Source organism: Dermacentor andersoni, chromosome 11 (genome assembly GCF_023375885.2).
Source record: "Dermacentor andersoni chromosome 11, qqDerAnde1_hic_scaffold, whole genome shotgun sequence".
NCBI lineage: Eukaryota > Metazoa > Arthropoda > Arachnida > Ixodida > Ixodidae > Dermacentor > Dermacentor andersoni.
Window position 1 is genome coordinate 15,097,568 of NC_092824.1, and position 144,179 is coordinate 15,241,746.

Sequence of the window (144,179 nt, forward strand, 5' to 3'; positions counted from 1 at the left end):
CCCGATTCAAATATTGGCTGCATTTCACTAAGGAAAATGGTTTGGCAAACTTAATCGAATTTTCCCATGAAAACACCTCACCTGTGCTACCTTTTCACACTGTTCTTCACATAGCTTTTAGTCATAAGCCCACACAGTGGTGGCACCACGTCTATAAGTGGACAGAAGGCTTGGCAGAGAAATGTTTCCGAGTTCCCAGAGGCCAACAAATGAACTCAACATAGCAAAGGGGCATTAAAGAAGATTATTAAATTCTATTTTTTACTGATACTCTTGTAATAGCAAAGCAACCACTCTTGTGGGCTTGGCAAGAATGAAGGATGGGCGACTGTACTGTGCTGAAGTTCCACACCAGTCAGCTCTGATTTTGACAGTTGGCTAGGAGCTAGTTATAGTTTATCAATGAAGGACTGCATCACACTAAACAAACCAAACTAAACCTGGCAACTGCACGAATGTTAACTGATCAGCCAGAGTGTCCTCACACATTTTCTTCGCGAATTTCAGGCATTAAGCAGGTCATCAGGCTTCTACAAACAGTAATATTGAAATTCAAGCACCTGGGAAGCCAACTAGATGTAATAAAAGCAAAGCTATGTGACCGACAACCACAGCCTGAAGCAGATTTGTTAGAAAAACCATTTTGTGCCATCACCGAGTTTGAACTGTTTGATCAAAACCTTTCAGAAGGTGCTGCAATGGAGTCACAGTTGGTAAGCGTTTTTTGTGGAGCATTGTTATATACGAATTTGATAAGCGTGAGGTTGATTGCCATATCTCACGGTAAACATTTCCAGCTTTCTGTGTATGAAATAAGCAAGTATCCTTGCTTGTTGTATATGTAGCAGGTTTTATGTGCACTGCAGTTCTTAATTCCAGGTAGAAAAATAAATGTTTTATTCATGTACCGTAAAGGCCCTTTTACAAGCATTATATAGGGGGTTACATATCATTACATAACATCACGGGGAATAAATAATGAAAATATACAAGTGTGAAATGCACCTAGCCTTTTGCACTTAAAGAACAAAAAAGTAATGTATAATTGCTATGTCTTAAAGGACTAATTCTGTGAACAGTGTACATGTATATTCCTCAGATCCAACATAACACAGTACCTTTCAAAGTCAGCAATTATGTCAACTGGTCTCTAGCGAACCTGAATATGGCTACTTCCTTGAACAGATGGTGTGGGCACTTACTCATATCAGCACCTATATGTGTGTGGACAATGAGCCCATTTCTATAGTTTTCTAGTGGCATTACCACTAGAAAATTTCTACATGCCACTACATATCTGCATGACTACATATCTAGTGGCATTTAAAATGTTCTGCACATTAATAATTTTTGCCGTTGATCGTGCAGTAGTACATGATGTACAAAGTTTCAATCTTCTAAAAAACTGGTTGCAACAAAAGGATTACACGCTTGACATATGCTGCCACCTGCAATCAGTTTTCCATTACACCAAATATATTAGCCTATCACTTCCGGTTTATTTATGAGAAGGATGAAAGTTGTCCATGGGTGTGGACAGTGGGACTGAAGACGGTATAGCAATGATATTAGAGGTTTGTTGCAGTGCCATTGTAGGGCTTCTTTAAGTGCATAAATGAAATAAAACAAGACTACTACTTTGCCTGTCATTTGGAATTGCATTGAACTTTTTTTTTTGTGAGATACTAAGCATAAGACATCTGAGGTATAAAACGCCTGTGAAAACATAGTATCATGCTAGAAACTTGTAGCATGCTGTTTGGTATAAGATGTGGATCTTGTTTAGGATTCTTTATGCTGCTTTAAAATCTTCAATCATGTTTTAGTGAACGTGGCGCTGCATCCTGAAACTCGCTTTCAGTCAGTGGGTTTTATGAAAATTCACCTGCTATAAAATATTGCTTAGTGTTATCTGAACTGTTGGTATTCCTATAATGGTATAAAACCTTGTGAATTGCAGATACGGGAACTCGCTGCCTTAGGAGGAAGAAATGTTAGTTTTTGTACGCGCCGCATTCTTGAAGCCACCCGCCGTTGTTGCTCAGTGGCTATGGTGTTAGGCTGCTGAGCACGAGGTCGCGGGACCGAATTCCGGCCTCGGCGGCCGCATTTCGATGGGGGCGAAATGCGATAACACCCGTGTACTTAGATTTAGGTGCACGTTAAAGAACCCCAGGTGGTCGAGATTTCCGGAGTCCACTACGGCGTGCCTCATAATCAGAAAGTGGTTTTGGCACGTAAAACCCCATAATTTAATTAATTTTAATTCTTGAAGCCCTCATTACCCAGGAAGCGGCTGTTCACTGTAGTTTGCTCGGACAAAAAGGAAATAAGTTCTTGTCGTTGACAACGTGTGACCTGATATATAGTAAGTACAATTGCTTGATTATGTAATTCAATTTTCAGTTGTCTTTCAAGTGTTACCTGGTGGACACTGTACCCTATTTATCCACGACTGCACTTATGTCAGTTACCACAAACATCTTTTTCTTCAATATCCTGCTTCTGTTTTTGGCAAATTTCTTCCCCTTCACCCTCCGGGGAAATGGACTTCTAGCGTTAAATTACACACATAATATGTAGCTTTCAGCAGTTGGCTGTGGTGTGCCAGCATAGTTTTCTAAGCCCTTCAACACCTTGCACATTTAAGGAGTACTTGTGCTATTGACTTTTAATCATTTTTTAAATTTTTTCTCGACAAGAACTCTTGCGTGCACATTGGCTGAATACCAAATAAGTTCACATTGAAGAGAGCACATGTACAATTTATCTACTTTTTGTGAATAACCACATAGGTGCATCATGCGTAATATAAATTGAACAATGGCTACCTGTTGGCTGATAAAATAATCACGAGGGCTACATTGGGTGCACACTACACCTTCAAAGGCCATCTGTGGTTTCTAGCCGCATAACTGAAACATGCGAGTTGTGAAGTTTGAATCTTTCTCCACTCTTGAGCCGACAATATTTGCTCTTGCCATATAAAATTGTTTATCACTGGCTTGCTCATAAACCTTTGCCCCCCATCGTGGCCAGATAAGGAAGATAACTGAATTAAATGTATATCCTGGAATGTTTTTATTGACAGCTAATCGACAGCATTAATTTGTGTAAACTAAACTGCAACCCACTCTTTTTTGTTAGACTTTCTGTTATGACCCTGGTCTCTTTTATGTCGTGACTGACTGTCAAGATAACTACAGAGCATCTCCTTATTGTTGCAGAAAATTTTAAGTGCACATTTGAAACTGTAAAAAGAAGCGAAGTTGAGGACGTTGTAAAAACGTGGCTCCGACATGCTGGGGAGAAGCTTAGAAAGAATAACAAACAGTCTGAGAAAGCCACTGGCGAGTATTTCTTCTGATAGGTTCTCGTAAATTTTAAATTTAGGTTTCCACCTAATAACATTTAACTATTGAATATACTTCAAAGGTTTTCCTGCAGCTGATCTGAAAGGTGCTTAAAAATGCAATCAGAAACATGATTATATTAGGCAGTTTAACATTATTTAGTGGAATATGCATACAGGCCACAGGTTTTTTTATGCTGGTACTCTGCTGTTTGCATGAAGTGTCTACTTCCCGTATTTATACGAGAAGGCGAGGTGTTTTTCTGAAATCCTCAACCTAGAAGTTACCCCGTACCTTATACTCGACGCTGATAGATTCAGTGACTTTTTCAATATGACGGTAGCAGTGCCACATCTCTGGCGATCCTCATTTTAGACAGCCGTGAGAGTTGTAGCAACTAATAAGCTTTGGCAGGTGAGCCAGCATGGTATTCTGTGCGTACATTCCATACCGAATATTTTAAAGTAAAATTTAATAAAGATGAAGTGTGGGTTACACGTGAATTTCTCCTTGAAACGCGGCTTCTGTGGCAGCACTGCTAGGATACCACACCATAAGGCAACATCCGCATATAATCCCAACTGGCCATTCGGTTTATTCTGCTAACATCCACCCACCGCCGACACCTCGGGAGTAAGATGAGGTGCTGTGCTTTTCGGTATTTCTAGCGAATGCCGACAGGTCTCAATAATTCGTCAGCTACTGTATATCACCCGATATTATTGTTCATACTGGTTTTCTTTTCTTTGGTCCCCCAACTGCACACTCACCTTATAATCGAATAAGTATGGTATGTGCTTAGAACTACAGAAAGTTGAGCTAGTTTGGTAGGGGTTCGTTCTGACAAAAGGTAAGGCATACAAACACAAACACACGAGAACCAGAAAGCTCAAACGGCGTTTGTGTTGTCTGGTTCTCTCGTGTTGGTGTCTGCACACCTCACCTTCTCTCACGAAGATATACGCCTTTACTTTCTCCTCATTGAGAGTTCATTTCCGAAATTTCCCTTTTAATTGAAGAGTACATCTTGAATTGGCAAGTTACTGGCATGTCTTCTCACTTGCTTCCCTTGTTTTTCTTGTAAAAGTAAGTCAGAGACCCTGAATCTGTGATTCATTGTACGTCTTTTCATGAGCTGTTGGAGTGACAACGCAGGCCTCACTGAAGTGCAGCATGTTCCAACCACAGCACCAAAGGACTTTCTTCCACAACGTTTTGTTTTAATGATAATTTTCTCATTCTAATACCCATTCTTACTTTGCCGTTCTTTAATGTTTAAGGATTGTATTTTAATTCCTTATTTTCTAGTCATTTTCAGTAAGCCACACTTTATTACCCATTTTTGCATTGCTGTAGCAGGCAGACAATTATTTTGCCCATTAAGAGCGATGCCTTATGTATGCATGTCTTTAAAATAAACTTTATATTTAAGCTTTTTCGAGCCTTCTTTTTGCAAAAAAGTATGTTACGCACTGCATTGTGATGTGTACATCAGATATTTAAAGAGTAGGCCAGCAGTGACTGTTGCACAAATGATTCCATGGTACAACACCACCATATATTCATATTCATGGATTCTTTAGATGTGGACGTGAGCACGTCCTGGAAACGTGCCTTAGTGGTCCAGAGATGGTCCTGGCAAAATGTCAAAAGAATGTTCACAGTATGTGATTTGGAGAAAGAAATGGATTTGGGTCAGCAGTGACATTTACACATGTAATTCAACTGTACAGCACGAGTATGTAATCACATTCACGACTTATTTAAATGTGCATAGGAAAGGTACTGAAGTGGTCCAGAGATGATCCTGGCACTATGTTCAAAGAATGCTCACAGTGTGTTCGGACGAATGAATCCAAGTAGGATCAGTTGACGACACTTTAGGATGGCCTGAGGATGTTGAAATATCCGCGATTCCACATCCTGCGGATAACCTCAGGATGTCTTTGCGTTGCCTGGGGACACGAAGACAAGACAAAATATGCCAGAGTAAATCTGGCTTATTTCCCCCACGTTTCCGCGTCTGGGCAAACGCGAAACCTTCGCACGTAGAAGCTACGCCGTTTCAGCGTCTGTTACACGACACCCAAAGCGCTGTCAAATGCCGCTGGACTACTTGGCGCAGTGGCGCTTGTGCAGAAGCTGCGCGCCCGTACATATTTCCTTGCCCAGAAAGCAGTCCGCGAGTGTTTATCGCATCCGTAATGCTCGTCCGTCTTTCATGCACGCGCGTTTCAGCTGCGCTCCGTCAAGTTCTCTTACGCGCCAGCTCAGTTTGGGCCGCTCGTACATGATATTAGTAAGATAGCTCACCACACAATGTCAAGTGCACACACACATATTTCGCAACCTGTAGAAATATCTCGTTCACACAGACTCCTTAATTCTGACTCTACAATCGTGTCTCGCACAGGCACCTTGATTTCTTAATTTTACAGATCCCTTAATCCCGAAAAATTGTTCACAGATTCCTGACCGCCCGTAAGTGTTTGGTCCATTCATCAGTACCACATTCTACGGACATTTTTTTTTAACGGCTAAGGCGGTATTAGGTCGACCTCTCGTTTACTGACTATCTGCCTACGCCGGGTTACTTAAATCCGTGCCAACTAAGTCAACAGGAGGTTGTCGCGCGGTATTCCTCGACGAGTGCTTCACGCGCGAGTGACGAAAGTCATTGGAGGCATTCTATTGCCAGCAGCGGGCGTGACAGTGGTTTGGGCGTTTGGGCGCCGTGTCACGCCCACGTGACTCTTCGCTTGGCACTTAAAAATGGGAAGACTTCGCAGGCTGGAAGACCAGCGGCGGGCGGGCGATGCTAAAAGAGGTCACGCTGCACATTGCTAGGAGGGCACGGCGGCAGGAGTGGCCCTGGAGTCCCGCTCACAGTCCACGTCGTTTCGAGGTAGCGTCGAGTACACAGCCACTTCTCTGTACAGGCAGTACCTGCGAGGAAATGGGGATTTCTGCAATTCCAGCCAGTGCACGAGCGGACGTCTGCAGGCGGCGACCTTAACACGGCGCGCGGAGTTGCTACTTCGTTACAGAGCAATACGGGCGTTGGTATAATATCAGCTGGTATACTGCGCTTACCGTCTTTTGGCAACCATTCTGTAACTCTCTAATAGACACTGCTTATCTGCCCCACGCATTACATGGCCTGCCTAGCTCCATATTTATTTCTTTTAAATGTCAACTAGAATGTCGGCTACACCCAGGGCCCAAAGTCTCCCTTAAACGGAAGGCGGAAGGCGGGGGGGGGGGGGGGGGGGGCGCTCATGGGGCGGCGACCAGTATAGCGCGCGCACACTCACACGTGCAAACACACAGATGCACAAAATAAAGAAAGGCGAGAGGTATCAGTTTTAAAAGCAATCTCGAAGATTTTTGACTCATGATTCTGCCTTCAAGAAAGTTGTATCCATCCATCCATGATTCTGCCTTTGCGAGGCATAAGTGAGTGACAAAAAATGCAGCTCTACACCTACGCCAGTTTTAGAGTAATATACATTTAATATGACTTGCTGGTGAATGTAGTCGATGTGGTCGTGCGACCGTGAAGAAGACTCACGTGACCGCGCAGAGCGGGACGACCATCAGTCCGGCGGAGATGAAGAAGGGCAGCCCGGCGTCGATCTCGAGCACGGCGTTGAACACGAGGCTGGAGAAGAGGTTGCCCGCAATCGGCACCAGGGACTCGCACGAACTCCAGAAGGAGAACACCTTGCCTGCGCGACCACGCGAAACAAACTACGTCACGCGCGATCACGGAGAGAGGAGGAAGTGCAACGCGCCAAAATGGTGGCCGAGTGAACTCGGCCCAAGACGTCATCACGTCGGGAGATAGCTTTGCCGTCCTCCAGCGCCGCTCTGTAGACCAGCACCTGAAACTGTTTAGAGGCGCTAAGCGCACGCATGTTCCAAAACCACAATGGGCGCGTTGCAACTGAGCACTCGACAAACGCGGGCGTCCTGTGTTCTTCATTCGTCCTTGTCCGTTCGCGCTTTTCGCAACAACGAAGGCTCACCAACTCACCCAGTTTACCATTTGCACGATAAACGAATACCTCCCAATCGTCGACCGAAGATGCGCAATCATATTGGAAGGAAATGTGCAGAGAGCGGCTGGCTAAGCACACTAACTAGAGTCCACTAGAATACGGTTGAGTGGGACGAGCGGCTGGGCGCGCGACGACGAAAAATACTGTCGTGGCACTGCGATCAGAGTGGATTGGATATATATTCTTTTAACCTAGATAGGGCATTAGGTAGCATAATAGCAAGAGCTTGGTGGCGCAACCCACTAAGACATCACGTTCCAAAGGGGACGCTCATCCATCGTCCGTCCGTTCGTACTACTTCGCGCGCTGGTATATGCGTTCAGACCGCTCAAACGGTGTTTATATTTGGATATGACATGCAATTATGGCTTGGAAATCGATGCCTTTCTTTCGCTTTCACTTTACTTTTTTTTAATGCCGCTCGGTGATCGCGCGTGCATTGCCGTCGCAGTGTCGGCTTTCATTCTGTATACTGCATTATTGTACGCTTCCTTTTGGAGAACGAATACTTATCTTGTTCTTCACGTAGCATGCATCTCTCGTGTGTATTTTTGCGCATATAGTTTTCCATCAGTAGGTCTTGCGTAACGCAGACGGAAAAACAGATGTAAACAGACTGCTTGCCGCTTCAAACTAGTAAAACATATCTGCCACATCCGGCGCCCTGCACTCAGATTTACGGGAGGTATTCTTATAGTAATAGCAAAGGAAAAAGCTGCAGTGCAACATTCCATGTTTCCGTCTTCCTCGCGTAATAGAATGCTGAGTAATTGGTACGGGTTCTTTTATTGCGGTCGGACCTGGGGCGCCGAAAACAGTCGTTGGTAGCCATCATATGTATGCTAATCTTGGGCCCGTAAGCCGTGTAAAATTTTTTGTCCAGTCCGTGCTTAACAACAACAAAAAAAAAGGCGGCGCGGTAGCCTAATTAGTGGCTACATAATCTATATGGCGTTTAGCTGCTAAACTCGAGCTCACGTACGGGTTCAAACCAGGTCGCGGAATTCGATGCAACCGAAATGGAAAAACACTCGCGTACTTCTGTTCAGTTGCACGTTAAAAAAACCCAAGGTGATGAGAACCGAACCGGGTGCTTCATAATCATATCGCGAAACGTAAAACGCCAGAATTGTTCAATTAAAATATACGAAAAAGGAGGGAGCTGCGTCCTTCGGCTTTTTTCAGGGGTGTAAACGAAAGAAACTATTCTCGAGTCTGACTTATGAGAAAAACATGCTGCGCTTATCTGATATTTCATGCCTAAATTTATTGCCGTTCCCAACTGGACGTTCGTTTAACTAAGCTGCTTCTGTAATACAAACGGCTGCTTTCCGTTATCATGTGCCCTATCATAAGAACAATAACGAAGAAATTAAACGAACGGCATGCCTCACATACACGTGGAGATAGATATTGGCAGATCTGCTGTGTTCGTTAAGAAGGTAAGTGTGGTACCACATCGGGCACCCAGTTTTAATGGGTTGCAGACATGGCGATACTGTTGGAAAATGTTTTCCTTATCTTAATCAAGTTAGCAGATGTACATGCTGCCCCAAGATATTGAATATTGAATAACACCTAGGAACTTGTTTAGCAGAACCGATTAGCACCCGTGCGTTAATTCTCTCCGGAACTGGTGCGCCTCTGGGCAACAGCCACGACTCTCCAGCAGCATAATCATTCGGAATAAGAGTCCTCACTTGCATCGGCCCATCACATTCGACACTTTAGTTTGGCACTTTAATTCGACAAAACAGTTTGGCGCTCTTCGGCCATACCTGGCCCCTGCGCCATTAACCACCAAGCATTCATTCATTCATTCATTCATTCATTCATTCATTCATTCATTCATTCATTCATTCATTCATTCATTCATTCATTCATTCATTCATTCATTCATTCGACACTTCAAAGTGCTGTTATGCTTACATTTGGACGGGAACGGCTATTCGATAATATTTAATAGTTCATTCTGAAGTTGAACACGATCGGAATAGCAAACACCATTCGATTAGACTATATATGTTTCTACTTCATTTCCCTTGCTGGCACGTCGAATGAGATCGCCAGACAAGCCACGGAGATTACATTGGTAGAGACTTCCCGGTCTCCCCGATACAGTCTGAGTACATATGCAACATATTTTCCCTAAAACCGTTCTTCATATTAACGTCCAATAATTGCCTTGATTATTTTCTCGGAAAGTTTATTGGTTCACCTGGGACTGGTGCAGCTTTTAAAAGAAACACGCTTAAGACGGTCGGGAGTTCTCACTCTTTAAATCAGTGCATTTATAATAAAATTTTTCCCTTAGATGTATGTCTTTGATATATATGTCTATATAAGCTTAGATTTACCTAGAAGTGCATTGGTCACATGCATCCCTTCGCGCAACGCAGTCAATTACCCTGGTTGATTTCACTATAGTTGGTTTTCTTTGATCATTGTACGTGGTCAATATTCCACCAACAAAAATAGCGCGTAAAATGACACGATATCAATAACGTTTTCTTTCATAGTTTCATGTTGCAGATAGGCGGCTTCTGTGGCAAAAAGTAGTTTTAGAAAACAGTGTTAAAAATAGCAGTTCACCTGGTTAAATTTACAAGTGGTACCAGCAGAGAAGAGTCGCGGGCGCACCAAAGCAAGTAGAACCATTAAAAAACATTTACCGCACAGACAGCTGACATAAGGAACTATAATACGGATAGAATTGAACATGCTCTCAGGAACGGAGGAAGCCTAAAGACAGTGAAGAAACTAGGACTAGGGAAGAATCAGATGTATGCGTTAAGAGAGAAAGCCGGCAATATCATTACTAATATGGATGAGATAGTTCAAGTGGCTGAGGAGTTCCATAGAGATTTGTAAAGTACCAGTGGCACTCCAGACGCTAATGGAACAGAGAATAGTCTAGAGGAATTTGAAATCCCACAAGTAACGCCGGAAGAAGTAAAGAAAGCCTTGGGAGCTATGCAAAGGGGGAAGGCAGCTGGGAAGGATCAGGTAACAGCAGATTTGTTAAAGGATGGTGGGCGGATTGTTCTAGAAAAACTGGCCTCCCTCTATACGCAATGCCTCATGACTTCGAGCGCACCGGAATCTTGGAAGAACGCTAACACAATCCTAATCCATAAGAAAGGGGACGCCAAAGACTTGAAAAATTATAGACCGCTCAGCTTACTGCCCGTTGCCTACAAAGTATTTACTAAGGTAATCGCAAATAGAATCAGGAGCACCTTAGCCTTCTGTCAACCAAAGGACCAAGCAGGATTCCGTAAAGGCTACTCAAATATAGACCATATTCACACTATCAATCAGGTGATAGAGAAATGTGCGGAATACAATCAATCCTTATACATAGCTTTCATTGATTAAGAGAAAGCGTTTGATTCAGTCGAAACCTCAGCAGTCATGGAGGCATTACGGAATCAGGGTGTAGACGAGCCGTATGTAAAAATACTGAAAAATATCTATAGCGTCTCCACAGCCACCGTAGCCCTCCATAACGAAAGCAACAAAATCCCAATAAAGAAAGGCGTCAGGCAGGGAGATACGATCTCTCCAATGCTATTGACAGCGTGTTTACAAGAGGTATTCAGAGACCTGGATTGGGAAGAATTGGGGATAAACGTTAATGGGGAATACCTTAGTAACTTGCGATTCGCTGATGATATTGCCTTGCTTAGTAACTCAGGGGACCAATTGCAATGCATGCTCACTGACTTGGAGAGGCAAAGCAGAAGGGTGGGTCTAAAAATTAACCTGCAGAAAACTAAAGTAATGTTTAACAGTCTCGGAAGAGAACAGCAGTTTACGATAGGTAGCGAGACACTGGAAGTCGTAAGGGAATACATCTACTTAGGGCAGGTAGTGACTGCGGATCCGGATCATGAGACCGAAATAATCAGAAAATAAGAATGGGCTGGGGTGCGTTTTGCAGGCATTCTCAGATCATGAACAGCAGGTTGCCATTATCCATCAAGAGAAAAGTGTATAACAGCTGTGTCTTACCAGTACTCACGTACGGGGCAGGCTTACGAAAATGCTTCTACTTAAATTGACGACGACGCAACGAGCTATGTAAAGAAGAACGATAGGCGTAACGTTAAGGGATAGGAAAAGAGCAGATTGGGTGAGGGAACAAACGCGAGTTAATGACATCTTAGCTGAAATAAAAAAAAAAAAGAAATTGGCATGGGCAAGACATGTAGTGAGGAGGGAAGATAACCAATGGTCATTAAGGGTTACGGACTGGATTCCAAGGAAAGGGAAGCGTAGCAGGGGGCGGCAGAAAGTTAGGTGGGCGGATGAGATTAAGAAGTTTGCAGGGACAACATGGCCACAGTCAGTACATGACCGGGGTAGTTGGAGAAGTATTGGATAGGCCTTTGCCCTGCAGTGGCCGTAACCAGGCTGCTGCTGCTGCTGCTGATAATGATAAACTCGCATTTGAAATAAAGCACCATTATAAGAGCTTTCGCGTGCAATCGGTCTCAGCGCCCGCAGCGAAATCACGTTGAAATCGCCACGAAGTGCATCTCCGCTTTAATACAGTTCGCTCGCAGCGCCCTCGCATAATTTTTCGACACGCGGCGACTGAGCGAGAAAAGGCAATTTTATCCACTCGACCACTCTCTACTACACTCCAACACGTACGAGTGCGCGTCGATTAAAACCTACCGCGAACCCAGCAAACTGGGCCGCGGGTCCGACGAATGCAGGATTTCGGAGCGCAGGGTTGGGCCGAATTTTAGAGACAGAAAATGTCAATGGGATGATTTCACGGGAAAGTTCGCTTGCGAAGGCTTCAACTGCGTGACTTAACGCTTTCTCCCACTTCATCACCGCGACGGTAAATACACGGACGGTCGAGGCGCAGTCGTGCTGTCCTGCCATCGAAGCGCGCGCGTGGGTAGCTGGAAGGCGTCCCCGGGACGCGTAGCGTATTTGGCTGCAAAAGTGATGAAGCCAAGTAACGTCACACTGTGCCCAATCGGCTCTGCAGTTCCGCCGACACAACGTGCTGAGCAGATGTGCCGGCTGCATTCCTGCTCGTTACAGAACTACATCTCGTTGCTCGGGCTTATCAGCACGCCGGAAACCCTGCGATTCGAGATGCAGGCTCACGCGTCGACTGCGGGGCAGACGAGGCCGTGCCAAGGACTGTGTCTGTAAAAATAGCGCCGATAGTCCGTTGCAACATCTATGCAATTTCTTGCGCGCTATTATTGCGCTTATTTTCCTTTCCTTATATCGCACTATTTTTGTGCTTGTGTGCGGATGTTCACATATTAACGGCACTCCACTTAACAAAGTTGAAGAACACAAATATCTAGGCGTTACATTAATCTAGGAGCTCAAGTGGCACAAACATATCAGGAATATAATCTCAAAGGTGCTGCGCAAAATATTTTTCTTAAAAGGAAGCCTGGCGCTGGCAACCAAGACAACGAAGCTGCTAGCTTACACATCATTTGTAAGGCCTGTCCTCGAATACGCTAACACAGTCTGGTTTCAGCATACACTGACTAACATAAGTAAACTAGAATCAATACAAAGGAAAGCTGTAAGGTTCATCCATATCACAAATAAACGTACAGACTCGCCAACAAATCTTTTAACCCAGTCCGGTTTGGGAACGCTATCCACAAGAGGGAAACACGCTCGTTTAAAATTCTTGTTTCAACTACTAAAAAATAACTATAAGATAGATACCTTCAAATACATCTCATTCTCCGAGGCTCGACCTACACGTAACAAGCATGCGCACACATTGACAGAATACGCATGTAAAAATGACACGTTCAAGTATTCCTTCTTCCCACTCGCAATTGCAGAATGGAACCAACTTGATGCTACAATCACCAACATTGAATCGTTATCCGGATTTATGTCACAAATAGAAAAAAAAAAACTGTGTGAATAACAGTACCTATGCATGCAGGGTCACCGGCACAGATTGCTTTATTCTATAGAAAATTTTATTGAACCCTCTCATTTACGACCGCTTATTCGTATGCCATAATGATTCTCAAAAACTTGTAGTTTTATTTCAGCTACTTCTGGTTTATTACTTGCCTCTAGTGATACCTGTGATATTGTTATAAAGCCTCTTCCTTTTTTCCTTCTTTTCATTATTTACTATTCCGTTTGATCTCAACATGGTTTACTTGTATAGTATGTATAACTTGCACTGCTTATGTCGTTTTTTTTGTATAACCTATACTTTGATTTCCTTGCACTGCACAGATGAATTACTGTACTGCCCAACTGATATGCTCTCGAAGGAGAGCAGCAGTATTGAAAATAAAGATAAATAAATAAAAATAGCTTGCATATGCTATGTATCATATCTACAGTGCGTTTTTTCTATATCTCTCTCCAACTAAGCACTACTGTATGAGCCGTTCCTGCTAATGTGAAGTAATGTCAATAAATTGAAATGCCTTTGATGTTCGTATTTCAACGCATGACGAGTACAGTGTTTGTAAGTTTCTACTTTGGGTTTATGTTAATGTATGTCCCCATAAGCAACGCATTTGTGTGAAACATGAGTATTTACCAGCATTCTTGTTCCACATAGTAAGACATGTGTCTTTTCTCCCTCTATGTTCTTTTTTTAATCTCACCCTGAGTATTGTGTCATCTCGACGGAGTGCTCCTGACACTCTGTCAGGCACTCCTTTACCGTCAATTATCTCGAGAACTAGGTATCTGCTGCCAGAATGAAGTAAGAAAGAAAAAAACGTATAACTTTATTCGTTAAGTATAGAGTCATTTTCACTGGTGAACAACGCTCAACGTAAATAAATAATTTAAAGATAAGTAAAGGTGAAAAATGGATAAGCAGCAGAACACAAAGGACTCCCGCGCGCACGAAGTTCGCCGATGACGTAACGCGGCGCAGGTGGTGGGTGGGAAGCACGGGCCACGTGACCCACTCGCAGCTGCAGCTACCTACAATGAGCGCGTGCGTCCACGAGGCACGCAGCGGCCAGCAGCTGCGACCACGGCACGTGCACGAGTGTCACACTGCGCGACGTACGAGTCAGCCGCGCGTGCCCCGCTGCCCCGCTCATGGCGCAAAACTTATTTTTCAAAGAGGGACACGTCCCAGGGGAATCCGCACTAGCAAAGTGTTTGTTAGCCGGGCTTGTTGGAACAACGACATAATATGGCAAGCAGCGCCGAAACGCGACGAACGATTAAGGATGCTGCCAATGGTGGTTTACTGGCATCTCCTTCCGGGCCGGTGCGGTGTCAAATAGTCTGCATGCTTGAGCTAACCATGTAATCTGGAGATATTTGTCACCAGCATTTTGCCTACGTGTCCTAAATATTTTTTTTCTTTTTCGAAAACTTCTATAACTACCTTTTACAGTTACCTATGCGTGTAACAGATCCGACCGTATCGATTTCTTCCCCGGTTTCTTCCCGCCAATACTCTAACCACCGCGTTCAGAAATGCATCTTAACTTCGAAGCTCATGCTTGACTTTATCTAAATAACGCCTGCCGTGAACGCGCCAAAGGAAACGAAACGAGCAACGGGCAAGTTCACGCCAGTTCACTTACATCAAGTGAAGCATGGACTTTCAGTTACGATGCATTTCGGAATACGGGGGCAAATGTCTCTTACCTCGACGGCTGACCGGTTAATGCTTCCATACGCTCTAAATTCCAGCGCTTCTGAAAGGTGGACGTTTGCTACGGGTCTCACTGGGTGAGCACCTTCGCATTGTATTAGGATGCGCTGAGTTGTCTTCGGAATTTCGCTGTAACAAAGCACTGCAGCAACACTACAATAGCAACACACTGCCCTCTGTGTTATGCAGATTTGTCTTTCTATTTCTTGCCATTCTTGTAATTCTCCATGGTTTCTTATGTTTCCATTCTTTGCGTCCAATTCACTGTCTATTTTTCCCACTTTCTTGTTTATGACTCAGGGTGGTCTATTCACACCTTCAATTCCGTATTACTTGATTGCCAACTTTCTTGACCTCTTCCTTAATTTTGCGCTAACGATATTGAGGTACAGATACTTGTGCCCTTTAGCCGCCCATTGATTTTCATCCACGTTCCCGAGTCTTTGTTCAAAGCTAATTTTACGCTGTGCGTCTCACTTCAAAACAGGCGCAACCCATGTCACCCGGCAGTGCCTCATTTGTGGTTTCACCGTGGGCCCCTAGGGCCAACCGGCCTACCGACCTTTGGTTAACTTCCAACCTCGACACGGTGTCCGATTATAAGCACAGAGTGGCATTTGCGGACGTTAGAGCAGGCACCATTGCTCCTTTCCAGATTCCACGCACCAACTGAGCTCGTGCATACAGACGACGCCAGCGCCCGTGCCGTCTGTTCCTTAAATGACCTACTTCGTTTCTGCCACATTACGTCTTTGTTAGCAATCTGCAAACCGACCGCTCTTATCGCGACAGCAGCCTCAGTACGCACGGCCTTCAGCCCGCCTTCGACACGCGTGCGTGGAAAACTACACGTGTCGCACAAAAGTGCACAAATTTAGATGTTTTCTTGGGGAGAATTAATACGGATTCTCGATCCGTTTAATCTAGGTATCTGGCCATTTTCGTCGTTAGTGTACTACGTGGTACACTAACGCGTTTAAGACGACCTTGTGTCAACCTCGGTTGAATAGAATTTTTTTTCTTCTTTTTTCCCATTAGAGCGGCATAGTGCAGCTGCGGTAGAGAGTCAACTGAAAGCCTTCGTAATACTTAGGCCGAAGATAAAATGGCCGCGGGTACGTACCAGCTTCGTCCTTGCTGATGAGTTTTGACACGTTGGACAGGATGGCCACGGGTGTCACGCTGCTCAGGGAACCAATGGCGCAGCCTGCGAAATCAAGGCACAGCCTTGAGAATTAAACACGTAAACGACGTCCGCGCGGCGCACTGTGGCAGAAATGTTGACAAATAGTTAAATATTTACGTGGACTTCGTGACGCGGACAAGCGCCGTCGCCGAATGCTTGTAAGAAAAAAGAATCGTGCAGAAACCATCGACAACGATTCTCAATGTCAGTGAATACCTGAACGCTTCTGGAAAGCTATTCGCTTCAATAAAGGAATGGTGCGCTTCAAGGCGTATATTTGTTGCATCGATAATATTCAGGTAGCATGCGTTTGGTTGCGTCATTCCGTAGAGAACGTAGCCCTAACCTGCACATCTCTATCCGCAGTATACGCGGCTTTACATATAAACCGATTCGCAGCCCTAACCTGCACATCTCTATCCACAGTATACGCGGCTTTACATATAAACAGATTCGCAGCCCTAACCTGCACATCTCCATCCACAGTATACGCGGCTTTACATATAAACAGATTCGCAGCCCTAACCTGCACATCTCTATCCCCAGTATACGCGGCTTTACATATAAACCGATTCGCAGCCCTAACCTGCACATCTCTATCCACAGTATACGCGGCTTTACATATAAACAGATTCGCAGCCCTAACCTGCACATCTCTATCCCCAGTATACGCGGCTTTACATATAAACCGATTCACAGCCCTAACCTGCACATCTCTATCCACAGTATACGCGGCTTTACATATAAACAGATTCGCAGCCCTAACCTGCACATCTCTATCCCCAGTATACGCGGCTTTACATATAAACCAATTCGCAGCCCTAACCTGCACATCTCTATCCACAGTATACGCGGCTTTACATATAAACCGATTCGCAGCCCTAACCTGCACATCTCTATCCACAGTATACGCGGCTTTACATATAAACAGATTCGCAGCCCTAACCTGCACATCTCTATCCACAGTATACGCGGCTTTACATATAAACAGATTCGCAGCCCTAACCTGCACATCTCTATCCACAGTATACGCGGCTTTACATATAAACAGATTCGCAGCCCTAACCTGCACATCTCTATCCCCAGTATACGCGGCTTTACATATAAACCGATTCGCAGCCCTAACCTGCACATCTCTATCCACAGTATACGCGGCTTTACATATAAACAGATTCGCAGCCCTAACCTGCACATCTCTATCCACAGTATACGCGGCTTTACATATAAACCCATTCGCAGCCCTAACCTGTACATCTCTATCCCCAGTATACGCGGCTTTACATATGAACCGATTCGTAGCCCTAACCTGCACATCTCTATCCCCAGTATAGGCGGCTTTACATATTAAACCAATTCGTAGCCCTAACCTGCACATCTCTACCCGCAGTATACGCGGCTTTACATATAAACCGATTCGCAGCCCTAACCTGCACATCTCTATCCACAGTATACGCGGCTTTACATATAAACAGATTCGCAGCCCTAACCTGCACATCTCTATCCACAGCATACGCGGCTTTACATATAAACAGATTCGCAGCCCTAACCTGCACATCTCTATCCCCAGTATACGCGGCTTTACATATAAACAGATTCGCAGCCCTAACCTGCACATCTCTATCCACAGTATACGCGGCTTTACATATAAACCGATTCGCAGCCCTAACCTGCACATCTCTATCCACAGTATACGCGGCTTTACATATAAACAGATTCGCAGCCCTAACCTGCACATCTCTATCCCCAGTATACGCGGCTTTACATATAAACAGATTCGCAGCCCTAACCTGCACATCTCTATCCACAGTATACGCGGCTTTACATATAAACAGATTCGCAGCCCTAACCTGCACATCTCTATCCACAGTATACGCGGCTTTACATATAAACCGATTCGCAGCCCTAACCTGCACATCTCTATCCGCAGTATACGCGGCTTTACATATAAACAGATTCGCAGCCCTAACCTGCACATCTCTATCCACAGTATACGCGGCTTTACATATAAACCGATTCGCAGCCCTAACCTGCACATCTCTATCCACAGTATACGCGGCTTTACATATAAACAGATTCGCAGCCCTAACCTGCACATCTCTATCCCCAGTATACGCGGCTTTACATATAAACAGATTCGCAGCCCTAACCTGCACATCTCTATCCACAGTATACGCGGCTTTACATATAAACCGATTCGCAGCCCTAACCTGCACATCTCTATCCCCAGTATAGGCGGCTTTACATATAAACAGATTCGCAGCCCTAACCTGCACATCTCTATCCGCAGTATACGCGGCTTTACATATAAACCGATTCGCAGCCCTAACCTGCACATCTCTATCCACAGTATACGCGGCTTTACATCTAAACAGATTCGCAGCCCTAACCTGCACATCTCTATCCACAGTATACGCGGCTTTACATATAAACAGATTCGCAGCCCTAACCTGCACATCTCTATCCGCAGTATACGCGGCTTTACATATAAACCGATTCGCAGCCCTAACCTGCACATCTCTATCCACAGTATACGCGGCTTTACATATAAACAGATTCGCAGCCCTAACCTGCACATCTCTATCCACAGTATACGCGGCTTTACATATAAGCCGATTCGCAGCCCTAACCTGCACATCTCTATTCACAGTATACGCGGCTTTACATATAAACAGATTCGCAGCCCTAACCTGCACATCTCTACCCGCAGTATACGCGGCTTTACATATAAACCGATTCGCAGCCCTAACCTGCACATCTCTATCCCCAGTATAGGCGGCTTTACATATTAAACCAATTCGTAGCCCTAACATGCACATCTCTACCCGCAGTATACACGGCTTTACATATAAACCGATTCGCAGCCCTAACCTGCACATCTCTATCCACAGTATACGCGGCTTTACATATAAACAGATTCGCAGCCCTAACCTGCACATCTCTATCCACAGTATACGCGGCTTTACATATAAACAGATTCGCAGCCCTAACCTGCACATCTCTATCCACAGTATACGCGGCTTTACATATAAACAGATTCGCAGCCCTAACCTGCACATCTCTATCCACAGTATACGCGGCTTTACATATAAACAGATTCGCAGCCCTAACCTGCACATCTCTATCCCCAGTATACGCGGCTTTACATATAAACAGATTCGCAGCCCTAACCTGCACATCTCTATCCGCAGTATACGCGGCTTTACATATAAACCGATTCGCAGCCCTAACCTGCACATCTCTATCCACAGTATACACGGCTTTACATATAAACAGATTCGCAGCCCTAACCTGCACATCTCTATCCACAGTATACGCGGCTTTACATATAAACCGATTCGCAGCCCTAACCTGCACATCTCTATTCACAGTATACGCGGCTTTACATATAAACAGATTCGCAGCCCTAACCTGCACATCTCTATTCACAGTATACGCGGCTTTATATATAAACAGATTCGCAGCCCTAACCTGCACATCTCTATCCCCAGTATACGCGGCTTTACATATAAACAGATTCGCAGCCCTAAGCTGCACATCTCTATCCACAGTATACGCGGCTTTACATATAAACAGATTCGCAGCCCTAACCTGCACATCTCTATCCGCAGTATACGCGGCTTTACATATAAACCGATTCGCAGCCCTAACCTGCACATCTCTATCCACAGTATACGCGGCTTTACATATAAACAGATTCGCAGCCCTAACCTGCACATCTCTATCCCCAGTATACGCGGCTTTACATATAAACAGATTCGCAGCCCTAACCTGCACATCTCTATCCGCAGTATACGCGGCTTTACATATAAACCGATTCGCAGCCCTAACCTGCACATCTCTATCCACAGTATACGCGGCTTTACATATAAACAGATTCGCAGCCCTAACCTGCACATCTCTATCCACTGTATACGCGGCTTTACATATAAACCGATTCGCAGCCCTAACCTGCACATCTCTATTCACAGTATACGCGGCTTTACATATAAACAGATTCGCAGCCCTAACCTGCACATCTCTATCCCCAGTATACGCGGCTTTACATATAAACAGATTCGCAGCCCTAACCTGCACATCTCTATCCACAGTATACGCGGCTTTACATATAAACCGATTCGCAGCCCTAACCTGCACATCTCTATCCGCAGTATACGCGGCTTTACATATAAACAGATTCGCAGCCCTAACCTGCACATCTCTATCCCCAGTATACGCGGCTTTACATATGAACCGATTCGTAACCCTAACCTGCACATCTCTATCCCCAGTATAGGCGGCTTTACATATTAAACCAATTCGTAGCCCTAACCTGCACATCTCTACCCGCAGTATACGCGGCTTTACATATAAACCGATTCGCAGCCCTAACCTGCACATCTCTATCCACAGTATACGCGGCTTTACATATAAACAGATTCGCAGCCCTAACCTGCACATCTCTATCCACAGCATACGCGGCTTTACATATAAACAGATTCGCAGCTCTAACCTGCACATCTCTATCCACAGTATACGCGGCTTTACATATAAACAGATTCGCAGCCCTAACCTGCACATCTCTATCCGCAGTATACGCGGCTTTACATATAAACAGATTCGCAGCCCTAACCTGCACATCTCTATCCACAGTATACGCGGCTTTACATATAAACAGATTCGCAGCCCTAACCTGCACATCTCTATCCGCAGTATACGCGGCTTTACATATAAACCGATTCGCAGCCCTAACCTGCACATCTCTATCCCCAGTATACGCGGCTTTAGATATAAACAGATTCGCAGCCCTAACCTGCACATCTCTATCCACAGTATACGCGGCTTTACATATAAACAGATTCGCAGCCCTAACCTGCACATCTCTATCCGCAGTATACGCGGCTTTACATATAAACCGATTCGCAGCCCTAACCTGCACATCTCTATCCACAGTATACGCGGCTTTACATATAAACAGATTCGCAGCCCTAACCTGCACATCTCTATCCCCAGTATACGCGGCTTTACATATAAACAGATTCGCAGCCCTAACCTGCACATCTCTATCCGCAGTATACGCGGCTTTACATATAAACCGATTCGCAGCCCTAACCTGCACATCTCTATCCACAGTATACGCGGCTTTACATATAAACAGATTCGCAGCCCTAACCTGCACATCTCTATCCACAGTATACGCGGCTTTACATATAAACCGATTCGCAGCCCTAACCTGCACATCTCTATTCACAGTATACGCGGCTTTACATATAAACAGATTCGCAGCCCTAACCTGCACATCTCTATCCCCAGTATACGCGGCTTTACATATAAACTGATTCGCAGCCCTAACCTGCACATCTCTATCCACAGTATACGCGGCTTTACATATAAACAGATTCGCAGCCCTAACCTGCACATCTCTATCCCCAGTATACGCGGCTTTACATATAAACCGATTCGCCACATGTGTGTTGTCTGCAGCGGCGAGAACGCCGGCACCGAAGGCGACGGCCATCCTCCTCTCTCTTAGCCGCCGTTGAAGGAGAGGGCGAGGAGAGGAGGGGCAGGTATTCCAGAGCGCTCCGTTAGAACACTTATGCGGACACTAGCGAGAAATGCAAAATCAGTTTACACCGATAAAGTATTCGTTTAAAGCTCTAGGCAGAGATAAAACTTTATTATGCCCTTGATGGGGTTCAAGGGTGGCGGGGGTCGAGAGGCTAACCCCCAATCCCCCCCTTCCTCAGATGGCGGCCAGTCCTTGCTTTCTGGCGGCGTCTTCGGCCATCCGGACAGCCCAGAGCGGCTCCTCTGGGTCCAAGCTGAGCAGCAAAGTCTCCCACTGCTCGGCCGTAGTTATGATGCGTGTGTGCGGTAGGTGGTGGTGGGTGAGGCTTTGGGGCATTGCCAGATAATGTGATCAAGGTCAGCGCGGGCCTGACACGCTTTGCAGAGGGTGGAGTATGCATCAGGGTAAATGCGGTTGTAAAGCACGGGGTTCGGGAACGTGCGCGTCTGAAGGAGTGGCGAAGTGGTGGATTCATATTTATTCAGTGTTTTGTGTGCTGGGGGGTAGCGTAACCGCTCTCTGCGGTAGTGGAGGAGAATTTCTCTGAACGTGACCATTCGGTCCCGCGCATGACCGCGATGCAGAACAGTGGGCTCTAGCTTCGTTCGTGTTACGGCGATATATGTAAGTTGGTAATTAAAGAGAGAAAAAGAAGACCCAGTTTAATTTTTCGAATTTCACGCCCGAACCCCAGCGCCGACACGTCATCATAACGTCACAGATTTTAAGGCATTTTTTTCGTTGTGGTGTCGTTGTGGCTAAGTAAAGGTTCTTGAAAGTGGCCATAAGTGTAGTTGTTGGCCCTCTTAAGATACAGTGCAGTCCATCTTTATTCATTAAAACAAAGAAAATTAACAAGGCCCTAGGAGACGTCGTCAGAACGGCTGACGTCGCGGCGAACTAACTTGGGAGGGGAGCGCCACCGCGCAGTGCGCTTTCGTTGGCGCACTATGCGTCTTCTTGCGGTAGGAGCGGCTTTTTCGGTATGGTAGAAGAGCAAGTTAATAATACAACTAAAATCATTTTTTATTTTCTTTAGTGTCTTTTTTAGAGCTTCAGACACCCGAGAGCTTTGAAGCGACGTTAGCACTTGAGCGAGCCAGATAGTAGGGGCCACCAAGTAGGTAGCGTGTGAGTACGCGCACTTTGCATCGGCAGCGAAGAAAAGTGATCCACCGACCATAAAAAAGGCGAAAAAATAAATCTAATCGCTTTGCAAACTTCATTCGCCGAGAGGCGCACTGAATTTAGATCAAGTATGGCGCATCAGCAAGAAGACACCTCGAGTCCTGAACGGCCGACGCACATAGCGCCAACTTCCTACAACCACGAATCCTTGCTCACTAATGTGTGCAGCTCCGGCAAACGAAAAGGGCGGCTTCGCTGTTTCGGCCCCAGAAATCCTTCAATAAATAAGCATGCATAGCGATCTCATCCGTGTTTTGTCAACGCAAAGATGTAGGACTAACGAAAGTAAGGACGAAAGCTATTCAATGTAAAATGGACAGGCATCGGGCGAGCGTCGAAAGGGAAAGAGGCGAGAAGAATTATCGGGATGTACGTTTAGCGCTAAAACGGAGAAATTAAATATGTCATTTTTCGTTTTGTTTTGTTCACGCCATACTGCACGCCTTGTGGGTCAAGCAGGAGGGTCAAGGTACACTGATAACTATGCAATAGTAAAGGCTAGCACGCTAATCTAACACTGAAAGAATGAAACATCAAGGAAACAAATAGAAGAGCACAAAACGGCAACCTTACCTAGAAAGAATGATTGAGAACGTAAGTTTCAAGTGGTGCTGCAGGGTTGTGATAATGAATACGTGTGTCATTTCATTCTTCTATAGTTTTGGAAAGAAATGAGAACACAAGGCGCTTTGTCCTGTAAATTTAAGGTAAGGAGAGAGAGTAAGAGGGTGCGAATGACAGGTTTTTCTGTATGCAAAAACAGAAAGGTATGGACTGGGTCCAGATTAAGTTTACGATTTATTGATTAGTAATGAAGTTTCGGTCGAAGAATTTTTCATCTCGTTTAAGCGGCGTGAAATGCGTTAGTTTGAACTTGAAGTAAATTTGTAGCGCAAGAGAAAACAAACATACAACTTCAGCAGTACATTAGGAAGTCCCAAAGAAGAACTGTCCGGTTGACTCCTTGTTTCACAATGAATGCAAGGTAACCGTATAAACAGTAGCAGGATGCACCCAAGAAACGACTATACACAGCACATTCTCATATAAATACAAAATAACAAGATAAAACAATACAATAAATAACTGTCCTCATTAGAAAGGCTATTTCATTATAAGCTAACATAGGCATAAAAATATTATCAAGATTGTCTATCAACAATTTATTACAACACGAAATTTAGGATCAATCGAGAAATCAATGAGCAATAACTCGGTTACAGGCCCTTCACAACCGTATTTGGAGAACTTAAGACTAATGATTTTTCTTCGTATTCCCTCAAGGGCATTAGTGTTAGTTTTAATAAATGCAACAATATTCCCGTTTGGGTCGAATAAAGGTGATATAAGCAAATGATTTCACTTCAGCAAAGTCATCTTTAAGGTTATAGGGCATAGTAGACATAGTTTTCTAAAAGTAGAAGAGACAGTGCCAGTATTACGGCTATTACAGTTTAGGTTATTAGCAATTGTAATTCGCAGAAACCTATAGTCGTTGACTTCACGCAAGGGTCTTGAACGATGGACTAACAAAGCCTCAGAGGTATTTTTTTTTCTTAGTGATACGTAGCAGCACAGATTTATCAGAAATTAGTTTCAACCTTCATTGCTGCAACCGGAAATATTGAAGGCTAAATTAAGTGCTAGTTAACCATTAGCTGGTTGTATTATAGCCGTTAAAATAATACAATCGCTGGCAAACAGGCGAATTTTATTGGAGTCATCTATTACGTACGCAATGACGCTACAGTAAGTAAGGAAATGCAGTGGGCCGAGCTCGCTGCCTTGAGGAACACCAAAGGTCACTGGAAGAGGATCGGAATGTTGCCCGTCAATTACCTGGTTGATACCCATTAAGTAAGCCGAAACCTGAAGTATAAGGAGTCTAGAAAGACCAAGGAGTTGAACTTGTAAATGGACTAGTCGTTAGGAAGTACAACGAAAGCTTTTCGAGAATCCAAAAATACTGCGTCTACATGGGCAGCCTTTTGAAAAAGAAAGCAAAAGAGCGAATGACTGTGCTTAATCGGGTGACCGCTGAGATTCCCTTTCTGAAGTCATGTTGGAGAGGTGATGTAAATGTTATGCTCGTTGAAGAAAATAGAAATACAGTCAGCTTGAATGTGCTCCATTAATTTACAAGAAGAGAATAAGATAGAATTCGAACGATAATTCACAACTGAACACGGGTCACCCGTTTTTAGCGCAGGAACAACACGTGCTGCTTTGCATTCACGCGGGAGCACTGCAGAATTAAGTGAGGCCTAAAAAACTACCACAGGAAATTTACTTGATGGTTCAGCGTAACGGCCGAGGAACGGTGTTGGGATTACAGTCTGGACCACCACACGATTTTACTTTTAGCCTGAGAAGAATTTCAAGTACGCCTTGCTCAGAGAAGGGCACATGGGAAAGACATGTCGCGAACTACACAATGAATAACTTCTAGAAATCTAAAACTCCTTTTTTCGTAAAGGCTCTTACAAGCGCTCGACTTTGCAAAGGTTCATGCCGACAAGGGCATCAAGACCTTATTGGTTGCTGGAAAACACCTTTAATATACCCGTCCACATGGGGACCTACTGAAATGAGTTACAATCAATATTGACAAGTTCATGGCTATTAAGTTTTCATGTGCGGCGTGAATTTCAATAGAACGTTCTCTTTTAGAACTACTGAGTTTGATTTACCTTCAACCTTTAAGCAATAACACAATAGCTCATACTTCCAAAAGAAAGGCGGGCGCAGTGGTCTAGTTTCGCTCCTGCACTTAGCGACCTGAATGTCGAAGCACTTCTCAGGTTAGAATGCACGCAAGGTTTTTAGATTTGTTGACGATTTTTGAAATTGTTTTTATAACTGCTTATATCTCGGAGTCTTCGACATAAGTGTCCTCAAGTTTTATCGATTTTGCGCGAGCGTATGTTTCCCCTTGACGTGATGAGGAGTGATGCTAACGTGAGACCACGGAAGTATCCGATGTCTTTACGTTAAGTTCAGTTCACAGATCACCTGACTAGCTGGTCGTACAGTCGCTGAGAAAACAAGTCGCTTCTACCATTTCATTCGGCCCATTCCTGGTGAGTAAAGAAAGGCGTATATCGAACCTAAAGCACAGCAAGCGTGAGATTTTGGCACCACAATGCACACCAGTGGGCCTTGCAACTCCTGATAATTACAATATTTGAGTTTTATTAATGAAACCTACAATGGCAGAGTGAGCGCTCTCAAACGCGACCGTTCCTGCTCGGACCGACAAACGTAGTGCCCAAGTATGCCTGTCGAGATAGAGGCGATAATGCCATAACGTGTTTTCGTTACATGCAATTTGGCAAGCGGCCATTTGGCCCTCTTAAAAACGGTTCACGTCAAAAAAAAAAAAAAAAAAAAAAAAAAGAAGAAGAAGAAAGCAGCAGTGAATAGTTTTGAAAGCTTACAAAAACCATATTCAACCATAAGCTTGCAATCAACCGTGAATAGCAAAATGGGCTATTGAACACAACCAATCATTCTGTAAAAAAAAAATGCCTGGACTAGTTTCTTGATGAGCGTCGAACACCATGTTTCGGGCGACAAGGAGTAATCTGCGCTTCTTCACACTCACATTCGTTGTCGAATAACTTACACGAGCCAAGGCTATCACAGGAGCGTGCTTATATGCCGTCCGAATGAATTTCGTTATTAATACGAAAACATTATACGTGCCCCATGAGGCAGAAAGATAGGCGTTGTAGGACAAGAGTGGTACCAAAGATCATCAACAGTGGTGTCATAGCGTTTTGTATTACGTCAGTAGTAATACAGAATGAAAGTTAGTACAAGTTAGAGTAAGGTGGTTTAAGGCGAAGTAAAGTGAATTAAGGTGAAGTGACTGAAGTTAAAGTGAATGAAGTTGAAGTGAATGAAGGTAAAATAAATTGGATTAAAGGTGGTATAAATTAGAGCAAGGTAGATTAAGGTGGCTTAAATGAGATTAAGGTAGGCACAAATTAGAGCAAGGTGCATTGAGGTAGTTTATGGTAGAGTTGGGAAGGACACGTGGCAATGTATGACGCGACGTATCCTGGACGCCACGAATTAATTAGAGAAGTCATAATGCTTTCGCATTCAAATCACGTAAGGATATTCAAGAGACGGTCATTTTTTTTTTCAGACGGGGCTTTGGACTCGCTCTTGCAGACAACACACGATACACGTGCAGTAGTTGTGAGGTGTTCAGTGGCGTAATAGCAGCACAAGCCCGCTAAACCCAAGGACGCACACGCGTACGATGCGCTGGTTTCCCCACCTATCCCGACTATATTGTCACGTGGTGATGACGTTGAAGAACATAGTAGCAATACTGTGAAAGACAAAACTGGCTTTTATTGGGCGAACCTGCGCCCACAAAAACAGGCTACACTTATAGCACAACGATAGGGGCGAACATGGTCGGCGATCGTCGAAAATGTGATAAGCGGGTCAAGCGCGTCGGCTTTTATAGATCAGTCGTCGAATGTTCCAGAGTAACCGCTGGGACCCGCGTGTCTTCCACAAAGTTCTACACTATTCGCGTCGAGCATACATGCAATCAGATTACACAAGTTGCGGGGAGTGTGTTTGTCAGGCAAAAACACTAAATACAAGAGATTAGATTTTTTTTTCGTTTATAATTTTTATCGATGAAGCAGTTTTATAAAGTACCGGCAATATGCTAACCTGCTGAGCTCCTAATAAGCAATGTCACCGCGCTCACCCATGTAGAACATCCAGGGCTCGCGCGAGAAGCCCTTGATGATGAGAAAAGCTGTCATGGAGAGGATGCCAGCCATGGCCATCGCCAGGTCGGGCAGCTTGAGCACGCGGCTGCAAATGCCGATGAAGAGGCCCGAGCACACGATATCCAGTGCCCCGAAGCCCGCCGCCATGTTGGAGTACATGGCGACGCTCCAGTGGAAGCGCCGTAGAGAGAAGTAAAAGGAGATGCTCTTGCCGGCTGCGCAATGAGACGGGGGAGAAAGGTTACTCGCTGACAGCCTGGAGTTTTTTGCCTGAAGAAAAAACATTTGAATTAGAGTTACACATAACGAGTGTTACACAACCAGGAGTGACTGGTATTGGGGGCGAGGGCTTACGGAGTCGCCATCTGTCGGAAGTGCCTCCCTTGTGTAGTATAAAAGACATGTTTTTTGCCGCAATTGAACACTCACAAAAGGAAGACACATAAAGACAACACGGGCGGCATGTGTCTTCCTTATGTGTCTTCCTTTTGAGAGTGTTCAATTGCAGGAAAAAAAACATGTCTTTTAGCAAGCACCAACTAGGCCAACAAGCAGTTCTGTTGCAACTTGTGTAGTATGACGGATCACGCGGCACGCTCCTCACAGGTTTGGCTTACGGCGCTGAATAAAAACACCACGCGGCAGCCCTCCTGTACACTTCTGTCAGTACTCTCAAAACGAAGGAACTTTATTACTGTCCAAATAATAATCTTGGGCAAACTGAAAGCACAGAATCGTTTACAGACGCCATCTCTTTACCGGATACGTACAGTGAAAGCAACTGTGCCCGGTCGCCTCGATGGAGTCTCCCGAACCGGCTTGCGTGAAAGGTCGGCAATCGCTGAGCACAAACTATGTGAAATATGTTGTTATAGTGGGCGGTCTGCATAACCAAATGGCGCATAATAGAACGAAGACTCAATGCATGCAGCAATCGCATGGCTTCGCGGCGACCGAACTGCGCGCCTGCATGCATGTCCGCGCACAATGTTTCGTTTTCACTGAGAGTGTTTTCGCACTGTGCTGTGAGCTTTAGGTCGCAGAATATGAGCATTTGACAGTCCACAAGCAACCATTGTTGCGTGGACGTTATCACAGCTGTTCAAAAATTTCATTTTAGCAAGGGACATCGACGTCCACGGCGACTGTGATGTGCGGTGGCAACGATTAAATATTTTTTTTGTTCTAAATTCTTCGCCATTTCAATATTTCTAAAGTTGCATCGCACTGTATGCACTCAGCGGCCAATTCCGCGTTGCTTATTTTTCATAATCCAGTGCGCTAATTCATAACTCAAACATGATCATATGCCATGCTTTTCTTTAATGTGCTGCTTATCACTCCCTTTCCATTCCAGTAAACTTGCCAGTGTCTAGCATCAACAAATTCACAGACTAAACTGTCGTGACATTAGCCGGGCGGCGAGCGTGGGCGAACGTTTCAGTGCGCGTTTTCTGCTACTCACCGAACATCGCTATGCCGGCACCATAGCAGAAATATTCCTCGCGTCTGCGCTTGCTGCATGCCCAAGTTGTAGCCGATTGCTGTGTACCGGTTCTAAGTTTCGCAAGCCAAGGCTTCACACAGCTTCTTGTCCTGCGACTACGTGTGAATAAGGCTGACACCGGGCTCCGTTGCGTACGTCCGGCACTGCTGCACCGAGCAGTAGCCTACCATGATGCACGCCTCCAAAGGCAGCCACTACCTATTATAGTGATTTCAAATGTTGTCAAGCGGACACCCCAGGTGGGAAAGCCTCACCACTTAATCAGAACCGCAGCGCAGACGGGTCTTCAGACTTTCGTTTTCAGCTCGCTTCGGCGCTTCCGAAGCAGCCGGCGCGGCCGCTGTGCCCACGTGATCCCTCATGCCACGTCACGCCGACGGTGGCGCTAGATTTTCCAGTGGTGGAGCTCGCCCCCAATACCCGACTCTACGAGATCGCTGATTTCAGCTCCAATTTCACACACAGGTAGCCCTTTGCAGTGGGTTCAGTGCAATACCACGTTCGTGAGCATTTCCTTGCTTGTTTTATGTGCATCTTAAGCCGGAGTACGAGTTACTTGCGTCAACGCAAAAAAAGTAGATTTTGCTGCAACGGACTGGTGGGGCCGTCTGTCACCAGTAAATCATTTTACTACCTTTGAGATGTTTTTTTCAATTACGCACATGTTGCAAGCTTTCTCATATTGTTTCTGTGTTTTAGGACTGACATTTTTTTGTTTGTAAAAAATTATGCATCTTTATACCACTCATACGATAAGTTCTGTATGCAACTGCAACTGTGTGTATGCAAGTTGCATCATACGATAAGTTGGTAGGCGGCGATTTAGTTATTCTTTTCTTGTACAAATTTCATGCATGTTAGCTTACTGCGTCTTGCTTTTTACGAGGCTTGAGAAATTCATTGTGAATTTGTTGTGAAGTGCTCGTGCACAATGCCAGCTGTTCTACGGGTGACCAGGACTTTGTCAAGCTCTTGCCTTTTGTCTTGGTGCCCTCTTTTCGTCGAAAAGAAATAACCTTTCACTTTCACGGTAGTGGTGACAAATGGCGCCAACCACTTTACCTACAGCGATGGCCACTTAATCCACCACATACTTCGGAGGCATGGTGTAATCACACGTTTGTCATAATCATCAACTGCTATCAGTCCGCGTAATTCGCTACCGCGCCGGAGAAGGTTCCTCTGTATGCTTTCGTTACGCTGGCAGAGCACTTCAGGCTCATCTATCAGCTACATCAACTTGCGGCAAAATATTTTTACTCGTCCCAATTCGCCGACGAAGGGTCGTTAGCCAAGTTTCGCCGCAGAGGCAATTCGGCATGACTTTATCTTGCGGCTAACTTGACAGTAAGTAATGCTTTGCAATATGGAAAAGAAATAACGTGAACTGAAACTTGGACGTGGCGATTAACAAAACTCAATGGTACCGTAAAAAAAGAAAAGTGTGTAACGCGGTCAAGACTTTGATGGCAAAACTGACAATCTCTACACAAGAATTTAACCATTTCGTTTTCCCATTGAAACTGCTTCATCTCTTTATCTATAAACCGCTCATCTCTTGGTTTAGAGCAACATTCATTTGGGCTAGATGGCGCATACTTGAACTAGGAAAGAACAGCGCCAACTAAGACAATCACGAATAGTTGGCGCTGTTCTTTCCAAGTTCAAACCATTTATCTGTAACAACAAACAGTTTTTACCTGTACATATATATCTCTGCCGGCGTCCCGTCGATATCATACCTGTCAGGAACCTGAAAGCCCCGACCATCTATCCTGCCGTATATTTGCAAACCACAGCCAAGTGTTTCGAAATCCCATTCCAATATGTTAGGTAATCCTGTAAACACGCAAGATACTCTCACCCCCCGGATTTCAGCACTGGGATTCATCCACAGAAACGTCTGCATGGTCGTTTGTCATTGCCCCTGTGACACGAGGAGCAAGCCATTTTTGAGTTCATAATCAACAACCGGATCCTACACAAAACTAGCGATCGTATCCGAAATCATCCTAATACTGCCAAATTAGCTCTCTATACTATAGAGTAGTGGAGGTCGCTACTTCTCACGCGCAGGAGAGATGCGAGCGTACAGGATATCCGTAGACATTTCCCCGATTCCGTTCATTAGCCTTTATTTATCGGGATTACACGTTTTAGTTACTCGCACATTACTGAATTGCCGATTTAAGAGCAGCACTTGCTGCGTCTTGGTCTCCTGGTGCCTTCGGCACGACCTCCGTCGAGGCTCCCCGAGAAGGGTCCCAACATTCCGCCAGAGAGCAAATAAGCAGACCAATCAGGCCACAGAGATTCTAAAAACGCGCGCCAAACAGCAGGCGGGATTCGCCGTGTTTGAACTCGATGGCAGCCGCCTTCCCGAAGAACTGTATGTTAAGGAAAGTAAGAAAGCTGAAAAAAAAAATCCACCAAGACAGCCGTTAGGCTTTTGACGAACTAGATCGAAGAAATATGGTTGTCTAAAATAAACATACACAAGACTTAAGCTTTAACCGAACAGCTTGGGAAAATGAGTAGACGGGCTTCCGTCGACAGTACAAAAGGAGGAAGACAATGCAATCGTCCGGCCGGACACTGAGAGGCACAGCGGGTGGTTCCGGGGCTGAGATTCCCCGAACCAGCTTTCCCGCTCGTGCGAGGAAGGATATTTCGAGAGAAAAACGATAAATAAAATAACACCACCTCGAAATAATAGCGACTAAGAAGCGTAATGGGAGACAGTCACGTGACAATATGTAGATCTCACGTTTTCTTTAAAAGATATCTCAATCTGGCTCTAGTTTATTAGTATACTGCCATATGCGCAGTATTTCCAGCGTACCTTGCCTTACCTTCTCTTTTACAGTTTCCCTCCTCTTTTTAAGAGGAACCTGTAGCTCTGGGAGGTCCTATCTAAATACATAGGAACGTAGAAAATGGTATTCTCAGCAACCACGGCCCCAATAGTGATAAGGTTTGTATCACTTAAAAGAAAAATTTAAATGTTGTAACACTGAGAAACAGATTTTTTTATTTAGTACTCCATATAAAAAAACCTGAAAAAAGTTTCAATCAACTACGTTATCAAGTTAGCAAACATAACTCAGCAATGAACAATGGTATCACAGTTCTGTAAACTACACATATAATATACCTAAAGCGGAGAAAACTAATCCAACAGCTCTGTGAAATGTATCACTTATTGTGAGTAATATTTGCCAGATCTTTTGACGGATGCAGCTTACAGAGCTGCGATATCTGCTTTTGGTTCCGAGTTAATGATTTGCAAACTTCGCGCTTAAATTTTTTTTTACCTCTCAAGTTTCCGGGAATTTTCGCTAAATGTTCTACGCCCTAAATCAATATTTTGCTTCCTAGAATCACAGTACATAACTTTCTCTCTAAAATAGAACATATTTCTTTCAAATCGGTCCAGCCATTGTCTGCAAAGCAGTTCCGTTTTTTACATATACGTTTCAATAAATATTCCGTTTCACAACATCCGTTTCAAAAGATATTTTTAAAGAACAGCTGCCAGTTCGGCCTGCATACGCTACTGTGGTCTAGCCATCTACCGAGTGCTGAGGTATGGGTAACAAAAGTAGGAGAAAGCGAGGATGACGATGACAATGAGAATGGGAATGAACAAAAAAATACATGAACTAAATTAACCGGGAACACTCACTACTGTCGCATAACTAACAAGCAAAAGAATTACCTTTCACAAAATCCACAATCATCTTCATGGCCTGGCCTGCGGAGTTTTTGTGCTATAGGCCTAAAAGAACATTTTTAGAGAGAAAGGTCGGTTGTCGATGCGTGCAAGGTATCCTCCCATCAACTGCCTTTCTTGCAAGTGCAGCGGGCACACAAAAGCACATTGTCTACAACCTCCGACACAGCGCAGTTGGCACAGTCCGGGCTGTCGGCACGATCACTGAGAAGGCGATATATAGACACATGCAAAGGGCACAGAGAGTCATAGTCTATGTAACGTTTGCGTGGTTTCTTTGGATGTTACGCTTCATGTATCAAATCAAAATCAAACCAGTTTATTATTATTACATCGTATATTAATTACAGCATATGAGATATACAGACGAGGGTCCCAAAGTACGAGACTGCCTCGCTGATGATTATATTTAAGTAATACAAGGATTAGCAGCAGTGCGAACAATCAAGACATTAAGTAAGAGAGAGAGAGAGAAAACAACGATAGGAAAGGCATGGAAGTCAACCAGAACAGCATCCGCTTTGCTACCCTACACTGGGGGTGGGGGAAAGGGGAATAGAAAGAAGAAAGGGAAAGAGTAAGCACTGAGTACGCGTGGGAGGGACACCATAAAGAAGGACACTATAAACGGTGTCTTAAGCCGGTGCACTTCAAGTACTGCACTAGTGCACGAATCGCTTTTCGAGCCAGTGACTGGTGTGGCCACGGTCCGAGTATCTTTGACTCGGTGAACGGTCTCGAGTCCAGTCGGCGTAAAGTTGCCCGCAGAGAGAGTCGTTGGACATCGTAGCGAGGGCAGGTACACAATAGGTGCTCGATGGTTTCCTCGCACCCACAGGAGTCGCACATGGAGCTCTCGGCCATTCCCATACGGTAGGATATGCGTTCGTGAACGCCACTCCCAGCCACAAGCGGCACAACAAGGTTGTTTCGCCGCGGGAAAGGCTAGATGGCAGTTGTACCCGTAGCATGGGGTCCAATTTACGTAATCTGCAATTGAAGGCACTTGAAATCTAGAGATCTTGTGACTTCTTGCGTTCAAGTAGGCGAAATTCTTTGGCAGCGTCCGACCTCGCCAAAGGTGTTGGACGCGTCTTGGTATCTTCGTGGGCACACCGGGCAGCCTTGTCAGCTAGGTTGTTGCCGACGATGCCACAGTGAGCAGGAATCCATTGAAATATAATGTGGTGTCCTCTTTCCAGAGCATCGTGGTGCAATTCCCTGATGTAAGATATCATCGGCTCGTAAGTTCTGTGATGTAACGCAGATTTGACACTGTGAAGAGCTGCCTTAGAATCACAAAATACGACCCACTTCTCTGTTGGCTGCTCGGTGATATACGTCATAGCGGCATGGAGAGCTGCAAGTTCTGCCGACGTAGATGTAGTCATGTGTGACAATTTGAATCTAACTGTAACCTGCCTAGCTGGAACGACAAACGCGGCAGTTGAGCTGGTAGGTGAGGTCGAACCATCGGTATATATATGAATGTGGTCACGATACGTCTGGTGCAGCAATAGGAGCGTAGGTTGCTTCAGAGCCGGTGCTGGATGATTGGACTTTTTTGTAATTCCATGAATAGTAAAATTCACTTGAGGCTGTCGCAGGCACCACAGGGGAGAGGAAGGCTTCGCCGCCGGTGTAAAAAATGCCGGTATGCACTCTTGATAAGCGCTAATCACTCGTGAAAAGGTCGCTTGAGGTCTCTCGGCTGGTAGGGAGGCGAAATGATGGTCGGGGATCCTTGACAGATGGCGAATGTCCGCTGTGAGAGAGTCGACAGCTACATGTGTCTGGATTAGATGGTCTCCCGCGATGGCGATTGTTCCTGCTGTTGAGGTGCACCGAGGCAGCCCTAAACACGTGCGTAGGGCTTGATCTTGTATGCTCTCCAAGGCGCGAAAGTTCGTCTTGCATGCATTTGACAACACTGGTAGACTGTAACGTAGGAGTCCGAGAAACAATACCCTGTACAGCTGCAACATAGAATGGACTGGTGTACCCGTTTTTCCCGCAGAGAAATTTGAAAAACCTGGGCAACGGCGACTAACTTCTTCAGATAGACGCAGTGAGGGCGCCACGAGAGGTTGCGGTCAATGATGACGCCCAGAAAGCGATGCGTCTTAACATAGGATACAGCTTGACCATTGATGGAAACAGGATACAGTGACATTTGTTTGCGCGTAAAACCAAGTAATGCGCACTTTTCAGTAGACACACTGAGGCCTTGTTCTCGGAGATAGGACGCCGTAATGGTTGCCGCCCGCTGAATTCTGGCTCGTACCTGAGGGCGAGTCACCGCAGAGGCCCAGATGCAAATGTCGTCGGCGTATATTGACACGTGAACTGACCGCGGTAGGTACTCCGCTAGTTCTACCAAGACGAGGTTGAACAGAATGCGGCTCAACACTCCATCCTGCGGCACACCACGACAGATATAATGTTCCGAAGTCTGTAAGAAAAAGTACCTCTCAGTCAAATCGTCGCGAATCCATTGATACATCTGGCCACCAACTCCAATAGCCTCAAGTGAGTTCAGTATGGCCTCATTCATGGGCGACGTTGTCGTATGCTCGTTTTATGTCTAGAAAAAGCGCGTCAGATAGGTGCTTGAGCATTTTTTTTATTTTGGACCCATGTTACGATGTCAATGACGTTGTCGATGGACAAGCGACCTCGACGAAATCCTGTCATGGCATCCGGATAGATGTTGAATCGTTCTAGGTACCATTCCAAGCGAGAAATAAACATTCTTTCCATCACTTTGCCGAAGCAGCTCGAAAGCGCAATTGGACGATATGATGAGATCTCAAGCGGAGACTTTCCAGGTTTCAGAATGGGGATCAAGCGGCTTGATTTCCATTGTTTAGGAACGGCGCCGTTCTGCCAAGACTCATTGTAATAGTTCAGCAGGTCATCACGTGCGTCATGTCCGAGGTGGCATAGGACGGCATACGTGATGCCATCAGGTCCTGGTGACGAACGCCTGCAGGTCGCCAACGCAGCATCGAGCACTTCGAGTGAAAATAGCACATTCATTTCTGGTACACGTGCCTCAGGGATGTCATTCAATGCTACGTCAGTAATGATGGCCACGGACTCAGCAACCCGTGCACAGAACTCTTCAGCCACTTGAAGTTCCGAGCGGAGTAGGTAGAGGGCCAGAGCAGCGAAGGGCTTCCTTTGATGCGGAGATGAGCGAGGGCCCCTAACCGTTCTCCATATATGTGCGAGAGCGATTTTCGGGGATCAAGCGACTAACAGAAAGTTTTCCATCGCTTATCTTCCAATTTATCCATGCGATGCTGGACTTTCTTTTGTATGCGTCGTGAAGCCCTCAGATCCAAGACGGACTTCGTGCGCCGATACCTCCTCTCCGCCTGTCGGCGTGCCGCACGCAACCTCTCCAGTTCCATGTCCAAGTCTGTTCGCCTTGCTGACCTTGTAACTGAGCAGATGGATGTTTTCAATGCCTCTGCGATTGCATCTTCGATAGTGTGTGAAAGGCCTTCCCGACATGTGTCTTCCATATCCTTCTTAAGCTTTGACCAATCCACTGTACGCAAGATAGTACAGGAGCGTTGCTCAACTCCTCTAATCTTATGTATGTTAGAATATGGTCGCTTCCATGTGTTTCTAAGTCCGTAAACCATTGGACGCTCGAGGCAAAGCGCCGTGACACCAAAGTTAAGTCCAAGCAGCTACTATAGGTCGTGCCTCGCAGAAATGTAGGGCTGCCGTCATTCACACAGCACAAATCATGGTCGGCAGCAAAGGAGGCAACGCTCCTGCCTTTGGAGTCAATTTTAGTGCTTCCCCATAGCTGGTGATGCGCGTTGAAGTCACCTGTGATTATCCAGGCGCCATTGTTCATTAGTAATATTTTCTTTAGTCGTTCGCCGTCAAAGTGACCCGCTGGGGATATGTAGGCTCCAATTAGTGTAAATGACACATTCTTCCTTTGGACATATAGCCAGACATATTGGTTGTCGTCATGAGGCTCTATCGCGTTAGCGACATACGTTAAGTCCGTGCGGATGTAGATGATCACTTTCGTGCTCGCACCGCATGTGGACATGACGAAAGATTCGTTACCGGACAGTTTGAGTGGAGTTCATGTATTTGGTTCGCAAATGACCAGTATGGGGAAGCGATTTGTAAAAATGAATTGGCGAAAGTCTGCTATACGGGTCCTTAGACGCCTGGCATTCCACTGAAAGATCGACGCACTTTTAACTTCAGTGCGGAAGGGGACTATTGGTCGAGCCATGATGCTTAAACGATGCTAGATGCATCGGATTTAGTGCATCCAGTATTTTCAGAGTACTTCGAGCTGCTGGTGTTTGAAGTTTGTTCAGTATAATGCGCATTGCATTAATTAGCGATTGCAGCATATCAGCCACCTGCCTGTCTTGGTCGCACAAATCGCCGACAGTAGACGTCGGGGGTTGTCCAGCGAAAGTTTGCTGTGATTCTGTTGGTGAATGCTGTCGTTTCGGTAGAGCCGGCCAATATTCGGCGGATGTGGTCTTCTCAGTGGACTTTCTCTTCGCGGTCCCTTCCACATTGCCTGGCCTGGGCGGTGGAGAAGGAGGTGGTGTTGTAGGAAGTGTCATGCGCGTCGCAGAGGCAACAGCCTTCCTTGAGGAGCGCCGGCGACGTGAACGTCGCTTCCTGATTTTATCGGCGGCTTCGCGATGAGATGAATGATCTCTCGCGATCTCTTTCAAGATGGTCATTTCCTTCTTAATATGTGGGCATTTCTTCGAGTAAGCTTCATGTGATCCTCCGCAGTTTGAACACTTCATTACAGTCGCGCCACATTTTTTTTAATACGTACGTCTTTATTTCTGCGTTTAATAGGCCAAGCCTTGCGGCAGAAAAGGGGTGCTCTATGGGGGAGGGGGAGGGGGACCGGTGCTCTCTTCTTCCTCGAGGTGGAGTGGTCCCGAGGTCGGCTCTGCCAAGAGGCGGCCAGGCCCTTCCTTGTCCCTGAAAAAGTCCAAAAAAGCACTCCAAAGCTGGACTGTGTCCTTGAGCCCAATGTGCGATGGCGGGTCGAGCCCCTCCTGCAGGGTGCCAGGTCGGTTCCCGCCCAGGGAGCGTAGTGTCCTTTCTCGGACCGTGTCAAAGTCAGAGCAGCTCCACAGAAGATGTTCGGCCGTACCTCTGGCCGGGCATGCCGGGAACTTAGGGCTCGGGTATGAGTGCGGGTTGATGAGGTGTAGCCTTGCTGGTGACAGAAGCTGGCCGGTCTGGGCTCGGCGAAGAAGAACCGCCTCTATCCTGCGAAATGTGCTGGGTGGGCGGCGATATAGTTTCTCAGGGTTGGCCAAATGCTGGAGAATGTTGCGGCGGTAGCTCTGTGCGCGGTGCCATGTCTCGGCCCTATCCATAGGGGACGACGTCGGGTGTGTAAAGGCGGCAGGGGCCCAGGAAGCGGAAACGACAGTGGGTCCAGGCAAAGGTGCGGAAAGAGCTGCAGCGCGCGCGGCCTGGTGTGCCTTTTCGTTTCCAGTGATTCCTTCATGTGCAGGAATCCATTTGACGATTGTGGTGTAGCCTTCCCCTCGCAGGCGACGGACTTCAGCACGAATGGCCTTAAGAACGGCATAGTCAGCACCCACTGAGCGACAGGCGGTGTAGGCTGCTTGCGAGTCAGTATAAACATAATAGGTACAAGGAGCCGGATCCTGTCTTTCTACTATGCGAGTGATGGCAAGGCGTATGGCTATGAGTTCAAGATTAGTGACAGTATGTTCCTCGGGAAGCCGTTGGACTGCAGTGGTATCCGACTCGGAATCATGACAAGCCACGCCGGCACCATTTGGAGACTGAGTGGCGTCTGTGTAAAGTTGAATGGTCCCATCTTGGGCTAGCTCGCATGACATCTTCGCGTGGCGTTTTGCGGCAGCTTTACGCCTTTGTGGATTAGCGGAACTCATGTTTTTCGGTAGTGGCATACCATCTACAAGATCGATAAGTTCCCATGGTGGGGCAGGAGATGAGAGCGGCTCTAGATTATCGACATTGTAGCCTAATGTCCGTAGGATCTGACGGCCAGCCGCCGTTGTGGATAGACGGACACGCTGGGCGTGCAATTGCTGTTCGGCCAGATCCTGCAGGGCATTGATTCTACTACATGCGTGTAGGTCGGCAATAGGGCAGTACTGTGGTAAGCCGGTAACCAGGCGCATCGCCTTGCGGTTGATGCGCTCAAGCTGAAGGCATTGGGTCGCGTTAAGTCGCATGTAAGGATATGCATATAGTACTTTTGATGCGACGAGAGCTAGGGCTATTTGACGGAGCCCAACTTCTGTAATTCCCCACCCACGCGCAGAGACGCGGCGCATAAGGTGTAAGGCCTGATGGCAAATAAAAACTGTGCCAAGAAGCCAGCTTTTGGCTCCTCCATCCTCGTCAATTAGCATGCCGAGTATTCTGATTGTTTCTTTCCGGAAAATGACAGAGTCCCCTAAACGAAGGGAGATAAGGTTGCGTTCGGCCTCGGCTCGCAGCGGCGGTCCATTAATGACAGCCACGTACTCGGTTTTCTGCGGTGAGGTTTGCATGCCACACTCCTTGATGTAGTCGTGGACGGCGTTGAGGCCTGCCTGCAGGGCTAGTTCTTGCTCCCCAGGGGACCTCGAATTGGTCCACAGGGTTATATCGTCCGCATACACGGCATAATTAAGACCGGGTATCGATGTCAGCAATGGTGGGAGGCCTGACATGGCAATGTTAAAAAGAGCGGGAGATATGACAGCACCTTGAGGGACTATCTGCAGCATGGGGCTCTCCGCAGCGGGGGCATGCTGCCTGATTTTCACAGACGCTGCTGACGTGTCCCAGTTTCATGCATTTGCGGCACTGAAGAGGTTTTGCAATGAAAGGCCGCACTGCACGTCTTAAGTGCCCCACCTTAACATGCGAGGGTATATATTTACCCTTGAATGCTATTTTCACGCAGCGTGAACTGCCTAGCCGCTTAACATCAACGATGACCTCATCATTGGCTGGCTTGATAAGAATCGGCAAATCGTTAAGGCTGGCGACGTCTACGTCGTAGATAACGCCGATGACTACGTCAGATCCCAGAGGCATGTAAGAGCGCACCTGAATGCCATCGAGGTCCGTTACGCTGCGTAGAGTGGTCAAAGCAGCCGCATGCTGGACATCAACCGCCAGAAGATTTTTTTCGGGTGTTCACCTGAATGTCCGATATTTCATTTGGCACCAGGGCTTCCAGTGACATCGACACAGATTGGCTGTTAAGTAGTGTTACGTTCTACCAGCCAAAGGCCGGCAGCTACGCGATGAAATCCAGGCCGATTGGCAGAGCAAAATGACGACGCTTTATTTCGAGCTCGGAAATATATATAGAAGAGAAAAGAGAGGAAGAAGGAAAGAGTGACCATCGACGCTTGCCGCGGAGAGGCACACGTGGCTCCGAATAGGTTATCTGCAGCATCCCTTGCCCCTAGTAGCCGTAGCGCTCCACTGGCGTTCTGGTTCTTGTGGACCGACGTAGGTCAGGAACAGGCTCTTCGGAAAGGTCTTGAGCCTCGTATTTCGGTGCCCCTAAGGTCGTCGGAGGCGATTCCTCGGGACTTGATATTTCTATGCTTCCGTCTCTGATGATCGTTTCCGGATCTGGTCGACATGGCGTCGAACGACACCGTCCTCGGTAGCCACAGTGACTAAACGGGCACTACTCGGCGATCTTACTTTGACTGGTGTCCACATTTCTCCTATGCCGTAGTTGCGCACATAGACGGCATCTCGAGGGGCGAAGTACCAACTGGCGGAATCAGCCACTGGACTCTTGGGCTTTTCGTGGCTCCTGGGAGGAAGACACATATCTAGTCTTGTACGCAAACGGTACCCAAGAAGAAGTTCAGACGGTGAAAACCCTGAAGCCTGTTGCAAATTTCTGTAGTTACAAAGAATTGTAGCCAAAGCTGTTTCCAACTCCACATCAGGCATTCTCGTCAAGCCCTCCTTGATAGTTCTCACGGCCCGTTCGGCGAGACCATTGCTTTGAGGGTGATAAGGCGGGGTGCGAATATGCTCGATTCCATTTTTCTGCACAAATACAGCAAACTCTGAACCGGTAAGGGGCGCACCGTTATCCGTAACTATGGTGCGGGACACCCAAACCTGCTAAACAAGGTTCGCATGCAATCGGCAGTTGCATTAGCGGTTGCTCGAGATACTGGAACGGCTTCTATCGAATGGCTGTGTGCGTCGACGATTACCAACATCTTGTTTGCAATGGACCTTGCGTAGTCGGCATGCAGACGTGACCACCTCTCTCGCGAAATCGGCCAGCTAACGGGGTTCCGTGCAGGTGGCATGGGCAGAGCCCGCACGCAGCTTCGACAGTCTGAGACCATTCTACAAATGTCTCGATCTAGACCTGGGCACCAAAATCTAGCCCTCGCCCTTGTCTTCATAGTAGACGCCCCCTGATGAGACTCGTGCAGCATCTTCAACAGTTTCTCACGCGCCTCACTTGGTATCACCACACGATGGCCCCAGTACAACAGCCCCCTTCTCTACAGACAACTCGTGTCGCCTTTTCCAGAACTCCGCCATTTCTCTGCAATCATCTTCTACGACGGAGGGACACCCTTCAGTACCTGCATATCGTTTGCAAAAAACCGTCAGCTGCAGCGAGTGCTTAAATCTCTTGGTGGGAAACCGCTGGCTGGTCCCATTCGTCTATGACAAGCCCCATTTCCGACAGATCATCGGTTTCCGCTAGCGGCTCCTGCAGCGATTGAGGCAAACGGCTTAGAGCGTCAGAAATTAGCATCTGTTTGCCAGGTTTGCAGATTAGCTTGTACTGGTATGCCCCGAGCAAAAGCGCCCAGCGCTGAATTCGGGCGGCAGCCATGACAGAAGTTTGACGATCCTGTCTGAGAAGGCCCAACAAGGGGCGGTGGTTCGTTAAAAGCGTGAACTCCCGTCCCAACAGGTAATCGCGGAACCCTGTCACGCCAAATACCAGGGCTAAAGCCTCCCGCTCAATTTGAGAGTATTTTCTCTCTGCTGAGGTGAACGTTCGTGATCGGAAACCAATTGTCCTGTCTTCACCATTTATACTATGGAAAAGGGCAGCACCGACACCGTAAGGCGACGCGTCGCATTCCAACATCAACGCCAGCTGCGGATTAAAGTACGTTAGCACTGGGGCTGAACACAAAGCATCCTTGGCCTTCTGAAATGCCGCGTCTTCTTTTTCGTGCCAAACCCATTTTGCACCTTTTTCAAGAAGGCTGCACAAGGGTGCAAGTATAGTGGAAAGATCTGGCAAAAACTTATTGTAAAATGTAACCATTCCCACAAAGGATCGCAACTCAGCAACATTTCGCGGTGAAGGGGCTAGCCTGATCGCATCCACGTGCTTCTCGAGTGGGTGTAGCCCTTCAGCATCGATACGATGGCCAAGATATGTCACTGATTGTTCACCAAACTTGCACTTGTCGGAACGAAGCTTGATACCGTTCTCGCGGAAACGCTGTAGCACAGCTTGCAGGTTTACGTTTTCAGCATCGCTGCTCTCGGCTATCAGGACGTCGTCTAGATAAGCCTGGGTCCCTTTTAGTCCTTGCAGCACAAATTCAATATTCCGTTGGAATATCGCTGGAGCTGATGCGATGCCAAACGGTAACCTGTTGTAGCAAAAGAGCCCCTTTTGTGTGTTTATCACTGCTAATTTACGCGAGTCTTCATCTAGCTCGACCTGAATGTAAGCATCGCGAAGGTCTAAAATACTGCATTTTTTTTCCTCCACACAGGTTTGCAAAAATATCGTCTATGACAGGCAAGGGGTACTGCTCAACATCGCACCCAGGGTTTAGTGTAACCTTGAAGTCCCCGCAAATGCGTACTGTTCCGTCCTTCTTCAAAACTGGCACGATGGGCGTTGCCCATTCGGAATGAGGGACTGGAGATATTATACCACCTGAGACTAATCTGTCAAGCTCCTTAGACACTTTATCACGAAGGGCAAAAGGAATTTTCCTTGCCTTGAAGAACTTGGGGTTTGCTCCGGCCTTGATGTGCAGTCGGGCTGGCGGGCCTTTCATAAGACCAGCGCCTTCAGTGAAAAGGTCGAAGTGTTGCTGGAGCAGCGTCGGCACGTGTTCCAAGGCTTGCTTTGGCACAGGAGGCGTCGAATACACGCTCAGCACCTGAATGAGTTCGTCTGTTAATTTTTTCAGCAGGTCCCGACCGCATAGACTGGGGCCATTGCAGTCTAAAACTGTCAGACTGCACTGCACTGTTGTACCTTCATAAGAAACTGGCATTGTCAGTGCACCCAGAAGCGGCAACTTCCCGAGATAGCATGAAAGCTGTACTTCCGCCTTTTGTAGCTGCGGCCATCGGTGAGAGTGCAATTTGTAAATGCTCTTGGGAATGACACAAGCAGGGGAGCCAGTATCGATGTCCATCATTATTTCGATGCCATTCCACGCAAACGATTTCCTGATGGGCGGTATGAGAGAGCGCGTGGTGGTCAAGGACCAGATTTGTGACGTGCTGCTATCACTTTCTTCGGTTTCCGTCGCCTGAGCAGTTACTGCTAGCATTTTGCTTGTTTCATTTGCCGCACACATTCTCGCTAAATGCCCTGGCCGTGCACACTTGTAACATTTGCGCTTGATTAGACGACAGGCATTGGTCTTGTGACCACGCTTACCGCAACATTTGCATTGTTGCACGCCTTGCGACTTCGCGCGCGATTCGTATTGACCAGACAGCTTTAGCAATCTTGCATGTTCTTGGTCCGTAACAATACCTTGCGAATCGCGTTCAGCGCTCTCTGCGGCAAGGGCAAGAGCCTCGGCTTCAAGATTCAGATCTTTCTTTGCTAGCAGCTGCTTCTGCACATTTTTGGATCTGACGCCGCACACAATACGGTCCCTTATCATTCTGTCCAGCATAGTTCCAAAATTGCAGTTGTGTGCCATCTGCCGTATTGCCACTATGAATGCATGTACAGATTCCCCTTCTTGCTGGCAGCGATGGAAGAACTTGAAACTTTCAGAAATTTCATTCGGTACCGGGTTGTAGTAGCTGTTTAACGTCTGCACAACTTCTTTGTAGGTCAGGGCGTTAGGCTTTTGCGGGGCTACCTTTCCGTTCAAAATTTCTATTGTCCTTGTTCCAAGCGCAGCTACCAGCAGGGCTCTTTGCTTAGCATCGTCCTTCACATCATTCGCTTTGAAACAGGCTTCAACCTTGACTTGGTACGCCTGCCACTTATCTTTTTCGTCTTCAAATTCCGGTAGCCTGTGTGCCATGGTCGGTAGTGGGCTCCTTCTGCTTGGCTTCCTTGCTGCAGCAGAATCCTCGTCGCCACTGTTACGTTATACCGGCTAAAGGCCGGCAGCTACGCGATGAAATCCAGGCCGATTCGCAGAGCAAAATGACGACGCTTTATTTCCAGCCCGGAAATATATATAGAATAGAAAAGAGAGAAAGAAGGAAAGAGGGACCATCGACGCTAGCCGCGGAGAGGCGCATGTGGCTCCGAATAGGTTATCTGCAGCAAGTAGCTTCATGTTGACGGTGGGAAGCAGCGGCACAGATATGATGGCATTGGCGTCTGGCCTCTGCGTCTGTCTCACTGTTTGCGTGCTTGACGATGAGGACGTCCTGATGTTCCTTCTCTTCGCTCTGCGGCTCTGCACAAGCTGGAAGTCGTCACCAGAAGTGTCCTCACTGCTGAGAGAGTAGACATGGGTGTCCTCGCTGTCGCTGTCGCTCTGCTGACCGATCCGCTTCCTGGAGGCGGCCGCCGCTGACGCCGCCGTCGCCGGCAGACGTGCGGGGTCGTCCACTTCCATCACGACCGAGCAGGGAGCGAGGACCATCAGATGAACTTAGGTTTTCACAGAAATAAAGCGGAGCTAGATAGAACAGGGCTGTATCCAAGTAAGAAATAACAGTAACCACAATGGTATAGAAAAGAACGCATGAAAGCAAAAAATGAAGAAATTGAGAAGCTCGGGATCAATGGTATGAAGGCGGTGGTGACGGTGTTATGGCTGAAGCCGGCAACTTGTCTTACGCGCATGTCGCACTGGCATCGGTCCTTGTAATTGAGGCTAAAATGCAATCTGAATTCTGGAGCGCTCATTTTCATCAACATCGCAGTATCCAGGAGGCCATTTTGGTATTATGCGGCGCCCATTTCCCAAGGCGGGCTCGCAAATTTCGACCACTTCTTAAGCGAGTAAGGTCGTCGCCTAAGCACAGATTTAATCTGTAAGTCCTGGTTTAGCGTATCGAAGATGAGTGCGCGTGGTTAAGGTGGTTCCTGAGAAATGTAAAGAACGGCTTCGCGAATTCCAGCAATCTCCGCAGACGTAAGCGTTGTCATGTGGTCAAGTTTGAAGTTTCCACGAATCGACAAGGCTGGTACAATCACAGCAGCTGTGATGGCAGCTGAGGGCGTCGCACCATCAACGCTAACATGTACTGTGGAGGCATATGCTTCAGCGACATGTGACAGCGCTAGTTGCTTCAGACCACATGATGGCATTTTTATTTTTACGTTCAGACCAGGAACTGAAAGACGAACCACTGCCCATGAAAAAGATCATGCCGTAGTGCTTGAAACATAAGTCGGGGCAAAACAAGTACGAATGGATTGCTCTTATGAATTACGCAGTCTAGGTGCGTGTTATGAACCATTGTTAAACACGGATAAGTTTATGAGAGCGGTATACATTGATAAGATTAACGCCTGCGTCCGCAATTGTGCATTTAGTTCAAATTTGAATTTATTTTTTACACCCACAAAGGCAGTGGTGTGGGTGACCAGGTAAAAAAAACTGTTTAGGAGAGCTTGAGGACACCTGGTCAAGTTGAGGTGAAGCGGGGTACGCCTAGGCATACATGCAACACTTGGACTTGCAGCCTTTCTAAGGTACGTAGGCAGAAACGTGGCAGTGTGCTCAACTACTAGGGAGCAATATCACAGGTGAGCTACGAATTGCGCCTGATACCAGTGGAGCTGGAACTGTCGAGCCGAGTACCATTTCATTGCCGACTCAAAACGACCACGAATGTGACAAGGTTTCCTTTAAGCATGGTCACGCCATTAGACCAAGAAAGGGCACAGTCGAGGATTACACCAAGGAGTCTGTGGTGATTGACGTATGACATCACGACACTGTCGATGGAAATGAGGGAAAGCACGTGCGGCGCATTTCACCCTTGCCACTTTTAAACCAAGAAAGCGTAAGTACATCGATATAGTAGAAGCAGCGCGTTGTTGTCTTTCCCGGCCAAACAAAGGCTTCCTTTTCAGCGCCAGCTTGATTTGCTTTATTGTTTTCAGTTTGGCAGTGTATCGGCGTGGTAAACCGAAACATTGGCCAATCTCCCGTTGTGGGTAAGCGCCAAGGAAAGAGGAGCATGCAAGAAAGCCATCCTCTGACTCCTCAAAGTGAGTTCCAAAAATTGTGCGTTGTCATCATCGCGGTCGTCTCACCCCCTCTTCCCCTCCCATATCTTATGCCTATCTTTCTGGCGGAACTCACAGCAGTGATTTTCGTCCTGCATATGTTAAGCGCTTCAATTACCACCGCTGCTAATGTCACAGGTGCTCAAGAGAGCCAGTTAGCATGGGGTTAGGCAACTCTTGCTTGTGGGTCGTCTTGTCCTTATTGTGGTCGTTCCTTCGACTCTAGGGTACAGTAACAGAGCTGTTTGCGCCGCCGTTCAGGATTTTATTTCAGGTTCGAAACGATTGACCAGTTAAACTTGATTGCTTTATCATTATCTTTAGCACATTTCAGTGCAGGACTCGCTAACCTCTTCCTTGCATCTATGACAATGAATTTGTTTTCGCAAGCTTGCAAGTGAAATGTAATTTCGATACTGATTACACGTTAAAAGATGTCACAGAGAAATGAATGAAGGAAATATTTATTTTTCGGTGAAATCTGCAAGCTGCAAAAAGAATAAAGGTATCCAGCGAAAAGAAAGGTTATTTTGTGGAAACGTTTACAGCAACAGAGTGGGCAACAGCAGGCGGAACAGTGGAGGTGACTTTTACCCATCGGCCTATGGTGTTCTGTGCAACTTGTGTACGAACAGTTCTCGTCACATGCGAAACAGAGGTGTCCATTGCACTTTGTCTGCATTACCCGCGTGATACAGCTGCAGTTGGGGATCTTGCATCGGTCTTTCTTCTCTGACAGTGGTGATAACGACGATTTCATTTACACTGGCACAAATACGCTGTGGGCCACAAACCCTGTGGTAAATGTTCGGAAGCATGTTACGCTCTTGTAAGATGTGAAAACGAAAGCTTGCTACACACTTTGGTAATGGCCCGTCCCGAGTCGTCGCGTTGCTGCTTTCGCAATCGGCGTCTTCGGCTCGTATTCGGCGCTTAGCTGTGGCTTCGCGCGCGTGTATAGCGGACTCGCGCCAACGACGTTTCTCGTCGACTTCACGTTGCATCGTTCACGTTGCAGGGGATTGAAGCGTATGCTGTTCTGTGTGTTGTATAAGTAATTTTAATTAATGCATGCGCTGTTCGCTTCACTATGCTGAGCACTTGTAGCCTCAGCTTTACGGGGTTATTAGCCATTGCAATTTTGCTTGCTTAAGCGGGTATGAGCCATTGAGAATGTCGTGTTTTTGTTTTTTACCACTTGACTAGACGCCGCGTTTCTGTACGTTGTACGCGTGATACCAATGAATGTATGCACTGGTCACTTCACTTTGCTGTGTGCTTGTAGCCTCTGCATTACGAGAGGGATGAGCCGCTGCCTTTTCTGCTTCCTTGGAGGGGGGGTGGTGGAGGTTATGAGCCATTGCTGATGATGATAGTTTTTGTACTACTGGACCGGACGACCCGTTTTTTTTTTCAAGGCCATCGGGGGTGTAGAGCCACTTAAGGCTTTCGACTTATTATAATAAACGAACGATAGAAAAATATGTGCTGCCTGTCGGTCAGTATTGGCCGCAGATATTTAGCGAGGAATTTCGTACTCTAACCGATACTTAGCAAAAAAAAAAAAAAGAAAACGAATTTTCTGGTGTCTTGCAACACTCCTGCGTCCAGAATCTCGCAAATTTTCTTTTAGCAACGGTCACGTTCTTAGCTTAGGCCTCATCCGACTGAGCCTCTCCTTTTCCCTCACAGTGGGTATGAGTCACAGGTGCAGAGGATAAGGAGGCCGGGGCTCGGAATGGCGGCGTGGGCGCCGCTTCGGCTGCTGATCGCCTTCGCGGCGGCGTCCGCCGTTCTCCGGCAGGCGGCGGCGACCGAAGCCGGCGGATTCTACCGCCCGGAGGCGGGGGCCGACTACTACGGAGCGGCGCCGGACCGAGCCGACGTGGACGACGCTCCGCCGCCGCCTCCACCGGGCAGCGCCCTCGCGATGCGCGGTCGCCTCGCCAGGGAAGGCGCAGGCCGTCCGAGGGCGCCACCCATGGCAGCCGCACAGCCGCGTTGCCGCGAAGACGCCTACCTCGAGCTGCGCTCCATGTGCGAGCGCAACCTGGACGAGATCATGCGCCTCTACACGAAGGTTGGTGGGCCAGACTCGCTGCGCATGTAATGCGGAACGTACGAACATTCGGGGACAGTCGACGGGAATGCGGTATGTGGGGCCTATAACGTATACCTAAACTGTGTTTTGGGCTATAACCTTGTAAGCAAAGGTCAGCCTATACGTGGGGGTTTAAGAAATTGTGTCTCCTAAAAATTCCCCAGCCTTGAATATTTACGCCGATATGTGGGGCGATATTGCACGAAATTATTGAGGACCTTAACAAGGAAAGTGTAAGAGTGAAAGTGTGTTTGTTTTCTGTTTCTTAGTCTTCAACCATACATAAAGACATGATCAATAGCCTGACAAGGCAACAAGAGTTCAGGATCGCCAGTCGGCCTCTAGAGTCTGTGAAGGAGGGCGTTTACATAAGTAAACTAGTCACAGGGGACCCTGATCATGAGAAGGAAAATAAAAGATGAATAAAAATGGGTTGCAGTACATACGGTAGACATTGCAGAGACTGACTGGAAGCTTACCACTGTCATTGAAAAGAAAGGTGTACGATCAAGGCATTCTACCTGTGCTATCATATGGGACAGAAAACTGTAGGTTGACAAAGAAGCTCGAGAACAAGGACCGCGCAAAGAGCGACGGAAAGAACAATGTTATGCTTAACGTTCAGAGGCAGAAAGAGCGGCGTGGATCAGAGAGCAAAGGGAATACCTGATATTCTAATTGAAATTAAGGAAAAGAAATGGAGCTCGGCAGGCTATGTAATGTGTAGGATGGATAACAGGTGGACCTTAGAATTACAGAATAGGTGCAAGAGAAGTGGAATTGAGGATGGCAGAAAACTAGGTGGGGTGATGACATTAGGAAATTCGCAGGCGCAAGTTGGAATCGTTTGGCACAGGACATGGGTAATTACAGATAGTAGAGAGAGGTCTTCGTCCTGCAGTGGACATAAAATAGGTTGATGCTGATGACAGCGCGTCTCCTCCTCTAGCCTGGCTACTGCTGCGGACGGCCGTACGCGTGGCTGAGCGCGTACGCGGCCCACGTGCCGTATCTTGGAGGTAACGGGCGCATGGTTTAGGGGCGACTCAAGATGGCTGGTGACTTCATGCGCATTCTGCTCCAGGCGCCTCATGTTGACGTCACGTAATCTCACGTTTCCGAGATGCGGTGAAGCGAGAAGCCGCCAGAAGTGTTCGCTACCCGCTGCCAGCGCTCCCCATGGACCCAGCGTTGTGACAGTGAAAGTTCATGATCATCGAGTGAGATCTGTTCAAACTTGCATTTGCGCTCGTGGCACCATTCCAATCAATATCACAAGTAAGCGAATGTTTACCCCAATGTACACGGAAGAAAAAATAAACTACGAACCTTCCGTCGTGTAGCTGTCTAGCATTTCGTTATCGCTGTCAATGCTCCGCCTTTCGGGTGAGACTGCGACTGCTTTTTCTTTTAATTGCAACCATCCTCGTCCAATCTGGTGCAGTGGATGCCGAGAAAAACGATTTCTCAGTACCCACTTAAATAGGAGGCTAGAGTTTGCTTTGGGCACACAAGAATTGGACACACGTATAGCACTCACTCGTATGTTCTAACTGGAACTAACCCTCCGACATGCACTAGGTGTGGAAGTAGACTTACAGTCCTTCATGTTCTCGTTCAGTGCCCATTATTAGAAGAGGAGAGAAAAAAGTTCTTCCCTTCCTTACACCTTCATAATATACCTTTGCACCCAGTCTTCTATTTAGACAATGACCCTCCATATAATTTTAAATCAGCACTCAAGTTTACAGAAGAAACGAATACCATAGAAATCATTTGGCCAGGCTATTTGTAGCACAGCCTCTGCTTAGAGGCTGTTGCTGCAATGAAGTCACTTACAGAGCACATGCCTCACAGCCCTTGCGCTGAAGGGCTCTGCAGAGGCACTGGTGCTGCTATATATTAACACGTTTTAGTATCTAAACCTTCACAACGTACTTTTACAACCATAGGACCCACTTTTCATTGACATTATTTTAATAGATACATATCTTACACCATTTGCAGCGAATAATTTGGGTAATATACAACCACTCAATTTTCACCATATTCAACTATACTCATTGCCATTGATCACCAAGTGTCATGGCGCTCTTTGGCCATTTCTGGCCCTTGCGCCAAGAAACAATATCCACCAGAGCTTGCTCACGAGGTTTAAACAAATAAGTATGCGATCATGATCTACGCCCTGGACAACGCGATCGGTTCGCAGGGCGACCACGCGCAATCCTGCCAGCGTCTGCACCAGTACGCGTCGTGCGTGGGCAAGGCACTGAACCGCACCCGTTGCCACCGGCTGGCTGACCTGGCGATGCGCGAGCGACAGAGGATGCGCTCCAACGTGAACGACTACAACTGGAGCTGCTCCACCAGCAGCAGCCGCCAAGAGTACGCTGGTGGCGCCGGAGGAAACTGTGACGGAAAGGAGCTCATCAACCACCACATGAGGTGCGGATCCACGTTCCAGAACTTCGTTGGATCCATCAACGTGTACAAGGAGCAGGTAAGACATTCTCGAAGGTCCGGGAGGGTCGTCTGGTAGTGTTCCGTCGACCAGAACTCCGGGAGCTTGAGAGTAAAGACCTCGGGATCGCGGGGTAGTGGCACTGCTGGCAGTACTTGATCCGGAGAATCCGAGGCCATGGCTGACTGGATGGAAGGCGGAGAAGGCCCAGTGAAGCGGCTGAGGCACCCAGAGCTGAGAGCGATGACGCAAAATCCGGAGTCCCCAATTTGTGGGTGAAGAAAAACCAGACCCGCGCTGGTTCCTGGTGTCCACAAATTAGATTTTAGCCGAGCCCGCTCAATCGGGCGGACCGCCTGAATCCACCGATTCCACGGCTCGCGCACCGTCATCGTGCTGAGCGTGTTGTCATCGTCTTTTGTGACCGGACCATTCCGGCACGTAGTAGCGTGCTACAGTAGTATTGCTTTACCGCCACTCAGAACAAGTGAATACACATTTTCGGGCAGAATTCACCTATTGTGACTAGGTATTCGAATAGCCGAAACGCGTCATGTATAAGCCGGGGGCCAGACTGGTGCCAAACGCCAAACTAAAGCACTATAGTACTGGCTTCGTGATCGTTCAAGTTAAACACGCTTTAACACGTCTTCGCCTGAGTACACATGTAACAATCATTTTAGATACACCACATGACATAGCTGTATATACGTACGATAGCATAACACATAGTCGTTTATGACCTCACAATCTGTATTTATCTCGTTTACGCTCGTCCCCGACCCATGCAGAAACCAACAATTGCCATGTAAACTCGCATCGAACGGCCGGTGCAGAAATTGTGCCGTTGCTGCCGTACAATCGTCTCCAGCGTGGTCGTCATCGCGATGCTGGGCGCACACCCTCGTGACCCCCACACACACAACTGTATAAATCCACACAAACACGTTGTTTCACCTGCCATCGCTTTGCGGTACCCAAACAATGCTAGATAGCCAGGCACCTGCAAGATGCTTCGCATATAGTCATTCACACAGTGCGTGGGAATAAGTTTTTCATGACGTGGAACTTCTGAACTCAGTCAGGGTGCTAATTTAGGCAAGTAAGTTATGCGTATGAACTTGTTTCAGCACTGAGAGACGTGAGTAAGTGTCACAAGACGCATTTCCACCACATCGTGTGCGTGTTTGCCAGCACTTAAACAAGTTCATCTGTGAACTCCTTTATAGTCAGTGAACAAAGCAAAACACAGTCCATTCGACACGTGCCCACAGACTAAGAAACCCGTTCACTTGCGTGATAAAGACGGAGACGACGAGACCACACACCTATTCAGATATTGCTATGGTTTCTGCTTCTGTAACCTGACGTGTCGGCTGACAGAGATAATAGAAAAATATCACGTTTTTCGAAGTATAAGGGGCACAACCACAACTCTTGCAGTGTAAAGCAAGTAAACGACAAGCTGACGGTTTATATTTATTATTGTTATACTTGCGCTATCCGTAATTCAGACAGTTTCCTGTTTGCCTGTTCCCAGACTCCCGTTTCTCATTGATTTTTTAATCTATTTTGTATTCACTTATTCTGGGTGGCGCAAAAGTAATAAAAACGTCAGTTCCTACGCTCGACTTCGAGGGACAGCGAAGGGAAGTTTCAGTTCGGTTTAGACTGGTGCCGTTTATTCCTCCAAGGACTACTTGCACATACACATAGAGTATCCACACGAATGATCAAATGCGCATATTGCTGACTCCCCAGACGGCCATGGATAAAAAGGTTGCGTCCAAAGAAAAATAATAATAACAAAGGTTGCTATTGGTACATCCAATGCGCAACACCCCAGCGATGGATCCCTCAGTGTAACGGAAGCCAGTCTCGAAGGCCATAGTTTTGCATGCTGCAAGAGCATGAAACAAGTCATGGCCTTCATGTCCCACATCCGGATATGTGTGGTCGAACACCGCAGATTTAGCCTAGTATCATAAGTGGGTTCCTACAAAAGCACTGTATTTTTTTAAAAAGCATATAGCTTTCTTTCGCGATCGGTGCTCGGTGGGTGGTTGTCGGTGGCGGGACTATGACTGCCGACAAAAAGGCGCTGATGCAAAAAGCGCATGGGATCGTACAACCGAGTTACTCAAGGTAAACAGTAAATACATCGGTATAAAAAAATAGCTTCGATGGGAACGCAGCTTTTACAAACTTAATTGTGAGTTATAGATGTGGTTTTTTAACGGTGTGGGATAAAATATTTCGTGAAATTTCATTAAACATCGAGGGCTGAAGCGGAAGCTGTGAACATAGGTAATAGGAGACAATACAAAGGTTGTACTCGGATCACTTGTAGGTATGCTTTCGTATATCACCTGTTAAGCGTAACAGAGTTTTGCGTGTTAGCGAATAGCTTTTGCTGGAACGCGCTGTCGTGCGAGAGCTTCGGGTGACCCGGATGCGTAGGTGATGTGAGGGAGCGCTAGCTCCTACTCTCCCGCCGCTCTATTTAGCTTCTTGGCGGCTGCAGGCAGAGGCTTCGCCAGTATACTACAGATGCATCAAGACGGCAAGTTGGGCCAGTTGGCTAGAAGTTAGTACAGATGTGCGGGTGAAAGGCTGAATTCCCTATTGAATTACGCAATGAGACAAGTGCCACACTTGCAGAACATAAGTTGCACGTAACTTACAAAAGACGTAACAAGCCTAACCAAACGTGGTATATAGCCGAGAGCAAAAACATTCGTTCTCAAAGGCTATAGGCCTGCGTGAAAAGGAAAGAAAAAAGGATGTTCTCGCGCTATGGTCTACGCAAAATCACGCATCGACAGCGCTCAAAAACACGTCGGTAAAGACGCAGCTGAATTATTTGTAATTGGTAAGTGCTGTTTACCGCCAACTATCATGCAAGCCACCGAAAGGCCTTTAACATCCTGTTTGTGATCACTAATCAGAACAGTGATAGGACCGCAGCGAGTATTTGTCACCGGTTGTTAATAAAATCGGTTTCGGCAGTAAGTCAGACAAGCATCACGCGACTGAGGCCTGCGCTTGATGGACACGCAACGAGCAGGCGAACGCAGGCTCCGCTTGTCCTTTGTGAGAAAGCATGTGTTTTCTCCGCATCCGGTCCTGGACGCACCGTGTAGTCTTGCGTGCGTGGGAAACTCCACACGACAGAGGTACCGGATAACACCCCCGGGAAGACCTGTGGCGTGTGTGCACCCACACGTGTAGGACTGTGGCGCCGAAGCCGCGCGGCAGTTCGCGCGGGTTTGATCTGTCCGCCAAAAGTTACTGGGTGCACTGTAGCGGGACTGATGCCTTATAGCTACACAGAGTTGATAGCGACATCAAAAAAGGAAGATTAAAGGTGTGAGACGTGATCGTTTTGCGCCAGGCACTCATGTACGAAGAAGAGCGGCTGCCCACAGGCTTTCATAAATGCCGCGTTTACGCCGGTGATAGCTAACGCACCGCGAGTGCGCTTGGACTTCGGCAAAACGAACAATGGTTGTACATGTGGTCTTGTAGATATAAGGGCTGCTGTAGAATGCACACGGTTTTTCAGGCGAAGGCGTGCCGCGCCGTACGCGACTACAAGGACTGCGTGAAGCCCATCTTCCAGAACGAGGACTGCCATGGAAACCAAGAGCTGATGGACCGGCTGCTGCGGTTCTCGCACACCGTGCTCAAGGAGTACAGCTCGGCCTGCGCGGAGCAGCAGCAGCGTAGAGGGGGAGGAGGAGGAGAGTACCAGGTGCGTACCATACATACGTCACGCTCACTAAGGGGCGCCGCGCACAGTGTCTTTTCCTGGTTTCTTTTCTTCCTTTATTTTACTTTCCTGTTATCACTGCTAGGATGTAACCTTTATGTCTGCGTGCTACAGCGGAAAAAGCATCATGCCATCAATGACGACGACCACCAGAGACTGCCCTGCGGTTAATTAGCCAGCTTGTGAAGCGTAACATGCTGCGATATCGGTCAACTACCCTCGTCGCCACAAACATTGAATATTTCCTCTCAGAAGGAACTAAATAAGACTAATAAAGCTTATGTTAACAGTTACCATAGGAAGGGAATATATTGATGGTGTCAAGCATTGACTTTTCAGATATTCTAGAAGGCAAGTTGTTGTTTATTAAATATGGGTAAGAAACATAAATATTGACAAAGAGGCTCGAGAACCAGGACTGCAAGAACGGCGACGGAACGTAGAATGTTAGGCGTAACGTTAAGAGACAGAAAGCGGTATGGACCAGAGAGCAAATGGGGGTAGGAGATATTCTAATTGACATTAAGACAAAACAAATGGACCTGGGCAGGTCATGTAATGCGTAGGTTAGATAAATAGCCGGTGGACCATTAGGGTTAAAGAATGGCTGCCAAGAGAAGGGAAGCGCAGTCGAGGATGGCCGAAGTCTAGGTGGGGCGATGAAATCAGGAAATTCGCAAGCGCTAGTTGAAATCGGTTGCCGCAGGACAGGGGTAATTGGAGATCGTAGGGGGAGGCGTTCGTCCTGCATTGGGCATAAGATAGTATGATGATGATGGTGATGATGATGATGAAAAATATAAATAAAGGAATAGTAAGGCAGGGAAATTACTACTCATCGAACTGTAACTGTCAATAGCTTTGGCTGCTTGGATCTGAACGGCGGTGCAGCCGTGGGGGGATTGGGGGTACTGAGAAAGTAAAAAGCAAACTGCTTACATTTGAGATCTCATACTTGCACACCTCCACGAATTTCTTATGCAGTCTCCACATCCATAACGCTATTTCGTAACTCGCTTTCATCAGTACTAAGGTGTACTAGAAGGGGTAGTGCGTTCAGGGCCGGCACTCGCATGCCAGGAGGAGGAGGAGGAAAAAAAGGAACGAAAGGTCGGGAGGTCAACCAGACGTACATCCAGTTGGCTACCCACCACGGGGGAAAGGGTTTAAGGGAAGAAAAGAGAGGAGAGGGAAGGGGGAAGAAGGTACTATCAGTATGAATATATGTCCGTTTGTCTATCACTCCACGCCTATAATCGGCCCCTGAGGCCGGTCGATTTCATGAATCCAATGCCCGCGTCGCTTTGTAAGCCTGCAACGATGGGGCCATGGCCCGAGAATCTTAGGCTCTCAAAATGGACTGCTGTCTAACCGGTTTAATACCCTCCGAAGAACGTCGCGTTCGATGTCACGGGGATTGCAAAAAACAAAACACGTGTTCGATCGTCTACTCATAGTTCCAGATCGGTGCATGGGACATTCCGATAAAGAATGAGTAGGCTTTCGTAAAAGCCGCCCCAAACTAGAGGCGGCCCAGTAAAGTTGCATCACGGCAGGAGAAGTTCGATGGAATGTGCAGCTTCAATGTGGGATCCAGCCCGTGGAGACGGCAGTTGGACAAAATCGGGGTGTTCCACAAAGTTTGAGCCTTGGTATGAGCGGGTAAACGAAGACCCCTCGCAGCATCTGTCCTTGATGCCAGACCACACGACGGCAGCACCAGCGCTTACATCCTTCGATCTGTCGCTCATTCCTGCTGTTTTCAGTTATGCTGGTTGTACGCCGTAGCGCGTACATCGAAGTTTGCGTTGTTTGTGCCCTTTTTTGCAGTTTATGTAGTTCGAACGGAGCATTGTTTAAAATAAAGGTTTGCTTTTCCGTGAGGTATTCCAGTTTTAGTTACACAGTAGTAGTCACCGCAATATAAAAAGATGTATGCGTCTAATACTTCCTTATTCGATTAATTCTAATTATTCAACTTCTAATATTCAACTTGGCAATACATTAATTAGTCAATAGGTTGATTACCTAATTAATTAGAAATAATTGCACTATTTGTTGGCATTACTCATAATACTAAATAATTGAGTAATTACGTAAACAATCGTTTCATAATTAATTTATTTGTCTATTCAATAAATTGTTGATCCTAGCTTTTAGAAATGAATTAGCCAGTATCCTTCCATAGTATTCATGTATTAGTTGCGTGATATCTGCAAACGAAAAAGTAGGCATTCATTGATGCATTTTTTTCATGTGTGACACGTAGTTGTAAGAATTGCATGCGCATTTCCACAGTTTCCACAAAGTTCTCTAATGTATTCTGGCTCAGCCAGGATCCATTACAGAACTTCGGGATTGTCAGACAACCATGTAGATCAAATGATCATCCCACACCAACGCAGCTCCGGATTGTTCTAAACTGCTTGTCATTTTATAACCATGCAAACGAAATCAGCTCAAGCAATGTAGATCTTGATGAAGAAATGAGCTCTCTTTTTGAACTTTGCGATGGCTCCGCCCGAGAAGCCACCGTTAATGATATGGACAATACCGTCGAACCTTGGACGTATTATCATTCACGTGTTAGCAATTAAAAAGCAGATTCTTAGGGGAGCTGTATGCAAAGCGCCGTAGCACATCGGAAACGATGCATGATGCGACCACCCACACTCCGGTGGCGCCATCTCATGGCTTTCGACATCAAGTGCGGCAGCCACGAGTCCTCCCTGAACACACTACCTTATATTCTAGTACACTATATCAGTACATACTTATGCATGCATGCATGCATGCATGCATGCATGCATACATACATACATACATACATACACATACACATACACACACACACACACACACACACACACACACACACACACACACACACACACACACACACACACACACTATATCAGTACATACAAGACATTGCCAGCCCCTGACTGGAAGCTTACCATCATCATTGAAAAGGAAGGTGTACAATCAGTGCATTTTACCAGTGCTGACATATGGGGCAGAGACTTGGAGACTGACAAAGAAGCTTGACAACAAGTTAAGGACCGCGCAAAGAGCGATGCAACAAAGATTGCTAGGCATAACGTTAAGAGACAGAGAGCGGTTTGCACCAGAGAGCAAACGGGAATAGACTATATTCTAATTGACATCAAGAGGGAAAAAATGGTGCTGGGCAGGTCATGTAACGCGTCAGTTATATAACCGCTGGACGTTTAGGGTTACAGAATGAGTACGAAGAGCAGAAAAACGCAATCGAGGACGACAAAAGACTAGGTGGAGCGATGAAATGAGGAAATTCGCGGGCGCTATAGTTGGAATCGTTTGGCGCAGGACAGGGGTAATTGGAGATCGCAGGGAGAGGCCTTCGTCCTGCAGTGGACATAAAACAGGCTTATGATGATGATGATGACTCGCTCAAATTACTCGTCTGCTTCGGACGGTCGCTACTTGACGTGTAATGTTGAACGGCATTTCATTTATGGTCTTATGTTTCCTTGAAGACTTAATCTTATTGGTCATCTATAGTGTACTGAGCGTGTGTCACGTTAGTTCATTGGCCGTCCGCCCTCCACCGGAAGTAGAGGGTAGTGCGAACATGGCGATTCAGATAGCCGCTGTTATTCCTTGCCTCCTCAATCAACACTGTTGTGATAAAAATGTGTTACTTTTTACAAATTTCGCTTTAATCAGGAGGTAGTTATACTTTAAACGCTCGGAAAAACACTTATGTAGCACGTATTGACCAATAGAAGGCTGTTTTGCGATTTTTACATGTTGCTCTACAATTTTCGGATACTTTTCATAGAACTACAATATTCGAGCTCAATACTTAATAATACTAATTCTGTAATTACGCGGTATGCAAGACAAGCTGAGTATCTCCAAGCGACGGCGAACAACATCGCCTTGGTTCTGTCCAGCTGCGTGGCATTTGCATATTTTTAAAAGCATGGTGCATGACGGTTGGAACAACTTGTGTATACTTTACTAACATTTAGGCTTCGTTACTCTGACAAACGTAGGACCACCTGCCAGTAGCGCAACGACATGGCCGGCAGAAAGAAAGAACGAAAGGTTCAATGCTTCATTAGAATTTAAACGAGAGCGCTTTATTTTTCAAAGCCGGGTCAGAATGTTTGAGAACAGGGTGTTATAGGAGAATTTGGCGTGTATAGATGCGTATCGTGTGTAACTAGCGCAGTCGTCAGCATGTGGTAGCATGTGGTAGTGGCCACGCAAAGCTCACTGAGGACGTAAGAACCTTGCCCGAGGCATTTCGAGATATTTGGGGAAGCGCTCATTAATCTGCGGTGGACAGTAGAAAATACGGCTGGGGCACACTCTAAGCCGATGTTCCCCCGTAGGGGTATTTTACTGTGTCAATGACTAGGAACCTTATACCCCAGGAAAACGAAATTACGCACTAACCCAAAACACACCCGCGTCATCACGTTTCAGTAGTTTCGTTATCGCGCAGTGCTGCGCTGGTTTTGCTGGCTCGCGAAACTCATGCACACAAACTGCCAGCGGCAGAGAATTCCACGTCCCTGTGATGTCGCGGGTTGCCCTAAATGAGGAGATGCAGCGGCGAATCCAACGCTCTGCCTTGGCTCGGTTTCTTCATGGCCGCGCGCTTGTGCGTTGCGCAAGAAACCGTAGCGCCGTCTGCTGGGCGCTGTTTTACTCACCGATACGCTCTACTCACCGACGGCAGTCACGGGGTTTGCGCGCGCGCGGGCAGGCTTCGTTCCGGCCGTCCCATTTCCACCGAGACAGCGCGAGCCCAGTGGTGGGCGTGGCCGGATGCTCCTCCGCAGCACGACGCTTGCGCCCGAGGGCTTTTCATGCGTCGAGGAGCCTTTCGGCTGCTTCTGTACTGTTGCTGCGGCTTGGATGACGCGAGAAAAAAAGGATTTTGCAACACCATATCGCTCATTGATTAGGAAATGACGGCTGAATATGTATGAGGGTCAAATCGCGCGCTGGAGTCACGCGATAGCGTGAAGAGTCCGTGACCTCGAGCGATGCCATAGCCATGAAGCTACCGCGACGGGCGCAGAATTGCTGATTTGACATGCGACCGCTTCCGTAGTGTCATCTAGACCCTACGGTGATTTAATGCGGCTTTGCGTCTGCGCGCATAGCGTCAGTAGGCTGCTTGAAAATTTTGCATGGTGTTTATTTTTCAGAAATAGCAGCAGCGTACCACACCGTACCTTCACTTAGCCCGCGACCGCTGTTTCCTTGCCTTCTGACGTCATCTTTTTCCTGTCCCACCCTCTCACCCTGTATGGGAACTGCGAGAGTGGCAAAGCTGCTATTCTCTCCATTTAGGGTCCACTTGGCAACTTCTAAGAGCCCTCCTCGACCCTCAATCCACTCGAACAGCTTGCATCTATCCTCTACGAAAACTGATTAAGAACTACCCGACATTAGCCTCGCGCTATACCGATCTCCGTACGACTTATCTCGCACCAACTGCTACCCCGAGTACGCAGGTCATGATGGACCAGACAGTCCTGGTACACATCTGTTGGCCCCAGTCACCCTTTCAGAGCTTCGTCGACCTGTCGCCGAACTCCGTGCGAACGCTATCCCCGGCTCGGATGGCATTACCAGCAAGAAGCTCGGCAACCTAAGTGAGGCCGACTACCTCTTTCTTCTCAAGCAGATCAATCATGCGTCAGCCACCATGCATAAAAGTTCTCGGCCTCTACGTTCAGAGCGACGGAGGTACCGCTGCAGCAGTGCAGCACGTTATTCATCAAAGGGAGCAAGTGCTGCTCGGGAGCATGATGCGTCGGGTATGCTTCCGGGGCCTTAAAGAACATGACATGCTTCATCTCCGTGATGCCCTTTTAGTTTCTCGCCTTCGCTATCAGCTCCCTTACACTAACCTGCGCTACACTAATCCAAGACCGCGAAGCTGTCAGCACCAGCACCCCCTTTCTGCTCCAGAGTGGCGTTCACAACACGACCGACGAGACTGTCTCTATTCATAAACGCAATCAAGAGCTTCGCCTAGGCCTCACCCAACAAGGACGCACTCTCTGCGCGCTCACGCTATTCCAGCCCTATGGTTTCTGGTACGCCTCTTTCAGTATTCCCTGCTGCTACACAATTCGCCCCTCTTCCACGAAGCATGCACCCCCAGAAAGACGTTGTGCGCCGTGCAGCCCGCGTTTTATATTGCCAGCGCCTACCTCCGCACTCATCTTTCGCATCCCCGTTTCTTCGTCGACGCCACCACATCTCCCCGCGGTTCCACTGCCGTCGTATTTTCACAGACCCTAGCTATAGTTCACCGCGAACTGCTTCCCGCTACTGATTCTACCATAGCAGAGCTGCATGTCCTGGCTGCAGCTTTCCGCCATCCACTTACGAATTCTCTACTTCTCCGGTGATATTTACTCATTCTATGGACGCTTGTCGTAAACTTCTGCAAGGCACGCTTCCCGCCCCACTTTCGTCTCCTATGACACATTCTTTCCGCACACCTGTGGAGGTTGTGTGGATTCCTGCTTATGCGGTGTTGTAATCGCACCGCTGGCACGAGTTGTTGGGGTCTCGGTGCTGACGCCCGTTATTGCCAATGGGTCGCAAGCCCCAAGGGTAGCGTTGGCCTGGCGGCCTGGGGCACTGGAAGCATCCGAAGGTCCCGGCAAAGCAAGAGAAGACTGGTAACAGAACAACTTGTTTATTCTAACATAGCAAAAGAGCGGCCGGTCAGTTCGACCGAAGTGGAGAGACGGGAGAGCACGTAACTCAACAGTACATATCGGAGCCTCTCCCCTGGCGTCCGGGGGCAGCTGCTCTTATACTCTCGGCGTCGCGGTCCAAAAGGGAAGGTCACGGGATGAAGGTCACGGGACGGCGGAGCATGAGCCCACGACGGCGCGCACGGTCGAGCCGAGAGACCTGCTGAACCGAGTGTAGTGACGCATCGCCAACCCTCACTTGGGGAGCTCCGCTCCCCGGCTGCCGCGCTTTGACAAGCGTGGGCACACACACACACACGCACACACGAAGACACGTGGCACTGAAACACGCCTGGACACGCTTGGCGGGTAGGCGTTGCGGCGGCGTTGAACGGGCCAAAATGTCCGCCGCTTTGAACAAAGCCCCGGCGTCCGTTGCATCCGCGCCGGCATTACCGCGCGTTGTAGGCGAAACGTAACAGACCGCCCCGCCGGGGGAAGGAGATCCCGATGGTCAGGGGACTGCATCCGCTGTCCGGAGGGATGTCGCTCGATGATGCTCATAACCGTAGTCGGGCGTCCTTTGGCGTTTCTTGAGCGCAGCGCACAGAGAAGGCCTCGTTCTCACGTTCAGGTGCACACAGGACACTGCAAAGTGACTTCGGGAGAGTTGACATTTTTGTTCTCGTTTCCGGCAAGCGTTAGAACTACGCCGAAAGTCAACCGCTCAGTTAGCAAGCACGGCACAACCCTCACTAAGCCCTGCCAGGCTCTTTCCCCTTTTATACTGCTGCCTAGTTCCTTACAGTAGTTTAGCAGCACTCAGAACGCGTCCACAAATCGGAAAATTGCACTAGAAAGCACATCATCACTTTGAAACACTATACAAAAGCAATAGGTTAAAAAAATCCTGCCTCAGGAAGAAAAACATCAGTAACAAGCAATTTTGAGGCTGATTCCCACGTTAGGGCTTCGACTTAAGCCATCGGCGTTACCGTTGAGACTCCCCTTTTTGTAACGCACCTCAAAGGAATATTGTTGCAAAGCGAGGCTCCAGCGCAGGAGGCGGCCATTTTTGGGAGAGATGGTCTGCAGCCATTGGAGAGGGCAGTGATCCGTTTCAATGATAAACCTCGAGCCGGCTAGGTAACATGACAATTTCTGAACGGCCCACACGATACACGCACACTCTTTCTCGGTGGCGCTATACGCCTGCTCACGACTCGTCAGCTTACGACTAGCATACAGGACGGGGTGTTCTACTTCTCCATTTTCCCGTTGGCACAGTACAACGCCCATGCCTCGCTCACTAGCATCACACTGAACAACGAACCCTTTTGTGTAGTCGGGCGATCGTAGCACAGGCTGGCTTGTTAGGGCGCTCTTTAGGGCGCTAAAAGCTCTTTCCTTCGTCTCATCCCAGACGACTGTTTGCGGCTCTGTCTTTCTTAGAGCATCCGTCAAGGGAGCCGCGATATCAGAGTACCTGGGGATGTACCTCTGATAGTAGCCGGCGACACCTAAGAACGACCGAATATCGGTCTTCGTGCGCGGTTGCGGGAAGTCTCGCACAGCGGCCACCTTTATTTCAGAGGGGCGGCGACGACCCCGACCAATCACGTGTCCGAGGTAGACAACCTCGGCCTGTGCTAACTGGCACTTGGGAGCCTTGACTGTCAAGCCCGCATCGCGCAGGCGGGTTAGCACTGCCCGCAAGTGCGCCATATGCTCAGGCCAGGATGCGGAGAATATCGCTACGTCGTCTAGATACGGTAAAGCGAATTCTTGCTGTCCCCGCAACACTTTATCCATGAGGCTTGAAAAGCAGTATGGCGCGTTCTTCAAACCAAAACTCAAAACTTTAAGACGGAATGTCCCCATTGGTGAAATGAACGCCGCATACCTACTAGCCTCTTCTGTAAGTGGAACCTGCCAATAACCCCTGACAAGATCTAGGGTGGAAATAAACTGAGCGCTACTCACTCTCTCAAGGCGCTCCTCGATGTTAGGGATCGGATAAATTTGATCCTTAGTGATGGAATTAAGCCTGCGGTAGTCGACGCAAGGACGAGGTTCCTTGCCCGGTACCTCAACTAAAATCAAAGGGGAGGTATAATCACTCTCACCCGCTTCAATAACACCGAGCTGTAGCATTTTCGTTACCTCAGCCTCCATAATATCGCTCTGGCGGGGTGACACCCGGTACGCCTTGGATCGTACTGGCTCTGGGGAGGTAAGTTCTATGTCATGAGTAAGGACAGAAGTCCTACCAGGCCTCTCAGAGAACAGACCTTGAAACTCTTGTAAGAGCTGGTGTAGTTCGGTTTTCTGCTCAGGCGACAGCGATGCTTTACTTATTAAGTCACTAATGACTTGATCGGTGTCTTTCCTGTTCGTCACTGAGCCTAGTCCCGGAAGCTCGACCGGAAGCTCTTCGGGCACGTTTACCATCATGCACACCACTGCTTCCCGTTGCTTATAGGGTTTGAGCAGATTACAGTGGTAAACTTGCTGTGCTTTCCGCTTTCCTGGCAGACTCACCACGTAGTTAACGTCCGACAGTTTTTGAACAATCCGTGCTGGGCCCTCCCACTGCACGTCGAGTTTGTTCTTTAGCGATGTGCGCAATATCATGACCTCATCGCCCACCTCAAAACGACGGGCCCTGGCTGTCCGATCATAATAAACCTTGGCCCTCTGCTGGGCCTCTGCCATTGCTTCACCTGACAACTCCTGTGCCCTTCTTAAGCGTTCGAGGAGCTTAAGCACGTACTCTACCACGACTGGGTCGTCGCCCCTGCCTTCCCATGATTCTCGAAGCATGCGAAGCGGAGATCGCAGCGAGCGACCGTACACCAGCTCAGCTGGCGAAAACCCCGTAGCCGCATGCGGCGCGGTTCTTAAAGCAAACATCACTCCAGGCAGACACAGCTCCCAGTCAGTTTGATGTTCAAAACACAATGCTCTCAACACGCGCTTCATGACGGAGTGGAGCTTCTCAACGGAATTCGACTGGGGGTGGTGCACTGAGCTGTGTAACAGCCTTACCCCGCACCTTTCGAGAAAGGCTGTCGTCAAAGCGCTAGTAAACACTGTACCCTGATCTGACTGGATTTCTGCAGGAAAACCAACTCGCGCAAATATGGACAGTAGTGCATTGACTATCTCAACTGAGCTGAGTTCTTTAAGCGGCACTGCTTCAGGGAACTTTGTCGCTGGGCAGATCACAGTCAAAATGTGTCGGTACCCCGTGGCTGTTACCGGCAGAGGTCCCACTGTATCAATAACGAGCCGTCTAAAAGGCTCCGTAATGATAGGTACCAACTTCAACGGCGCCCTCGATTTGTCCCCTGGCTTGCCCACCCGCTGACAGGTGTCGCATGTCTTCACAAAGTGGTCTGCGTCCCGAAAACACCCTGGCCAATAGTACTCTTGCAAGAGACGGTCCTTAGTTTTCTTAACTCCTAGGTGTCCGGACCACGAACCCCCATGCGACAAGCGCAACAGATCCTGACGATAGCATTGAGGCACGATCAGCTGATCGAACTCCACTCCCCTGCGGTCTAGATACTTCCGGTACAGGACCCCACCTCTTTCCACAAAGCGAGCATTTTTTTTGGCGATACCTTCCTTGATAATGCAGCGTATGTTTTCTAGGCTGCCATCCTTCTTTTGCTCGGCTATCAAAGCCGACCGGCTGACTTTTAGCAACTTGTTAAGTCCGTCTGACGTAGGCGCGATGAGCAAATCTGGAGACAGCTCTTCTAACTTTCCCGTGTCGGGATTTTCCTCTCCAGTATCTGGTGCCTTTAACGCTACAGGCTCAATTTTATCCCGTTCGGGCGTGCTCTGAATACCAGCTTGCTGCGCCTCTGACCCTTTCTCATCGTTCAACAACGTCGGCCCCGCAACTACCGCCTTTGCAGCGAGCTCCCGAACCTTCGATCTGGTTAAGGCCTGAACGCTAGCCTCACCAAACAAAAGCCCCTTCTCGCGCAGGAGGTGATCGGACCTGTTCGAAAATAGGTACGGGTACTGGGGGGGCAGCATAGATGACACTGCGGCCTCCGTCTCAAGTGCTCCGAAAGGTCCTTCAATAAGCACTTTTGCTACCGGCAGACACACGCTATGAGCTTCCACTGCTTGCTTGATCCATGCGCACTCGCCCGTGAACATATCGGGTTCTACGTAAGAGGGGTGAACTACATCCATTATAGCTGCGGAATCGCGAAGCACTCGGCACTCTTTCCCGTTCACGAGGAGGTCTCGCATGTAAGGCTCGAGAAGCTTCATGTTCTCGTCAGTGCTGCATATAGACAAAAACACGACTTGTGTTTTTGTTTCTGGACACTGCGCCGAAAAGTGACCTGGCTTCTGGCACGTATAACAAACGCGCGCTTGCCTCGTCTCGAACCGCTTTCTGCGTTCGGCTTCGGTTGCCGCCGTCTCCTTACGTTCGGTCGGACTGCTTTCACTCGCATCCGAACTACGTGTGTCCCCCTTTGCTCTCATGGGCGTGAACTTTGGCCTCTCAAACTTGGAGCCAAATTCACCCTTTTGACCGTCCTTAGCTCCACGAGCCCGACGCGTCACAAACTCCTCGGCTAACTCAGCGGCTCTAGCCACCGTACTAACGTCTGGCCTATCCAAGACCCAGTACCGCACGTTCTCAGGTAACCGACTATAAAACTGTTCTAGCCCGAAACACTGCAGAACTTTCTCGCGGTCACCAAACGCTTTCTCTTCTTTGAGCCACTCCTGCATGTTTGACATAAGCCTGTACGCAAACTCTGTATATGACTCACTTTTGCCTTTCTCATTTTCCCGAAACTTCCGACGGAACGCCTCCGCTGACAGCCGGTACTTTTTTAGCAGACTCGATTTCACTTTGTCGAAATCCTCTGCCTCCTCTCTCTCCAAGCGAGCGACTACGTCGGCCGCCTCGCCGGGTAGCAAAGTGAGCAAGCGCTGTGGCCACGTTTCCCGAGAGAACCCCTGCTTCTCGCACGTTCGCTCAAAGTTAACCAGGAACAAACCAATGTCCTCTCCAAGCTTAAACGGCCGCATCAGGTCAGTCATTTTGAACAATACTCGTTCTCCTGCACCGTGTGCCTGACTTCCATTACGAGCGCGTTCCATCTCTAACTCGAGACGCTTCATTTCCAAAGCGTGTTGACGGTCGCGCTCTTCTTTTTCTTTCTCTTTTTGTTTTTTTAGTTCGCGCTCCTGTTTCTCTTTTTGCTCTTTAAGTTCGCGCTCCTGTCTTTTTGCCGTCTCCCTCTCCTCAATGGTCTCAAGGCATTCCGACAGCTCGTCATCCTCAGCTTCTAACTCAAGAATAGCCCTTAGCAGTTCTGGTTTTCTGAGTTTGTCTGAGACATCCAGACCCAACTCTCTCGCAAGCTCCAGCAATTTCGGTTTGCGCAACGACTTCAAATCCATGGCTGCTCTGAATGCTGCTTTCTCTACTGCCTACTATTGTCTTGCCGCAAACTAACCCGGTAGCAACGACAACCACAATTACCAGCTCTGTTTCTAACACTAACAAAAGCCTGGCAAAACTCAGAAGAAGAAAGTCCCGCACTCACCAAACCTCGCAGCCAAGAATTCAGCGCAGTCGTTCCGCTGCAGGCAACCAGTCATCACACAGGGCTCGTTGCGCTGCTCCCGGATGGTCGTTGTGCTGCTCAGCATACAGTCAACCGCATCTCTTCGCTGCTGGCCTCCGTTGTCGCGATCTCACCGCTGGCAACCAGATGTTGTAATCGCACCGCTGGCACGAGTTGTTGGGGTCTCGGTGCTGACGCCCGTTATTGCCAATGGGTCGCAAGCCCCAAGGGTAGCGTTGGCCTGGCGGCCTGGGGCACTGGAAGCATCCGAAGGTCCCGGCAAAGCAAGAGAAGACTGGTAACAGAACAACTTGTTTATTCTAACATAGCAAAAGAGCGGCCGGTCAGTTCGACCGAAGTGGAGAGACGGGAGAGCACGTAACTCAACAGTACATATCGGAGCCTCTCCCCTGGCGTCCGGGGGCAGCTGCTCTTATACTCTCGGCGTCGCGGTCCAAAAGGGAAGGTCACGGGATGAAGGTCACGGGATGAAGGTCACGGGACGGCGGAGCATGAGCCCACGACGGCGCGCACGGTCGAGCCGAGAGACCTGCTGAACCGAGTGTAGTGACGCATCGCCAACCCTCACTTGGGGAGCTCCGCTCCCCGGCTGCCGCGCTTTGACAAGCGTGGGCACACACACACACACGCACACACGAAGACACGTGGCACTGAAACACGCCTGGACACGCTTGGCGGGTAGGCGTTGCGGCGGCGTTGAACGGGCCAAAATGTCCGCCGCTTTGAACAAAGCCCCGGCGTCCGTTGCATCCGCGCCGGCATTACCGCGCGTTGTAGGCGAAACGTAACAGCGGGGCTATCAGCGAATGAACAGGGTAAGCAGCTCGGCTGTGAATCTTTACACCAGGCTGCCGACATCCCAGCACCAACTCAGCACACCGCGCGTTCTACACCGTACAGCCTAGAACCCTATCATTTCCTTAGGCGCGTATTTCCCCCTCCCGAGGTATCTTTCCCCATCCCGACCCAGCACTCCCGCGTGCTCATGGCGTTCTAGTGCGGCAGGTGCAGTCCAACTCTTTGCTCTCTCCAACCCGCCTACACCTTCTCGGTGCTTTAGCAGATGAACCTCCGCCCACCTGTTTGCCCTTCTTGTGGAGGTTACCCAAACTCCTAACGCATTGTGTGGCACTGTCCCCCACCTGTATTTTTCCCCTTTCCTTCCTTGTCCCTCCACCCCTCTACCCCATTGGCTACGTGGCTGACACAAGCCACTTCCTTACCGGCACAAGAGTACCTGGTGAAATTCACTGCTACATTGGAAGTTTGCACCAACGAGGCCTTGAACTGAGGGTCGCCACCAGCTCCAGTATTGATTTTAAATGAGATGTTCATCTCTCTCTCTCCCTCTCTCTCTCTCTCTCTCTCTCTCTCTCTCTCTCGTTTCGCGACTTTGGTTTTGGTTCTACCCGTCCTCTTCCTCCTCTCCCCCTTGCTCTCTACAGTTCTATCTACGTCCCCTCTGGACTTGCACGTTACTAGAAAGGCAAGCGCTGCAGCTGCTGCGATGCGTTTGAGTGGGGTCACGGATAATTAGAGCTTTCAGGAGGCCAATGCGGCGACGGCCAGGGAGCTCCAGAGGGCATTGTGCACATGCCACACGTTGGAAAGGTTCAAACGAGTTTCTCGCGTCGACTTTCCTCTCTGCCACGCTCCTGTCATGGATATACACGCTCTGAATCACCCCCTAACGCAGCGTGCAAGACAACAGCAGCGGCACTGCAAAAGTCGAAGGAAGTGCCAAAGAAAGCTTCGCTTTAAAAGAAACAAAGTAAGACAAGGCAACAACAAATAAGCTCTTCCATCTACGATAAGGTACAAGTTTAGCGACAATATGTGAACGCGCACACTATTCGCTTAGAAAAATAAATTTCTTTAACCATAGTACTACAACATCGTTGGATAAAGATATAGAAATATCAATGAATAAATAGAATTTATTGATAGGAATGAAAGAGAGGTCGACCTGAGCTAGTGCGCTCTAGTCTGCTACTCTGCACTGGGGAAGAGGGAAGGGGAGTGAAAGTATTGGGATGGATGATGGTGATAAGAGAAGTGGTAAGTGCTTATGTACATGAGACAGTTGCCTCGCTAGAGCCGCTCGTCGGGCTTGGTGTCCTGCAGGAACTTCAGCAATACTTTTGTTGCACGCATTGAAATTGCAGTGTCAGGCCATGGGCTAGAAATATCAAAGTACCGGAGAAAAATAAGGGCACTAGAGAACTAGATCGTTCATAGGGCAAAATTTTCGAGGCGGAGTTGAAAGAAAAGTGCCTGGGATATATCATGTGAAAATATTCAGCGACAGGTGAAATGAGAGGCAATGCGCACGTTGACACCTTGCTGCACTTCTACGGCCACCTTCTCGTGCGCTGGAATCCTCGACTAACCCAGGAAACCTAATGGAGGGGCGTCCGGGCGTTCACGCCGCATTACATTTTTTTTTTTTTTTTTTTTTGCTGAGGAGCGTGCACAATGGGACGGTCGGAGAAGAAAACGCCTGGGCGCAATCTAGGACGTAACAGGGCATTAAAGGACAGTGATGGCATATGTAACGTCACCACTTCCCGTTCGGGAGTGGGTCATTTGAATTGCGCGATAGGTCTGCTGACCCTTCAGACGTGATTTTCTGCTAAATCTTGGCACGAAACAAGCGCTGCGAGTTTTCTGGAACGGTATTTCAACAGTACACGCTGACCTAATGTTTGCCTGTAGTGCCCCTTTAAGGGCCGATAAGAAATGTCGTAAACAAGTAAAAACAAACAGCTTGGTGATGTGAGCCACGAAATCGTTTGACAAGAAATGCTGCTCATATCCACCCGTCTGTCCATTCAACCGCTCAGGCTTAAAAATAAGTTTTGCGTTTTTCCGCGCAAAAACAATATTATAATGAGGCACGCCGTAGTGTGGGGGGCTTCGGATTGATTTCGACCACCTGGGTTTGTTTAACGTGATCTTGGACTGTAACGCGAAGTGACACGGACAGAGACTATAGTAGCAGACAGGTCCGTGTCACTTCGCGCTACAATCCAAGATTATGTTACCGTACCAACTGGCCCAACTTTCTATCCTTTTGTTTAACGTACACCCAATGCACAGTACACGACCGTTGTTGAATTCCGCCCGCATGCATCGGAAGGCAGCCGTGGGGAAATCTAACCGGTGACCTCGAGTGTGTCGCGCGTGTCTGTGTTGTCACTTGCGCTTGGCTTTGCTGTTGCTTGCATTGCAGATTCAAGATCATGCCGCCGAAGCACACTTATTACAAGGTTGTACTTTTGTCTCTGTTACCTGGACCAGTGTGTTCATGTGTGCCGGTTGGAGTGCTGGGAACAAAGAGCGCAGAAATGAGAGGAGGTGTGTAAAGCGCTGACTAATAGCCAATCCTGAGTGCCCACTGGCTGAAATGTGTACGAGAAACATAGAGAACCATCAACACGATATCGGCTAATTCCTTGCGGCTATCAGATAACCTGTCACCTACATGACAAATAACTAATTCGCAGCGTCACTTTCACATATTTATGCCGATATGGAATAAATATTGGTTGTGAGTGCGGTGAATTAACGTCGCGCTTCACTATACAACCCGTCCTTAGCGCTCTTCGTTCCCACTTCCCTGTACCGCTGGTATTGAACTTCTGTAAAATGCAAAAGAAGGAAGGAAAGAAAGAAATAAATAAAGAAAGAAAGAAAGAAAGAAAGAAAGAAAGAAAGAAAGAAAGAAAGGAAATTTGCTTTATGGCACAAAAATGACCACGGCTATGATGCGTCAACTGCAAGACAATACAAATGATTGAATGAATAGCTCTTTCGTTTTATGGCGCACAAGTGACCAATGCCGCGGTGCACCAGCCACAAAACAAAATGAATGAATGAACGAACGCAGTTCCCCTTTGTCATCGTGTAGGACGCTCCTGGAGGAGGAGGAAGTGGAGGCGGCATCGGCTACGACGATGATGACGGTGGCGTGGGCACCGGGTTCTGCCGCTTCGAGCAGCTGCGCCAGAAGACGCTTCAGTGCCAGCGCGAAGGCTACAGCGTCATACGAACCAGGGACGCGCACGCCAAAGCCGACATCTGCGAGGAGCTCAAGGTATGTGCCGGGCGTTTCTACGAAGACTGAGGGCCCATTCACACTTGGGAGTCGCAGTGATCGTGCGACCGTTCTGGTCGCAAAGCGACAGTGGCAACTGGCCGCATTGGTGGAAAAGCGACGATCGCAGGCCAATCGCACGCGGCTCGATTTTCCAGCCTTGCGACTGCGAGTCGCAAACCGCTAAACCAATCAGCGATGCCCCGGAAGTAGCGCGCGAGACTTTGTTCATCCGATTGTCATTGCCGGCGGCAAAAACGAAACGCCCGCAAGCGCGCGAACGGCGTCCTTCGCGACAGTTCTCGTTTCGAACGAGAAGGCGACCAGGTCGCTGAAGTGGCCCTTGCAAGTGAAAACGTCGGTTTTGTCGAGCCGCTGCCTGGTCACAGGCGACTGACGGGCGCACGCACGACGTCTGCGACTCGCAAGTGTGAATGCGCCCTAAGGAGTATAGAAATCGCTGTTTTGAAATAAAAGAATGGTTCCTTCGGAGAAATGCAATTAGCCGTGCCGACCACGGAGTGACGAGTTACGTGCTAATTAGTCGCTCATAAAAATAATTAACGGCGATATTGAAGAGAGCGCGAGGAGGAAAGCGGAGGAGGAAAGCGTAGAGCCGCTCAAGACGGGTTCTGCGGCGACGATGGCTACCAGATGGCGCCAGAATAGTGCGCATCAGACATATGGAAACAAAGCGCTGCATGAGCGGAGCTTATGCAGTGCTTTGTTTAACAGCGGCTGCTGTGAATTGCGTCCACGCGTCATGATTAGCAAGGCAGTCACGCCACACTTATACCCCTGTCACACGGCAAATCTAATGTCATTTCCAACAAATGGCATTTGTTGCGATTAATGTCATTATCACAGCGCGCTGTCACACGGCGAAAACTAATGTCATTTGAAAATGATGACAATGACGATAGCAAAAAAAAAAAAGAGACACGCCACAAACCCACTTTTGTCCAATAATTATTTTCCAATATGCTAAATTCCACTAGAATATGTGATCGCTGCTTTCAAACCGTAGCGTTCGATCGCTAACTTGTCGACATTGCCTACGAAGTCGAGTCGAGCCAAGCCAAGCCAAAGCTAAGGCAAGCAACAGGGCGAAGAGAACGATAGGCGCGTCCGCTACATCTGCTAAAGTGGTACGAGAAGGGCAGTTGCATGTCATCGCCGTTCTGATGTGCATGCGGGCTTCTAATATCCTCATTCTTGGCGAGTGCCACAGGAAAACACGCGCATGCTTTTACGCCAAGTCAATTGAAGCGGCCGCGGCCGATGCTCCGGTGCGAACCAACACGACTGCTGCAGTGAAAGCTAAAGGCGGCTGTCTGGTCACTGGACTGACAGTAGTTTTCTGTATTTACGCACGTGGTGGACTTCAATGTCGTTAAAGCAATAATTAGGTAATAAAATTGATAGAATAATAGTCATTTTTGTTAAAACAAAAGAAGAAGCATGTACCGTTTGCGAAACACTGGTACACTCGTGGTGTCGAGGATACACATTCGGTTCCAAACGAATGCGAATGAGTTTGGCGAACTCATTCGTTGGTAAATGTCATTTTCGACGAATGTCATTACGTTTTACCGTGTGACAGCAAACAAATGGCATTATCAGCGAATGTCATTCGTTGTAAATGACATTAGATTTGCTGTGTGACAGGGGTATTAGCTCCGTTTGCAAAGTGCCGCACGAGACAGATTGTCCGCGGCAGCCAGTATATCGCGAAATGAAAACGCGAATGAAATGAGTGCAACATGATGTCCTTTCGAAAAAGCTACCTTTTTATGGAATTCGTAGTGTCGCATTATCCTTCATAAAAAGCTCTCTCACCTCTAGAACACAGTACCCAACAATAAATGGAGTTCCGAAATTCAGCACATTAAGTACGGGGTGCCGCAAGGATCCGTCTTAGGGCCTGTTTTATTTTTACTGTATATTAATGACATTGTAAATATTCAAGGCTGTTCCAATATTATATTATACGTGGATGACACTAACGTGCTCTTCTCAGGAAGAGAAATAGGAAATCTTTTTGAGCAAGCCAACATCTGGTCACAGGAACTAAGCTTGTGGCTAAATGCAAATAAAGACCAATTAAACATAACTAAACTAAGTATCTAGTGTTTAAATCAAAAGGAACGATAATCCGCCCTCATCTACAACTCCAATTTCACAAGGTCATCATCGAACAGGCACCAAAAGCCAGATTTTTAGGAATTATATTCCATGAAAATACGTCCTGCTCACCGCACGTGGATGTTCTCAGAAAAAAAAATATTGCTCGTGCTGCTGGTGCGCTAAAGAGGTTGCGATATTCGCTACCAATAAATGTGAAGCGCCATATTTACAACGCACTTATACATTCTCGATTAACTTATTGTTTCCTGGTTTGGTCAACCACTACACAAACTAACTTAAGATCAGTTCAAATACTCCAAAACCGCGCAGTGCGCGCAATAGGTAACTTAGGATGTACTGATACCACTTAACGATACTATAAGAAATATAAAATATCAGCAGCATCAAAACTTCACACTTCTAAATTACTTTTCGAAAGTGCACGGCAATTCTGGGAAGATAAATGTTCCTTCTAAAGCAAATACCAATGCAGAATGACAAGCTATAACCTCAGAAATATCTGATAGGTAAACCACGTTGCCGAACAAAATATGAAGATGAAAAACTAGCAGTTCAGCTTCCTAACCTTCTGAACGACTACCCCTTGGTATTGGAGCTGGTAAATTCTGCAATTTCAAAGCAAAGCTTTAAGAAGACGGTAAAATAATTCTATCCGAAGACTAATAGAAATGTTCAACTACAAGTATAAAAAATCTCGTACATGTTTTTGTTTTTTGTGCTTCAAGTGCTTAGGAAACTGTAAAATTTAACCTTTTTTCTTTCTTTTTACCTGAATTGTGTGCTGAAGTGTTGGAAAATGTGTACTACTATAATTTCATGTGTGCTCTCCTGAAAGCCTACCACTGCCATTTTGCTGCCAATGTACGGGTGGCATGACCTAGTCAGGCAAATGTTTGCTTTTAGCCGTGTCCCCTAAGTAAATATGTGCATTGTCTTAAATAAATAAATAAATAAAGAAAGAAAGTATGAGGCTGCGCTCAAATTTCGCATTAGGGAATGTCGTAATCGTCAAATAGTTCGTTACGTACTGCCCATTATAGAACTACTTTCCTGCCCGCATTGCTTTGATGAAGGATCACCTCTAATTCAAGTATATGCCATTGAAGAACACCATCATGTAACCCACGACCGCTGAACTCATGCCCAACTCATGTAATTCATCTCACATTGAGGCCTTCGAGGTATAATAAACAGTACCAGTTAATAATAAATAATAATTAAGGATGATAAACATCCCCTAAGGGCGGGTTCTGCCTGAATTGTATCTTTTTAGACGTAACCCCTCGTAGACACAAGCGCCACACTTCCTCTCCCTAGTAATCTTTGCAGCTAATTATGTCCACAGAGAAAAGAAATAAACTTTGAGAGAGCATTACGTCACGTAGCCAGCCTTGGCAAGCAGGCTCTCAGTGAAGACTTCGCGCGCAGTAGTCCTCGGAATATCGGTGCAGCACGTGACCCCCCGAGACTGAGCGTATTGACCCAGAATGTTTTAACGCGACAGCGTTATGGTACGTCCACACTAGCGACAAAAACGCGCGCGACACGCCGCACGCGGCAAGCGCCCGCGCGGCAGACGCGTACGGGCAAGTCCACAGTCGCGTTTTGCGGCACGCGGCAACGGCCCGTGGAGTCCCGCGTTGTCTCGTTCCATTCGATACTTCTCGTGACAACGCGCTCTCCGTTCTGCCCATTTCGTCTTCCATCGGAAGTGTCTGGGTTTTTTGCGCCACTGCCGGCTACGGACGAGGAACTACTGGTGACTGTGAACACTATAATACTTGTTTGTTCTGTACTTGTGTGACGCCGACGTGCCAGAAAGCGGACGAGAAAGTTTTGGGTGCGGTACAGGGACACTGAGGGCCAGGCGCAGACTCTGCTTCCCCGCCTTCACCAATTACTCACCTGTCATGCCAAACTGCTGTCCATATTGTGCGACCGGATGGCGCGCAGCTCCTTGTCCGACGCTCGATTTATCATAGAGGCACGCATATCCGCGAACGGTTTCCAAAAGCGCCTCCATTGCGAGGCGAATTCTTCGTCGACGCCTCAGTGGTGATGTGGTAAGGCTTAACAAAAACAGCCCCCTTGACTGGAAATGGCCTCTGAGATTTTACGGCGCGCGTGTCACTGTTCAGTCTCAGAGCCCATAGATTATGATTCTTTGCTTATGCGACAGGTGGCGCCACAACCGCGCGGCTCGTAAAGCGGCTCGCTTCTGATTGGTGGTCGTTTTGCGTCTGCCGCGAAAAATGGGTCTCGCACCCATTCGCGCGTTTGCCGCGCGTTGCTGCCGCTTTTCGTGAATCTTGCCGCGCGCGTCAGCACCGCTCGCCGCGCGCGGCGTGTCGCGCGCGTTTTTGTCGCTAGTGTGGACGTACCATTAAGGAGCTGGTGTCGCAGAAAAGTCGGTGTCGGCGGCGTTGGCCGTGAGCGAAAAATTCAGGAAGGGAATTTAGAAATAAAAACAACTTGCAAGAATGGCTGGGTGGGAATCTAACCAGGGTCTTCGGAGTGTGAGACGGAGACGCTACCACTCAGCCATGAGTTCGATGGTTCAAATCGCGACAAAAGCACCTCTAGTGAATGCGGTGTTGCCTTAGAAACGGGCCGTAGAAAGTTATACTGCGGTGTATATTGGTAATCATGAGCATGTAAATTACAGAAGTCGTAGTTAAACAAGTAGCGAAGTACGTTTCCGCTACATTTCTTCTGCGCTTGGCGCACACGAAGAGCCATCTTGCAGCAAACGCAAAAGACCCCCTCCTCGCAATGTACGGCGCTGCCCCGACAGGTGGCGCGCCACTCGCCCGCTTCTCCCGTTCGTCTCGTCAAGAGCATGCCGAGCGAATGAATGAGCGGTGCGAACGGGGTGCGATAACGCTATCTCGCTCCACTCTTGAAGGCGAAGCTTAAGCGTCCTCCAACTTTTTTATTCGAGGCGCATCCGATAGGGAAGCCCTGTCGTAGCCCTGCCTGCCTAAATGGGAACGCTAAAACCCACTGCTTGCTCTCGCTCGACGATCATTTGTCGGGCCGATGACCTCAATGGTGTCGCGGGATACCTCTCCAATTGGGGTGAATTCACCGTGGCCTGTGTGTGCCGCAGGTCTTCAAGGACTGCGCCGTGGCCGCGCTGAAGGCTACTCACTGCAGTAGGGAGAAGAACGCGCGCCAGCACGTGATCGGCGCCGTGCGCGAGTCCTTCCAGCGGTTCGGCATCGAATGCACGGGGCTGTGGAACGCGGCCGCCTCGACACACTCGGCCGCCACGCCCGGCGCGGCGGCGCGAGCCCTGCTCGCCGTGGCGCTCACGCTGGCGCTGCTCGGGGGGGCGCCGCCGTAGCGAGCGAAATTACACGCCGCTTCGCCAGATTGCTGCAACCCCGCTGCCTTGTTCACTTGCGCGCAAACGCCCCTTATGACGTAACGGATATGTTGAGGGGGGAAGAACTGCTATAAGTAGCTTTATGAAGCGGCCAACAAATATCGCGTCGATACAACTTGCGTTTTGGCACTGGCTAGTGACGTATTAATGACATATACTGCCCTTCACGTAAATAAAAAGGAAGAATAGAGGATAAAATACGCAGAAAACAGGAAGGTGTGTAGACCGTTACGTCAGCCAAAAACCTTGAGGAGCTTCTTGAGCTTGCGTTCTAAATTACAGCTACACGACACGAAAAGTAACCCTAACCGGGACCATTCTAGAGGGATCTTTCTTTTAGTTGCCATTATAGTTCACTATTCTGAGTGTAGCAGATGAAACGGGAAGAGAGCGAAAACGTCAGCTTGCATATACTTCTCGCGGCTTGGGCGAAGATGATAACGGACGTTATGCACTGAGTGGAAATTAACGTACGTTATTTGCGTCTTCGCGGTATGCGTTTATCTGTCTTATTTCTTTTCACAATGCAGAGGTGCAAATGTTGAGAAGAAAACGTAATACTTCGAAACATTACTATCTTGCGCACCGGCTGCTATGCCTCTATTAGATATGGGTCAGTTATGAGTATTGTAGGTGCTAAACGATTACTGAAATTGGACACTTATTAATTTGTTGATGTCGGAACGAGTTTCCTCGCGAAGTGGTATGCGTTTATGTCGCCAATACCACAATATTTCTTTTTGTTGCCGTATGTTTTACAATAGGAAGTTGCTTTTTTTTTACTTCGCAAACAACTTTAGACACGTCAGCATGCCAAGACAGAGTACCATCTAAGTAGGAGCCTATGATCTTTTGGCTTTAATGGAAAACGATGTCGTCGAAGCGATTGAAAAATCTTATCGCCAACTTTGCCTCGTGCTGCCGATGATTAAGACAAAGAAAACTCTTACACATTTTATTTCGACAACTTGGGTTATTGCTAACCTCACGAACCATTCTTTCTTTTGGGGCGATTTCACTGGGATACAATCACAGGGATGCTTTTCTCGCAGTTTACAATTTCTTTAAAAAAAGTGCTTTACTGCATTTCCAAAATTATCATTGATTCCTATTGCTTCACTCCCTTATATTAAGTTACTTTATCTTAAAAATTTTAACAATATTTTACTAACTTCTATATTCCTTTAACCCACGCTCTGCTATGCAAATTTAGTTTTCGTTTCAATTCTAATAAACATTACTTGAAACCACCTGCTTCTTGGCCGATCCGCCGTAGTGAGTATGAGTCAATATTTGGGAGACAAAACAAGAGAGGCTATGCGAAACTTGATACGTGACGCCCTTTCATGAATTTCTTTCACGCCAGCTGGCTCACTGGGTATGTGACTTGTGTTCACATGAAGCTCTTTGACGCCAATTTAGCTTACTGGGAATGTGGTGCTCTTCAATAAAACAACAAAAAAACATGCTTTAAAATTTATCTGCTGATTGGCATAATTGAACCCACGCCACATATATTTTGACTAACATTGCGCGCACTTTGTGGCGGCACCGCTAGATGGCGCAGCGTGTCCAGCGAGAAGCGTGAGAAGGGAGCCCGGCGGCACACACGCCTCATAACCTGAGGAGTTTCGGCGGCGTTCGCAAAACGGTGTGTCGCTGTATTAATTGCTTCAATGCTGATCGCACTAACGCTGACATTTATCGTGACTTGTGTTGTGCGGGAAGCTTTAGGCACTTATTGCGAAAAGAAGTAAGTTGTCTTTTGTCGATTGTAGCGCTAACTTACGGTCAAAACGTAAGTTAGCGGTTGCAGACTGTCAAAACGCACTCTAGCACACATCCTTGCAGAGTGCACTAAGCTCAAGAAGCCCCCACCATCCCTACCCCCCACTCTCCCCAGCCCCAACCCCCCCGAGCGATGGGAGACCTTGTTGTCCAGCCCCGACCTACAGACCCAGCTCGCGCTGGCGGCTAGGGGCCAGGAACTGCTGGACACATATGGGACCTGAGAAGAAGGTTCCACCCCATCTGGTGCCAGCACGCACCAACCGTCACTAAGGGCTCACTACAAAAGTTGTTTCTCTCTCTAACTTACGATTGTCACATGGTAGTGACGGTCAAGAAGACAGTATAAAAAACTGTAAATGACGAAACTAACTCGTTAATGGGCGAAATCGTGCCCCTAAAAGGAGGTGACATTGAAAGCTCAAAATAATACCGCCGCGTCTTGCGCTGAGCCATAACATTAGTTTTCTAGCGGGTGAGATGCAGTCCCTGGAAAAAAGTATAAATAAGTACACGTGTCAATAAGCACACTGCATGGGGTTGTACCAACTTCAAAAATAGAGGGCGGGGCAGTGTTGCTCTGGAATAACACTCGTGGGGTCCTGTAAGATCCCCTACTAGTATTCTGCGCGCATCAAGGCACATTATAGTACCACCCGGTTCCAGAGCCCTGCCCATTGCACTCCGACTACAGCATAAAAGACAGACAAAATGCCTGAGTACGTGCACTCTAGCCCTGGATGAGGAAAGGGAGTAAGTGTGGAAGGATGATGACGAAAAGGGAAGGAAGGCATGCATACATTCCCTCTGAATACATTGAAGCACAAAACAAACAAAAAATCGGAAAGCACAGTTGCGCGCAAGTACATGGCAGTGCGGCTTGGCCGTCATTCTGTAGTGGGCGCAAAAAACTCAGGCAAACCAGGAAATGCAACAACGCCTACTGGTCATTTTGGACTTGTCCGCATCTCATTTTTTTTTTGCCGCACCCGTTGCCATTCAATGCATTATTGTTATATATGCCTGCTATAATGGAGAACCTGCACAAGTGGCATGTGTAACTAGTTGTCGATAATTTATGCGGAAACTGCCCTATAAGGATCGTATCCATGTCAATCAGGCAAATGAGAGATCTGCCGAATACGACCAACCTCTCTGTATAGCTTTCATGGATAAATGGCCTTGATTCCATAAAGATACCAGCAGTCGTGGAGGCGGTGCATAATCAAGGAGCATAGGAAGCATACGAGACAATCTTGACAAATACCACAGTTACCTTGCTTTCCGCAAGTCGAAAAATACCTATCAGGAAAGCGGTCAAACACAGAGAAACAATCTTTTCAAGGCTATTCACTTCACGCTATTACGAAGTAGTCAAGCTATTTGACCGGAAAGGAATAAGAATGAGGACCAACGGCGAATATCTCAACAACCTTCGGTTTGCAGATGACATTGTCTTGTTGAGCAACACTAGGTATGGATTGCAACAATTGAGCGCGCACCTTAACCGAGAAAGTGTAAGGGCTGAATATTATTTTGCGAAAGACAAAGATAATGTTCAATAGCCAAAGAAGCGACAGTCAGCAGTCATCCTCTTGAGCGTGTCCATGAATACGTTTGTCTAGGTCATTTACTCACGGGGTATTCTGATCATGAGAAGAAATTTTACGGAATATTAAAGATTGGTTGGAGGGCGTACGGCAGGCATTATCAAATCAAGACCGAAGGCTTACCACTATCGCTGAAAAAAAGTTTACAGTCATTGCATTCTGCCGGTGCTGACCTACGGGGCAGGAACTTGGAGGTTAACAAAGAACCTCGAGAGCAAGTTAAAGACCGCGCAAGGAGCGATGGAACAAAAAGCGTTAGGCGATACGTTAAGATACAAGAAGAGATTCTTGTGGATCAGAAAGCAAACGGGGATAGCCGACATTCTTGTTGACATAAAGTGAAAGAAATGGAGCTGGGCAGGCCATGTAACGCGTAGGGCAGATAACCGGTGAACCATTGGAATTACACAATGGGCGCCTTGGGGGGAAGGTAAGCGCCGTTGGGGACGGCAGAAAATTATGTGTGGTAGTAAAATAAAAAAAAAATGCAGGTACACTTTGGAATTTTGCGGACAACTTTTCTACGCTATGAAGCAAAAGCTATAGCACCGAAGCGCGCCTCTTGCACCGCTGCTGGAAGTAGTACCACACTTTTGTTCACGTTTTCTTACGTGGCAAATAGAAAACAATAGTTTTATCTTTTATAGAACATATTTTAAATGATACACAAGATTGACCAGTCAGCTACTGATGTTTGTTTGTTTTGTATGTTTAGTTTGCTATTCCGAGTTTTCACATGCGCGAGAACGTCGCAAGTTTTACACAGTCCAGAAAGGCTAGATGGCGGCTTTGGCTTTTGACGAGCGTTCGTCGGTCGCTTGCTGTCCCGCTTGCCAGCTTCGTTGAAAGACTGATGAGCAACTTCAGCAATAAAAGATTTCCGAAGCTCACAGAACAAGCATTTACAGTGTCTACGTGGAAACCAAGCAAACGCATATGAAAATGACAAACGTTCGCATGTGCAAAGGCATGAGCGAGCCGGCATGCTGTGCCGGCTCTAACGGTGCCGGCGCCGCGGTTACGCATCCGAGTCCTAACCACGGTGTAAGGTCCTAACCGAGGTCATCGGAACGCTTCTTGGCTCGGACGCAGGCTGCGTTTCTCGCTGTTCGGAAATCGATACATAGCGTACGAGTATGAACATCGGTCAGCTTCCAAAATTCACGCAGAGTTAGTCGTCTGTGTGTTCACTAAAGCAAAGGAGGTATGAAAGATCCGAAAAATGGAAACCGGAAATGGAGATAATAGCCCGGACTACATTGCGTACGACTGCATGTGCAAAAGCTGCACTCCCGTAGCGTTGGGTTCATACATGGCCATGAGAACTTGTGGGGCTAAACATCAGCGCTACTAATGCAGTGCGCTCAGGCCCGTGGGCATAGAGCTCACTGATGTATTCTAGGGCAATCGACATTTGGTCAAGTTGGTACTGGTTGAACATCTTGAAGGGGCAGCGCAAGACGAAAAACCAGGAAAAACACAGGAGGGCGCTGAACTCTGGACATCACTGGCTTTAGATGGTAGAACTTAAGTTGGCGTACGCTTCCTAATGAAGTTTAAAAAACTAAATTATGGGGTTTTATGTGCCAAAACCACTTTCTGATTATGAGGCACGCTGCAGTGGAGGACTACAGAAATTTCCACCACCTGAAGTTCTTTAACGTGCACCTGAAAGTAAGTGCCCACGGGTGTTTTCGCATTTTGCCCCCATCGAAATGCGGCCGCCGTGGCCGGGATTCGATCCCGCGACCTCATGCTTAGCATCGCAACACCACAGCACTGAGCAACGACGGCGGGTCCTAATAAAGTTAGTTGCAAGTTCAGCGCTGTCCTGTGTCTTTCCTGCTTTTTTTGTCTTAGTCGTCTTGCGCTGCCGCTTCAAGATGCTCACTGTGTATTCGCAACGTCGAACAAAAATTTTAATTTGATATGATGTCAAGAAGAAGCGAACTGAGAATGAGGCGTGTGTGTGCATGTGAGGGCGAGAGAGAGAGAAAGGTCATGAAAAGGGCACGGACAGAATTATTTCGAGCCCCTATTTTTGTGTTAAAAGGAAGGTCCTGGACCTGTAAACCCCAGAAAAAAACAAGCGATAAGCCTCAGAGCGCCGTAAATAAGTTATTTATTAGGTTTTTCTACAGCCAGTTTTGGTTTTGTTTCCCTGGAGAATACTGCGTCGTGACGTCATGACGCGGTATGTGGTCACGTGGTCACTCCGAAGTTTTCATATTCGTTGCGGCTCGCTCGGTCGTCCGCTATGCTGCTACATCGCCCCTCACAACGAGCAGCAGCAGCATACAGGCGACAAGGCGACGATCCGAAGCGAGTGTGAAAACGTCAAAATGCCGTGCTTCCACGTGACCACATACCGCGTCATGACGTGACGACGCAGTACCCTCCAGGGCAACGAAACCGAAGCTTGCTGTAGAAACACCTATTAACATAAATTATTTACAGCGCTCTAAGGTCTGTCGCTCTTTTTTCTGGGGTTTACAGGTCCAGCACCTTCCTTTTAACGAAGTTTCTCTAAATAATTAATTGACCAAAGTATTACGCTAGTACCCCTTAAAGAAGCTAAGGACCAGGCAGGTGTGAAAGAAGCTTGGTAAATACAGCTGCCCCTCGTCACGCCAAGACTTGATTTTAGAATGCTACACAAGTGGCCGAACATTTCATTTATATTTTAGCCAGCAACAAAAACTAGCCGGGCAATAACGCTATATATATCTTTACAGTTAAACGCGGAACCGACAATGCTCTCAGGAGCAAACATTTCTAAGATAGGCCGAGTGAAGATAAGGTCGCGTAGCAGGAGAGATCTCAGAGAACAAAGGAAAACCCGCAATGCCAAAAGCAAATAATAGCCTTTACTTTCAGTGCCGAGACAACCACAGATAAGGCGAAGATAGCGAAGATCACATGTGCTCTCTTTCGTTGAAAGCAAAGTTCGCGCGGCTGACGCACGATGCCAATGCTTTTGTTTATATCACAGCAGAAAATGTGTTCTACACATCAGGCAGTTGAACGCGACGGCTTGCGGACGCCACCATCTAAGTAGGTGGCGGTCACATCAACGGCCCAGGGGTGGTTGCGATCCTTTCAGAAATTCGCACAGGCCTCGAAAGCGGTTTGCCGTTTGTATGCGCCGGAAGCTATGGCGGCTTGCGAGCACAGTGGAAATTCATAGTGAAACGCGAGAAGTGAATAACAACCAATGGGACCAAGTTGAGTTTCTTCGAACAGGTTTGCACAACATAGCGAAGGCAAAGTCAATTGCATTAGTGTAAATGCATGACTTGAAAACGAACTGGACCAGTTTCAATAGAATTTACGTGTGCGCACAGTGTCGGAAAGCAAACTAGCGGCGCTGTGCGCCGGCCGAACGCTCCAAAGCCGGAACGAGCGCTGTTTGCTGTTGCTTCTAAATTTCTTGCGAGCAAGTAAACTGACAACTCAACGCGTTGAATGAGAAAACGGCGTCTTCTGCTTGCAGCGCTAAAATAAAGCATGCTACGAAAACGATATATCACCTCGCGGCATAACATGTGTCGTGATCAGCTTCAGACCTTCCGAGGCAGTTATCGTTCCTGCTGCCGTGCCTTCAGACAAAAGTAGGTTAGCGAGAATATTTTTGCTGCTTAAAGCATCAGCAACACTGATGCTGGGGCAGAAAGCTATATACGAGCAAAAACGAACATCGTTATAATTTATTAAGGAGCCTGCCTAAACAAATCACACTGATTTTGAACGACTGCAAGATATTGAAAGCAATGTTTTGCTCGCGGGTAAGAAAGAAGTTCCTTGTAAAGTGTTTAGAACAAACCGGTATAGTATCAGTCGTCACCATTTCCCGATGCGAAGTTTCTTATCCAAGTCGCGCTCCGATGCATGACGTTTGCTTCTTTCGTGAAAAGGTGAAATAATAAATTGCTCTTTCTACCGCGACGACACTGATAATGGTACACAAGTCTTTCGGTATCCGCATCCTTATCATTTCCGTGCTTGTGTGCGGCGACGACGGGTTGAGAACTACGAGGCATTTGTACTCTATTACAAAGCTATGATTGTAAGGTGTACCACAAGCGATATTTGAATATGATTGCATGATTAGAAAAAAATGAACACCTGGAACAGGCAAGGCTTCCAGTACCCTTGATTCGATAAAAGGGCGATCGTATGGTCTGGGCAAGGCACGCTGGAGAGTCTGGAGTTGTTTGCCGAAGCGGGAACGGTAACAGAGGCCACGATTAAAAATTAAAGTAGCATTCCAGGATTTTGCGCACTGAAACCCCTATATGATTATGATGCACGCTTTAGTGAGGGGGGGGGGGGGGGCTCCGGATTAATTTTGATCACCTTGGATTACTTAACGTGCACCCAACGCACGGTACACGGGTGTTATTGAATTTCGACCCCACCGAAATGCGGCCGCCGTGGCCAGTATTTGATCCCTCGGGCATAGCAAGAGGAGGCCATGAGTAGACTCTTGGTATATCAATTCTGGATAAGGTAAGCTCTGAAATGTTTGGTCTCCTAACAACGCGAGTAAATTTCGGGAGTCTGTACGTTTGCCCAGGTCAACTACTCACAGGGAACGCTGTTCACGAGAGCGAAATTTACAGAAGAATAAAAACGGGCAGGCGTGCATACGGCAGGCATTACCACATCCTGAGCTCTCCCCCGTCGTTGAAACGCAAACTGTGTCATCATTGAATTATACCGATGTCTACGTGGAGGACAAGAACACGGACAAAGAAGCTCGAAGACATGTTAAGAACCGCACAAGGAGCGGTGGAACGAAAAGCGTTAGGCGTAACGTCAAGGCGCAGAAAGAGAGCGGTGTGGATCAAACAGCAAACGGGGATGGCAGTTATTCTAGTTGACGTTAAGAGAAAAACATGCAGCTTGTTAAACAACGTATTGTGCAGAGCGAACAACCCATCAGAGTTACAAAAGTGGTGCCAAAGGAAAGGAGGCACAGTCGGGGACGGCAGAATATTACGTGGGGTGATGAAATGAGGAAATTCGCAGGCGCAAGTTGGAATCAGTGCAAGACAAGAGTGATTGGAGATCGCAGGGGAGAGCCCGTCGTCCTTCAGTGAACATCCAGTGGATACGCTTGTCCCCGCGTCTCTCTTTCTTTGTGAGTTTGTTTTAGTTGGAGCTGCTATAATCTCATGATGCAAAACCAACTGGCCCAATCTTTCACCTTATTAACATAAAAATAGGTCGATGATGGTTGCGATGGTGTCTGGTCTCCGGAAAAAGGAAAGTTTGGATGTATAACATGAAGCATAAGTTAATGAATTAAGTTGTGGCCTGGCTTATTAATATGTGCAGCAACTCTTTAGTTGTGAGAGGTGAGAAAATTCCGCTTCAAACCACAGCGAACGGGATTGGCCACCGCGCCGAATAATATTGAAACTTGATAATGAAACAAAGGAAAAAAAAAAGTTTTGCGAGAGCTCTCTAAACTTCGAGCCTACAGAAACAAAGACTAACTTTTAGCGTTGTACCGAGGTTTAGCTTTCAACCTAAATAACACCAGAACGAAGACCGTGACCAGGTGCTATCTTTTGTAGCGATAATTCTTCAGCTCGTGTTATTATCGCCTTACATTGTTGGGTCGCACGCCTCCGAGCCGCCGTTATTATCGTGATCAGCCACCTGGCTTGGTGGATGATATCGGATGATAATTTCGTTTAGGTAACCGGTTACCTTTCTTAGACACAGGGACGACCCGGGCTATTTTCCAGACACCTGCAATTACGCGGGATCAGAGGGATGTGTAAAGAAATGGGTCCTTGCAAAATACGGCTATATTTTTTTTTCTCCTCTGGATTTTTTTTTTTTTTTGCATATCCCATTGAATAGAAGAATGAGTCGCCCAAGGCTCCTACAACCCCATTTATATTCACGTGACAAAAGGCTGTCTAGCAAAAGAACTGTCTGCGTAGACTACAGAAACAGTAAACAATTGTCACGTGCAAGAGCACGGGAAATACCGTCCGCTCGCAGCTGCGCAAGTGAGAGGCAGCAGGTGGGAGCCGAACTCTGCTGTTAAGCGTCACGCGTGCTGCGTTTTGCCAATTCAGCGGCTGTCCTCCCGTTCACTCGAGTGGTCGTTTGTGTTTTTTTTAGAACATTAGGCCGGGAAGTATAAACCCGCGCCACTCACGGATAAGTACTGAACGCTGGTTGGTATACGCTCGTGTCGTGTTTCTTTCTCGCCCACTTGTTTATCGCGCTCTTCTTCGTCAGTCACAGAGAAGGTGGCAGATGTGTAAAGTCCTAGAAAGAAAGAGAAAAGACAGAAAGAAAGAGGAAGAAAGACAGAAAGAAAGAGGAAGAAAGACAGAAAGAAAGAGGAAGAAAGACAGAAAGAAAGAGGAAGAAAGACAGAAAGAAAGAGACAGACAGACAGACAGACAGACAGACAGAGACAGACAGACACCTGCCCCTTGACGTTTGCAACTACCGTTACACCTCATACGCAAGGCTTGTGATCATACTTTATATGCTACCCCACCCCTTATGTATTACCCCGGAAGAGATCTTTAAGGAAATGAAACGAAACCAATGGATTCTCATTATGTTACCAGGCTATTCAGGTTTACCTTTGTATTTTGCAAATTAATCTTCAACTCCACTCTTACAATTTATTGTTCAAAGTCCTCCATCAGTCGTGGTAATTGATCCCGGGTGGTGCTGAACAGGACAATGCCACCTATAAACCAAAGGTTGCTGACATATTCGCCGTTTATCCTGACTCCTAATCATTCCCAGTCTTGGACGTATGTAACCGTGAAGAATAATCTTATCTTAGTGCTAGAACTTTGGCTAGTTACAAGCTTGGGACGAAAACAGCCAATGAAGCAAGAGAAAAAAAGAGGGGAAATGAATTTGTAATATAAATGTAAATGATAACTTGAATACTTCTAAGCATGCAGTGAATAGCATTAGCCCGACATCATACACATACACAAATACCGAATAAGGTGTTGAACTGGGGGGTTAGAATAGCAAATGCAACCATGGATTTAGAGATATACCCAGAAAGTGGGCCGGAGCATGGTCACCGCGGATATAGGGTAATCGGCAAGGCATCGCACGCGTGATGCGGAGGGTACGGGCTCGACTCCGGCCTGCCGATAGTTCTCTTCGTTCGCGTTCATTTCCCTTATCATTTATACAGTTATATTACACAACAATTAATTTCCCCTCTTTTTTCTCTGGCTTCATTGGCCATTTTCGTCCCAAGCCTGTAACCAGCCAAAATTCCAGCATTCAGATCAGATTATTCTTCACACTTACATACGTGCACATACGTATATTACGCCCTACCGATCCTCGAATACTCGTCATGCGTGTGGCACCCGTCTCACAATCGTATGTCACCAGCGTTAAGCAAAGTCGTATGAAACTGAAAGGCACGTTTGCCAGGCTCTCGATATTCCACGCATATTGTAGCTGCAATTAAACAAGCCCACCAATTCACAAAGCTCTATTCGCGTCGCCTAATTGCTCGCCATTCGTTATTTTCATTACGTGTCACAAATGAGGCCAGGAATATCCTAATCACCGCCACTGAAATCGACGTAGCGAGTGACTCAGACATCCCATAGCAGGCACTGAAAGCACGAACGGCAGCAATGTGTAGTTTTTGTTTTTCTACACGCAGTAAAACTATGGAACGCACTTCCACATACCGGAACCACTTGTTGAGGGAGAAATACATACCCACAAAAAATATACGGCCCATCTGACAGCACAACAGTAGCGCTATTATTTCTCCCTTCCCCTTTTCTTCTCTCTCTCTGTGCTTGTTCAGAGGCTGTAGCTGCAATTTAAATACTTTACAGTTCACTCTCTCTTCTCCGTTCTTTTATTGCATTTCGTTGTATTCCTGCCAGTTGCATCTTCGCTTGGCTTATTTCATTTTGGTTTTTTTTCTTACTTCAACACGGCGCCTATGAAAATCTACGACGTCACGACGAGCTGATACGGGAACTTCACAAGGCGGCTTCGCCCCCATCTTTCACGGTTGCGTTTTTTTTTTTCTTGCTTATCAGAACTCGTCCCACTGCAAGAATAGATTTCTGGGTATTGCAGAAAGGTAAGTTATTGACACAGCTCGGGTTATCTTTATCACTAGTGCCCCTTCAAGCCTCCGAACAGCAGGGGCAGCAGCTGGCGAGAAGGTTTCGAGGTGGCCGACATCTTGAGAGCAGACATCTCGCGCCATAAATCTGCTTCCGAAGTTGCACGTCACTTGGTTGAAGAAAAAAAAAGGCTTTGTTCTAGGCGGCACTGCTTTGTAACGCACACCATTGAACACGTTATCAATAATGCATGCTTCGAAACAAAAATAAATAAATAATAATAGTAATAATAATAATAATATTGATAATAATAATAATAATAATAATAACGGAAGAGCTCGCTTGTTACTGCGTTGCGGTAAAGTAAGTTAATCTCGGGAGAACAACAAGGAACAAAAATAATCCAGATCCAACGCACGAGTTGGAATCCATGTGATAGGATAGGATACAGAGACTCTATTAAAAGAATAATCAGAATAATCACTAATGGTCGGGGCCCCTAGTCTGGGTCTCCGCTGGCTCTTGCCATATCCTCAGCTCTCTGGATCAGCTTAGGCTGATCGTCGAGGGCCGAGATGGACAGCAGTTCCTGCCACTGCTCCCTCGTGGTGTTCGTGTCGTGGTGCTCTATGTTGTGTAGCGTGTACTCCCACGTAATGTGGTATAGGATTGGCGTGGTCGTGCCTGTAGGCTTCGTCCATTCGTCCCTGTAGGCTGCGATGCGATGTAATATGTGCAGGTTCGTGTAAGTGCCTCTCTGGAGCCTACGTCAGGCAGCGGCATCCTCTGTCTTTGTGAATGGGCACTTTCGTGAAGCGGGTAATTAAGCGCTACAAAAGGTGCCACCTGATGATGCGCTTTACGACTTAGCGGTTATTGCGTGCTTGCCAGGCAACCCGCACGGCCCGTTCGACCACGGATTCCCGCGATTTATGAGACCACACCGCCCTCAGAATCGACCCGCAGGAATCCACAAGATACCGACTGCGCTCCAAAGCCCGAAAATTAAGACTCAGGCTGAGAAAGCTTCGCTTCAGAAAACGCATCGTGCGCTTGAAGACGCACGTTTGTTGCACTGCGGATAGTTAGGCACCGCTAACTTCAGGGCGTGATATCACAGATAACAGAGCCAGTCACCGACGCACAAGTAGCGGTACAGTCGTGCGCAAAAGTCTGAAGACCACAGCATATGCAAAAAAAAAAGGCTAATTTATTAGATCACAGTCGCGCAAGGTGAAATTACATAAGGGAATGACGCTGGTCAACCAGGCACATTTGGGCAGCACACTTGGTTTCAGAAAATTAGCAGCAACTCCGGTCCTTAAATTTTTGCACTAGAGTGTACGTAGTGCAGATGGCTGTAGATAGGCCGATTCCTTGTACGAGTACGGCTTTCTGTGCGAGCTACTCGGCAAAAGAGCGGCAAATTCCGATTGGGTTTGCAAACAAAGCTTCGAAAAATAAAGTAATAATGAAATCAACAGCATTTACCTGCATTGCCTGCGTTAACCAAACGGTATGTCAACTTGTGAAGTGAAATTCCTAACATCAATAGATTCATGCGGGCGTACGTTCGCACCAGTTACACATTTTCCGGCGGATGTAAAACTTCGGTTAGTGAGAACCAGTTGCGCTGGACCTATGAACCACGTGCGAACAGCCATCATTCCGTTGAATTCTGGCAGCTGCGTATTACTCACAATGGGAATTATAAATATGTGCCATAGGAAAATCTTGCCCTCGCTTGACAAACGCAACCTTCAGCCAACAGTGCGCTTGCCTTGCAGAGGCCGGTCATTCGAAGCGTATACCGACTGCTGTCGCCGAAGCTCTTAAGTAAGCGCAGACTGCGAGTAGCGCAATTCCATGCCACTCATACCGAAAAGAAGAAAGCAGCAACGATCGCTTGCGTTCTTAGCGTTTCCCACAACTTAAAGATTGACCAAAGCGCAAATGTAAGAGTGGCTTCTTGGCACCAGACAATCTTTGAAAAAATGTGCAAACTTGCTGATACGCAGCCCCGATGCTAGTGAACGGGAAGGCGTCGCCCCAACTTAGGGTAAGAGCGTGGACAGCCGAGAGCTTTAGATTAGAGGACGCAAGCGGCTTGCGTACGCAAGAACTACGGGCCACGGTACTGCACATGCGCAGACCCGCCACGTCTGCGTCTGCGCATGCGCGTTACCGTCGCTTCTAGTTGCGCGTACGCAAGCTGCTTGCGTCCCCTAACCTAAAACTCTCCAGTTTGTCGAGCGCCGCTATCGCGTGGCCGCTGTTCGTGGGGCATAGCGGGCCACTGTATAAACGACTGGCTGCCCGAGCATGCGGGTAGCGTGAAGTTCAAACGTAGATGAGTGGCTTGTTACGCGATGCTAGGATTGCGGCTTTCAGCCCACGTTTTATGAATGCACAGAAAATGAAGCAAGCGGCGAACCAGCTAACCCGAGAGTTTAAAGCAGCATTAAAGCACACTGTAAGCTCGGACAAGCCCGTCCGCAACGCACCAGTCTCCTTACCTGCCCAAGAGCTGAGGCACAGATCGAACAAAGGTATAGATTGCGATCCGGTGGGCCCCTGTTTCCACGCAAAGCACACACAGGCTGTCCCAACTATCATGCACCAAGATTTTCAAAGTATGCCAACGCCACGTAGCTGTATAGAACCAAGGTAGTGTATGTTTGTCGTCGCTAGGAGATACTCAGAATATTTTGTGTATGCCAACGAACTACATAATTAGTCGTAATTAATGAACTTCTCAAGTATCATAATTAGATGAAAACTGTTAGACATCGACCCGTTCGTAGTAATCGCTACAAAGTAAACCCATACGGGTTCCTCGAAAGAAAAGCCTCGAAGTTGAAGAAAAATTGTCAAACTCTTGCCTTTGCTTCGAGTTGTTGACAAATTCGACTTCGCTCTGCCATCTGCTAGCCGCCTGGTTGGCTCAGATGGTAGAGCGGCTGTCCCGGAAAGGCGGTGGTCCCGGGTACGAGTCCCGGACCAGGACGAATTTTTCTTCAACTGCGAGGCTTCTCTTTCGAGGAACCCCTATGGGTTTCGTTTGTAGCAATTGCTACGAACGGGTTGATGTCTAATTTTCTTTTTATTAGATAAAAACTGTCAATGAGAAAATTGTAGAGCGACATCAAAAACTCCCAATACAACTTTCTCTTGCTGAATACGTGCTACATAAAAGTGTTTTTCCGAGCGTGAAACAAGCCCGCGAACACATGCAAAATTGCCGCGCGACTGGCCGCTCGAGCCACTCTCGATAGCGAAGGTCTCGAATCTGGCAGCCTTGAACGAGGGTTTACAAGCCACGTGCCTGCTATTCTAAGTTCATGTGCTACGTGACACCATCGCGCAAAACTGGATGCTCCCCATCCACCCACCTTGGCTCTGAGTGGCGCTGGCTAGGAGTATAGTAAACGTAAATACTCAGGCTAGTGAACGGATAGCCGGCGCTGCAGCACAATTGGTAGGCAGGCGTAATGCGGAGGTCGTTGGTTCGGTCCCCACCGGCGACAAGTTATCTTTTCGTCTACTTTCATGTCCATTTGTCCCCCCTGCCCTTTATTTTTTTCTACATTTCAATTTCAACCACAGCTAATTTCCCTTATGCTATCCTTGGCTTCATTGACTGTTGGCTTTATATATATATATATATATCACCAAGCGATGACCTAATGAAGAGTTGACGGTGCCAACGACTGTATACTCGTTTTCGTAGTCGCTTTAAATCAAAGATCGCGTACCGAGTGCTGGAGGTCACGTGACGTGTCGAGTTTTGAAGGCGCGGCACTTTGAAACGTCAGAGGATCTCGCAGCATGGAACATTCGCTGGCGAAGCATGGCTGCGTGATGTCCCACAAAACGCTGCTCGCGGTTACAGAAAAAAAAAAAAAAAAGATACTCCGCTCACGTGTACGCGCGACAACAACGCGTGTTTTTCAGTAGGCAGTAGTGTTATTTATACTGGCCATAAAAAGAAGAGCCTCAATTCCAGCAATATTTTAATGCCTCGATACATCGCTGTCAATGCTTCGCTTTTCGAAGGCGACACTGCGAACTTTAGTTTTTTTTTCTTCTTGATATTTGTTGTACTTAAATGACAAAGCTACAAGGAGCCTCGTGGTCTGCGTTAGTGAAATAGTGCGCAGCCTTTAACTATTTCCCTACCATGGCGAAAATATGTTTTTTGTAAGTTACGCCAAATTTTTTTTCTTTTTTAAAGGAAATACTGCACTAAACGTTCTATGTAATACATAAATAAAAAGCAGAATGAATGCACGTTTCACGCATAAAAGATTTATTAACGAGATGTCATAAAAAAGACAAAGTGCCAGAATCAAGATTGTGGAATAAAATTCAACGAAGTTTCTGAAGACACGCTTGCATCTACTCAAAAAATATGTAACGGAAATTCTGATATAAAAATGTATTGCCGTCTAATAGGCAACGTGTCCGAAAAAAATCTGAATTTTTCATTGAACAGTGATTCCACTACAGAAATTTAACTGCAAGCCCTACAGTAGTGCGTGCCGGGCTGCGGCCACGGATGTTCCTGCCTGGTTTGCGACGTCGTCGCTCTAAGAGTCTGACGAACAGACAGCGTCCTGAGAGTCGCTGCTGCTCGATTCATCGATAAAATTCCGCGACATCTGTGATACCGCGACGTCTGTGATCTTTCAAAGCGCACGCGCCGATCTCGGAGGCGGCCATCTTTGCTTTCCACTTTGACGATCGCGGAACTTCGGAGCGCGTTCAAAAATCACCGCCTGGTCGGAAAAAGCGAACTGCTTAGCAAACATGACTATAGTTCCCCTCCTTCACGTACGATAGCGCAGCATGTCCGTGAGCGGCGCGGAAGGTCTAGAAAACGGCCTTTCAAACTGCTGGACGCATATGGGACCTGAGAATAAGGTTCCACCCCATCTGGTGCCAGCGCGCACCTTTCGTCACTAAGGGCTCAGTTCAAAAGTTGATTCTCTCTCTCTCTCTCTCTCAAACTATCGTTAGCGGGCTAACTATGCGCAATGGGCGCGGTACGGAAAGAATTAAACGGGACACGACTACGTGGCGAAATACGCTGGCTGTCGGCAAGTTAACACTGATCGCGACAGCCAGCATTGTTTCTCGGCAAAGATGTGAAATCAGTTTTAAATTTTGTTGCAATGACGTTCGTGTATTAGATGTTATACACCCAAGCGACCCGTAACAGGGCTTCTTAATAGAGCCCTACTTTGCGGCATTGGCATCCACAGCACACGCTTCCATGTCCTTGCGTTCGGGGGCGCTGAAGATGCTGCAGTGCTGCTTGAAAATTATTAGTAACTGAATAGTTTCAGTTTATACGTCATCCACACACACAGTACACCTCACTGTAGTCATTGTCATACTTTTATTGTACACGTTACGCAAGTACATGTTTTACGCACTTATACAACGATCACTTTTAGGTCTCTATACAGCCATCTTACATTTGGTTTCCGCCGGTCATCGAGTCCCTCGTTCGCTCAACGGCATCTCTTGGCGCACTTTGGCCTTACTTGACCCTTGTACCACTGAACACTATAAATCATCATAATTATCATCCACAAGATCAACTTGATCACGAGAGCGAAGAGCGATCGAACCTCCGGCGAACGTTTCACTACCGATCCGCTAACTATAGCATAAAACTGGGCGAAGCGCCGAATCGGGGGCTACCGATGTTACGCGACACTGTGCGCTTTTAAGAGCCCTCATGCAGGGGAAGCCCTTAATATCCGTGCGTATCTCATGATACACGAAAAGTAATGTTTTTCGAAATACTTTTCTGTATATTTCGTTTTTCAAATATCGCCTGGCACAAGCAGTACAAGAGAACAGGGCAAAACGTGTTATCAACGCTCGAATTTATCGCCATATTATTACCTAGCGCCCAAAATATCAGCCACAGTGGTCGAAGCATTAGTGCTCACTTGTGCTGCCTCCCGTGCACTCTATGTATAAGCCGACACTATCGAATGGAATTGACTATCTAGATATATATTTCGACACAGAATATACGTAACGGTAATGTTTAGACTAGCCGAAAGCACGCACGCACGCAGACAAAGCATAACGCACCACTCAGTCGAACAATATTAACGTAATTCGAGCAAGCTCCGGTTCCCTTAATTAGAGTATCCCGTTCATTTCGCTTTGCACGCGGATGATTTTTCTCACGCTTCATAAAGTGACGATTCGCTCGATATTGAGTTTACCTTCATCGAGCAAATTAGGAGGCAACTACGTTATTTTCTCGCACACTAATGAACTAATTCGAGACCGCCGCAGCGCCGACAAAGAAATGACAGCCTGTAGAAGCACGCCGGCCCTGAGCATCCTGCCTTTTGTTTTCCCCGGAACTTATCAATGCCGGGACACCGCTATCACGACAATGTCGACGCTCGCGCATACGTTTGAACGGCGAGGCACATATCGGCCTCCTAGATTGTGCTACAAGGTCGGCAAAACGATAGGAAGCGACGTGCCGAAAAAGAAAAAAAATGGAAGCGCGCACCCCCGGCAACAAAAGATCGGAAACACTGCAAGCGCCGACCGTCGTGTGATGACGTCAGCACCGAAGTGGCCGCCGCAGCGTTTGCCTGCGCTGTGTTGTTGCTGTCCCACTTATTCATCCCAGTGCATCTGGTCAGAATAGAACGAAAGCTGACGAACATTGCTTGAAATGTTCTTAAAATATGCGCAAATAATATTGACCGCAAATAAAGACGGGCACAGCGGAAGAGAACACAAAAACAACGCGGGCGGTAACCTTCAACTGGTTTATTCGCGGTTACCCGTGGGCACACGTAGGCAAATAGAACATGCGCAGAACGCAGCAAACGAGAACACTCATCCGCCTGGCGGGGCAACCAATTATAAAAAAAAATCTATCTCCGATTGAAACAACCTAATGGAAGTGTCACTAACACAGTCTTGGCCTTTCTTTTTTGTGTGACAAGCCTACATTAGTTCGCGTGCAGTCTGGTCCTGGCTTCTCCCCAGAATCTTTATCTCCTTAAAAAGTGGTGCACAGGAAAGTCTATTTGCGGTCAATATGACATGCAGTAAACACCAACTAGGCCAAACTGAAGTTCTTCGGAAAATGTGCTCATTAAGCAACATGTCTTTTCTTTTTCTTTCTTAAGGTGCTGTTAAATATGCTGTAAGACATAGTCAAAAGTAAGGATGAACGCCGTCAAGAACAATAACAGAAAAATAATAGCTTAAATATGACGATATCTTGTTTGTGGTGAACGTTTTTTTTTTACGACTGACTGATAAATCTCAGCTACACAAGCTTCTGTCAAAACATGCTGGAAGACTTTTGAAAATTGGATTTCTATGCGGAAATCGGTCGTTCACACTGCCTGACCATGCGATATACAGCAAAAGCAGCACAGCCAAAAATCGGCTTAGCACAGGTGGTGCACAAATTTAACGACACCGGGTGCAATATTTGTTATTGACCTGACGTGTGTTTGTAATGACGTGCGTTTGTAGAATATGAATCACCGAAGACTGCCTGCTGTTTTTTAAAATATGTGATTTGAGACAGAAGGACAACTTTTGCTAAGCCAGATTTACAGCAGTATATAGAAGACGTTATAAATTGTGCGATAATTGCCAATAGGTTGAAAAACAAAATTTCACAACTCAATCTTCGATTAGTAACTCCAGGGGTATGCTGTAGCGCACACATTGAAGTCAGCCCGTGCAAGAAGCACAGATATTTGATATATCTCTGTGCCTAGCACCAATTTCGATAAACTACGGTGTAGGAATATGTATAAATAGTATATACATATATATAGTGTATATAATAGCTGTTTCACTTCACGTTTACTGCTCCGCCAAAAAGTGCAGTGAAAAAGAATGTCTCTGGAAAAAGAATGTATTTTTCCCCGTATAAAGCATATACACCTGATATTGTTACTCAAAATATTTAAAAAGTTACACTTGCACGTGACACCTGCGGCTTAATGGATGTTTCACATCTGCCGCCATGGCCGCAAATGGCATTGGCCCATATCAAGTCAGGTTGCAAGTACGCGCGCATAAAATGTCAGCGATTGGCTATTGTTTGGTATGTTTATCATTACAATACATACAGTGTATGAACACATATGCGTGACAGTGCTGTTCTAAAAAATTGTAGCACTGTGCTACGGACTTGCTGGATGTGAACCTTGCTATCTGCTGTGCATTTGGGTACAATTCAGGTACAGGAGCCCACGTCGCGTGTTTCGGCGCCTTAGGCACTTGTGCCTTTCTTGAAATGTATAATAAAACAAATTAAAGTGGACGCCACAGCTGTTGACATATAGAGCACTTCACGCTGCATGCGAAGGTCGTCGGTTCAGTTGCCGCTGCAGGGAGAACCATGGCTTCTTCCACTTTCGTCGGGTTTTCATCGCAACGATTTCTCTATCCGCCGTGACTACGCCGATAAAACTGCGATTTGGGATAGTTGGTAATTTGTCATTTCGGCATACAAGAGCGCACGAAAACCTGGACAGACGGTGTCGTTCTTCCAATCCGTCCAGATTTTTGTGCGCTGTTGTAGGCCGAAATGATGAACGTGTCCTTTTCGGAAATTTAACCCTCCGGTACATTTATTTTGACATTCCAGTAAAAAATAAAAACGTTAATTTTCTCTGTGGCTTTATTTCGCTTCACAGTGCAGCCATACGGGAAGAAAAACCCTTACTCGCAATATCCACTAATCACGCATAAAAACTCGTATCTTTTCATACGTCACATGGCGAATATCTCATGCTATAGGCTCCGTATCCAATATATAAATACACGGTTTCCCCGCATAAAAATTCGCACGTTTCCATATTTCATACGGGGCATGTACCATATGATTACAATAACATATGGCGATTACGTAGTTTATTATGGGATTGTTGGATATGGGGAAAAGGACATTCTCTTTAGATAATGTGCTGCATGATATCGAGCCGAATTCTCGTTTCTACTTTTCCTTCTTGCAGTACACAGAGCACCGGAGAACGCGCTACGGAGCGTGGTATATAAGTGCGATCTCCAGGTGGATTTCCCGGCTACAATGTGACCGTGACTATGACCACAACCGCAATCTGTACAGCGACGCCGACAGTGCGATCGATATATTAGCGAGTACTTTGCACTTGATCTGGGCGAATAACTTCCACAGTAACCATAGCAATCGAGCGAGCAACAAAATTCACATTCACTGCCTCAAAAAGCTCAACTACGCGGCGCATTCAAGACACCGCAGTGCGCATGACTGTTTCCGTCCGGATGTGGAGCTGAGGGCGAGTTCAGCCGTGTGCTCTTTTCACGCGATGAGGTTGGTCTTGGTGAATAGTTCTTGTCGCGTTCCACATTATCATCTACTGATTAGTAGCTCGGCACTGCAGCTGGCTCTTTCTTGGCAGCGTCATGCCGGCCTTTCTTGGACCAAGTGCATTTTGTTTTTCCATCTGCGATTTATTCACCCGACGTTTCTTCTGAAATAGCTAACGTATTTCAGTTAAATTCTTCGAGGCTAGAAATGTATTGAAACGTTAGCGCTAAGCACAACAGTAGTCGAATAAATTATTGAATGTCATATACCTGCGACCTAATGAAACGCAAGAAAAAGGGTTGAATGTACAATCACTACGCAATGTATTGCTCTAACTATTACAAACATACTTATGCTGCCTGGCGCAAGTGAATCTCCCAAAGCGTATGCACTAATTTGCTGCTTCTAGACGATTATGGATAGATATCGACAATAAAACGACGAAAAACGATGGAAAAAAAACGTTAACACCAAATTTCTATTCCATGATGAGGTAGTAACGCCAAGCGGTCCGGATTTGTGCCATTTCGGAAAAGACTTAGTAGTGGTCTCCAAGAAAATGTTTCGCCAAGGGCTTTATTCAGGCTGTGGCTCACTGAAATTTTCTCTTCTCTCGCTTCGACTCGTGATTTGGCATTGCTAGAGGTTTGCTTTAATAATTAGGCCTCCTTTTTAGCGCGGATAACCAAGCTCGTGGCATCTGTCCCATAATTTTCTCTGTTTCTTCTCTCAGCTGCGCGATCACGACGTGTAAGGTTGCAAGTGGACCGAACATACGTGTCCACACTCTTTACGGCTGCAGCAATTTCGCTGCTAAACGAGAAAGTGTGGGCCGCATTAAATGCATGCACCTTTGACTGAGACTGCTAACCGCATACCGTAAACTACACGTAGACCGCGTGGCATATCAGCGGGTTATGAGGGCGCGAAGCGACTTCATCTGTGTTCCTGCGGCCGCGCCCGCGCACAGTGTGCTTTTCCAGAGCGAGCGTCGTCTGCTGCGCCATCGTTTCCAGGAGTAGACTGCAGGCACAAATAAAGTTTGCTCCAATTCAATCCAATCCAGTAGACACACACCCCGCCTCTGCCACCTGTGAAGAAGCCCCACGTCAAACTTCGCGAGCCATATTCCTCCTTTTTCGTCTTAACTGAGCGGCGAAAGCACCGGTCCAGTATTTGCAGGATAGAAATGTGAAGCTCGTTGCTCATGCCAGCTTATCCGGGCATGTGTTTCGTTTCACACCGGCTTTTTGTAAACAGAACCACGGCTCTAAACTTGTAGTCGCCTATTCGCTGACATGATTGGTAAAAAAAAAGAAAGATAAAAATACATTTCATTAAACTCTGGGGTTTCATGTGCTAAAAACCCCGATGTGGGTATGGGGCACACTGCAGTGGCGGTCTCCGGGCTGATTCCGACCGACTGGGATTGCAAAGAGGAAGCTTTGGCACGGGCCCAACTCCGATGCCGCCTGTTCAAATACATGTAAAATGCAGAAACAATTTTATGAGATAACCACTTGAACGATTTTGATTAACTTAGTTGCGCTTGAAAGAAAAACTTAAATTCTAGAGACTGTTTGAAGCGGAATTTTGATTTAGGACTTCAATTCCCTTAAATTTTTGAAAAATTGGTAAGTTAGAAAAAATAGAAGCAAGAAGTTTACGAATTCATAGCTCTGCACCAAGAACAGATATCGCACTATTGTACACTGCATCCGTTAGAGCATCCTAAGGGGACAAATTTGATGTACAATTTACATCTTATGTGATTTTTCAAGGTTTACAAGGATTTTCCAAAAGTTCTACTCACACATTAGTGGTCTACGTGAAGGCCATGTAAATACATAAATGTTTGCCGCTTTAGATGTACTATTAGGTACTATTTACAAAATAGTGATATCGCTTTATACAAAGCTGTAAACTTGATAGTTTCGACCTCGAAAAATTTGCGACTTTCAGAAATTGACGGCCTAGATCGAAATTTCACTACCAACAGTCACTAGACTAAGTTTTTCTTGTGAAGGCAACAAACCTCATCAAACCTGGTGCAATGGTTGCAGGGAAGAACGATTAGAAGAAGCTTTATCTCCGAGGCTCGTCGTTCCTATCTAAATACATGGGAGATGAGAAATTGCTTTTATCGGCGACCACTTCACCAAATCTGATGACGTTTATTGCGTTTAAAGAAAAACTTAAAATCTAGAGAGCGTTAGTAGCCAAATATGACTTTATGTCAATTATTTAATAAAAATTGATGAAAATCGCAAATTCTCTGAAAACGAAACTATCGTGTTTACAGCTTTAACTCAGCAATGAAACGTGATATCATAATTCTCCAAACTGCATCTCATAGTACATCTAAATCGGAAAAAGTTGATGTATTAAACATGGGTCTCAAGCGTATCATTAGTATGCAATTCGGACTTTTGCAAGACCTTCGTAAACAGTGTAACAAACTCACGAAAAATATAAATTGGTGCATCAAATATGTCCGCTTTCGAGGCTCTAACAGATGCATTATACATAACTGCGTTATCTGTCCTCGGTGCAGACCTGAGAATTTCTAAACTTCTTGCTTCTATATTTTTCTAAGTTACCGATTTTCAAAAAAATTCTTGTAAACAATCCAGTACCTAAATCAGAATTTCGCTTGCAACAGTAACTAGAATTACATTTTTCTTCTCAAATGCAATAAACTTCATTAAAAGCGGCCCAGTGGTTGTCTCAGAAAAGCGTTTCTGCGTATTGCATGAGAGAGAGAGGGCTCTTTATTGGAAAAACAGAGAATTTTGCCGGCGCGTATATAACTGCTGGCATGCTACTCTGTATAGGGATGGGGAATGGGATTAAAAGATTCCAGAAAAGAGTTGGAGAAAAAAAAGGATAAAAGTAAATATGAAATGTCCGAGTGGACCTGATACTAATAATTACAGGTGACATGGCGGGTAAATTTAAGCTTTTGTATAGGAAGGATGCAATTTTTAAAGCTTTCCTATTTGACCAATTTCTGTCAGGTAATTGAACAATAAATCCGAAACCCGTCGCTGTTTTGAAGGGCCGGGCATTGGACCTAAGATGCTCGGTAACGTTAACGGTTCGTGGCAAATCATGTCCATTTGGTGCTCAAAAAATTGTCTCTCGTCGCGGTACGCGGGGCATGTATGTATTGCATGTATGCGAACGTGCACCCAATGAACGGTACACGAACGCGTTTGCGCATCGCCCACATTGAAATTCGGCCGCCACGGTCTGGATCGGACCCGTGACCTGGAGCTTTACCAGCACAGCTGCCACAGCTGCCAATTGCCACTGCGGCTGGTCACGATCGGCAGCAGCCTATTCGTAAGAACCATACTACAGTGTGCAGACTGCTACGTGAAGGTTCCACGGGAGAGAGAGAGAGAAGGGGAGGTACTGACTTTCAGCGTTGAAGAGTATGACGCCGAGGGAGAGGGCGAGCAGCACGAGCCGGTGCCTGAGTCCGTGCGGTCTCCAGCCGAAGGCCGCGTCGAAACCCTCTTTGAAGTTGTGCATCCGCAAGTCCTTGAGCATGTCGCGCAGGCGCGACGTCGACGACGAGGTGCCGGCGTTGAACACCAGCACCAGCAGTATGCTGCTCAGTACTATGCCGAGGGAGACGCAGTACACGGGCAGGTACCCGCCCGCGCTGAACAGTTCGCCCGAGATGAGCTGTCCCAACTGGACGCCGACCAGCAGGGCGCTCATGACGACGAGGAACTTGACGGCACGCATGTCCTCGCGCGAGGAGCGCGACGCGTTGCTCTCGACGATGGCCGTCATGCAGACCAGGCCGCCGGTCATGCCGCACACCAGCCCGAGGACGACGTTCACGTACATGGGCGCCGAAAAGACCAGCACGGTGACTATGGTGCCGGCGTCCAGCGCGAACGCGCCGCACAGGTTCAGCAGCAAGGGGATGCGGTTGCCGTGCTTGTCGCACCACGAGCTGAGGAACACGGACACCACCGCGGCGGGCACGAACTCGGCGAGCACCAGCAGCAGGTTGTGCACGTTCGCGTTGCGGGTGACCGCGTCGCGCACGGTGGCGTTCTGCTGGCTCAGCGTGGCGCACACGTCGTCGGGGTAGGCCGACAGGCACGCCTTGGCCATGAAGAGCTGCTGGGTGACCACGAAGCGCATGGCGAACGTGACGGTGTAGAGAAAGAGCACGGACTCGAGGCCCAGGCCCCGGAAGAAGGGCACCCATCGCTCGCGCCAGCTCAGGTGGCGGCTCTCGGCATCGCACGGAGGCGCCAGCACCACCGATGCCGAAGAGCAGCAGGCGACGCTTTCCTCCAGGACGGGACCCAGCCGCACGGGATCCTTGGGAGGGGACGGTGGGTCCATCGTCGTCATCTAGCCCGCTCGCAGGAGAACGACACCGTCATCACAGACTGATGCCCGCACGTGACGCGGGCCCGCGTGCGAGGGTGCCTGGCTGCTGTGGCGCTCGCCCCGACTACGCTGACTACGCGCGCGCGACGCCCTAGCGGAAAGCGCGTCGCCTCACCCCGCGAACAGCTGGCGATGACGACAGAGAGACGCGCCGCGATCAGCCGCGCCGCCAGTCTCGCACGCTCACGTGCCACGAGCACGCATCGCTCGCCGAGCGGGAGCCGGCTTCTATCGTCGGCCTGCTGGTAGCGATAAAGCCGAGGGGAGCAGCACTGTTCTCCGGTCGCTTATCCGATCCTATCTGCCTGCGCCATGGCGGATGAATCGCAAGCCGAGGCGATAGGGCGTTCGCAGCGCTTATGAGCCGGCCGTCGAGGCGATGGCACAGCGAGAGGCGACGCCTGCTCAGCTGGCGACTTCCCGTTGCGAGCGTTGCGCGACCCTTCAGAACGGACCGGTCCGGAGAGAAGGTTTTCCAGCGCTCTTTCTTCGGTCACTTTCCTCCGCGCCGCGACTCTGGGCGCTCGTTGCTCGCGAGTGAAAACTACGGATGAGCAGGAGAGGGGGCGTGGAGATAACGCGAGAATAGAAAATGCGGAACTGGCAAACCCGTCGAGCACTGGCACTCCGCGAACGGTCTCGTTTTTTTCTCCGCAATCGCAGCTCGAGAAAACGCATCACGCAGTTCGTAGCACTTAAAAAATGCGGTTAACTGTTACGTCTGGTCTGCCACAGGGTTCGGTCCTGCCTTCTCTGCTCCTTATTGCCTTTATGAATGACATCGTTCAAGTTACTGCGACCATGTTCTTAAAGTAAGTATAATGCTGATCACTGTTTTCTCTGCTGAAATACAATACACAAGACAAATTACAGAAAAAACATTTCTCGGTCTCGTGCATCAAGCGAGCAATGGCAAATGTAAGCTTTAAAAAAGTGTTTCAGTGATTTTTACAAATAACAACGACTACCGTTTACGTACTTACTTTAATGAATCGTCCCAACTGGCGTCTGTTGACGAGTGAATTCAGAAACCTTGGGGTCACATTCACAGCCGATCTAAAATGGCACAGCAAGATTGATCAAATTAACAAAAAGGCGCTGCAAAAATTTGGCTATCGAAAAACGAACCTGCGGAGTGCCAAAAAACTATGTAACCGCTTATAAATCCCTAATAACATGCGGCGATTATCACCTCACTCGCTTGATGACCGCTCGATTCTAATGTTAAAATTTAGCGTCAGAAAATTCAAAATAAATCTATCAGATTTATTGGCAAACAGTATGATCGTTATTTTTCCCCATCATTGCAAGCTAGTTCGTTATTTCTTGTATCGCTTGCCCATAGACGCACCTCTCACCGTATAGTTACATTGCACAGAATTGTTCATGGAATAACGCTCTCCAAAGCACATATCACTTTCACTGACCCCTATCCCCTACCAAATAGGTGTAGCAATTCCTTAACTATTATTCTTCACTGGGCTATAAATTCTCCTTTCCTCCACCACACCAGCCAGATTCGAAATGACCTTGATGCCTCATCGCGTGAACAGACTAAGGACGAATTTGTCACCGAATTAACCGTGTGTTTCGTTACTTCAGTCTGCTCTCCGACCTGTGACATTGATTCTTGTTTTTTGTGATTACATTTTTTTGATACTGTATTGCTTGTGTTCAAGTTAATTCATGAAGCCGATTCCCTGATCCTGTGTTATCTTGTCGTGTAAAATGCAGTATTAGTAAATAAATAAATAAATAAATAAATACATAAATAAATAAATTGTAGTGGGTAATATGCCTGTGGCACTGTAGTTGTAGTGGGCAATATGCATGTGGCACTGTGCGGACTGCCACCGCTGCGGCGCGAGACACGAGCTCGGGCTGTTGATGCGAAGCGCTAGGACTCGTGAACTAGAGCTACCTGCGATCCCCCGACGAGCTGCAATAAACCCCATTTCATTTGGTGGAGGTGCGGGGTAACCTGGAAAACTGGAACTCCGAAGCCGGACGCTACTGACTGCTGCGACCATGCCTGACGAAACCACCCAGGAAGATGCACCACAGCCTCCGACGGTCATCGTTTCCGGTGCATTGCGCCAGCGTGATCCTGCCATCTTTAGCGGCACCGATGATCATGACGTGGAGGATTGGTTGTCATCTTACGAAAGGGTGAGCCAGCATAACAAGTGGGACGACGTCACCAAGTTGCACAACGTGCTGTTTTACTTAACCGGCGTCGCGAACCTCTGGTTCCGAAACCACGAACACGATTTCACAACGTGGAGCAGATTCAAGACAAGTTTCACAGAAGTGTTCGGGCGCCCCGCTGTCCGCAAGCTTCGCGCAGAACAACGCTTACGGGGGCGCGCGCAACATCACGGTGAAACGTTCACAAGTTACATCGAAGAGTGTCATTGACCTGTGTAAGCGCGTGAATCCGTCAATGGCGGAACAGGACAAGATAAAACACATTATGAAAGGCATTGATGAGGACGCATTTCAAATGTTGTTAGCGAAGGATCCGCGTACCGTGGCCGAAGTTATCAATTTGTGCCAAAGTTTTGACGAGCTACGGAAACAACGCATCTTAGCTCGGCGCCCACCGCCTACGGAAGACTCGTTAGCAGCATTGGTTATTGGCGACAACCACACAACTTTGCTGACGCAAATAAAAGAATTTGTGCGCGAGGAGGTCGCGCGACAGCTCTTGATTTTGCCGACCACGGAGAAGCCTTCTCAATATTTGGCTCCAGCGATCCGACAGATAATTCAAGAGCAAGTGACCGAAGCTCTTCCACCTCCGTGTCAGCCGGCTCCCGGCCTCTGACGTATGCTGAAGCCGCTGCACGGGCGCCTCGTCTGCCGGGATTCTCTCCTCCGCCTTCAGCGCCTCTCCAGCCGGTGTTCTCTCATCCGCCTTCGCCTCGCCAGCAGGTGGCTCCCTTTTTCAGCGCACAGCAGCAAGGCACAAATCCTTGGCGCACTCCTGACAACCGCCCAATATGCTTTGCCTGTGGTACACCGGGACATGTAGCGCGCTTCTGCCGCCGGCGCTTGCCGGCCTTCGTGGGCACCGCGCGACCACCCAGCTCCGGCTTCCGACCATTCCGTGTGCCTCAGCGACCACCACCGGAAGTCTACGCTGCTGATGACATACCAGCACCGCAGTCACAGTTCTACAATACTCGTCGCTCGCCTTCACCTCGTCGGCGCTCACTCTCACCCATGCGTCGTAGGCCCAGTGCCATTACTACTGAGGCGGAAAACTGATTTCCGTAGTTCCTGAGGCACGAACTGCGTCATCGTCGGAACATCCAAGTCCTCGTTTTTCCCCCGCTAACGTTATTGAAGTGTCTGTTGATGGCATCAAATGTCTTGCGCTCGTCGATACAGGTGCTGCTGTATCCGTGATTAGTGAGAAACTTTGCCGTCAATTACGGAAAGTGACCATGATGCCTTCAGTACTATTGCTTAGAACAGCCAGTGCACAACAAGTTCAGCCAGTCGCTATGTGCACTGCCAGGGTGCTGATTCGAGACATTTTGTATTCGATTGATTTCTTTGTGCTAACTTGTTGCTCCCACGATGTGATTCTCGGTTGGGATTTTCTGTCGCGCCATCACGCCGTCATTGACTGTGCACGTGCTGAGGTTCAGTTCTCCGTTCTGTGCGATTTGCCATCTCACGACTTTCAAGTTCATGATGTTACCGGGATCTGTGTAGCTTCAGATACTGACCTTCCCCCTCACAGCGCGGTATTTGTCCCTTTTTCATGCGCATCGCTTGCCGAAGCGACGGTCATGTTTTCACCCGCTGCCGTCTTCATTCGCCGCCAGCCTATATTGTTGCCTTTCGCCCTCCTCACGGTTCACCATGGGGCTGCAGAAATACTGATTTCTAACCCAAATTCGTACACTTTGGCTTTGCACTGTGGCGAGACTATTGGTACCATCGAGTCTGTGGACGCTGACGCTATTGTGCATTTCCCCATGGCCGACGACGTCGATACTGCCAACGTAACAGCACTGACGCCCCATGTGTCATCTAACCGAGTCCCACCGGATGTTTTTTGTCGCTCTATTGCCGATGACCTCGAGCCGACGCAACGTGAGCGGCTTATTACTCTTTTAAATTCTTTTCATGTCTCTTTTGACTGCAACCAAGCATCATTAGGCCGTACAAGTACCGTCTCTCACCACATTGACACGGGACATCACGCACCATTACGCCAGCGTCCGTACCGCGTGTCATATCACCGAGCGTCGTGTCATTGCCGAGCAAGTTGAAGACATGCTTGAACGTGGTGTTATCAAGCCATCCTGCAGCCCTTGGTCGTCTCCTGTAGTACTCATTAAGAAAAAAGATGGCTCGATTCGTTTCTGTGTGGACTATCGTCGCCTCAACAAGATTACACGAAAAGATGTCTATCCTCTACCACGCATAGATGACGCCCTGGATTGTCTTCATGGTGCCGAATTCTTTTCTTCTTTGGACTTGCGATCGGGCTATTGGCAAGTGCCAGTGGATGAATCCGACCGCTCGAAGACAGCTTTCATTACGCCTGATGGCCTGTATGAGTTTACAGTAATGCCATTCGGTCTCTGCAATGCACCCGCGACTTTCGAAAGGATGATGGACAATATTCTACGAGGCCTCAAATGGAAGACCTGCTTGTGTTATTTAGACGACGTGGTAGTTTTCTCCCCTGATTTCACCACTCACCTCTCTCGTCTACGCGAAGTCCTTACTTGCCTTACCACCGCCGGCCTTCAACTTAACTTGAAAAAGTGCCGCTTCGGAGCCCGCCAGCTTACCATACTTGGCCATGTCGTGTCCAAAGACGGCGTCCTTCCCGACCCTGACAAACTTCGTGCTGTCGCAGAATTTCCGCGGCCAACTACAGTGAAAGAGCTTCGAAGTTTTGTCGGTCTGTGCTCTTATTTTCGACGCTTTGTGCGCAATTTTGCCTGCATCATCGCTCCCCTGACGAAGCTCCTGGCTGGCCCTGGTGACCTTCGCGACTGGACTCCGGCATGTGACCAAGCCTTCACCACTCTGCGTCGTCGGCTTACCTCACCGCCTGTTCTACGCCACTACGACCCGAGTGCACCGACTGAAGTTCATACCGACGCCAGCGGTGTTGGTCTTGGAGCCGTCCTTGCACAACGGAAGCCTGGCTTTCCAGAATATGTGGTTGCATATGCGAGTCGTGCCCTCACGAAGGCAGAAACCAATTATTCTGTCACGGAAAAAGAATGTTTGGCTACAGTTTGGGCCTTAAACAAATTTCGCCCTTACTTGTATGGCCGTCCGTTCGACGTTGTGACAGACCACCACGCGCTGTGCTGGCTTGCGTCACTGAAAGACCCGTCGGGGCGTCTCGGACGTTGGGCTCTTCGGCTCCAAGAATTTGACATTCGCGTCATTTATCGATCCGGGCGCCAACATTCTGATGCAGATGCGCTCTCCCGTTCGCCCATGCGATCCGACGAAACGCCACTTTCATCCGTACAGTGCCCGGTTGCTACGCTTGCTGTTACTGACATGCCGTCTGAACAGAGAAAAGATCCGTGGATTGTCTCTCTCATTGACATTCTTAGCAGTTCTTCAACGTCTACATGCCCTCGAGCCCTTCGTCGCCAAGCCACCCACTTCGTGCTACGGGACGCCATCTTGTACCGCCGAAACTATCAGCCAAACGGTCGCAAATGGCTGCTAGTCATCCCTCGCCATTTGCGTTCCGACATATGCACGTATTTCCATGCAGACCCACAACAAGCTCATGCTGGCGTCCTGAAAACCTACGAGCGGCTCCGCGGCATGTATTCTTATGTCCGCAAATACATTCGATCATGTGCAGCTTGTCAGCGACGGAAGACATCTTCTCATGCGACAGGCCCTCTGCAACCTTTACCATGTCCTGCACGCCCTTTTGATCGGGTTGGCATCGACCTTTATGGGCCTCTTCCATGCAGTGCTAACGGAAATCGTTGGATAATTTCGCCGTAGACCACCTGACCAGATATGCTGAAACTGCTGCACTTGCTTCGGCTGCTGCTCGCGACGTGGCCGCATTCATCTTACGGCATTTCGTCTTACGGCACGGCGCACCGCGAGAACTGCTCAGTGACCGAGGCCGTGTCTTCTTCTCCGAAGTTATTAATGAGCTACTCGCCGCGTGCCGCACTATTCACCGCACCACTACGGCGTATCACCCACAAACTAACGGTCTAACGGAACGATTCAACCGCACTCTTGGGGACATGCTCACCATGTATGTTGCGTCTGATCATTCCAATTGGGACGATGTCCTCCCTTTTGTGACGTACGCATACAATACCGCCGTTCAGGCTACCACAGGCTTCTCACCATTTTTCCTTCTTTATGGGCGTGAACCATCCACTACCCTCGACACCGTACTACCATATCACCCGGATGCCTCTGAATTCACCCCTCTTTCCGAAGTTGCTCGCCATGCTGAAGAGTGCCGCCAACTGGCTCGCTCGTTCACGTCGGATACCCAAGGAATCCACAAAGATCGCCACGACAACGATCAGCCCACACAGTCCTTCGCCGTGGACTCTCACGTCTGGCTTCGGCTGCCCTTTCAAGCTCCAGGCCTTAGCCCAAAGCTTGCTCCGAAATATCAAGGTCCGTACCGGATCGTCGCGTGTACTTCGCCTGTGAATTATGTGGTCGAACCGGTGACGCCATCTTCGGACAAACGCCGCCGTGGCCGCGAGACCGTTCACGTCAGCCGCCTGAAGCCGTACCACGACCCCTTTATCGTATCGTCGCCTTAGGTCGCCAGGATGGCTCCTCTTCGCCGCGGGGGAAGTTGTAGTGGGTAATATGCCTGTGGCACTGTAGTTGTAGTGGGCAATACGCATGTGGCACTGTGCGGACTGCCACCGCTGCGGCGCGAGACACGAGCTCGGGCTGTTGATGCGAAGCGCTAGGACTCGTGAACTAGAGCTACCTGCGATCCCCCGACGAGCTGCAATAAACCCCATTTCAAAATAAATAAATAAATAAATAAATAAATAAAATTAGGAGCCGCCTTGGTGTAATCGCCAGCATTTATTTCCGTAGCAGCAATTTACTTATTTCATTAGTCCCCGCCCAGAATGGGTATTTTTCTTGATTGTTTGTTTATACTGTCAGTCCAATAGAGGGCCATTACAGGCTTGGAAATACAGCTAATGACAAATGACAATGATTTCACGTGCATCTTTTCGGGACTAAAAAAAGGTTGCAGTGATGTCGTTTTACATATCCCACAGTTGACACAAAAAAACAAAGTACAAGATAATCGGTGCAAGCACTGCTCCGCGTAAGAAGAATAGATAAGTTAAAGCACTGCTTTACTGCAATACACAAATCCGTTTAAATTGTTAAGGAGCGCGTAAAAATAAGAATCGTGAAGCATGTTCCGTTTCCTCACTACTCTTGGAAGAAAATGTATGTAAGAGCATCATTCGGTGCCAGTGGGTAGTGCGATATACATCTTTTGCCGGTGCCTGAAGCTCCCACGTTTTGAAAGCTGGAAGAAATCAGACGCGTCAACTTGAACTTCGTTATGAATAATGGGGAAAGTAAACGTTATTCTGCTGAACATTGTCCTTAACTCTAAAGGAAGAAATTCGTAGGTCGGCACAATTCGATAGCAGAAGCACAGTGCTTAAATTGGTAAAGACAACAATCTTAAAGATATCCTCACAAAGGAGATTTGTACAATGGCTGTCCAAAACATAATTTCGAGATTAAGTTCTGGGGTTTTACGTGCCGGAACCACCATAGAATTACGAGGGGGACTAGGGGGAATAATTTGCGAAGCATTCGCCTAAATGCAATTACACGAGCGTTTTTGCATTTTGTCCACGTCAAAATTTAGCCACCGCAGCTGGGATCGAACCCACAACCTCAACTTCAGCAGCGCAACGCCACGGCCACTAGGCTGCGATGGCTAGTGAAGTCTCATTGCAATAGCAAACTTGTGAACACCCTAAACAAATTTTCGCCGTTGTCGCCGTAACCGTTAAGTTCTATATGAAGTCCAAGTGCGATAAGATCCTATGGCACCCAGCGCGCCTTATGCCGAGGTGTGAGGGAAAGCATTGCGAAGGTCATCCGAGGAAGATGGCGGCTTGATGCGCGCCGAATCTTGGGGTCACGTGCTGAGGTGTGCTCACAGGTGCACACACATCCTCCTCTAGCCCGCTCATTGCTGCGCATGGCTGTGCGCTCGGCTGAGAACACACGTGGTCCGCGTACCGTACCTTGGTGGTAGTGCGGCGCGGGCGCAAACACTACGGGCGAGCTGGGATGGACGGCGGCTGCATGCGCGCTGTCTTCGCGCACGCCTATAGTTCGCGTCAACTTGAAAGGAGAGGCAGCAGAAGCGTTCGCTGCCCTCCGTTCGCGCTCTCCATCATGCCAGCGTAGTGAAAGCGAGTGTTTGTAGTAATCGAATGTGACCTGTTCATATTTGCCTGTGCGTGCGTGAGGCTGTACTGGCTAATGAACAAGCGAATCATCACCGCACTTTGCACGACCGATAAAACTAGGAACCTCACTTCGTTTAGTGGTCTAATACCCTGCTATAGATATCAAAGGTTCGCCTTTCTGGTGAACTGTGCCATGCTTTAACAGTTTCCTTTACATGGGAAAATATGCAGTTTTTGGGTAGCCTAGTAAACGATCCTTTTTACTGCTACAGGAAGCGCTTGACATAAGAATATGGTATAAATTTGTAGAAGGAATGTGCCTTCTTATGGTATTATATTGAAGCGAATATTTTTAAAAATCTTTTTAAAAACATTATTTAATAAAAAATCTTTGCGAAAACGAGAAACCTCCCTGAAAACATCGATGCTGGCGTAATAGTTCTGCGGAAGCATGCAAGGTGGAGAGAAGTAATTAACAAAGGGACAATGAGACGTCCACCCACTCGTAGCAATTGCTGCAAAGGAAACCCATACGGGTTCGTCGAAAGAAAAGCCTCACAGTTGAAGAAAGATTCGTCCTGGTCCGGGACTTCAACCCGGGACCACCACCTAACCGGGACAGCCGCTCTACCATCTGAGCTAACCAGGCGGCTAGCAGATGGTGGGGCGAAGTCAAATTCATGAACAACTCGAAGCAAAGGCCGAGTCTGCGCTGCTACCACCGTCAAAAAATTCTGACGCGGACTTATCGGAACCCGTCGAGATTCGCCGTTTCCGAAGGGTATCTGCACGCGACGTCGCCGCCATGTCGGAAGCCACGAGCGCTCGTCAGGCCCGACAAGGTTGCCACGTGTTCTGGAGAAAAAGTAGCCGAAAAATTCTGAAGAGCAACCAAGAAAGTAGCCAACCGCGGCAAAAGCTTTAGTTGGTAGCCAAAAAACATCTAGCCACGGTGCGTCAAACGAAGAAGTGCAAATTTTCGACAAAAAGATGACGAAGAAAGAGGCGAAAGAAAACCTGTAGTTTTCTCCTGCACTGATGGCAAACAAAAATACCAGAGCGAAACAAATGTTATCACATATTGTTTTATATCATAATTTACCATAACGACCAGCTGACGCTCTGTGATAATTTCTGCCGCAAGCTTACGTGCGTTCTCGTAGCCGAAGCGGTGTCGCCTGTCCTTGCACCACTGTGACTTCACTTTAAACGTTCACATGCGAGCTGTATGACTTTACACTCGTTCTACTCTCCTTGGTACGCACTTGCATAGTCACACGGACATTGGTATTGCAATGGGGGTGTTCGCCTAGCAGGAGGGTAACTAGATATAGGTTGTAGCACTAGGCGTAAACAGGTCGGCGCTATATCGTAACGGGGAAGCAAGCACTTCTCGTCGTCTTCTCTTGCACCAGCACACCAGCACCATGCCCACTGCCCAGTGCCTTCAGTACAATCACTCCCCACCGAAAGAGTAGCCATCCTGGCGACTTAAGGACAGGAGAACACAGGGGGGTCATGGCACTGCTTGAGCCGGGAGACGTGGACAATTTCCTGGCCCCGACGACGCTGGTCGGAAGGCGTTTCCAGTGGCTCGATGAGGTAGTTGACCGCGGATGTTTGTTTCAGTACCCGATAAGGACCGTGGTACTTGGAGAGCAGCTTGGAGGAAAGGCCTGGAGGAGTAGAGGGCACCCACAACCAGACCAGCGAGCCAGGCGCAAAGCACGGAGCCGTAGTGGATGAATCGTGGCGAAGCTTTTGGCGCCACTGGTCCTGGGATGTGAACGAACGAGCGAGCTGGCGACATTCTTCGGCGTAAGCAGCCGCTCTAGAAACAGTCGTACACTCCGAAGCATCTGGCCGGTAAGGTAGAATCGTGTCCATAGTGCATGAAGGTTCGTGGCCGTAAAGGAGAAAGAAAGGGGAGAACCCAGTGGTGCTTTGCGTGGCGGTATTGTAAGCGTAGGTGACGAAAGGTAGAATGCGATCCCAATTCGAGTGGTCAGATGAAGCATACATGGCCATCATGTCACCAAGGGTGCGGTTGAAACGTTCGGTCATCCCATTAGTTTGAGGATGATATGCTGTGGTAGTGCGGTGAATGATGCGACACTCCTTTAGCAATGCTGAAAGGACGTCAGAGAGGAAAACGCGACCGCGGTCGCTCAGTAATTCTCGAGGTGCTCCATGGCGTAAAATCAGATTTTGAAGGATAAAACTGGCAACGTCTTTTGCTGTGGCAGATGCTAGGGCTGAAGTTTCAGCGTACCGCGTGAGGTGGTCGATAGCAACAATAACCCAGCGGTTGCCGCTTGGAGTGTTGGGAAGCGGACCGTATAGGTCAATGCCGACGCGGTCGAACGCGCGCGCGGGGCATGGTAAAGGTTGCAAGGGGCCGGTGGCATGTTGAGGTGGCGTCTTGCGTCGTTGGCATATGTGGCATGACCGGACATACTGGCGAACGAAGCGGTACATACCGCGCCAGTAGTACCGAAGCTGCAGGCGAGAGTATGTCTTTAATACACCAGCGTGGCCGCATTGTGGGTCGTCGTGGAACGTGGCGCAGATGTCGGAGCGGAGGTGTCGGGGTATAACAAGCAACCACTTACGGCCGCTGGAATTGTAGTTGCGGCGGTACAGCAGGTTATCCCGAATGATGAAGTGCGTGGCTTGGCGACGAAGCGTCCGAGAGATCGGTGCTGGCGACTGGCTGGACAGGAAGTCAATAAGCGAAGAGATCCACGGGTCCTTGCGCTGCTCTGATGGCATGTCGGAAATGTTGAGGGCGAAGGCACCGCAGGTAGAAATAGACGAGTGGACAGGGCCAGAGGGCAGGGGTGACCGGGATAGAGCGTCTGCGTCTGAATGCTTTCGGCCTGAGCGATAAACAACGCGGATGTCGTATTCTTGTAGGCGCAATGCCCAACGGGCAAGCCGACCAGTTGGATCTTTTAGTGAAGATAACCAGCATAGGGCATGATGGTCGGTCACGATGTCAAATGGACGCCCGTACACATAAGGACGAAATTTGCCGATAGCCCAAATGATGGCCAGACATTCCTTCTCAGTAACTGAGTAGTTCGCCTCGGCTTTGGTAAGGGTGCGGCTGGCATACGCGACGACGTACTCTTCGAAGCCATCCTTGCGTTGTGCAAGAACAGCGCCGAGCCCGACACCACTAGCGTCCGTATGGATCTCAGTTGGAGCAGAGGGATCGAAGTGTCGCAGTACTGGAGGCGAGGTGAGAACGCGTCGTAGTTCTTGGAATGCGTCGTCGCACGCCGAGGACCAGGCTGATAGGTCAGAACGGCCGGTGAGAAGCTGCGTCAAGGGGGCAATGACAGAGGCAAAGTTACGGACAAAGCGTCGGAAATAGGAGCACAGGCCGATGAAGCTGCGAAGCTCTTTCATGGTGGTTGGTTTAGGGAACTCGGATACGGCGCTAAGTTTTGTGGGGTCCGGAAGGATACCGTCTTTTGAAACTACATGGCCGAGAATAGTAAGTGTACGAGCGCCGAAGTGGCATTTCTTCAAATTTAGTTGCAGTCCTGCAGTGGAGAGGCACGCAAGTACCTGCTCGAGGCGGTTGAGGTGCGACCCAAAGTCGGTGGAAAAAACCACAATATCATCTAAATAACAGAGGCACGTTTTCCACTTCAGCCCTCGAAGAATGGTGTCCATCATTCGCTCGAAAGTGGCAGGCGCGTTGCAGAGGCCGAACGGCATGACAGTGAATTCATATAGCCCATCAGGCGTTACGAAGGCTGTCTTTTGACGATCGGCCTCTGCCATTGGCACTTGCCAGTACCCGGAGCGCAAATCGAGCGACGAAAAGAATTCCGCTCCCTGCAGACAGTCCAAAGCATCGTCGATGCGCGGCAGAGGATAGACATCTTTGCGCGTTATTCGGTTAAGGCGGCGATAGTCGACGCAGAACCGAATGGAGCCATCTTTTTTTTTAACGAGGACAACCGGAGATGCCCAGGGACTGTTAGAGGGCTGGATGATGCCACGCTCCAGCATGTCGTCAACGTGCTGGTCGATGATACGGCGTTCAGCAGCCGACACACGATAGGGACGCTGGCGCAATGGTGTTTGCTGACCGGTGTCGATACGGTGAACGACTGCGGACGCTCGACCCAAGGATGGTTGGTCAATGTCAAATGAGGAACGAAAACGTTGGAGGAGTTTGATGGTTTCTGTTTGCTGCGCAGGTGTGAGTTCTGCGTCGACGGCGCGAGCGAAGACGTCTACAGGGGCATCAGTCGCGGCAGGATTAGTGACGGAACAAATCGGAAGTGATGCCGTGTCGCCAAACATGGTGGCCGGGAGAACGCTATCGAAAGCTTCAGCGGTACCCAGGCACTCGCCGCGGAGTAGGGATGATGGGCAGGCGGACGGATTGCACACGTAAAGGGCAGCAGAACCGTCGCAAAAAGTGACGACAGCAAACGGAACTAGAAAGTTCCGGCGGCGCGCACAAGTGGCCGACGGTGTAAACAGAACAGATGAGTTCGCAGCAGAGTTACATGACACAGGAACCAGAGCGGCGGAGAAAGGTGCGATATCGATGTCAGAGGCGGCAACAACTTTAGGAGAAGAATGGTCGTCATGGTCGCAGCACGGCACGGATAACGTAAGTTCGGCACGAGCGCAGTCGATAAGAGCTTGATTGACAGATAAGAAATTCCATCCAAGAATAACGTCGTGTGAGGAACGAGGTAGGACGACAAATTCTATAACATACATAACGCTTTGAATGACAACCCGGGCTGTGCACGACGCTGAAGGCTGAATGCGATGCGAGGTTGCCGTACGCAGAGAAAGAGAGGTAAGGGGAATGGTCACTTTGTTCAAATTGCGGCAAAGCTTCTCACTAATAATAGAAACGGCGGCTCCGGTGTCGATAAGTGCGTGTACGGTGACGCCGTCTACGGACAGTTCAATTTCGTTCACCGGGTTAGAATGAGGCCTTGAAATGTTCGACGTAAACGCAGTTCTTGCCTCTGGAACTGCGACTGTTAGTTTTCCTCACGGGCCGGGCTGGGTCGGCGAACCATCGGGGAAATGGATCGGCGACGTGGGGAAGGTGACCGGCGTGCATCGAAAGGGAGGCGACTGTAAGATGAGTCCGGAGGAAGGCTAGATGGGTCCTGACGCGGAAGTCGAGCAGGCCTGTAGCTTGAGGCGCCCCCACTGGCAGGTAAACGGGGGCTGCGACGGCGGCAGAATCGTGCTACGTGGCCCGGAAAATGGCAGAAATAGCATATTGGCCGGTTGTCAGATGTACGCCACGGGTTGACGACAGGGGCTCCAGCGGCCGAGTAAGGGACGACCATCGGGCGTGAAGGTGGCGGCGGCACATGGAAGGTGCCAGTGGCCCGGTAGGCATCAGGAGCCGGAGGAGCGTAAGGCCGGGCAACAACGTCAGCGTAAGTGAGCGGTCCAGCTGCAGGCTGCGGAGGAGGGGCAGATGGCAGCGCCGCGGCAACTTGGGTCTGAATGACGTGGCGAAGCGAGGGAGCCAAGGTTGTCGACGGCTCGGGTGTGCTGTTCGCCAGAGAGAGTTGGCGTGCCACTTCCTGACGGATGAACTGCTTTATCTCCGGCATTAAGGCAGAGATATCGGCAGCGTCGCGGCCGAAATCCAACGGAGATAGATCCGTGGTGTCCTGCTGAGCAGCGCGCGTTGATGCACGCTGCTTGCGCAGCTCGTCGTAGTGCTGACAGAGCTGTACGACCTCGGCAATCGTCCGCGGACTCTTCGCGACGAGCATCTGGAAGGCTTGGTCATCGATGCCTTTCATGACGTGCTTAATCTTGTCAGCTTCGTCCATAGATGAGTTGACGCGCTTGCATAACGAGAGCACGTCTTCAATATAACTAGTGAAGGTCTCTTCCTGGCGTTGAACTCGACCACGCAAGCGCTGCTCAGCGCGAAGCCGGCGAACGGCGGGACGGCCGAAGACCTCCGCCAAAGTTGCCGTGAAAGCCGACCAGGTGGTAAAATCGGCTTCATGATTGCGGAACCATAGGTTTGCCACGTCAGTCAAGTAAAAGATGACATTTGTGAGCTTGGCGCGGTCGTCCCACTTATTATAGGCGCTTACACGGTCATATTCGGCGAGCCAGTCTTCCACGTCGTGGTCATCTGTGCCGCTAAATATAGCCGGATCGCGCTGCCGGAGGACGCCAGAACAGACGATGGCGGGGGGCACGGGAGCGGCAGCCTGGGACGGTCCCGGTTCATCCATTGCAACAGCTGGTGGTAGCGTTCGGCTGCGGAGTTCCAGGATGTCGAAGAGAAACCCAGCACCTCCACCAAATGCAATGGGGGTGTTCGCCTAGCAGAAGGGTAACTAGATATAGGTTGTAGCACTAGGCGTAAACAGGTCGGCGCTATATCGTAACGGGGAAGCAAGCACTTCTCGTCGTCTTCTCTTGCACCAGCACACCAGCACCATGCCCACTGCCCAGTGCCTTCAGTACAGTATCTTTAATGTCATGACTGCCATGACGTGTTTTCGGCTGTTGCAGTCGTTTCCGGCGCCAAGAAGGATGGTCTTCGAGATTCTCTATGGACTTAACCGTCGCTGGGGGTCACACTAGAACCTCATGTATTGCTCCTGTCCTACGAAGGACGCAAAAGCACTCCCTTTAAGATTCGTTATTTCCTGTCACTGAGACGGGCGTTCTTGGGCATTTGCCAGTTATCCGTCCATAACAGTCCTAGATTGCCCGAGGCGATGATTTCAGCCAACAAGCGTTGCATATGACGCATCTCGGGCAGTCCTGTACAGTCCAGGACAACTTGAAGAGGCCCACTGACCATATGACAGCTATGATATATGTCCAGCTCCTGAATTTGCTTCCGGAGCTTGCAAAAGACAAAAGCATGGCCTTCATGATCTGTCATGTAGTGGCGGCGATGAAGGAGGCAGTAAAACTTTGAATGACGAAACTAGCTGAATTAAAACAGAGAGCTGGGCGAGTTGGTGAATGAGCATATTGCTATAGTTGGGCAGCGCAACCCCGACGAAGGACGAAAGGAAGCACACGATACGAGCGCAGTCTAACAACTTATGAGTGGTTAGTCTGCGCTCGTGTCGTCCACTTTCTTTTGTCCTTCGTACCGGTTCCGCTCAAGAAGGTTAAATAAAAACTGCTGGAGTGGAAGCTCCCGTAACTTCTAACTAGGAAAGGTGAAGCCAATGCTTGCCCCTACTTCATCTGAAGTAGAGCCTGGTTGGGCGATCTCCACTTAAAGATTAAGACTCTGGCTAGGGTAATTACAAAATAAAACCTGGTTGTTCCCAACGAAAATAATAACTTCTGAATATTGTTAATGTTCTTCCAAATACAATATGCCAGGACATTCAGATTTCACACTAAAACTAGTATTACAGAGACACACGTTGATAAGTATCTGTTTGGTAAAGTAAGGCATGATTAGACAAAGGATTAAATCGTGAAAAGTGTGCGAAAAGCGCTTCTTCGCCATTTTTATCGTTTATTTATAGTTATATTTTGCCCTTCCAGGGTGGCTTTACCTTCGGTACCTTGTTTCCACTCCAGCAGTTTTTCTTTAACGTCCTTGATTGCGCTGCCCACCCCTAGGAATACGAAACTAGCGTTCTATTGGGCGAACCTCTGCCCTCAAAGAACAACGACAGCGGCGAACACAGTCGGCCATCGTCGAAAATCTCATCAGCATGTCAAGTGCATCGGTTTTTATAAATTAGTCATCGAAGGCACAGTGAAGTGCTGGTGGACCTACTCAGGGCTGTCCAGAGGGCCCGTGTGACGGCTGAGGGGCTCGGCCTCTCTGTACCGACGTGGGAGCGGCCCACATCAGTCCCAGACTGATCCCTCAGGACCTAAATAAAGTTATCCATACCATACCATCGAAGGCTCCACAGTAATCGCTGGTGCCCGCGTATTTTCACACGAAAATCGCGTCGCGCATACATACGATCAGATCACACAAGGTTCGGTGACAACAGACAACGGATAGAACCATCCATCACATTACTGACGATACATGCAGGCGCCTCCTGCAGTAAACGATAGCATTTGTTAGACAGTGTAATGCCGTCACCCAATGAACAAGCACACGTGTCAATATACTAGTCAAAAAGGAGCATAACTAGCCGTAAACAGCCAGGGATTATAGATCGTGCAATATTTTACTAGTAACGCCATCTGCCAAGTGTGCGCTGTAGCTTCACGCGCTCGCAGGCTACTTTGGATATTCCCGCCCGCCTGTACACAGAATTCACAGGCGAGCGAGTGTGACTCCGAAAGGAATTAACGAAGTGAGTTTCAACACAAAGAAAAACACAGTCGCCGTAGAAGTAGCGACGCAGGCTGCCCTAGAAAAATTGAAAACCGTGCGCATACCAGGACACAAAGAAGTCCATTCGTTCATTGTGCACGGTGGTTGCACTAGGGCAGACGTTAATTCCGATGTCGTGATAGACATCAGCGACGAAGAGTTACAGAGGCGTGTCGCTTCAGCAGTGAAGGTCATCGACTTTCTTCGCTTCGGTCGCTCGGCGATCGCCAAGCGCCTTTTCGAGGGAGACACGCTACCTGATCATACCAATGTGGGCTACGTGAGACACGCGGTGCGTCCTTATGTGCCCCGGCCACTGCAATGTTACAAGTCCCTAAAGCTAGGCCATGTCTGCCCTGTCTGCACAGGCCAACCGGAATGCCTTCGCTGTGCTGGCAGCCATGACATATCTTCATGCACAGTAAAGGAAATGAAATGCTCGAATTGCGATGCACCCAACGAGGACAATTCCAAGGATTGTCCTAAACGAAGAAAAGATATAAAGGTACTGAACCATATCAGCAAGACAAGTATATCCCACAAAGAGGCGGCAGCGCCAGTGCAACACCGGAGGAGACGATCCCGTCGTCGACGTGGACAAGCTGTAGGTCCAAACGAGAGCTCCCTAGCTCCAATTGCGCAGGTCCAGCAGAAGCTAGTTGAATCGGCATTGACATAACTTTCAGAACCGTTGCTTCGAGCGAGCCGCGCAAGCCCGGAATCCAAAGTTTGGCCACGCTTGCCGCCGCGCGCGCGGGTTTTAGATTGCCAGCGCGAGCAAGGACCGTGCATCGAAAAATCACCATCGGACTCTGTCCTCAAAAGACAACTAATCGACGCCCTGCAGCTGCTACTGTCTGGTTGATATGCGCCAGTGGCGCTGGCAACTGCAAAAATTATATAATCTATCCACACTCTCTTAGCTATACAGCAGTAACTTCTACCACTGCCCGCCAAGATGACTGTGCTTTGTTGTGACGTGTGCACGTAGGCGTTGCACAGAAATAGTATGCTCTGAAGCCCTAATCATCGTCATCACATTCACCATACCACCGCCCTCTTTCCTCTTCGCGTCCTTTTTCTGTTATTCCCACGAGCCCTTTGCCTAGCGTGGAGTAGCAGGACAGAGGTACTTCACTCGGGCCGGCCTCTGAGCATTTCTGCCATTAAAAATTATCTCTCTCTTGTCGTGAACGTACCCCCAGCCCCGCTGCGCCGTCCGTATCCACCCACCATGAGCTTCACGGGGCTTGCTCTGCCACCGTTTTTCTTTTCGACGCCCGGCCGTTCGTCATTGCCATGGGAGCAGTGGGAGCAGATGTTCAACGTGTACTTGCTGGCATCCGGAGCCGCCGCATTCAAGCCGGAGCAACGCAAGGCTCATCATCATCATCATCAGCCTGGTTATGCCCACTGCAGGGCAAAGGCCTCTCCCATACTTCTCCAACTACCCCGGTCATGTACTAATTGTGGCCATGTTGTCCCTGCAAACTTCTTAATCTCATCCGCCCACCTAACTTTCTGCCGTCCTCTACTACGCAAGGCTATTCTTTTGCATTGTTTGGGGGTGGAGGGCCAGCGTATTTATCAGACGCTACATGCAGGTACCAGCGCCGCAGGGACCAGCGCAAAGGCAAGACTTGTTCGTTTTGCGGTCGCAAGGGCCACTTTCAAAGGGTATGCAACCACAAGCTAACCCAAATGCAAGGCCGAGTCCGTGAAGTTGAATTTCATGAAGATGTTTCGTCATCCAGCAGTGCTGAGGAAGTTTTGACTGTGCAACGTTCTGCGCGTAGCGGAGTTTATATTCAAGTGCAAGTCACGAATGTCACTTTGACATTCCTTGTTGATTCACGGTCGTCTGTTTCAATCCTGTCGGAGCGAGAATTCAGTCAATATTTTCAGAGCGTTCCGCTCCTGCCTGCTCCGCATGCTAATCTGTTTGACTGCTCTCAACGGCCGATTCCCGTGCTAGGTTGTTTCCAGGCAGACGTTCGGTTTAAAGGCCGCACAGCGTCACTACGTTTTTATGCTGTTCACCGAGGAACTTGTCTGATCGGTCTTGACGGCATTAAAGCCGTGGATCTTCGCATTGAGGGTTCTGCTCTCAAGTGCTTATACACGTCCGTTGCTCCGCAGCCGAATGTTGTTGACCCGCTATCCTGTTCTATTTCCACACCGTCAAGCACGCAGCCCCGTAACAAAGCTCTTCCGCCAGCCTTAGCACATGAGTTCAGTTCACTTTTCAGTCCAGAGTTGGGTCTTGCTAAGGGGTTCACGCATCGCCTCAAGACACGGCAAGGCGTGCCGCCTGTAACTTCGAAGCTTCGCCGTCTGCCATATTCTCTCCGGTCCCCAGTATCAAATGAGCTTCAGAGGTTGCTGAGCTTTGGCATCATCGAGCGGATCGATGCTTCTGAATGGGTGTCCCCCATTGTTGTTGTTAACAAGAAAGATGGTAGCATCAGGATATGCGTAGACCTTCGAGAGCCGAACAAAGCTATTGTTCCAGACAGTTTCCCATTGCCCCATACAGAGGAGCTGCTTCAAGCTTTGGTAGGCGCTACACACTTCTACAAACTTGACTTGGCTTCCGCTTACACTCTAAGAACAGTTTACACCCTTTGGCGTGCCCCTTCTGCCACACAACAATAATCGTCATCTGCCTTGATGCGTTTCCTTTCTTTAACGCTGCAAGCCCGGAACATTCCAGCAACGAACGGCACGCGCGTTATCAGCATAGAACAGTTTACACCCTTTGGAGTGCCCCTTCTGATAACGCACGTGCTGTTCGTTACTGGAAAGTACCGGGCTCGCAGCGTTAAAGAAAGGAAACGCATCAAGGCAGATGACGATTATCGTTGTGTGGCAGAAGGGGCAAGCCAAAGGGCGTAAACTATTCTTAGAGTGTACCATCAGGTTGTCTTGCACCCTGACAGCAGGGATCTGACAGCTTTCATCACTCATGATGGCCTTTTCCGTTTTAAAAGAGTTTGCTTTGGGTTGGTTTCTGCCCCACCGGCATTTGAGAAGATGATGGCGAAAATCCTTGACCGCTGCCCTGGCGTATTGTTCTACATTGATGATGACATCATTTTTGGCAAGACCGCAGAAGAACAGAAGCGCCCCCTGGGGAATAAAGAACTGAAATGAATAACGAAACTGAATATAACGTACTCCCTCCCTTATTTTTAGTGGTTATTTGTTAGTAAGTTAGTAAGGAAAACCCCAAGGAATGCACACTGTACTTATTTACACATATTTACAACCTATGTACACAATGTCAGACCGCCAACTAATTGGTCTGATAGTCTTGGAGCCAGGCCGGTGGCCGGCACTCTCTTAAAAAAAAGGAGCATTGAAGGAGCATTGAAGCATTTGAAGCATTTGAAGCATTGAAGCATTTGAAGCATTTGAAGCATTGAGCATTTTGAAGGAGCATTGCCAGTCATTGTGTCGACCGACGCGTCCGACTGTGGGCTGGGAGCAGTCCTGCAGCAACAAAGTGGCCACGAGCTCCGCACAGTCGCTTTCGCATCTCGTACACTGTCGCCTGCGGAGAGAAAATATTCAGTCGGTGAACGAGAAGCTCTTGCGTGCATTTGGGCGTGTGAGCGATGGCACACGTACCTGTGGGGTCGCCATTTCACAATTCGAACAGACCACCAGGCACTGGTGTCCTCGCTGTCGTCACAAGGACATGGAAGACGCCCACTGCGAATCGCGCGCTGGAGTGCACGACTGCTTTGCTACAATTTCACTGTTGAATACCGCAAGGGGTCCACAAACACTGTAGCAGATGCACTTTCTCGGCTACCAGCACCTACCTCGGAGGCAGAGATTGCTAAGGAGGAAGAAATTGTCTCGTTCATTGAGCCAGCCTGCGTGACTAAGGAGAAGTTCAGGCAGGCCACCCTCGACGACAGTTGCCTGGAAACCATCAAGTCCTTCGTGCTGAGTTCCTGGCCGCCAAAGACGTCCATACCAGAAGAGGCATCAGTCTTTCACATTCTTCGGTATACTACCCCCAAGCCAATGGGCAAATAGAACGTTTTAATCGCACATTGAAGAAGTTCATTCAAGTTTACTCCTCGAAAGACGACCACTCCGGCAAGCTGTCACAGAATACCTTGCCATTTACCGCTGTGCTCCGCACGCCACCACCGGGGTCGCCCCAGCAGTCCTTCTGCATGGTAGAATGCCCCGAACCAGGCTGGATGTCGTGGGTTTCTCAGCACCAGCATTTGCTGAAGACCCAGCCAAGGAGTTGGCGCGACTTCGTCAAAGGGTTAGGCGTAAGCAGCAAAGCAGCAAGCACTACACGGACAAAAGGAGAGCCGCCAAGAAGACGAAGATAGCCGTAGGCGATTTTGTCCGTATCAAAAAAACCGTCCGTTCGGTTCAAGGGAGACTGCGCCTTTTCTTCACCAACTGAGGTGGTCAAGAGGAGGGCACCAGTTTCTTTCCGACTTGGAGACGGCCGTACGTGGAATGCCTCCAAGCTTTCCAGGGTTCCGGAGAGGGGCACCTGGGAACCAGGCCCACCTGCCACGCCGCAGCCGCGGTCTCCTGAGGCGCTGCAGCCTGCCACGCCGCAGCCGCTGTCTCCCGATGTGCTACAGCCTGCCGTGCTACAGCCTCCTTCTCCCAGGACGCAGGCACTGTCTCCTGGCATGCCGCAGCAGCAGTCAACGAGCCCGTCGCCAGTGCGACGTCCAACGCGGCCGACCCGAGAGCGCCGGCCACCGGCCTGGCTCCAAGACTATCAGACCAATTAGTTCGCGGTCTGACATTGTGTACATAGGTTGTAAATATGTGTAAATAAGTGCAGTGTGCATGCTTTGGGGCTTTCCTTACTAATACTTACTAACAACTAACCACTAAAATAAGGGAAGGAGTATATGTTATATTCAGTTTCGTTATTCATTTCAGTTCTTTATTCCCCGGGGGGCGTTTCTGTTCTTCATTATATATATTGGTTGTATATGTTAAATAAACGGCTTTTTACTTCGGGTCGGCTGGAGCCTGACTTCCATCTTGCAAGCCTTGAGTCATTTCGGAAATACATCAATGGCAGCACGGATGTAGTGTACGTCTAATTCATAACACACTTTTTCTCATACTAGACGAAGAGCAGCCAAACTGCGATGATGGGGAAGCAGGCTGTGTTTTTTACAAAGACGAGACTGAATAGTGAAGCGGGTTTAGTCAGATATGGGCTGTCTGGAGACCATTCTGAAGCGGAAATAAAATCGTGCCCCACTGAAGCTCTGTCTGCGCCTTGTGAGCCAGAGCAGAATCCTGCTGATACGTCCACTGACTGTTTCCGACGTGTAATTCGGTCTAAGGCAGGACCTCCTGCTTGAAGACCTCTACCAGATAATTTGCGGTGTTCACTTTGGCTCCCTGTTCCAAGAAAACCAGCGGCATGTTTCCGTCAAAAGTGATTGGCTCAAGAAAAATCCCTAATTACTGGTGAGAAACTCTTTAGACGACAGTTCTACCGACATTGGCTTCTCTTCAGGCTCACTGCCAATGTCATATCGTTTGGTCGTTTAAAATCTCCTTGACAGTGAACAATGCCTCATCTGTGAAGGTAATGATGCGACAACATGCCGAGCTGCTGAATCGTTATAGCTGGCCCTCGCTTCTTATGAGCATAGTCTCTTTTATGTGCTTTGTGAGTCTACGAGGTTTCTCAGCCTTGTACTTGGGCAGCTTCTATTTCACAGTTCGGTACACAGTACAGTACAGTACAGAGCGTTTGGCGATTCTTTCCGTTTTGCCCATTTCGTTCCTTACACGCGATTTCTGGAGCAGGCGGGAGCTTTTTCACCAGCCTGTATATAGCTGGCGGCAGCGGCGGCGAGCGACGGAACTGTTGCGTTGAGGGGTTCTAACGGAGGGATGGAGGGGGAGCGCGACGGCGGGTTTCTGCGGCGCAGGTCATCGCTTCCGGCTGATGCCGCGGCGATTAGGGAACTCCAAGTGTCTTTTGAATCTCGTCTCTTCTTTCTTTTTTCTTTCTTTATTTGTTTCCATTGTTAAAATACAATGGCGGGGGCTAAGATAAAAGCTGCAATGAGGCAGCTTGAGGTGTCCATGATGGCAGTCAGTAGCGCAATCAACCGTACGCAAAGAACATTACATATAAATATTAAGTACAATCATTAATCAAATCAAGATAATTTTCTATAGAGGAACAAATAAATTGGATAATGGCAAATAAAACAATGCAGATATTACGAACCACCACATTACATACACTTGGCAATACGTAAATAAAAGTGAAAATCGCGTTGACAATGCATAATTAAAGGTGAAAAGATATGACGCTCGATTAATATTAGAATAATTAGGAGAAAGAAAAGGACGAGCAAAAATTATGTAATTACAAACATTTAACAAGACGCACATGTGAATACAGGTCAAAAAGAAATTACGCTTGATTCATTAATTAGGAGAAGGTTCTGATAAGTAACGACAGTTCTGACCGTGTTATGTTAATGATGTCAATGCCAGCGACATGTAATGAATTAAGCAGTCTGGTAATTTATTTTTCGTCATTTGCAAGCCACAGTTGGTTCTTGAAGCGGGTATAGACCAATATTCTCCATGACGGGTAATACAGGTAGCTGTATTTTTTTCCGGACAAGCAATTTCATTGAATACGCTGTTTTCAGAGTTTGAGTGCCACATACGAAGGAGAGAGCGGTTGTAGAGAGAGTAGATTGTGGGTATGTTGCAGTGTTTAAAGAGGTCTCACTGTGACTGTGATTTGGCACGTTTGCAATGATACGTACGATCTTTTTCTGTAGTAAGTGTGTTTTCCTGAGGTTAGTTTCAGTTGTGCCCCACACAAGGTGTGTATAATTAATGTGTGATGCAAATAGTAAGTGGTAAATTAATATTTTTACGGTTGGTGGTAGACGATATCTGTTCTTGTTTAGCATTCCTATGATACGGCTAAGCTTTTCTACTACAGAGTCTACTTGTCGATCCCAGTTTAGCGTACTAGAGAAGTATGTACCTAATACCTTAATTTCATTTACTATTTCTATGCTCCCTTTGTTCCTCTTTAAAGTGTGGCTTTGTGGATTCTTTGTGCCTTTCGCATATAAAATGACGGGTTTTGTCTTATTTGAATTTAATTTTAGATAATTTTCTGTAGACCAGGTGGATATGTTCTGGAGAAACTGGTCTGCGCTGTTTATTAAACTAGTATAATATGCCGATGAAATGAACGCACTAGTATCGTCTGCACATATATGATAAATTTTGCCTTGGGATAGATCAGAACAGCATCGTTTATATATAAGTTAAAAAGCAGCGGTCCAAGAATACTTCCTTGTGGGACTCCTGTTTTTATTTCTCCAGAAACCGACTTAAAGTTATTTATGTGCAACATATTGCCGTCTTTTTTTAAACATGACTTAACTCCAGTGGGAGGCCCCTGATACCATACGTCTCAAGCTTTGTTAATAATAGGTTATGGTTAATATGATCGAAGGCCTGAGTAAAGTCTGTAAATATACCTATTGTCAGTTGCTTCCTTTCAAAATTTTGCAGTATATGGTCTTTCTGGTCTAGTAGTGCTAACTGTGTTGATTTGTTTTTTGAAAGCCATACTGAGCTTTCGTGATAATGCGATATTTTTCACAGAAGGATGTTAACTGGATCAATTATATTTTTTCAAGGCCCTTAGAAAAGTGCGGCAAAATTGATATGGGGCGAAAATTTTGAATATTGAGCCTGTCTGCCTTCTTATATATTGGAATGACTTTAGCAACCTTCATTTTTGATGGAAAGATGCCTTCAGCAATAGAGATATTATAGATATGGGCTAGAATGGGGGCTGTATCGTGTATGACATATTTTATGGGTTTTATCTGCACTCGTCTGAATCACAGCTTTTTAGAGTTTTTCATTGCCATAAATACGGAGCAAACCTCGTCAACATTAGTTGGATGGAAAAAGAGTGTGCTTGAGCTTCCAGGTAGGGAGAGAGTGGTTTTCGGGCGCGTATGCGCTTGTGTTTCTCTGTTCAGGAAGTATTCGTTAAACGCATTCACCATGTCTGTTTCGGACAGTAGACGACCTCCTAAGCTAATTTTTTCAATAGGTTCTGTGCGTAGTGTCCGCTCCATTATATTATCAAGGTTCCTCCACAGCTTTTCTGAGTTTCCATCACACAATAAAAAAGATTGTAGATAATAGTTATCTCTGGTTTTCCTTATTTCCTTGTTTAGACTGTTCCTGTAAAGATTAAATTCTTGGAGAGCAGTAATTTCACGAGTTTTAATGAATCTGGCGTACAACTTCTCGCGTTTTTTTATTTTCTTTAGTAGATCTCTTGTTATCCATGGTTCTCGGCACGACTTGGGTTAATTTTGTTTGACGGTGAAGTGTTTCTTATACACAGCTGAGAATTTTTCAATGAAGATATTGTAGGCTCTTTCCGCATTGTTTTCCTCAAGTACGTCCTCCCAACTTACTCGTTGTCATTCTGTTTGAAAGGCTGCCATTGTACGCGCATTGATGTTCTGAAATAATCTAGTTATTTTTTGTTAATCTTTTTTAATTGGCGCTCGAGAAAAATGCATATTGTTTTATGATTACCAATTGGGCAGCTTAAAACAGCGTTTTTTACATATTAAGGATCATAACTTGTAAAAAATAGATCTAACGTAGTCTCCGAGGACATTGTGATTCTAGTACTCGATTCTATAACATTTATACAACCATTCGACAAGATTATATTTAATAAGCCATGCTGTCTAACACTACATGCACTCATGTCAATGTTATAATCGCCACCAAGGATCACTTTTTTGGTCTTTCACTACCGTCGCTGGTTCACCACTGGATTTGCGCATCAGCACCTTGTCATTTGCATGCCAAACAAACTGGTAGTCTGCATTCTTGGCCCATTCTTTTGTGGCAGCAAGAAGCTTTCTGGTTCGTGAGGTTAGCTTTTCATTAATAAAAACCCTGTTTCTCTTTTCTTTCACAACCTTTCGCTTGGCAATCCAAGCGTCTCTAGCCTCCTGGCGCACGAAGCGCAAGATACTCGCGCGCGCTTTCCCTGTCTTAGCCGGCAATCTGTGAACAGCGACTATATCTTGGGCTGTAGTGGGTTGCATTTCCAGTTGTGCACCTAGGTTATTAACCTTCTCAAGTAGATTCTCCCTCTCGGTTTCCGCAATTCCATGTACTTCAATGTTTAGTCTTCTACTGCGCCACTCGAGGGCTTCAAGGTCAGACTCAAGTCGACAGAGTTGTTCTGAAGCGCCACTACGCTCAATATTTTCTACCTTACTTGATTTCCTTGATTTCCTTCTCTTGGATATCTTGACGATTTTGAATTTTGTCAAATTGATCACATAGCATTTGCATAGACTTCTCGATTTCTGTCAGTTTGTTTGGTGTCACAAGGAGTGAACTGAGCTCACAATCCATTTCTGCAAGTTTTGTAAGAATCTCCGAGTCTGTCCTTGGTGCCGGCGTGCTGGTGCCACTTTTACGTCCGCCAGCCCTGCACGCCTGACATTTCCAGCCCTTCCTGTACGGCTCCCGTTTACCCTTCACCGGGTTTTCGCTTACTCCTGAGCATTCACCGCAATGAAAAGAAAGCTCGCATTGACCACAAGTTAGAATAAAGTCAATATCGTGCAGTACCTTGCGGCAAGAATAACAACGAGGCATCGCCAATACACGGACACTTCGCGACAAACACACTGTTCAGCCGTAGCACAATGTTGTACCCGTTGTCAGCAATGTCAGCAGGACGATGTTCAGGACGATGTCAGCAATGGATGCTACTTGAGGCTGCGTCGAAGGCAACATCCTGCGCCGTTCTTCGCTTACTACTGTTCGAATGGTCTCTCGGAGCTCACCGAAGCCTAGTGCTTAAATTTTGCTCTTTGGTGAAAGCACTTCGCGGTTATATCGTCTAGTGCGCATTTCAAGCGTCTCCTCACGTCGTTGGCTCTGTTAATAACTCAGCTACGGTCTTCGGCGGGTTACGGGTCAGTCCGGCGTACACCTCTTGCTTTACGCCCCGCGTCAGGAAGTGGACTTTTTTCTCCTCAGATATTTCCGGCTCGGTATGTTGAAAACGACTGGTCATCTTTTCCGTGAAGATGCTGATGGTCTCATTTGGCAGTTGCCCTCGGCTTTCCAGTACAGGGCGTGCTCACTCTTTGCGCACGACGCTTGTGAAGGTCTGTAGGGACTCGCCCCACGTTGTTAACGTGGTTTCTCAATTCTCGAACCACGTCCTGGTGGCGTCTTCCAATGAGAAGACGCATCTTGTCGTCTCGGTTCCGGTTGTTAAATGTAGCGACCCTTTAATACGTTTCCAGCCAGTTTTCAGGGTCTGCAAACGATGATCCGAGGAAGGTCGGTGGCTCCCTGGGCTGTTGCACCACGATAGGCGACGTTGCGGCTGCCATTATGGTAGTTGACTTGGCCACGTTTTTCGGCAACCAGCAAGACACTCCGCCAGGGGCCGCGCAGCACAGAGAGAGGCTTCATTCCTGGCTCGACCAGCTTCTACCTACAACCCCCCATAAAGCCAGCGGGCAGCTTGTGTTTAGTTTCTCGACAATGGACACAACCATGCACGTCTTTCTGCGGCGCGACTCTATCAAGGCACCATTGACTCCTTGCTATGAAGGGCCCTTTCGTGCGGTTTCACGTTTAGAAAAAAACTTGAAGACTGGCGTTCGCGGCAAGGATGGGACAGTGTCGGGCGACCGCGTGAAACAAGCCTCTCTTAAGCATGACTTCTTCATTCCATCCGCTATTCACACCTAAGCCACCGGCAATTTAGAGGGCGGGGGGGGGGGGGGGGTAGAGCCCATGTAGCGACCATCCGTCACTTCGCCACGCCTGGCAGGGGTGGGGGGCGGGGGCGAGTCATTGCTCTTTGCTCTCTCTTGGAACCGAGGTGGCTCCGCAAACTTGCTTTTTCTCTTGAATAAAGCCAGTCGACTCTCCGTTCTCAAGCTTCCAAAACATGTATTCTTTGACCGAGCTCCCAATGATATTAGTGCGTGTTCTGCCACTCCAAAGCACGATGAACTTACGATATTTCTTTGTGGGTTTCGCTTCTCTTTGACGTAATCATGATGTCGGAGAGCTAGTACCATGAGGCATTAACATGCTGATCACGAATAACTACGACCATTACTTTAGAAACTGAAATAGATTGCGTGGCCGAGTAGAAGATGCTCATGTTAGACGCCAAAGCGACTGCGAGGTAGCACAATAGTTCACATATGTAAGTCATGATTCTGAAGTTCTGTCTGTTAAAAATGGCAGTAAACCATTTTTTGTTGCAAACTGACGGCGAGAACAAAGCATGCACAAGGGTATGAGCCGTGCGCAAATCGCTTTCAAAAATTTGAGGACGCTTAAGCTTCGCCTTCAAGAGTGGAACGCGATAGCGTTATCCCACGCCGTTCGCACCGCCTACTCAAGCGATCTACGCGAGCCAAACGTCGCGATCGGCACTGAGAGCCGGGCCGCTACGCGCCATGAAGGAGGACGCGATCATGGGGTGATTGGCACGCCACGTGTCGGGGCAGTGCTGTACATTGCGAGGAGGGGGTCTTCTGTGTTCGCCGAGAGATGGCTCTGCGTGTGCGCAGAGCACAGAAGAAATGTAGCGGAAACGTACTTCGCTACTCGTGAAACTGCGACTTCTGTAATTTACATGGTCATAATTACCGACATACACCGCAGTATAACTTTCTACGGCACGTTTCTAAGGCAACGCCGCATTCCCTAAGAGGCGATTTTGTACCGCTTTGAGCGATCGAACTGGTGGCGGAGTGGTAGCGTCTCCGTCTCACACTCCGGAGGCCCTGGTTCGATTCCCACCAGCCCATCTTGCAAGACATTTTTTATTTATAAAGTGCCTTCCGGGATTTATCGCTCACGGCCAACGCCGCTGACGCCGACACCGACGACAACCGGCTCTTCTGCGACACGAGCTCTTTAACGCTGTCGCGTTAAAATATGGCGTGCTACCGCGCAAAGTACGCAGTTTTGCTGGAGTGGAACGCCACCCTCCCTCTTTCCCACGCTTTCTCCCCGCTTTCCCACCTCGCGTGCGCGCGAGACTGAGCCGCGACCAACGGTTCCCACTGCGCGCGGACGAAAAAATGCGCAGTTGATACCGGAGAACAACGCCACCTCCTCATCTCCCTCGCTCCCTCCCTCTCATCCCAGCCATGGCCTTGCACAACATGAAAGACGGCGTGTTTCTTCTCAGCTTTCCTCCCTCTTGCGCGCCGTGTTGAGCTGCGATTGTCGGCTCTCCTCGCGGGTTTTTTACTCGAACATGCAGCAGACGGCGCACGGTGGCGGTACTGTCGCCCTTGGACATTATACAGAACTTCACGCCGACGCCAACGGAAAGAAATGCGCCTTGAGTGTTTATATAATTGCTAGCGCCATAAGAAAAGCAGAAAGCTTTCAATTAGCTTGGAACTTCCTAAAAAATCAATAAAAGAGCCGTATCTTTAAAAGAAATGTTTCACCAGGAAAGGTAATAACGCTTCCTTCACCTTCAAAAAATATTAATGCAAATTAACCGCAGAGTTTGAGAATGTTATGATACTCTAGTACGACAATGCTTTGTCTTAGCTTGAGAGGCGATGTGCAGACTGAAAATGGAATATTATCAACCAAGTTTTAAATTGTAAAACAACTACAAATATTTTAACAGAAATAACTCTAAGTGTTGGGAAAATTGCCCGTGTGTTCTTCGCAGAACACTTCAAAGAGTATTTTGCAAACGTCATGCTACTGGGCAACACTGCGATGCTCCACTGCAAACCGTATAATGTAGGACATACCTCAAGGCAGTATAACGAGACCACTGCTTTTCAACGTATATACTAACAGTATTGTTTCAGTTAACAATGATGCGTATCGTTTTTATGTTGATGACACAAGCATATATGTATCTGGTTCCGACGCAACAGAATTACAACGAACGCCCAAATGGTGTTCTCTGATGTTTTCAGCTGGTCAAACTGAAACATTTTATGTATTTTTATGGTCTTTTTGCTCCTTGCGTACAATGCACGTTTAATATAGTTTAGAAACAGGATGCTTTCCCGATTCATTTAATATTCCCAAAGTTTCAGAGTTCCATAAAAGCGGAGACAAATATGGTGTTAATAACTACAGGCCAATGTCTGTTACACCAGTATTTGGTAATGGGTTAAATAGAATCTTGTTTCCCCGCATCAGCAACGTTTTTTGAAAGAATGAATGGCTTTATATCCCATAAAACGGTTTCTCTGGTGGGTGTTCAGGGTAAAAATGTGGGCGCAGGCAACTTGACCAGTCCGAAAACCCATGAAAGGCGATAGGAGGCAGTGGGCGCTCCCATGTGATTGCACAGGCGGGTAGGCGTGAACTTATAAATATATACATATACTATTAGGAAGTAATGCAAAAGCAAGTAGTGTATGAGTACAAGGAAAATATTAAATTTAAGCATGAGCAGGATAGATTACTTTAAAACAAGTTTTAGGGGAAAAAAGCAAAAAAGAAACCCTGAACATAGCTATGTTCGTGAGCATAATATAATTTCTGAATGCCAGCATGGCCTACAACTTAAATCTAGCCAGACTTGCTCGAATGAGAAGAACGAATGAATTGAAATAGTGAACAAAAAATGGTAACACTGTATCCTCCCTTACAATTAAAGCGTTCGATACGCTGAGTGATCATGTCTTGTCTGATAACTTGCGCTCTTACAGTTTACGGTGCGTAGCTCATTCACATTTCCGTTCTTATCTCACTGGTGGAAAACAGTGTGTTGCTATTGGTGAACATTTATTTTATTGCAAACCGTATAATGTAGAACATACCTCGAGGCAGTATAACGAGACCGCTGCTTTTCAACGTATATACTAACAATATTGTTCCAGTTAACAATGATGCGTCGTTTTTTATGTTGATGACACAAGCATATATGTATCTGGTTCCGACGCAACAGAATTACAACGAACGCATAAATGGTGTTCTCTGATGTTTTCAGCTGGTCAAACTGAAATATTTTAAGGATTCAATGGTTTAATATACTATGTCAGTGTTAAGGCCGTAAACAAAGATGGCAGAATTTATGAACCTATACTTCTCGGCGGCATGCACGTTGACATAGTCGCAAAGAATATTATAACCAGTGTTACGTTTTATAACAATTTTAAGCGAACGTGTTACATTGGTTCACTGCTGAAATCATTTTGTAGTGTAACTGGTGTTTCCCGGCAACGGCAGCTTATGCAAGTACAACGTTTACCGGGAAACGCTGGCGGCGAACGCTATACACGAAGGGCAAGCTTTGCGGTAGGAACGCGGCCTCTTGCATGGGTTGATCTCCCGTTATTGTTTCGCAATTTTAATATTTCCCCCTGGGAAGAGATAACATAACAGAGATGCGCTGTCAGTGTTTTTTCTCATTACATTTGTTTGTAGGCTGTCGTTCTCGAAATGTCGAGGAATAACGTTTTAAAGAATGAAAGACTAGGTCTGAGCAACTTCGGTGGTAGAAGAAAGGTTGGGCATGCGTGGTTTGGCATTTATATCGAATTACTTTTGCCGCCGCGACGTGTGACGCTGGACACCGACGCCGGATTTTCTGCGACCCGGGGCCCTTAACCATAGAGAAATAAATTCCAACAAGAGCGGACGCTCCCATGGAGCCCAGCAGCCGAATTGACTGTAGCACACCAAGCGGATGGTATTAACACCATCCGGTTTCGGTTCGGGGCGCGCGCGTTTTGAACAACAGTTGGTACACGCCGCGCTGGCTCCGCTGCTCGGCGCGGCATTTTTTTTTTTCTTGCTTCTGCTGAACTTCGCGTGGCCTTGGCGTGGAATCGTTTAATTGTTTAGTAGAAACAATTAAACGACCTTTACAAGATGGCGCGTAATCTGTCAGGTGCAATTTCATAAAGAAAACGAAAGAAGTCTTCTGAAATGATGAAATGTTTATTTTACTCTACATAAATGCTCGTTCCGGGGTTTTTCAGCATTCACCCAAAGTTGTGGCACCAGGTAAGCAGCAGTCGTTGCCGTACGAAGCTCCACCGGATGCCATCAGCTGAAAGAGAGTAAATTACAAGCATGTATCATTTTGGTATATTGACCTAACAGGAGTATTGCGTGTAGAGGCGAAACGTGCGTAAGTGGTGAATGAGCGGCATTACAGATAAATTCACTTTTACGTACATTTCGCAGCAAAGACTCCTCCCAAACAATGCCCTAAAATGTGAAGAAAACATCCGTTTTTTAAGCATCCTTCCCTTCCAGGGCATTATTTCCTGCACTTTAAGAGCACAAATATACGGGTGACTGCGCGTTTCCAAAACTTGGCCTCAGTCGACGCTATGGTACGCCAAGTACACAGAGGTGGCTACAACACAGGCTCAGCCAGACATGTTACACGCTCGCAGAATGCCTTCTAGACGCACTCAAGACAGACTCGTGGGTGCAAAGCCTGTTTTCAGTCGCTCAGAATACATAAATGTCAAGTTCTTGAGCTCCTCCGTGTTATCTTTAACGCGTCCTGCCGGCGCAAGCAACACTCCCGTGTTATCACTCTCGGCAATCGCTCGTCACGTTTTCGACAAGCGTGAGTACCGAAATAAGGTATATGTTGTTGCAGGGCTATAAAATGCGTCATAAACTTGTCCCACTAAAATTCAGTACACGCAAAACTAACTCACTATGGCCGGCTTGCTTTTTTGCTAACAGCTGCACAACCCCAGGCACGGCGAGCATGCCTCAAAATATCCCAAGAAGTTACCGAATGATTTACAATACTTTTTCGGGTCAGAGAATGCGTCACGAACTTCTACCAGTAAGATTCAGTACACGCGAAACTAACTGCGGCACACAGCCGAGCTGCCTTTCGCTAACTGCGCCACTACGCCGGGCGCGGCCATTGTGCTTGAAAAATATCACAAAAAGTAGCGATATTAGTAACAATAATGTCTGGGGTCAGAGAAAGCGCCACAACTTGTCCCGGTAAGATTCAGTACACGCGAAACTGTGTCACACGGCCAAGGTGCTTTTCGTCACAAAGCCAGGTGCGGCGAGCGCGCACAAAAACTACAGAAATAAGTTTTAATTAGGCTTGGGCTCATAGAAAGTGTTGCAAGCATCTCCCAGTACGAATAATTAACTCAATTTAATTGGCTCGGACGGCGGAGCTGTTTTTCGATAATTGCGTCACTATATAGGTTCAGTTTTGTGCAGTAAGCCTAAATGTGCTTGAAGTGCGTCGCAGACTGTCAAACAAAATTCCTTACCTTGTTGTAGCCCAGTAGTGCAGTTGTGCCGTACCGAAATGCAGACGGAACACAAAAGAACGCCGGGAGCCCAAAAAATGGGGTACATCCAAAAGAGACGGGCCGTCGAGCACGCGAGCTTCACATGCCCAGCCGGCCTCGCTCACTCCTGGGGCTTGTCTGGCGCGTGACGTATGCACGCGAGTCTGGCGTGCCGATAGCTTGTTGCTAGGCAACGCAACAAAAATAAGTCGCAAAGTATAAGTTCATTTACACGCAAAGCTTTTTCATTTTTAGTGGGAAAGAATAAAAAATAAAAATAAAACGTTGTCTGTAAGTTTATTTCACATTCTTTTTTTCTGATGCTCGCGTCAACTAACGGATGGAGTTGAAACTAGGCGTGACGTGTTTCCTGTTGCCAGTTCTTGAAGAGTATACCCTCTTGTTGAACTTCTTTCTCTATGCCTTAACGCTTTCGCGTTAAAATTATTGTGCACTGGTTAAAGGTGCAACCACTGCACAAAACGCGGATACAATCTTTCTTATGCAGAATAGAGCCCTTAGCTGCATCGCCAATGTACTCAGAGGACTTGCCGTTCTTACGTCATAATTCAATAAGTGTGCATCAAATATTTCATTTTCGGGTGGCTTATTCTTTGTTTTATTCGAGCGACCAATTGCAGATTTTTCTTAAGAAAATCCCTAACCTATGAATTCACCATACGGACTTACGCACACACATTACGTACATGTGGCGGGTTCCCCATCGGCGCACGAATTATGTTTTACAATTAAGTGCTTTTGTGCTACTTTTTTTACTAAATAAATATCAAAACCATGATGATAACTTTACCAGTTATACTGAACGGCAAATGCTGTACCTGTTTAAACTTCGTCGCTAAAGCTATTTTATTTTTTTATACTAGCTTCACTTGGTGTCATCTGCGAAATGGCTATTTAGTTCCTCTCTCACTCTCTCTTTCTCTTTGCTGTTGTATCGCTCTTAATTTGGTTATTAGTTAAATAGCTTAGTGGTATATTTTATTAGCAGCCTGCTAGTTCTTTATATATACTGCTTTGTCTCCCTTTGTCTGTTAAGATGCAGTTTCTAATGTAAGTTGTCGCGTCTTCATCTCATTCCAGTTTTTATCACGGTGTTTAGCTGCTTTAACGAATTTCGGTCGCAGGCCACTTTCAAGTGGCCTGCGACCGCTTTTCGCCTGTAACACCTCGAAAGTTCGTAATTGACATAAAGACTTGATTTGACTTGGCTTGACCTCATGCTTACTAGTGCAATGCCACAGCCACTAAGCCACCATGGTGGGTCAAAAACGTATTTAGTGTGGTCTTCAAAACCCGCTTGGCTCAAAACTTTGCATACAAAACTGCTCCAAAATTATGCGGAATGGTCGCTTCATGCTATGTCAATGTTTTGGAACTTCAGCATGCTATGGGCCACGTTAAGTGTGGACATTGTAACCAAAGAAGCAGGTGAGTGACCAATGTTACGAGATAAAATGACCTGATAGAAATCTGTAACGGTGCTTTATATATAAGTGCGTGTCTTGAGCTCGTTCAAAAATTTTGAGTAATAAAAAAATTTGGAGGACGCTTAAGCTTCGCCTCGAAGAGTGAAACGTGATAGCATTCAAAGACCCCTGCTGGCTACGCACGCTTCCCGGCAACTGCAGCGTGTGTAACCGTAATGTTTACCGGGAAACGCTCGCGGCGGACGCCATGCACGAAGGCGTGCTTCCAGGTAGAGACTTGCATGTGCCGCGATGCGGCGGAGGCGAGCGCCATCTGGAAGTGTTTCAAGGAAGCGGGCGGGCCTAATAGAGTCTCTATTAGGGTCTCTATTATACTAGAGGGTCTCTATTATACTATTATACTATTACTACTGGAGTCTCTATTATAAAGTCTCTAATAGAGACTTTTAGCTTGTACGCTATTCCGGTAAACGGGAGCGGTTTGGGCGGATTACCGGATGGTCGGGGCGTAAACGTGAACGGTGAAGCCGCCTCGTGTTGTAGAGCTCAACCAGACGAACGCATAGCTAAAACTGCAGTAACTCACCATATCCTGCTTCGCCACTCGTGCAAATTTTTGGCAGCGGCGTAATTGTGAACACGATTACGCCAATGTCGAAAATTTACGCCAGCAGCTAAGCAGAATATAGTAATTAGCTCTGTGTTTGCGGGGTTGAGCTTTGCGCCACCAGCTGGCGCCACCAATCTGGCCGCTCACGTTTACGCTCCCGCTAAACCGGAAAACCGCCCGCGCTTGCCCGAATACCGGACACGCTAAAAGTCTCTATTTACGCTCCGGCGTGCACAAAAGGCGGACGCCATCTCCGGGCTATGCATTGTAGAAACGCTGGAAAAGGGGCTTGTTTGAGTTCTCGCGTAACAGCAATATATGTTCTCGTATATTCAAATTACAATCCGAGAGCTATCATGTCTGTAAGTTGTGTGTAACTCGTAGTTTACGATTTTCCCACGTATTTTAGCTTGAAAAATTCAATTAGTTCAATCAATTCCTTACGTCATATGGATGGCCTGGGTATGTGTGGTTCGAAAATATTTCTGTCGTAGTGATGTCCGACGCCGGACGCATAACAGTGACATCGGATTTTCAGCTACGCGGGCTCCTTAAGGCTATCGCGTTAAAGAATATTCGTACTCTTGAGAAAACGCCATATATTTGTAAAATTGGTCAATGATTTGTTTTTTTCCGCTACCAATTCTTTTATCTGGCCATATGACGCTACACCGAGTGCTTTACTATGCGTTGCCTTGCAACGCATAGCCAACAGGATGCTTAACTCTCGAGAGGCAAGATTATTTTAAAGCTAATGTCGGCCAACGCTAACAATGCTAAGCCGACGCCCACGCTAAGCAATCAGCTCGATCAACGCCACTAGCGATCACTGCAGTGCATCACCGCGTAAACCTCTCCCGTGTATTTACATCCACGTTGACTGTCCATAAACAAACTTACCTCTTGCAAGTACAGCTGCCGGAGCACGTGAACTACTGTCATTCGTTTTTGCTGTTGCATTTACACACGGGCCTGACACGCGCACGTCGAAAGACAAATTTTCCTATGTCGTCCAGCTTTGACGCTTCGAGGTTGAAAGGTGAGCGTAAGGCGTTGCTTGCGGATCGTCAACCCAGCCACTGAAGCGATTGTTTTATGCAGACCATAGACAAACACGTCCTGCAAGATACCGTACGAACTCCTACATCTCCTTCTCGCTGCTTTCGCTGGCCGGTGACCGCTGCGCACAGCCTCAGATAGTGCAAGAATCAGTCACTTTTCTCTTTGTCACGTTATTCGGTGTGATTATACGTCTTTCGTTGGAGAATTGCTTTGGAGTTTATCGACCGCTGATGGTTTCTCTCTCCCGTGCAGTACGCGTGTTCCACCCTCTTACTTCTTTTGAGAGAGCGTACGCCGAGTTCTCGAAGTCCGCTGGGCACGGGCCTTCGCCGAAGCCGCCATCCTCATCTGTCAAATTATTAATTGGTCCTTGGTATCGCCCTCCTGATTATGACCAATACTTTGTAGAACAATTACGTTAAAGTATTGACGAGGCTAGAAAGCAATTTTCTGCTGATATCTACATACTCGGCATACTAACTTACTAACTAAGTTTCCGAACATTGTTTGGCCGCAGCTATCATCCTTTTGTAACAATTCGGCTGGGTTCAATAAGTTAACCTTAGATTTCAACTTATTTCAAGTTGCCAGAGAGCCCACTAGAGGAAGTAATGTTCTAGATCTGATATTAACTAACGCTCCTTAAACAGTCTGTCCAATTTCTCGCCTCGATGGTTCCAGTGACCATAAACTGCATTCAGTTACATATTGAGAGGTGTTTAAAATTCACGGAAGTCGTGGTTAAACAGATTCGTGATTATTACAAGGCTAACTATACTAAAATAAATACTGACCTGGGTACGTTCTTTAGTGAAACATTCTTGCGGTCCTTCCCAAGTCGTAAGATTGCCGTCAACTGGATACTCTTTAAAGACGTCATTTTAGCTGTAATAGCCAAGTACGCTTCTCTAGTCACAATAACGAATGATAAGTCTAAGCCTTCGTTTAGTAACTACATTCGTGCTCTACGTAATAGAAAAAAAAAACACTTATACAAATGTGCTCAGAAATTGCGGAATACTAACTTATGGGCTGATTCTAAAATGCGTTTAAAGAAGTACTACGCTGAACCAGCCTCTGCTAAGGACATGTACTACTCCCGCGACCTACATTCATTGCTAGCTTCTAACCCTAGAAAATTTTGCCGAGTGATTGCTTCGGGTAACACTATCCATCACATAATGCTACAAACTGATGACCAAATCGTGCTATCAGATCAAGAGAGTTCAATTCAATTCAATTATGGGGTTTTACGTACCAAAACCACTTTCTCATTATGAGGCACGCCGTAGTGGAGGACTCTGGAAATTTGTACCACCTGAGGTTCTTTAGCGTGCACCTAAATCTAAGTACACGGGTGTTTTCGCGTTTCGCCCCCATCCAAATGCGGCCGCGGTGGCCGGGATTCGATCCCGCGGCCTCGTGCTCAGCAGCCCAATACCATGTCCACTGAGCAACCACGGCGGGTGGATTAAGAGAGTGTATCTGAATTCAATAGGTTCTTTTCATCTGTATTTACTGCTGAAGATTACTGCAAAGTGCCCTTTATTCCTGATCATGAATTTCGATTTACAGCGCCCATTGACATCACAATTGAGGGAATCGCACGTCTCATTACTAACCTTAAGCTATCTTCCACTGCTGGTCGCGATAACATATGTTCTAAAATCTTGAAGAGTACACTATCTATCTCTAGTAAAATGTTATATCATATTATTAATGTATATTAATGTATTAATATTATGTATGATATAAATGTATATATATATATATATATATATATATATATATATATATATATACATTTCTACAAGTGGACTTGTCCACTTGTCGAAAAGTTGACTCCCGCTTTTACCTTGTTATCGTTTTGCTAGTCGTCTTGAATTTACATCCCCCGCCTTCTCCGTGTTTTCTACACACCTCTTAATGTTATAGTAAATGATAACGAACGGCTCATTAGCCCCATGAGCATTTTTAGTTCTTGAATTAGCATTCACGCATTTTCTGGCACCTACGTATCTCTCAGTTTATGACTCTCACCGTTCTGCCGACAGCTTGGGTCGCTCGATAGTCCATAGTATAACGGGCGGACAATCGGGATGCTGCGCTGAAGGAACTGAGTTCAAAACCAACTGTCAGGCCGATTTCGGTCACTGGTTAGGTCACGTTTCAATGAAACTCTTTCAGACAAACTTGGGTCACTGTCTATGGGCCACTGGGTGCACGTCGCTTTCTCTTTGACGCCAGCTTTGGTCAATGACAAAAAAAAAAAAAAATCGGGCAGAATCAGGCACTGTCCGAGCATACGAACAGCCGAAACACGTCATGCATGAGACGCGCACTGCAGCTGAGCTCCTTTCTCGCACCTCCTTTTGGAGACGCTGAGCCTCCTGGCTGCGCCACCGCGAAGTCAGCACAAACCTAGTGCGCGCACACATTGATCCAAGTTGGTCTTAAGAGGAAGCTTTAGCTCGGGTGCTCCTATCTAAATACATGTAAAAGGAGAATTCGTTTTTCTCGGCAACCACTGCACCAAATTTGACGAGGTTTGTTGCATTTAAAAGGAAAACTTATAATATAGTGACAGTTTGTTTCGAATATTTTAGTTAGGTCGTTAATGTTTTATTAAGAATTGTGAAAAATCAAAAAGTTTTGAATAACAAAACTATCAAGTTTACAACTCTGTAACTCAACAACGAAAAATAATAATACAATTCTATGAATTGCATCGAATAGTGCATCTAAAGCGGACAAAATTTATATGTTAGACATGAATATCAAAAAATTTAGTAATATGGAAATACAGCTTTTGCAGAACCCTTTTAAACAACACAACAAATTCACGTGAGATGTAAAATGACGTATTGTTTTTGTCCGCCTTGAATGATCTAATGGATGCCTTTTACAGAACCGCGATATCTGTTCTTGATGCAGAGCTATGAATTTGTAAACTTCGTGTCTCTATTTTTTCAAACTGTCGAATATTTGAAAATCTTTTTAAGAAAACGCCAGCCCTAAATAGAAATTCCGCTTCCGACAGTCACTAGAATTTAACTTTCTCTCTCAAATGCAACATATTTCATTAAACTCGGTCCAGGGGTTATCTCAGAAAAACGTTTTTGCGTTTTACATGTATTTGAATACGCCGCGTCGGAGTTGGGCCCGAGCTAAAGCTTCCTCTTAAAGATGATCATTGACGAGCGGCGCGTACCCAGTAGCACACCCATTCGAATGCGCCACATTTCAAGGCGGCACTACCTTCGAGATCAGCTGACATTTTTACGCTGCATTGCCATCGGAATCGCACCAAATTTTTGGTGGGATAGCTAGACAGCCGAAGAGAAAACTGGCCTGACATTGCGAAGAATACTATTCACATTAGAAAACTATTTCAAAATTTCTCCCGTGCTGGGCGCAACCGAATCTACGTCATTCATGTTCAGGCAATCTTGTCTGAACGCTTGTTTGTGTAACAGTGCAAACTGTGAACATCTTCCTTCGTTCTCCTCTTTCGATCCCCTTTCCCAGCGCAGGGTAGCCTACCAGGCTCAGTCGGGTTAACCTCGCTGCCTTTCTCTTATGACCTCTCGATCTCTTGTCTGAATATATTGTTACGGGGCAATCCTTACACGGATGAACGCGATGATTTGCTGAGCAATAAAGGGAATGGTTGTTTGGGACATGTCAAAATCTTATGATGTGTAGAACACGAGGATTTATCGAATAGATTAAGAAACCTCCATTTCCCATGATACATAACATAATGGCTTAGTAAATTTTTAAATGACGGATAATTTTATTGCTCTTTGAAAGGATGTTGTTGTGGAACCGCATAGTCGTGTTCGGTTCCGCAAGGAGTGGTCCCTTAAGCTTTAATGTTTAACGTATAACTAAGCTTGTCATAAAGGCATATACACATATGCCTGCCCAGATAAAATTTCGTTTTCTTTTTGCATCAGAAAATGACATTACCTCTGTATATAATCGAGTGCCAGCATACCTTCGCGCCATAGAAAACTGGCTACAGGATGTTCCCTTGTCCCTTAATGTGAGAAAATGATGAATTGTAGTGTTTTCTTTAAGGTATCTAGTACGTATACACCTACCTGCCGCCTGCAGAATATACCTCAGGTAGACTCAGTAGAACACGTGTTCATAATACGTGCATAATCAGCTTAGTTGTCGCACGCGCAGTGAATATATATAAAAAAAGAGTGCGAGTATCGGGATGCTAAGAAGGCTTTGTAACAGTCGATCGGGGAATCGGTGATGGTCATGATGTTTATTTATTTATTTATTTCATAATACTGTGAGCCTTTCTCAGGCTCTGACAGGAGTGGAATGAACAATGGTTGGTACAACAGGTTTGGTGTTCCGGAACATGAATGAAGATACATAACTTATAGAAATAATGGAATCAAAAATATGCAGAGCTGTAGAATTATACAATTTATGACTCATAATCAAGAAAACTATGGCTACAACACATTTACAAAAGCATTTTAAAAGAAAGATTCTACATTCGCAACAAAAATATCAAGTGACACATCATTCACAATATGGCGGGGCAGGTTCGTTGGCACTGTCTGGTGTTTAATGGCGCAAGGGCCAGCTACGGCCAAAGAGCGCCACGACACAAGGTAATAAATTGTTCTTGTTTTCTGTATGAAATGGCCAAACGACTTGCAAATGGTAGTTATAATGTGGTTGTAAAGAGGCCTGAATATGGGCCGCCGCGAAATGCATAAAATATATAATCATCAAACTAATGTCAATGACTGATGATACGAGATATGAGCACAAAAGCTTCGTTACGAAGAAACAACGTACTAAAATATAAACAAGCGCTTATTGCCTCCACAGGGCTTTTGAAGTTAAAGGCGGAGAAGCACATGCTGTAAAAAATCAAGCTGATCCCACCCACTGTGGGAATCGATGTGAGCGAAGCTTTTCGCGCTGGATCCTTTGATTGACGATAATTAGTGGTGATTCTGATGGTTAAAGCTTAATTTCTTCAAGGTTTAGCCGAACACGAGAGTGGTGAGTTGATGTTAAACGTTACCTTGCGTTCACCCCTGCTGTTTGTCAGCGTAGAGCACAGAATACGTCACAATCCCCCCTCCCTTATATAGGAACTGCCTCTTCTCCTCCCTCTCTTTCTTTTTGTCTTCTCCTCTCTGCAGTTCTGTCTGCTTCCCCTCTGGCCTCGCACGTTATTAGAAAGGAAAGCGCTGCAGTTTCTGCAATGCTTCTGAGGGGAGTCATTGGTAACTACAGCTGTCAAGTGGCGAAGGTGGCAATGACCAGGGAACTCCAGAGGGCATTGTGCACATTCGACGCTGCTGACGAGATAAGGATGCCTTAGAACACGCACCTATAAAGCGAGATATAAGAAAGAAGAAGAAGCATAGTGCTTGCGGCGGTAAAGCTAGGGAAACGATGAAGCATGTTTTATTGGAATGTGAAGACATCTGACCAGCGGTCGATTTAGGCACCACTGGCCTCCTTGAAGCCCTTGGGTTTACCGAGAGCATTGGATATGTAAAGATGTCCGCAATAGAGATTAGTAAGAGGCGATTGGAAGATTGGTGGAAGGAAAGTAGGGAAACGACAGAAAACGGAGACGTACAAAAGCAAAGTTCGCAATAGGTGGTCAGAAAATTTGGTTGCGGGAGTTCATATTGGTTTTTTTCTTCATTTCTTTTTTAACCTAGGTAACACATCAGGCACTACCAGCAAGACCTTGGTGGCGCAACCGACCGCCCTGTTCTAAATGGGACGATCCATCCATCCATCCATCCATCCATCCATCCATCCATCCATCCATCCATCCATCCATCCATCCATCCAT

General features: G+C 47.5%; 2 protein-coding genes across 3 annotated transcripts; one reads left to right on the forward strand and one right to left on the reverse strand.

Moving 5' to 3' along the window:
• Positions 1-880: 880 nt before the first annotated feature.
• Positions 881-102,520, reverse strand: LOC126517593 (lysosomal proton-coupled steroid conjugate and bile acid symporter SLC46A3-like). 2 transcript variants are annotated; one of them, XM_050167358.3, is made up of 5 exons: positions 101,069-102,514; positions 27,720-27,959; positions 16,186-16,269; positions 6,925-7,081; positions 881-6,299 (listed from the first exon to the last, which is right to left on the reverse strand). In XM_050167358.3, exons 1-5 carry the CDS (start codon positions 102,024-102,026, stop codon positions 6,197-6,199), a joined length of 1,542 nt encoding a protein of 513 aa, XP_050023315.1. In that variant the 5' UTR covers positions 102,027-102,514; the 3' UTR covers positions 881-6,196. The 2 variants fall into 2 exon arrangements, with proteins under 2 accessions (XP_050023315.1, XP_054920338.1); XM_055064363.2 differs by lacking the exon at positions 27,720-27,959 and having other exon boundaries at positions 101,069-102,520.
• Positions 47,938-78,036, forward strand: LOC126517602 (uncharacterized). Its single transcript, XM_055064366.2, has 5 exons — positions 47,938-48,547; positions 50,781-51,071; positions 54,598-54,786; positions 71,061-71,246; positions 76,504-78,036. Exons 1-5 carry the CDS (start codon positions 48,206-48,208, stop codon positions 76,738-76,740), a joined length of 1,245 nt encoding a protein of 414 aa, XP_054920341.1. The 5' UTR covers positions 47,938-48,205; the 3' UTR covers positions 76,741-78,036.
• Positions 102,521-144,179: the final 41,659 nt, after the last annotated feature.

Coding starts and splice junctions, on each gene's coding strand:
- LOC126517602 (XM_055064366.2), top strand. CDS start 48,206: ATGGCGGCGTGGGCGCCGCTTCGGCTGCTGATCGCCTTCGCGGCGGCG. Junction 54,787..71,060: donor GAGGAGGAGGAGAGTACCAG/GTGCGTACCATA, acceptor GTCATCGTGTAG/GACGCTCCTGGAGGAGGAGG. Junction 71,247..76,503: donor ACATCTGCGAGGAGCTCAAG/GTATGTGCCGGG, acceptor TGTGTGCCGCAG/GTCTTCAAGGACTGCGCCGT.
- LOC126517593 (XM_050167358.3), bottom strand. CDS start 102,026: ATGACGACGATGGACCCACCGTCCCCTCCCAAGGATCCCGTGCGGCTG. Junction 16,270..27,719: donor GCCCTGGATGTTCTACATGG/GTGAGCGCGGTG, acceptor TTGATTTCGCAG/GCTGCGCCATTGGTTCCCTG. Junction 7,082..16,185: donor CATCAGCAAGGACGAAGCTG/GTACGTACCCGC, acceptor GTGGTCGCGCAG/GCAAGGTGTTCTCCTTCTGG.